Here is a 144179-nt window from a genome sequence, read left to right as displayed (position 1 = left end):
ACTGAAGTTTCTGTTTATTATTATTATTATTTGGAGTATTATCTCCTATTGATTCATCTGAATCCCTCACTAGTCTCTTAGGTAATGAGGCAGGCACAGTTTTGACACTGGTTTATCTTGTACATAAGCTATCTAGTTCAGTACATAACATATAGTAGACAGCAATAAATGTTTGTTGAATTAATGAATAAAATAATTAGACAGGGGTTATGTCATTTAACAGTGATAATAATGAAGATAATTTGAGAAACTAAAGCAAAATGGTCTTATTTTCTTAGGAAAACCTTTTAAGTCTGAGACTAATACAATATTGTAAAGTTTAAAAATAAAATAAAATTTAAAAAAAAGAAGAAGCTTACAAATATAGGAGAATGAGGACACGTTATTAATTTTTGATTCCCAGGGCAAAGCTCAAATATTTTCTAACCTCTTCATGTAATTTGTATGGTAGCTGTCTGCCAATAACCCCAAATCCAGCCTTACATTTCCTTATACCACAAGATACACTTATTTTCATTTTTTGGTTTAGGTATTCTGTGAAAAAACTGAAGTATGAATTTTTATCACAGCAGAACTAGGTGGTGAGCTACCAGTAATATTATCAATTAATGAAACCTACAAATAAGCAAACACTGAAAAACTTAATAATAAAATTGTTAATCTGCAATTGCCTTGAAAAGTGCCTGTAAATTTTTTTTCTTCAAATTTTGCTGCCAACAACATTGTGGTAGAAATAACATGGTGTTACAATAAGAAAGGCTATAAAATGTTATAGCCCAATATTTTAGAGTGTCCTGGGTTGTAAAAAGGTATAAGGAATTCTCAAAACTTTTTACTGCTATGTATTAGGAGTTCTGTATGAAACTGATAAAGTACTATTGATGGAAAAGAAGATAGCTTCATTTTTTGTGTGCTGTTTGTATGATTCTGTCTGGCATGTGTAATTCAGATTTACAAGTATAACAAAATGAATTGGAAAAAGATTCATACTCATTCTCTAGTTAGATTTGCTCACCAGGACTTTGCAGTAGAATATCACCTGTCCTTCAGGATTAGAGACTATCATGTTCACATTTTAGTTCTCAAAGTTTCATGTATATTTCTCTCTACATTGTGCACATCACTAAGTGTTTGTTGAATGGAATTGAAATCAAGACATTTGGAGTATATATCATAAGAATTGTATTCTAAAGTGATTTGCTGTCTATAAAGTATTTTTTACCAACATATTTAGAAAATCTGATCTTTATGGTTTATATGACCCAGAAATAAAAATATAGCAAAATGTCATCTGAAACAATGTATAAATCCAGAAGATATATGCTCTTAATTTAGCTGCTTCTGCAAACAAAAAAGGCAAGTGTATTGAAGTAGAATAGAACATGGGCTTCGGGGTTTGATGAACTCTGGGAGATGGTGATGGACAGGGAGGCCTGGCATGCTGCGATTTGTGGGGCCGCAGAGTCGGACACGACTGAGCGACTGAACTGAACTGAACTGACCTGGATTCAGACAACAGATCTACCACTTAATAGGCAATTTTACTTTTGCATGCATCAGTTGCTTCATCTAAAATAAGAGTATACAAACACCTACCCCGTATATTTCTTTTGAATATAAATACAACAATAAATGCAACATATTTAGCATAGGCCCTATCACTCATTAAGCTTTTAGATACTCTCTTTGTTTCTCAAGCTGTTGATAAAGAGGAAAAGTAATATAAAATTACTCTGCAGCATGCAATATAGTTTTGAGTTAGTTAGTGTCCTTATTAACATAGGCCTCAGTATCAGAAAATTTGAAGCCCAAATGAACTAGGAGACCTAACATAAGTCACTTAAAATTTTTAGATTTCTATCTGTTAATTGGTAAAAACAATAACTACTTTGCCTAACTGAAGTAATTGCTATTAAAGGGAATTTTAAATACACCAGTGGGCTTCCCTGGTGGCTCAGAAGGTAAAGAATCTGCCTGAAATTCAGGAGACCTGGCTTTGATCCATGGGTTGAGAAGATTTCCAGGAGAAGGGAATGGTTACACACTCCAGTATTCTTGCCTAGAGAATTCCATGGACAGACGAGCCTGGTGGGCTATACTCCATGGGGTCTCAAAGAGTTGGACATGACTGAATGACTAACACTTCAGCTTCTTTAAAATACAAAGTATTAAAAAAAATGAAAAGAACACAGAACATACTCTAGACTGTGCCAGTTTGTACTTAGTGACTTGTAGTTTTAAATTGCTATGAGACATCACAGGATATTGGAAATTTGGAAGGCAAGAGGCAGATAAATGGAAAATTTGTTCTGGAAATAATGTTTGTTCAGGTTATTTTTTTTTTCTTCTTTTTTTTTTGATCTTGAGGTGTGTTTATTTATTTATTTTTTAATTTAATTTTATTTTTAAACTTTACAATATTGTATGAGTTTTGCCAAATATCGAAATGAATCCACCACAGGTATACCTGTGTTCCCCATCCTGAACCCTCCTCCCTCCCTATACCCTCCCTCTGGGTCATCCCAGTGCACCAGCCCCAGGCATCCAGTATCGTGCATCGAACCTGGACTGGCGACTCGTTTCATACATGATATTATACATGTTTCAATGCTATTCTCCCAAATCTCCCCACCCTCTCCCTCTCCCACAGAGTCCATAAGACTGATCTATACATCAGTGTCTCTTTTGCTGTCTCGTACACAGGGTTATTGTTACCATCTTTCTAAATTCCATATATATGTGTTAGTATACTGTATTGGTGTTTTTCTTTCTGGCTTACTTCACTCTGTAAAATAGGTTCCAGTTTCACCCATCTCAGTAGAACTGAGTCAAATGTATTCTTTTTAATGGCTGAGTAATACTCCATTGTGTATATGTACCACCGCTTTCTTATCCATTCATCTGCTGATGGGCATCTAGGTTGCTTCCATGTCCTGGCTATTATAAACAGTGCTGCGATGAACATTGGGGTACACGTGTCTCTTTCCCTTCTGGTTTCCTCAGTGTGTATGCCCAGCAGTGGGATTGCTGGATCATAAGACAGTTCTATTTCCAGTTTTTTAAGGAATCTCCACACTGTTCTCCATAGTGGTTGTACTAGTTTGCATTCCCACCAACAGTGTAAGAGGGTTCCCTTTTCTCCACACCCTCTCCAGCATTTATTGCTTGTAGACTTATGGATTGCAGCCATTCTGACTGGCGTGAAATGGTACCTCATAGTGGTTTTGATTTGCATTTCTCTGATAATGAGTGATGTTGAGCATCTTTTCATGTGTTTGTTAGCCATCTGTATGTCTTCTTTGGAGAAATGTCTATTTAGTTCTTTGGCCTATTTTTTGATTGGGTCATTTATTTTTCTGGAGTTGAGCTGTAGGAGTTGCTTGTATATTTTTGAGATTAGTTGTTTGTCGTTGCTTCATTTGCTATTATTTTCTCCCATTCTGAAGGCTGCCTTTTCACCTTGCTAATAGTTTCCTTTGTTGTGCAGAAGCTTTTAAGTTTAATTAGGTCCCATTTGTTTATTTTTGCTTTTATTTCCAATATTCTGGGAGGTGAGTCATAGAGGATCCTGCTGTGATGTGTGTCGGAGAGTGTTTTGCCTATGTTCTCCTCTAGGAGTTTTATAGTTTCTGGTCTTACGTTGAGATCTTTAATCCATTTTGAGTTTATTTTTGTGTATGGTGTTAGAAAGTGTTCTAGTTTCATTCTTTTACAAGTGGTTGACCAGTTTTCCCAGCACCACTTGTTAAAGAGATTGTCTTTAATCCATTGTATATTCTTGCCTCCTTTGTCAAAGATAAGGTGTCCATATGTGCGTGGATTTATCTCTGGGCTTTCTATTTTGTTCCATTGATCAATATTTCTGTCTTTGTGCCAGTACCATGCTGTCTTGATGACTGTGGCTTTGTAGTAGAGCCTGAAGTCAGGCAGGTTGATTCCTCCAGTTCCATTCTTCTTTCTCAAGATCGCTTTGGCTATTCGAGGTTTTTTGTATTTCCATACAAATTGTGAAATTATTTGTTCTAGCTCTGTGAAAAATACCATTGGTAGCTTGATAGGGATTGCACTGAATCTATAAATTGCTTTGGGTAGTATACTCATTTTCACTACATTGATTCTTCCAATCCATGAACACGGTATATTTCTCCATGTATTAGTGTCCTCTTTGATTTCTTTCACCAGTGTTTTATAGTTTTCTATATAGGTCTTTAGTTTCTTTAGGTAGATATATTCCTAACTATTTTATTCTTTCCGTTGCAATGGTGAATGGAATTGTTTCCTCAATTTCTCTTTCAGTTTTCTCATTATTAGTGTATAGGAATGCAAGGGATTTCTGTGTATTGATTTTATATCCTGCAACTTTACTATAATCATTGATTAGTTCTAGTAATTTTCTGGTGGAGCCTTTAGGGTTTTCTATGTAGAGGATCATGTCATCTGCAAACAGTGAGAGTTTTACTTCTTCTTTTCCAATTTGGATTCCTTTTATTTCTTTTTCTGCTTTGATTGCTGTGGCCAAAACTTCCAAAACTATGTTGAATAGTAATGGTGAAAGTGGGCACCCTTGTCTTGTTCCTGACTTTAGAGGAAATGCTTTCAATTTTTCACCATTGAGGATAATGTTTGCTGTGGGTTTGTCATATATAGCTTTTATTATGTTGAGGTATGTTCCTTCTATTCCTGCTTTCTGGAGAGTTCTTATTATAAATGGATGTTGAATTTTGTCAAAGGCCTTCTCTGCATCTATTGAGGTAATCATATGGTTTTTAATTTTCAATTTGTTAATGTGGTGTATTACATTGATTGATTTGCAGATATTGAAGCATCCTTGCATCCTTGGGATAAGAACCACTTGGTCATGATGTATGATCTTTTTAATGTGTTGCTGGCGTCTGATTGCTAGAATTTTGTTAAGGATTTTTGCATCGATGTTCATCAGTGATATTGGCCTGTAGTTTTCTTTTATTATGGCATCTTTTTCAGGTTTTGGTATTAGGGTGATGGTGGCCTTATAGAATGAGTTTGGAAGTTTACCTTCCTCTGCAATTTTCTGGAAGAGTTTGAGTAGGATAGGTGTCAGCTCTTCTCTAAATTTTTGGTAGAATTCAGCTGTGAAGCCATCTGGACCTGGGCTTTTGTTTGCTGGAAGATTTCTGATTACAGTTTCAATTTCCATGCTTGTGATGGGTCTGTTAAGATTTTCTATTTCTTTCTGGTCCAGTTTTGGCAAGTTGTACTTTTCTAAGAATTTGTCCATTTCTTCCACGTTGCCATTTTATTGGCATATAATTGCTGATAGTAGTCTCTTATGATCCTTTTTATTTATGTGTTGTCTGTTGTGATCTCTCCATTTTCATTTCTAATTTTATTGATTTGATTTTTCTCCCTTTGTTTCTTGATGAGTCTGGCTAATGGTTTGTCAATTTTATTTATCCTTTCAAAGAACCAGCTTTTGGCTTTGTTGATTTTTGCTATGGTCTCTTTTGTTTCTTTTGCATGTATTTCTGCCCTAATTTTTAAGGTTTCTTTCCTTCTACTAACCCTGGGGTTCTTCATTTCTTCCTTTTCTAGTTGCTTTAGGTGTAGGGTTAGGTTATTTATTTGACTTTTTTCTTGTTTCTTGAGGTATGCCCGTATTGCTATGAACTTTCCCCTTAGGACTGCTTTTAAAGTGTCCCACAGGTTTTGAGTTGTTGTGTTTTCATTTTCATTAGTTTCTATGCAAATTTTGATTTCTTTTTTCATTTCTTCTGTGATTTGTTGGTTATTTAGCAGTGAGTTGTTCAGCCTCCATATGTTGGGATTTTTAATAGTTATTCTCCTGTAATTGAGATCTAATCTTACTGCATTGTGTTCAGAAAAGATGCTTGGAATGGTTTCTATTTTTTTGAATTTACCAAGGCTAGATTTATGGCCCAGGATGTGATCTATCCTGGAGAAGGTTCCATGTGCGCTTGAGAAAAAGGTGAAATTCATTGTTTTGGGATGAAATGTCCTATAGATATCAATTAGGTCTAACTGGTCTATTGTATCATTTAACGTTTGTGTTTCCTTGTTAATTTTCTGTTTAGTTGATCTATCCATAGGTGTGAGTGGGGTATTAAAGTCTCCCACTATTATTGTGTTATTGTTAATTTCTCCTTTCATACTTGTTAGCATTTGTCTTACATATTCGGCGCTCCCGTGTTGGGTGCATATATATTTATAATTGTTATATCTTCTTCTTGGATTGATCCTTTGATCATTATGTAGTGACCATCTTTGTCTCTTTTCACAGCCTTTGTTTTAAAGTCTATTTTATCTGATATGAGTATGGCTACTCCTGCTTTCTTTTGGTCCCTATTTGCATGGAAAATCTTTTTCCAGCCCTTCACTTTCAGTCTGTATGTGTCCCCTGTTTTGAGGTGGGTCTCTTGTAGACAACATATGTAGGGGTCTTGTTTTTGTATCCATTCGGCCAGTCTTCATCTTTTGGTTGGGGCATTCAACCCATTTACATTTAAGATAATTACTGATAAGTATGATCCCGTTGCCATTTACTTTATTGTTTTGGGTTCGAGTTTATATACCATTTTTGTGTTTCCTGTCTAGAGAATATCCTTTAGTATTTGTTGGAGACCTGGTTTGGTGGTGCTGAATTCTCTCAGCTTTTGCTTGTCTGAGAAGCTTTTGATTTCTCCTTCATATTTGAATGAGATCCTTGCTGGGTACAATAATCTGGGCTGTAGGTTATTTTCTTTCATCACTTTAATTATGTCTTGCCATTCCCTCCTGGCTTGAAGAGTTTCTATTGAAAGATCAGCTGTTATCCTTATGGGAATTCCCTTGTGTGTTATTTGTTGTTTTTCCCTTGCTGCTTTTAATATTTGTTCTTTGTTAATTTGATTAATATGTGTCTTGGGGTGTTTCACCTTGGGTTTATCCTGTTTGGGACTCTCTGGGTTTCTTGGACTTGGGTGATTATTTCCTTCCCCATTTTAGGGAAGTTTTCAACTATTATCTCCTCAAGTATTTTCTCATAGTCTTTCTTTTTGTCTTCTTCTTCTGGGACCCCTATGATTCAAATGTTGTAGCATTTAATATTGTCCTGGAGGTCTCTGAGATTGTCCTCATTTCTTTTAATTCGTTTTTCTTTTATCCTCTCTGATTCATTTATTTCTACCATTCTATCTTCTGCTTCACTAATCCTATCTTCTGCCTCTGTTATTCTACTATTTGTTGCCTCCAGAGTGTTTTTAATTTCATTTATTGCATTATTCATTTTATATTGACTCTCTTTTATTTCTTCTAGGTCCTTGTTAAACCTTTCTTGCATCTTCTCAATCTTTGTCTCCAAGCTATTTATCTGTGATTCCATTTTGATTTCAAGATTTTGGATCAATTTCACTATCATTATTTGGAATTCTTTATCAGGTAGATTCCCTATCTCTTCCTCTTTTGTTTGGTTTGGTGGGCATTTATCCTGTTCCTTTATCTGCTGGGTATTCCTCTGTCTCTTTATCTTGTTTAAATTGCTGAGTTTGGGGTATCCTTTCTGTATTCTGGCAGTTTGTGGAGTTCTCTTTATTGTGGCATTTCCTCACTCTGTGTGGGTTTGTACAGGTGGCTTGTCAAAGTTTCTTGGTTAGGGAAGCTTGTGTCGGTGTTCTGGTGGGTGGAGCTGTATTTCTTCTCTCTGGAGTGCAATGAAATGTCCAGTAATGAGTTATGGGATGTCTATGGTTTTGGGGTGACTTTGGGCTGCCTGTATCTTGGAGCTCAGGGCTGTGTTCCTTGTTGCTGGAGAATTTGCTTGGTATGTCTTGCCCTGAAACTTGTTTCACCCAGAGAGGTTTATAGTGTTATATGGAGAAGAGAAGAGAAGTGTGAGGAGGGAGTTAGAGGTGACCCGAATGAGATGAGGTGGAATCAATAGAGGAGAGAGTGGGCTATTCAGTAATCTCTTCCTTATGTGCACTCCACAAGTGGACTGCTCAGAGTTGTTCACAGAATTATATAGAGAAGAGAAGAAGGAGGAAGGTGGGTGGAATGAAAAGGAGGGAGACAGATCCAGCCAGTAATCAGTTCCCTAAGTGTTCTCCATCGTCTGGAACACACAGAAATTCACAGAGTTGGGTAGAGTAGAGAGGGGTTAGGGAGGCGACACAGGCGACCTGGTGGAGAAAAAGGAGAGTCCAAAGGGAGACAGAGCAGTTAAGCCAGTAATCTCGCTCCCTAGTGAAAAATGGGTACTGAAGATTGGGTTCTTAAAGGTACAAAATTGGTAACAAATACATAAGAGTAAAAATTAAAAATCTAGAGTAGAGTTTGGAATTTCAAAAATACGATGTTAAAGAAAAGAAGAAGGAAAAGAAAGACAGAAAAAACGAACAAACAAAAACAAACAAAGTGCAAAAATTATAAAGAAAATATAGGTACAAAATTGATAACTAATACCAAAAAGCAAAAGTTAAAAACCTAGAGTAGAGTTTGGAATTTCAAAAATACAATGTTAAAAAAAGAAGAAAAAGAAAGAGAGAGAGAAAAACAAACAAACAAACAAGAACAAACAAAGTCGCATAAATTGTATACAAAAAAAAAATACAGGTAAAAAATTGATAACAAATACCAAAAAGCATAAATTAAAAATCTAGAGTAGAGTTTGGAATTTCAGATATACAATGTTATTTAAAACAAGAAGAGAAAGAAACAGAGAAAAAGAAAAAGAAAAAAAAGGGGTCACAGAAATTATATAAAAACAAAAACAAAACTATAGGTACAAAATTGATAACAAATACTAAAAAGCTAAAATTAAAAGTCTAGAGTAGAGTTTGGAATTTCAAAAATACAGTGTTAAAGAAAAGAAGGGGAAAAAAAAGGTCAAAAAATTATTAAAAAAAATATATATGAAGTTTGCTTTAAAAAAATAGGGTCTTCTTTATTTATTTATTTATTTTTTGCAAAGTAATCAGTTATAAAAGTGGAAATTAAAGAAATAATAGAGGACTTAAATTTTTTTTAATTAAAAAAATAATTAAAAAGAAAGAAAGAAAGAAAGAAAGAAAGAAAGAAAGTTCGTACAAATAGTAAAAATATATCTAGGACTTTCTCCAGTTTTGTTGGGAGTATTGTGGGTTCAGTTCATTTTTGGCTAGTTCCTTGGTCCGACTTATATTTCTCAAGATCTATAGGCCCCTTCCTATGTAGATGGTAGTAACCACAGGGTTTTAATCTATTGCCTGTAGCTTCCAAGGCGGTTCCCTCTGTTATAGCTTCTTCTGTTTGCTGGTCTCTTCAGTGTCTGGTTTCCGCCCTGACACAAAGGGGATGATGGAAGACACTTTTTTTTTTTTTTTTTTTAGGCTCACTTGTTCAGTCGCGCTGAGGGGAGGTAGGGAGGGATGCTGCAAACAAATAACACTGGCGTGTGCTCGCAGTGCCTCAGCCACACTGGGTCTGCCCCCCATTCACGGCGTGTGTAGCCTCTCTGCCCACGCTGCTCAGATTCTAGGTTGCTCCGCCAGGAATCATCCACGGCCGGCCCTGGGCTGTCTGTACTTCCTAGGTTCAAGCCGCTCAGGTTCAGGCACTCGGGTAGTCCTCAGAGGCGCAGACTCTCAGTTGGGCCTGCGTTTTGTGCCCTTCCCAGATCCGAGATGCTCAGGTGATGGGGTGATTTTTGCCTGCGATTTTTGTGACTTATCGCCTCCCCACCGCTCGGTTATTTAGTTGTGCACCGGCACACCTTCTCAGGCAGATGTTGACCGTCCAGACCCCAAAGAAGTTTTAGTTAGCAAAGAAGCCTGCTTACAGTTTTTTTTTTTTTTTTTTTTTAATTTTATTTTATTTTTAAACTTTACATAATTGTATTAGTTTTGCCAAATATCAAAATGAATCCGCCACAGGTATACATGTGTTCCCCATCCTGAACCCTCCTCCCTCCTCCCTCCCCATACCATCCCTCTGGGTCGTCCCAGTGCACTAGCCCCAAGCATCCAGTATCGTGTATCGAACCTGGACTGGCAACTCGTTTCTTACATGATATTTTACATGTTTCAATGTCATTCTCCCAAATCTTCCCACTCTCTCCCTCTCCCACAGAGTCCATAAGACTGTTCTATACATCAGTGTCTCTTTTGCTGTCTTGTACACTGGGTTATTGTTACCATCTTTCTAAATTCCATATATATGTGTTAGTATACTGTATTTATGTTTTTCCTTCTGGCTTACTTCACTCTGTATAATAGGCTCCAGTTTCATCCACCTCATTAGAACTGATTCAAATGTATTCTTTTTAATGGCTGAGTAATACTCCATTGTGTATATGTACCATAGCTTTCTTATCCATTTGTTTGCTGATGGACATCTAGGTTGCTTCTATGTCCTGGCTATTATAAACAGTGCTGCAATGAACATTGGGGTACACGTGTCTCTTTCCCTTCTGGTTTCCTCAGTGTGTATGCCCAGCAGTGGGATTGCTGGATCATAAGGCAGTTCTATCTTGAGAAAGAAGAATGGAACTGGAGGAATCAACCTACCTGACTTCAGGCTCTACTATAAAGCCACAGTTATCAAGACAGTATGGTACTGGCACAAAGACAGAAATATAGATCAATGGAATAAAATAGAAAGCCCAGAGATAAATCCACGCACATATGGACACCTTATCTTTGACAAAGGAGGCAAGAATATACAATGAATTAAAGACAATCTCTTAAACAAGTGGTGCTGGGAAATCTGGTCAACCACTTGTAAAAGAATGAAACTAGAACACTTTCTAACACCATACACAAAAATAAACTCAAAATGGATTAAAGATCTCAACGTAAGACCAGAAACTATAAAACTCCTAGAGGAGAACATAGGCAAAACACTCTCCGACACACATCACAGCAGGATCCTCTATGACCCACCTCCCAGAATATTGGAAATAAAATCAAAAATAAACAAATGGGACCTGATTAACCTTAAAAGCTTCTGCACATCAACGGAAACTATTAGCAAGGTGAAAAGACAGCCTAGAATGGGAGAAAATAATAGCAAATGAAGCAACCGACAAACAACTAATCTCAAAAATATACAAACAACTCCTACAGCTCAACTCCAGAAAAATAAATGACCCAATCAAAAAATGGGCCAAAGAACTAAATAGACATTTCTCCAAAGAAGACATACAGATGGCTAACAAACACATGAAAAGATGCTCAACATCACTCATTATCAGAGAAATGCAAATCAAAACCACTATGAGGTACCATTTCACACCAGTCAGAATGGCTGCGATCCAAAAGTCTACAAATAATAAATGCTGGAGAGGGTGTGGAGAAAAGGGAACCCTCTTACACTGTTGGTGGGAATGCAAACTAGTACAGCCACTATGGAGAACAGTGTGGAGATAGAACTGCTTACAGTTTTATAGATAATGTCTCTCTGGGGCTGCGATTGTCCCCTTCCGGCTCTGGCTGCCTATCACCGGAGAGGGATGGTCTGCCGCCGGCTATCTCTGTTCAGTCCTTTGTTCCGTGCACGGGCCTGGCAGTGTCATAGGTTAGGGCTGGCTTTTCGCGTGGTAGATATCCCACAGTCTGGTTTGCTAGCCCAAATTATTTCGCTCAGATAGCGCTTGGGATATTCAAGCCAGATTCTTGCGATGCAGCCCGCGCCGCGCCTCCCTGCCCAGCCCCCGCTTGCTAATGGCGGATGCAGGCGTCTGCGCTGCTTCTCCACTGGGGGAGTTACCGTAGGGCTCGCAATGTGCGGGTTTTAATTATTTATTTTTCCTCCCTGTTGTGTTGCCCTATGTGTTTCCAAGGCTCGGCACAGATTCAGCAGTGAGAAGGTTTCCTGGTGTTTGGAAACTTCTCTTTTTAAGACTCCCTTCCCGGGACGGAACTCCGCCCCTCCATCTTTTGTCCCATTTTTTGTCTTTTATATTTTTTCCTACCTCCTTTCGAAGACTTGGGTTGCTTTTCTGGGTGCCTGATGTCCTCTGCCGTCATTCAGAAGTTGTTTTGTGGAATTTACTCAGTGTTTAAATGTTCTTTTGATGAATTTGTGTGGGAGAAAGTGTTCTCCCCGTCCTACTCCTCCGCCATCTTAGCTCCTCCTCTGTTCAGGTTATTAGAGCAAGTCCAATTTTTTCTCCTCAGGCAGATATTTTGAAGGTTGGACTAGCTTCATTTTCCAGAGAGAAGGGTAAAGAAAGGAAGTTAATCTTATCTCTTCATGTGTCATGTACTTTTGGAGCCAGTCAATAAATATTAATTGATGAGGATGATATTGCAAGGACTATGTTTTTGAAATTGGCTCTTAGAAGTCAACTTTAAGCAGTTAGACCAATGTGATTGGATGTTTCCAACATCTTTTATTTGATTCTCTCTTTGTAAGATCCTGTCAAAATAAATGTGTTTGATTTGGATCCTGAGTGTCTATCTTCCTTTATTCCTCCTCACTTCCTTCCCTCCTTCTCTCTCTCCCTTTCTTCCTCTCTCTCTCTCACTGCCTTCCTCCCTCTCTCTCTCACTTCCTTCCTCCCAGCTCTCTTTCTGTCTTCTTCCATTGCCTGTTTTTATAAAGTACAATTAAACCATAACTTTTTCATAACTAGTCCTTGAAAAGTCTGACCTAACAAATCTAGAAAGTAGAGGAAGAAGGGACCTAAGCTAATTTTTTTTTTCTTCCTGTTACCATTTACCATTCACAGAAACTCATGGTTCAAGTTGTCTTTCTGAAAATTTATTTTGTGGAAAGTTAAATGAGTTTCAGGACTTGTACACACTGGCACTGGACACCTTCAGCTTGGAAACATGGCTGGTCTAACCTTTGTTTTATAAAAGAGCAACTTATATCCTAGAATACCATCTCAGCCCAACCTGTGCTTGGTCTGGTCCCTAGAATAAATTCCTGTCTTATGTGCTGCCTCATTATTCTATACCCCTTAGGCTCACACACAGAGGAATACTTCTAATCACATAAAATCATGATCTGAATAACAAAGTTTTTGGTTCCTCCCAAGAGTTTGATTTTTCATGAAATGCAATTAATTACAGAGGCAAGCCATGGAATTCCATATTATAAAGTCAAAATGTTTATCATGGGGTTGCAACCTTGTGTGGTGGACTAAAAGCCCCTGCTTAGAAACATATTTCATTTTTTATACAATTTTAATATTGATTTTTCTTGTTTTCCATGAAAGCCCAATTTTTGGCAGGTTTCTTTTTATCAGCAGTTTTTTGGGAAGATTCCTACAATCACATGGTAAATCAGCTCAACAGACTGATTTGAGTCCAACTTGTGTGCAAGGAAAGGGGCAGGAAGGAACAGGACAGCTTGTGTGGTGGAGAAAGTCAAGCTACCATGGGATTTTTTGTTTGCATGTTCAGGAGAGCCTATTTTTATGATCTCTTCCTAGGTATGCAAGAACTTGTCTTTCTTTGTTTCTGTCTCTGTCTCTTTTATCTTTAAAATCTTAACAGTTTACCAGGAAATATCTTGAAATTTATGATTTCATATCTGTTATTGTAGAGATATGTGTACTCCCTCCTCTACACTTGGATTCAAGTTTACTTTTCATTTATGAACAATTTCTCAATTACAAATTAAAAAAAAAAAAAATATATATATATATATATTTAAATTTTTTTCAGCTTTTGTCTTTGTGATGGCCGTTTCTCTCATTTTATGTATTTTTAACTTCTTAATCATTTGCAGTTATTTAATTAGTTTTTTCTTAGGCTTACCCTCCAGCACTTACCTCTTTTTATATGTGTGACCCTCATTTTTGGTGCCATTTTATTTTTTCACCTATTTTCCTGAGCAGCAATGAAGTTAAGTTTTCATGTCTTTCCTCTTCCTGCCATGCCATGTTCCCTTTATTTACTTTGTATTTCTGGTTGTGTGTGTTTATGTATTTCTGTGTGTGTGTCTGTGTGTGTGTGTGAGAGAGAGAGAATGCAAGTGCTTTTGTTTAGTTTTCTTTATTCCCAGGTTTTTCTTATTTCTAAAGTTATAGCCTTGCTCATAACTCAGACTCTTCTCCAATGTGCGTCCCCTTTGGATAAGCCCTTTGGTGATGGGACATCTGAAAATTCTTGTATTTATTCCACAACCTATAAACTGTAGTATCTAACAGAGTACAAAGATCTTCACTCAGCAAACCATGCCCCTAGGTATCCTTCCCCCTAACAATGGTGTTTGTTCTGTTGCTCAGGGTGAGGCACCTGGCCTGGAAATCTCTGGGTTCTTCCAGCATTGCCTGCACCTGCAGCAGCAGGCATGTCTCCTCTAACATTTACTTGTTCTGACAACTCTTCTCTTACATTGGGCCTGGGGTTATAGTGTACCCTAGATTAATTGAAGAGTTGATGTTTCTATTTCTCATCCTCCCTCTAAGCTCAAACAGAAAAAGGGGATTCATGTCCTGATCCAGTCATCTTAAATGTAAAGTCCCCAGAATCCTTCTTTAAAGTTCTATTCATAATTTTATGACATTTGTTTGGATAAAATGATAAGAAGAGTTGTTAGTTTTTGCAGTCAAGAATATTCCCTGAGGATTATTTATTTATCTTGTGTGCCCTTGGGTTTTCCCTGGTGGCTTAGATGGTAAAGAATCTGCCTGCAATGCAGGAGACCTAGGTTCAACCCCTGGGCTCGGAAGACCCCCTGGAGAAGGGAATGACTACCCACTCCAGTATTCTTCCCTGGAGAATTCCACTCTTGACAGCATGAATACAATACAATACAATACAAAGAATAGTAGCTAGGGTTTGAGTGTGCTTACAATACATCCTAAGCTTTACATATATCAACTCATTTAATTTTCACAATCACCCTATGAAGATTTGATAGATACTATTTTAGGCCAACCTATCATTGAAGATGATGAAAATACACAGATTGAGACTTGCAACATGCAGTGCAACAGAGAGTATGTTGTAAGAAGTACCATAATGTGGCCAGATTTATAATTTAATTTTTGCTACCTGAAATTGTGTTTCTCTGATACAGTAATAGAATCAGAAAAAGATATACATGACTTTCCTTATCAATCAGTTTTTTTTAACTAATCAGATTTTTAAAAAGTAATATGCTAATAAATAATGACCAAACTTGAGAGTGGAGGGCCGAGAGAAGACCTAGGCCTTTTGTAGTTGACAGGAACTGGTGATGTTGGATGGATTAGCAAGAGTAGCTAAATGTATGCTTTGCTTTAACAGAAAAAAACTTTGATATCCAACTCAGTTACTCATGATCTCCTTGATAAGAAAAGGTTAAATAATTAAATCAAAAGCCTGGATCAACAAATTTCTAGTCTCATATGTGTGAATAACACCTGATTATTACCAGCTAAATCCCACTGTTGTCAGTATGATAATCTTCTACCTTGGGATGAGGAACAAATAGTGAAGCAATGAGGGGACTTGGTTTATTGCCATGTATTCTTTTAAAATATTTTTCATTTATTCACTGCACCTGGTATGGAGGCCTATCCTTTATTTTCTAATTAGACACCTGGTGATTACAGGTGCTTAATTTAGTTGAAACATTCAGGTGGTCCAGGAAAAAAATAAAATTGGCTCTCTTTTCATGAAGTTATCACAGAAGTCATCCTGTAATATTTCTTTTCTGCATTATATTTAGTATCAAGTTCACACTGATTTATGTGTGCTCAACACAATAACACTTACACAGAAGAAAATCTATAAGTGCATTTTGATTGAATGTAAATTCTAGCATGGTTAAAGTATTACACTTTTTGTGGACTTTTTCCTGATCAGAATTCTTGAGCAAGGTAAGTACATGACTTACCATCACTCTATGACTAAAGGAAAAAAAAAAAAAAACTATTGAGAAAAGGCCTATGAATAGCTTCTTAGACTTCTTGCTGTATAAAATCTTGTAGTGCTTAAGATCACAGGCTTTAGAATCAGCTGAATTGTGTTTGAATTCCAGATCCACTATTATTCCTTATTGTGAGAATTTAAATATGTTACTCTAATTCTTTGAGACTTATTATCTTCATCTCTGAAGTGAGGTTAGTAAGATGTATTTCTAAGAACTTTATGGGAATTATCAGAGAAAAAATGAATTAAAGCACCCATCTTTGAGGTTTTACATTTACTAAAGAAATAAAAGAGAGAATGTTATCTCAAAAACTTAAAGTTCAAAAATCTGAATCATTCAAGTTGAAAGCAGGCTTCCTGAACATCTACTAATGCTATCTTGATTTTTATAGGGCCAGAAGTGTAACCGAGTCCAAGTGTATACCACTCACCAAAGGATAGCCAATAAATTGAGAGATGAGGTTTGGGGCCAGGAATGGTGACTTTATTCAGAAAGCCAGCAGACTGAGAAAATGGTGGACTAGTGTCCCAAAGAACCATCTTACTGAGTTAGAATTTAGGCTTCCTTTATACTAACAGGGGAGGGGATGTGGCTGGTTGCTGCAAACTTCTTGGTTCCAGAATCCTTTGTTCTTAGCACTATTCACATAGGTCTGGTCACAGTGTTCCTATAAACCTCCAATCCCTTCATGGATCATTGCCTTGTCATGGTGACGGAACTTGCATAACTCAATGAAGCTATGAACCATGCCATACCGGGCCACTCAAGATGAACAGGTCATGGTGGAGAGGGACAAAATGCAATCAACTGGAGGAGGGAATGGCAAACCACCCCAGTATACTTGCCATGAGAACCTACTGAACTGTACAAAAAGACAGAAAGATATGACACCGACAGATGAGTCCCCCAGGTTGGAACGTATCCAATATGCTACTCAGGAAGAGTGAAGGACAACTACTAATAGCTGCAGAAAGAATGAAGTCACTGGGCCAAAGCGGTAAAGACACTAAGTTGTAGATGTGTCTGGTGATGAAAGTAAAATCTGATGCTGCAAAGAACAGTATTGCATAGGAGCCTGGAATGTTAGGTCCATGCATCAAGGTAAATTGAAAGTGGTCAAGGAGGAGATGGTAAGATTAAACATCGACATCTTAGGAATCGGTGAAATAAAATGGACAGGAATGGGCAAGTTTCATTCAGATGTCTGTTACACCTACTACTGTGGGCAAGAATCACTTAGAAGGAATGGAGTAGCCCTCATAGTCAAAAAAAGAGTCCAAAATGCAGTACTCAAAAACAACAGAATGATCTTGGTTCATTTCCAAGGCAAGCCATTCAACATCACTGCAATTTAAGTCTACGTCGCTATCACTGATGCCAAAGAGGCTGAAGTTGATTAGTTCTATGAAGACCTAGAAGACATCCTAGAACTAACACCAAAAAAAAAAAAAAAAGGTGTTCTATTAATCACTGGGGATTGGAATGCAAACGTAGGAAGTCGAGAGATACCTGGAGTAACAGGCAAGCTTGGTCTTGGAGTTCCAAATGAAGCAGAGCAAACAAAGGCTAAATGAAATGTGTCAAGAGAATGCACTGGTCATAGGAAGCACCTTTTTCCAACAGCACAAGAGACAACTTTACACATGGAAATCACCAAATGGTCAATATGGAAATCAAATTGACTACAGTCTTTGTACCCAAAGATGAGAAGCTGTGTAACAGTCAGCAAAAACAAGATCTGGAGCTGACTGTGGCTCATACCATCAGCTTCTCATAGCAAAATTCAGGCTTAAACTAAAGAAAGCAGGGAACCACTAGGCCAACCAGGTACAACTTAAATTAAATCCCCTATGAAAATAAAGTGGAAGTGACGAATAGATTCAAGGGATTAACTCTAGTAAACAATGTGCCTGAAGAACTATGGATGGTGGTACATACAGGAGGCAGAGAACAAAACCATCCCAAAGAAAAATAAAAGTAAAAAGGCAAAGTGATTATCTGAGGAGGCTTTACAAATAGCTGAAGAAAAGAAGAGAAGTGAAAAGCAAGGGAAAACCTCCAATGTAGGCACTTCTATTATGAATTATTTGTTAATTTGTTGTATAAGAGTAATTTGAGAGAACACAGTAGAGGAAACAGAAAAATTATTAAAAATAAATATTTTGAATTGTCCTAATTTTTGTTTCTATCCAATTTCCTGCACTTTAAAAGACTGCCAATACTAAATGTTACTTGGAAAAATCTAATCAACAAAGCTAGTGGATGAATTTCCAGAAATGCAATTGTCTTAGTTGGCAAGCCACAAGTATTTCTCTTTAAGTGTTCACCAAACAGTACTATTTGGGCTGAAGAAGTAGTTGACACTGCTTTTAAAATATAATCTTAAATATATTTTAAACACAAAGGCAATTTTAGTAAACTAAATTGTTTTTCTCTCCCTTTTGCAGAAACTGAAGTTTAAAAATTGTCAGTTATTTTTAAATTTAATGAAAGAGAATGCCTTGAACTTTTTTTATAATAGAAAAGGCAGATGTTACCCAAACTCAAGGCAAACTAAACTGACTTTGCTGCAATATTTTTAGGCTATAGCAACATACCTGAAATAATCAGTTATTTATGTTCTACTTCTTTCCTTTAACCAAATTTTTGCCAGTGATTTTGAACAAATTTAATAGTGTTTTACTGCACAGTATCTAGTGTTCCTTCGGCTTTTGCTATTTTGCTTGAAAATAACAAAAAGTCTACCCCAGAGAATGAAACAATAAATTTTATAAGCCAGAAGATAAAAAGTAGTATATTCACAGTTTTATTTCTTGAACAATGTGTAATTTAGGGGAAAGAGTGCACTGAACCATGAAACCCAATCTACAAGTTTAGGGAAATGAGACTTAGTGAGAACCATAAGGGTGCAGAGACTATGTTACGGCTCATATGCAATGTGTATCCCTATCAAATCCTGTGAAATTGTGTAGCATCTGGGTCAGTTTGAACCTGTAATTGGAGTTTCAACTTCGTCCCTGGAAGTTTGTTTTCCTGTTAACTAGCATATTTGTTAAGGGTATACAAATTATTTAGAAAAGGCAGAGGAACCAGAGATCAAATTGCCAACATCCATTTGATCATTGAAAAAGCAAGAGAGTTCCAAAAAAAAAAAAATCTATTTCTGCTTTATTGACTATGTCAAAGCCTTTGACTGTGTGGATCACAACAAACTGTAAAAGTACTTAAAGAGATGGGAATACCAGACCAACTGACCTGCCTCCTGAGTAATCTGTATGCAGGTCAAGAAGCAATAGTTAGAACTGGACATGGAACAACAGACTGGTTCCAAATAGGAAAAGGAGTACATCAAGGCTGTATACTGTCACCCTGCTTATTTAACTTACATGCAGAGTACATCATGAGAAATGCTGGGCTGGAGGAAGCATAAACTGGAATCAAGATTGCCGGGAGAAATATCAATAACTTCAGATATGCAGATGACACCACCCTTATGGCAGAAAGTGAAGAAGAACTAAAGAGCCTCTTGATGAAAGTGAAAGAGGAGAGTGAAAAATTTGGCTTAAAGCTCAATATTCAGAAAACTAAGATCATGACATCCAGTCCCATCACTTCATGGCAAATAGATGGGGAAACAGTGGAAACAGTGGCTGGCTTTATTTTTCTGGGCTCCAAAATCACTGGAGATGGTGACTGTATCTATGAAATTAAAAGACACTTGCCCCTTGGAAGAAAGGTTATGACCAAGGTAGACAGCATATTAAAAAGCAGAGATGTTACTTTGCCAACAAAGGTACATATAGTCAAAGCTATGGTTTTTCCAGTAGTCATATATGGATAAGAGAGTTAGACTATAAAGAAAACTGAGTGTCTAAGAATTGATGCTTTTGAACTGTGGTGTTGGAGAAGTCTCTTGAGAGTTCCTTGGACTGCAAGGAGATCAAACCAGTCATTCCTAAAGGAAATCAGTCCTGAATATTCATTGAAAGGACTGAAGCTGAAAACTGAAGCTCCAATATTTTGGCCACCTGATGCAAATAACTTACTCATTGGAAAAGACCCCAATGATGGGAAAGATTGGAGGCAAGAGGAGAAGGGGATGACAGAGGATGAGATTGTTGGATGATATCCCTGAATCGATGGACATGGGTTTGAACAAGCTCCAGGAGTCAATGATGGACAAGGATGCCTGGCATGCTGCAGTCCATGCAGTCACAAGGAACTCAATATGATTTGAGCAATTGAACTGAACTGAACTGAATATGTGAGGAGCTTTCACTTATAATGTCTATTTTAATCTTAATGACATAACAACATGATAACTGTTAACCTCTTTTGACTATGCCAAAGCCTTTGACTGTGTGGATCACAATAAACTGGAAAATTCTGAAAGAGATGGGAATACCAGACCACCTGATCTGCCTCTTGAGAAACCTATATGCAGGTCAGGAAGCAATAGTTAGAACTGGACATGGAACAACTGACTGGTTCCAAATAGGAAAAGGATTATGTCAAGGCTGTATATTGTCACCCTGCTTATTTAACTAATATGCAGAGTACATCATGAGCAACGCTGGGCTGAAAGAAGCACAAGCTGGAATCAAGATTGCCGGGAGAAATATCAATAACCTCAGATATACAGATGACACCAACCTTATGGCAGAAAGTGAAGAGGATCTAAAAAGCCTCTTGATGAAAGTGAAAGAGGAGAGTGAAAAAGTTGGCTTAAAGCTCCACATTGAGAAAACTAAGATCATGGCATCCAGTCCCATCGCTTCATGGGAAATAGATGGTGTAACAGTTGAAACAGTAGCTGACTTTATTTTTGGGGGCTCCAAAATTACTGCAGATGGTGATTGCAGCCATGAAATTAAAAGACACTTACTCCTTGGAAGAAAAGTTATGACCAACCTAGATAGCATATTAAAAAGCAGAGATATTTGCCAACAAAGGTTCGTATTGTCAAGGCTATAGTTTTTCCAGTGGTCATATATGGATGTAAGAGTTGGACTGTGAAGAAAGCTGGGTGCCAAAGAATTGATGCTTTTGAATTGTGGTGTTGGAGAATACTCTTAAGAGTCCCTTGGACTTCAAGGAGTTCCAACCAGTCCATCCTAAAGGAGATCAGTCCTGGGTATTCATTGGAAGGACTGATGCTGAGGCTGAAACTCCAATACTTTGGCTACCTCATGTGAAGAGTTGACTCATTGGAAAAGACTCTGATGCTGGGAGAGATTTGAGGTAGGAGGAGAAGGGGACAACAGAGGATGAGATGGCCTGATGGCATCACCGACTCGATGCACATGAGTTTGGGTGAACTCCAGGAGTTTGTGATGGACAGGGAGGCCTGGCGTGCTGTGATTCATGGGGTTGCAAAGAGTTGGACACGACTGAGCAACTGAACTGAACCTCTTTTGAAAATGAAAAAATCAAGTCACAGGTAAGTTATTCACTGAGCATGAGATTACACAAATAGTAAATGGCAATTTTTCATTCAATTCCATGTTCTTCTGACTCCAAAGAACATGTTATTCTCTTTTACAAAGTTACTTGTTTCTTTTTTGATTGAAGTTGCCAGCCCATGCTACTCTCCTAAGTCACTTCAGTCGTGTCCGACTCTATGCGACCCCATAGACGGCGGCCCACCAGGCTCCCCCGTCCCTGGGATTCTCCAGGCAAGAACACTGGAGTGGGTTGCCATTTCCTTCTCCAATGCATGAAAGTGAAAAGTGAAAGTGAAGTTGCTCTGTCGTGTCCGACTCTTCGCGACCCCATGGACTGCAGCCTACCTGGCTCCTCTATCCATGAGATTTTCCAGGTAAGAGTACTGGAGTGGGGTGCCATTGCCTTCTCCGTGCCAGCCCATAACCATGTTAATAAATGAAACAGATGAAGGATTAACAATTTCATGTGGCTGTTTCTTTATTCTTTCTGGGTATCCCAGTGTCTGAGTTCTCAGCTTTTTAAGAATTTCTTAGTGGTTGTTACCCAATATTACAATCTCATATTGCAGTTGGAAACAAAATTCCATGTTAGGGAATTCCTTGGTGGTCTAGTGGTTAGAACTTCATGCTTTCACTAGCACAGTGCAGGGAAGCTAAGGTCCCACAAGCTGTTCAGGGCATGATAAAAATTAATAATAATAATGCAGATTTTTAAAAAATCCCCTGTTAAATTCTGCTTCTATCATTCATTGATCAGGTTGATGATCTTAAAAAAGTTAGCAGATTTCTTAGCCTCATTACTTTCAAATTGTGATATTTCCCAAAGAGTCTAGGGTTCATTCATCAGTTTGTCTCATATCCATTGGGAGTTTTGTTTCTCACATGCCTTGCCAAGCTACTCTTTATATATAGTCCATCTAATCCCTCCCCCCCCCCACACACACTCTTATTATTTATTAATCTCACTCTTGGTATATTTCTCTCTATAATGAATTACATTTTGAAATTATTTCATTTATTTTAATTTTCTTTGTCTCCATTGAATTAGAAACCTTGTCTGTATGATCATTATTTTATGTCCAGCACTTAGTACTTTTCCTCACACAGATATCAGTACTCAATAACTATTGACTGAATGGAGAAATGATTGAAATGACTACTGTTCAGTTTGAGTCAAATTAGAAAAGCAGTAACATTAACAAATTGTTTCCTTAATTTTATTCTGATTGGCATGTGAGACGTATTGTAACTCATTACTCTCTAAGTGAGGTAGAACATTTGCATTGATTTAAAGTGTTGATCTGCTATTTTCTTGATGTAAACTGTTTCTTAATGGTGTGGCCACACAAAATATTTCTAAACATTCCAAGAAAAACTAAAATGTCAAAAGTGATATGTAATATGTAACATCTCCTAGAAGCATAAAATAAAAAAAAAATTCAGAATTTGTGAATTCTGAATAAAAGTGTTATGGTGGATTGACACTGTCCTTTGAGAGTTTATTTCTAAAAAAAAAAAAAAAAAGAATGTATATACTCTTCAAGATACAACAGCAATTAGAATGTTAAAGATTTTAATGTTTTAAGACTAGTATGCAGACTAGTATACTTTGTTTTATATGCTTTACTGTCCAATGTCCTGGGAATTATGAAGACAATTCCTTTAAAGTGTTATTATTTTCTTTAGATTCTATAATAAAGACTATTAAATAACATTTTCCTATAAATAAAGTATTTCTTCTTTATAAAATAGTATAAAACATTTTTGAAAATAAATACAGGCTATTATTCTAATTAATATTTAAGTATATTTACATTTAATCACTAGACATTGCTGGTGTTTAGTGTTGCTGCTGCTGCTGCTGCTAAGTTGCTTCAGTCGTGTCCAACTCTGTGCCCCCACAGACGGCAGCCCACCAGGCTCCCCCGTCCCTGGGATTCTCCAGGCAAGATCACTGGAGTGGGTTGCCATTTCCTTCTCCAATGCATGAAAGTGAAAAGTGAAAGTGAAGTTGCTCTGTCGTGTCCGACTCTTCATGACGCCATGGACTGCAGCCCACCAGACTCGTCCATCCATGGGATTTTCCAGGCAAAAGTACTGGGGTGGGGTGCCACTACCATCCAAAAGCTGTATCAAGTTGGGAAGAACTGACATGTTAACATTATTGAGTCCTCCTGAATTTTTATGAACATGGAATATTTCTCTGTTCATTTACTTCTTTGAATTCTTTCATCAAAGTTTTATTATTTTCTTCATATAAATCTTATGCATATTTTGTTAGATTTAAACCAAAATATTTCATTTTAGGTGTGCAATTGTAATAGCGTTATGTACTGCTATTATATAGAAAGGTAATTGACTTTAGTATATTAACCTTGCATCATGCAATTTTTCTATACTAACTTATTAGTTCCAGGATAGGGATGCTCTGCCAATTTTTAAAGATTTTATTTAAAAAAATGATCATATCATCTGCAGCAAAGAGTTTTATTTCCTCTTTCTCAATCTGATTCCTTTAATTTCTTTTTCTTATCTTATTACATTAACTAGGATTCCAATATTATGTTGAAAAGCAGTGGTTAGAAGGAAATTTTTGAGTTGTTCCTGATTTTCAGGGATGAGTTCTTAGTTTCTATTAAGAGTTTTTGTTTTTGATAACCAGGAAAGCACAGTACAAATGTTTTTGAGAAGGCATCTTGAGATTATTGAAGGTACTGTTGACCTCTGAATTCTATTCAACAAAACTTGTAAGACACTCACAAGTTCAGAAAACTAGTGAGTTTATAATCTATCTTTTTTTTTTTTAAGTTTTGCATAATTTTAAGTAGTCAATAATTTATCCTTAGGTAATAATAGCTAACATCATACTCAACACTGAAAAGTTAACACCTTTACCTACAAGATCATGAAAAAGGAAAGGATGCCCTCTCACCATTTTATTCAGCATAGTACTGGAAATAGCACACAGAGCAATTGGGCAAGACAAAGAAATAAAAGGCATCCAAATTGGAGAGGAAAAAAAATAATTGTCAATATGCCAGCAAATTTGGAAAACTCAGCAGTGGCCACAGGACTGGAAAAGGTCAGTTTTCATTCCAATCCCAAAGAAAGGCAATGAAAAGAATGCTCAAACTACCGCACAGTTGCACTCATCTCACACGCTAGTAAAGTAATGCTCAAAATTCTCCAATACATGAACTTCAGCAATAGGTTTCAGCAATATGTGAACCATGAACTTCCAGATGTTCAAGCTGGTTTTAGAAAAGGCAGAGGAACCAGAGACCAAATTGCCAACATCTGCTGGATCATGGAAAAAGCAAGAGAGTTCCAGAAAAACATCTACTTCTGCTTTATTGACTATGCCAAAGCCTTTGACTCTGTGGATCACAATAAACCGTGGAAAATTCTGAAAGAGATGGGAATACCAGACCACCAGATCTGCCTCTTGAGAAATTTGTATGCAGGTCAGGAAGCAACAGTTAGAACTGGACATGGAACAACAGACTGGTTCCAAATAGGAAAAGGAGTATGTCAAGGCTGTATATTGTCACTCTGCTTATTTAACTTGTATGCAGAGTACATCATGAAAAACGCTGGACTGGAAGAAACACAAGCTGGAATCAAGATTGCCAGGAGAAATATCTGTAACCTGAGATATGCAGATGGCACCACCCTTATGGCAGAAAGTGAAGAGGAACTAAAAAGCTTCTTGATGAAGGTGAAAGAGGAGAGTGAAAAAGTTGGCTTAAAGCTCAACATTCAGAAAACGAAGATCATGGCATCCGGTCCCACCACTTCATGGCAAATAGATGGGGTAACAGTTGAAACAGTGTCAGACTTTATTTTTTTGGGCTCCAAAATCACTGCAGATGGTGACTGCAGCCATGAAACTAAAAGACGCTTACTCCTTGGGAGAAAACTTATGACCAACCTAGATAGCATATTGAAAAGCAGAGACATTACTTTGCCAACAAAGGTCTGTCTAGTCAAGGCTATGGTTTTTCCAGTGGTCATGTATGGATGTGAGAGTTGGACTATGAAGAGGGCTGAGCGCCAAAGAATTGATGCTTTTGAACTGTGGTGTTGGAGAAGACTCTTGAGAGTCCCTTGGACTGCAAGGAGATACAACCAGTCCATTCTGAAGGAGATCAGCCTTGGGATTTCTTTGGGAGGAATGATGCTAAAGCTGAAACTCCAGTATTTTGGCCACCTCATGTGAAGAGTTGGCCAAAGAGTCATCATTTTTTTTTTTCCAATGAGTCATCTTTGGAGAAGACTCTGATGCTGGGAGGGATTGTGGGCAGGAGGAGAAGGGGACGACAGAGGATGAGATGGCTGGACAGCGTCACTGACTCAATGGACGTGAGTCTGAGTGAACTCCAGGAGTTGGTGATGGACAGGGAGGCCTGTTGTGCTGCAATTCATGGGGTCACAAAGAGTCGGACACGGCTGAGCGACTGAACTGACCTGAACTGATAGATAATATGATCTTATATACCAAAAATTATTAACTAAAAGACTCAACCCCAAAACTATTGAAACTAATCAACAAATTTAGTAAAGTTGTAAGATATAAAACCAATATGCAGAAACCAGATACATGTCTATAAACACTAACAATAAAATATCCCTAGAAAGGAAATTCTAGGGATTTCAACTCCATCCATAATGTAATGAAAAACAATGAAATGCTGAGGAATAAATAATTAGTTTGAAGGAGAATTAGAAAGTTTATATTCTCAAAAGCTGTAGGAAATAAGATGATCCCTCAGTAAAGCTTTAAGACATTGTCTTAGTGCATAAGCTTTCCCAAGTGAAGACAAATAATTATTGATTATACAATAGGATGCCAAGAATGTCAAATACATCTATCACAATGGAACATGTAAACAAAGAGGCTAAATTAAGCTTTGTGTTTGGGTTAGGCACTTCAGAAAAGTTCATGTGTGTGCTTGCTTAGTCGCTCAGTCCTGTCCAACTCTTTGTGACTCCACGAACTGTAGCCTGTCTGGATCCTCTGTCCATGGGATTCTCCAGCCAAGAATACTGTAGTGGATTAACATTTCCTTCTCCATAGCCAGAAATTTGAAGGATACATATTTTACTTATTGCTTAAAAATCTCAAAAAAAAAAAAAAAAACACCCTATAATCTTGATCTTTTGGTTATAAGTAAAACTCATCTGAAAAGAACAATGCAAGGGATGATTATTTTAATTTTCCATAAAAATAGTCATGATAGGTTTATGTATTCCTCAAGTTTAAATATTAATATATTACTGAGAAATAGTAGGCAATGGTTTATAAATTTTAATCTGGATTCTGACTGGCTCAGCATCTATTATTTTACAATATTAGTAGATTCATTTGCTCATAAATATATTAGAATTTTACCAAACTCTAAATTACATATCAATTAGTATTTGAATATTTGCTACAGGAGAACAAATACCAAAATATCAGCTAGAAAATGATCAAAGGTAAGTTTTGTTCTGAGAACACTGTATATAATATTTCAGCTAAATATTTTATTTAACAGTTGTAGTTACAGAGTAAAACTCTATAAAATTTAATAATAAATCTGATAGGCTATTTTCATAGAAAGTAAAGAAATGTTCTGCTATTAGTGGTCACAGAGGCACAGTTAGAGGTTGAGACATGGAGAAGAATTTGGAATTACTAGAATTTCATACCACTCAAGTAGAAGTCCAAGGAATCTGCTCTTCTATAGTAGCGGGATATATGGTAGAATTGCTATTGTTGTTCAGCCTCTAAGTCGTGTTCAACTCTTTGTGACCCTATGGGTTACAGTCATGCTAGTCTTCCCTGTCCTTCGTCATCTCCTGGAGCTTGCTCAAACACATGTCCATTGATTCAGTGATGCCATCCAACCATCTCATCCTCTGTCATCCTCTTCTCCTTTTGCCTTCCATCTTTCCCAGCATCAGGATCTCTTCCAATGAGTTGACTCTTTGCATAACCTGGAGAATCCCAGGAACGGGGAAGCCTGGTGGGCTGCCGTCCATGGGGTCGCAGAGTTGGACACGACTGAAGTGACTTAGCATAGCATAGCATAGAATAATTAGTGGCACCCATATCTATAAGAAAATGACTTTTCACTATCTTTATCCAGTTTCCCCTCCTCTGGTAACCACAAATAGTATTTCTTTCTCTGTGTTTGTTTACTTGTTTTTCAAGTATAATTGGCGAAAAACATTATGTTAGTTCCTGGTATGCTGCTGTTGCTAAGTCGCTTCAGTCGTGTCCGACTCTGTGTGACCCCATAGACGGCAGCCCACCAGGCTCCACCGTCCCTGGGATTCTCCAGGCAAGAATACTGGAGTGGGTTGCCATTTCCTTCTCCAATGCATGAAAGTGAAAAGTGAAAGTGAAGTCGCGCAGTCGTGTCTGACTCTTCGCGACCCTATGGACTGCAGCCTACTAGGCTCCTCCGCCCATGGAATTTTCCAGGCAAGAGTACTGGAGTGGAGTGCCATTGCTTTCTCCAAGTTCCTGGTATACAACCTAGTAATTGGATATTATATACTTTTCAAACCAATCACTATAATAAATTTAGTTACCAAATATTATCATATAAAGATACTGCATGGTTATTGACTATCTTCCTCATATTGTTTATTTCACAACTGTGCATCATTTATTTTGCAACTGGAAGTTTGTATCTCACCCATTTTTCCTACCTCTATCCTTCTCCCCAACAACAAGTACTTGTTTGTCCTCTGTGAGTTGGTTTCTGTTTTTTTAATGTTTTTTCATTTCTTTTGTTTGTTTAGATACCACATACAAGTGAAATCATATATATATATATATATACATATATACATACATACATACAGTATTTGTTTTTCTCTCTCTGACTTATTTCACTTAATACCCTCTCAGTGTATCCGTGCTCTTGCAAATGGCATGATTTCATTCTTTTTTATGGTTGGGTAATATTCTGCCATTTATATATTGTTGTTGTTTTTCCCAGGTGCCTCAGTGGTAAACAATCCTTCTGCCAATGCAGGAGACATAAGTTTGATCCCTGGATTGGGAAGACCCCTGGAGAAGGAAATGACAACCCACTCCAGTATTCTTAACTGGAATATTCAATGGATAGAGAAGTCTCGTGGGCTATAGCCTAATGGGGTCCCAAAAGAGATTGCCATGACTATAGGCAGGATATATATGAGTTTTTTCTTTGTTTAATTCATTACCCAATTTATGCATTTTGATTGGTGTGTTTAATTCATTTAGACTTAAAGTAATTATTGATAGGCATTGCCATTTTGGGAGTGGTTTGTAGTTCTTTTTTTGTTGTTGTTCTTTGTTTCTTTTGTTCTCTTCCTTTATATTCTGATGAGTTCTTTGAATATATTTACAATCATTACTTTGAGCTCTTTATTAGGTAGATTGCCTCTGTCCACTTTAAATAGTTCTTCTTTGGGGGATTTATCTTGTCACTTCATTTGGAACATGTTTCTCTGTTGCCTCATTTTGCCTAATTTGCTGCTTTTATTTTTATCTATCTAGTAGGTTTGACCTTGAAGTACAGAATGAAGCAGAGCAAAGGCTAATAGAATTTTGCCAAGAGAACACATTTGTCATAGCAAACACCCTCTTCCAACAACACAAGAGAAGAGTCTACACATGAACATCACTGAAATCAAATTGATTATATTCTTTGAAGCCAAAGGTAGAGAAGCTCTATACAGTCACAAAAACAAGACCAGGAGCTGATTGTGGCTTAGATCATGAGCTCCATATTACCAAATTCAGACTTAAATTGAAAAAAGTAGGGAAATCCACTAGACCATTCAGGCATAACCTAAATCAAATCCCTTATGATTATACAGTGGAAGTGAGAAATAAATTTAAGGGGCTAGATCTGATAGACAGAGTGCCTGATGAACTATGGATGGAGGTTCATGAAATTGTACAGGAGACAGAGAGCAAGGCCATCCCCAAGAAAAATAAATGCAAAAAAGCAAAATGGTTGTCTGAGAAGGCCTTACAAATAGCTGGGAAAAGAAGAGATGTGAAAAGCAAAGGAGAAAAGGAAAGATACACTCATTTGAATGAAGAATTCCAAAGAATAGCAAGGTGAGATAAAGCCTTCTTCAGTGATCAGTGCAAAGAAATAAAGGAAAATGATAGAATGGGAAAGACTAGAGATCTCTTGAAGAAAACTAGAGATACCAAGGGAACATATCATGCAAAGATGGGCTCAATAAAGGACAGAAATGGTATGGACTTAACAGAAGCAGAAGATATTAAGAAGAGGTGGCAAGAATACACAGAACTATAGAAAAACAATCTTCATGACCAAGATAATCATGGTGGTATGATAACTCACCTAGAGCCAGACATCCTGGAATGTGAAGTCAATGGACCTTAGCAAGCAGCACTACAAACAAAGCTAGTGAAGGTGATGGAATTCCAGTGGAGCTAATTCAAATCCTAAAGGATGATGCTGTGAAGGTGCTACACTCAATATACCAGCAAATTTAGAAAATGCAGCAGTGGCCACAAGACTGGAAAAGGTCAGTTTTCATTCTGATCCCAAAGAAAGGCAATGCCAAAGAATGTTCAAACTAAAGCACAATTCCACTCATCTTACACTCTAGTAAAATAATACTCAAGATTCTCCAAGCCTGGCATCAGCAATATGTGAACCATGAACTTCCAGATGTTCAAGCTGGACTTAGAAAAGGCCGAAGAACCAGAGGTCAAATTGCCAACATCCATTGGATCATCGAAAAAGTAAGAGAGTTCCAGAAAAACATATATTTCTGCTTTATTGACTATGCCAAAGCCTTTGACTGTGTGGATCACCACAAACTGTGGAAAATTTTCCAAGAGATAGGAATACCAGACCACCTGACCTGCCTTTTGAGAAATCTGTATCCAGGTTAGGAAGCAACAGTTAGAACTGGGCATGGAACAACATACTGGTTCCAAATAGGAAAAGGAATACTTCAAGGATGTATATTGTCACCCTGCTTATTTAACATATATGCAGAGTACATCATGAGAAATGCTTGGGTGGATGAAGCACAAGCTGGAATGAAGATTGCCAAGAGAAATATCAGTAACCTCCGATATGCAGATGACAACACCCTTATGGCAGGAAGTGAAGAAGAACTGAAGAGCCTCTTGATGAAAGTAAAAGAGCAAAGTGAAAAAGTTGGTTTGAAACTCAACATTCAGAAAACTAAGATCATGGTATCAGGTCCCATCATTTCATGCAAATAGATGAGGAAACAGTGGAAAGAGTGGCTGACTTTATTTTTTGGGGCTTAAAAATCACTGCAGATGGTGATTACAACCATGAAATTAAAAGACACTTACACCTTGGAAGGGAAGTTATGACCAACCTAGACAGCATATTAAAAAGCAGAGATATTACTTTGTTAACAAAGGTCCATCTAGTCAAGACTATGGTTTTACCAGTAGTCATGTATGGATGTGAGAGTTGGACTATAAAGAAAGCTGAGCAACAAAGAATTGATGGTTCTGAACTGTGGTGTTGGAGAAGACTCTTGAGAGTCCCATGGACCTAAGGTATCCAACCAGTCCATCCTAAGGGAAATCAGTCCTGAATATTCATTGGAAGGACTGCTGTTGAAGCTGGAACTCCAGTACTTTGGCCACCTGATTCGAAGAACTGACTCATTTGAAAAGAACCTGATGCTGGGAAAGATTGAAGGCAGGAGAAGGGGGCAACAGAGGGTGAGATGTTGGATGGCATCACCGACTCAATGGACATGAGTTTGAGTAACTCTGGGCATTGGTGATGGACGGGGAGGCCTGGCGAGCTGCAGTCCACGGTGTCTCAAAGAGTTAGACACAGCTGAGTAACTGAACTGAACTGATCTGTAATGGCAAAATAATGACTGACAAAATAAGAACAGTGGATTTTTCAGGGGGTAGTGCATTTGGGATTGACTGGAAAGGAGGATAGGTAAACATTCAGTTCAGTTCAGTTCAGTCACTCAGTCGTGTCCGACTCTTTGCAACCCCATGAATCACAGCACGCCAGGCCTCCCTGTCCATCACCAACTCCTGGAGTTCACTCAAACTCATGTCCATCGACTCAGTGATGCCATCTAGCCATCTCATCCTCTGTTGTCCCCTTCTCCTCCTGCCGCCAATCCCTCCCAGCATCAGAGTCTTTTCCAATGAATCAACTCTTCGCATGAGGCGGCCAAAGTACTGGAGTTTCAGCTTTAGCATCATTTCTTCTAAAGAACACCCAGGACTGATCTCCTTCAAATGGACTGGTTGGGTCTCCTTGCAGTCCGAGGGACTCTCAAGAGTCTTCTCCAACACCACAGTTCAAAAGCATCAATTCTTCAGCGTTCAGTTTTCTTCACAGTCCAACTCTCACATCCATACATGACCACTGGAAAAACCATAGCCTTGACTAGATGAACCTTTGTTGGCAAAGTAATGTCTCTGCTTTTGAATATGCTATCTAGGTTGGTCATAAGTTTCCTTCCGAGGAGTAACCATCTTTTAATTTCATGGCTGCAATCACCGTCTGCAGTGATTTTGGAGCCCAAGGAAATAATGTTGTCACTGTTTCCCCATTTATTTCCCATGAAGTGATGGGACCAGATGCCATAATCTTAGTTTTCTGAATGTTGAGCTTTAAGCCAACTTTTTCATTCTCCTCTTTCACTTTTATCAAGAGGCTTTTGAGTTCCTCTTCACTTTCTGCCATAAGGGTGGTGTCATTCGCATATCTGAGGTTATTAATATTTCTCCCAGCAGTCTTGATTCCAGCTTCTGCTTCTTCCAGCCCAGTGTTTCTCATGATGTACTCTGCATATAAGTTTGAACTTAAGCTTCCCTGGTGGCTTAGAGAGTAAAGAATGTGCTTATAATGCAGGAAACCCGTGTTCAATTCCTGTTTTGGAAAATCCCCTGGAGAAAGGAATGGATTACCAATGAAGGACTGGAAAAGGTCAGTTTTCATTCCATTCCCAAAGAAGGGCAATGGCAAAGAATGTTTAAAGTGAAAAGTGAGATTGAAAGATGCTCATGCTCAAAATCCTCCCAGATAGGCTTCAACAGTATGTGAATCGAGAACTTTCAGATGTACCAGTTGGATTTAGAAAAGGCAGAAGAACCAGAGATTAAATTGCCAACATCTGGGGGATCATACAAAAAGCAATAGAATTCCAGGAAAAAACAAACAAACAAACATTTAATTCTGCTTCATTGATTATTCTAAAGCTTTTGACTGTGTGGATCATAACAAACTGTGAGAAATTCTTAAAGAGACGAGAATACCAGACCACTTAACCTGTCACCTGAGAAACCGGTGTGCAGATCAAGAAGAAACAGTTAGAACCCGACATGAAACAACAGACTGGTTTCAAACTGTTGTCACCCTGCTTATTTAACTTCTATGCAGAGTACATCATGTGAAATGCTGGGCTGGATGAAACACAAGCTGGAATCAAGATTGCCAGGAGAAATATCAACAACCTCAGATATGCAAATGATGCCACCCTTATGATAGAAAGCAAAGAGGAACTTAAGAGCCTCTTGATGAAGATGAAAGAGGAGAGTGATAAGCTGGGTTCAAACTCAACATTCAAAAACTAAGATCATGGCATCTGGTCTCATCACTTCATGGCAAATCCATGGGGAAACAATGGAAACAGTGACAGACTTTATTTCCTTAGGGTTCCAAATCACTGCAGATGGTGACTGCAGTCATGAAATTAAAAGACACTTGTTCCTTGGAAGAAGAGCTATGATAAACCTAGACAGCATATTAAAAAGCAGAGATGTTACTTTGCTAACAAAGGTCTTAAAATCAAAGCTAGGTTTTTCCAGTAGTCGTGTATGGATGGTAGAGCTGGACCATAAAGAAAGCTGAGTGCTGAAGAACTGATGCTTTTGAACTGTGGTGCTGGAATAGATTCTCGAGAGTCCCTTGGACTGCAAGGAGATCAAGCTAGTCAATTCTAAAGGTAGTCAACCCTGAATGTTCATTGGAAGAACTAATGCTGAAGCTCCAATACTTTAGCCACCTGTTGTGAAAAGCTGACTCACTGGATAAGACCCTGATGCTGGGAAAGATTGAAGGCTCTGAAAGAAGGTGATGACAGAAGACAAGATGGTTGGATGGCATCACTGACTCAATGGACACAAGTTTGAACAAACTCCAGGAGTTAGTTAAGTTCAGTTCAGTCGCTCTGTCATGTCCGACTCTTTGTGACCCCATGAACTGCAGCATGCCAGGCCTCCCTGTCCATCACCAACTCCCAGAGTCCACCCAAACTCATGTCCATTGAGTCAGTGATGCCACCCAACCATCTCATCCTCTGTCATCCCCTTCTCCTCCTGCCCTCAATCCCTCCCAGCATCAGGGTCTTCTCCAATGAGTCAGCTCTTCGCATCAGGTGGCCAAAATATTGGAGTTTCAGCTTCAACATTGGTTCTTGAAATGAATACCCAGGACTGATCTCCTTTAGGATGGACTGGTTGGATCTCCTTGCAGTCCAAGGGACTCTCAAAAGTCTTCTCCAACACCGCAGTTCAAAAGTATCAATTCTTCTGTGCTCAACTTTCTTTATAGTCCAACTCTCACATCCATACATGACTACTGCAAAAACCATAGCCTTGACTACACAGACCTTTGTTGGCAAAGTAATGTCTCTGCTTTTTAGTGAAGGACAGCAAAGCCTGGTGTGCTGCAGTCCATGGGGTCACAGAGAATTTGATACGAATGAGTGACTGAACAACAAATACAACCCATTCCAGTATCCTTGCCTGGAGAATTCCATGGACAGAGGAGCCTGGCTGGCTATACAGTCCATGGGGTTGCAAAGAGTCAGACATGATTGAAGCAACTAATACACACAGGGTGAATTTAATGTTCTGTAAGATGATAGGAATTTGGTTTGCATAGGTATATATATGTATTATTTAAAACTCCATAAATTTTCATGCTTAAGATCTATTTTTTCATTGTATATAAATTTTATATTAAAAAATAAAAACAGGAAAAATTTGAATTCTTGTTGATAAAATTTTTGCTGAAGTATTCAGATAGAATACTTTTTTTTTTTTTTCTGAATACCACTTAACAATGATTTTATTGGTACTTCTTACTCAAGGTAGGGCACTCAAGCTGTGTTCCCAGTTGTGTATTCATAGGTCTGAGTGCATATGATAATTTGCTGTCATAAATACAGTAAATTTGTTCATATAATCCATTTGCACTCAATACTGAATAATTTAAAGCTTCCTATTTATTTTTAGAAAAGAGATACTTTATAGTATAGAATTCCAATTTCACAAGAAGGTTTGAGACAAAAATGTGAGAATGTGTGACTTGGAAGACAGTTATTTTTGTTGAGCTGCTTCAGGCTCTGTCTTTGCATGCCCGAAGGCACACATTCAATCTCCTGTGCTTTGGGGGACATTGTGATGGAAAAGTTAAAGAAAACCTGCAGCTGAAACAAAAGATCAAGAATGGGATTACGTGAGAATTATGTGAAAATCTTTTAGTACAGATTTCATCTTAGCAAGTAAAGCTTGGTAGGAAAAGACAATTCTCCTCAGTCTCACACTGTGTTTCTGCAGGGGGCACTTTGATGTTAGACTTATTCATTGTAGTTAAAACATCCAGAGAGGTCTTTAACATCTGGTTCCAAATAATAGCCACAGCATTCTGTTGTTTCAGATCATAAAATGTCACTGTTGCTCTGTCAAGGAATACATATAACTCAGCAAGAAAATCTGAACTAATTTCAGTGAATATAGTTACAGTAATTGCTTTTGAAGTGGGGAGCTATGGTGGAAATATTTCAATGGGGTGTATAGTTTTTACTCACTGAACTCAGAAAGTATATTTCCTTAGCTCAGTAATATAGTAGAAAACTTAAACTTGGCATAGTTCTCAGGAACCAAGCTAGTTCACCAATTCCACCCATTTTTAAAGTGTGTCCAGTTAAGATTAAGGGTGGACTAGCAAGATAAGGAGAGGATGATTAAATGCACTATGGGTCCAAGTCAAGTTTGTATCTATATTCAGAAAGAAGCCAAAATAGAATTTTATTTGGGTACACACACACATACACACACACATATGTATATATGAAATTTTGCACATACATCTACTATGTATGTGTTATATATTTTATACAGTAGTTTATATTTTAAAATATTCATGCATTTTTATATTACGTACATATTTATGTATATACAACAAATTGTGGAACATCCTTAAAGAGATGGGGATACCAAATCACCTTATCTGTCTCCTCAGAAACCTGTATGCAGCTGAAGAAGCAACAATTAGAACCAGACATGGTACAATACACTGGTCCAAAATTGGGAAAGGAGTATGGCAAGGCTGCATATTGTCACCCTTCTTATGTAATTTATATGCCTAGTACATCATCTCTGATGCTGGGAGGGATTGGGGGCAAGAGGAGAAGGGGACGACAGAGGATGAGATGGCTGGATGACATCACTGGCTCAATGGACATGAGTCTGAGTGAACTCCGGGAGTTGGTGTTGGACAGGGAGGCCTGGCGTGCTGCGATTCATGGGGTCGCAAAGAGTCAGACACGACTGAATGACTGATCTGATCTGATCTGACATCATGCGAAATGCCAAGCTGGATGAAGCACAAGCTGGAATCAAGATTGCCAGGAGAAATATCAATAACCTCAGATATGTGGGTGACACCTCCCTTATGGCAGAAAGTGAAGAAGAACTAAAGAGTCTCTTGATGAAAGTGAAAGACGAGAGTGAAAAAGCTGTCTTAAAACTGAACATTCAAAAACTAAGATCATGGCATCTGGTCCCATTACTTCATGGCAAATAGATGGGGGGAAAAAAAATGGAAACAGTGATAGACTTTATTTTCTTGGGCTCCAAAATCACTGCAGATTGTGACTGCAGCCATGAAATTTAAAAAATCGCTTGCTCCTCAGAAGGAAAGCTATGACAAACCTAGACAGCATTTTAAAAAAGAGAAACATCAGTTTGTGACAAAGGTCTGTATATCGAAGCTATTTTTTTTTCCAGTAGTCGTGTATGGATGTGAGAATTGGACCATAAAGAAAGCTAAGTGCCAAAGAATTGATGCTTTTGAACTGTGGTGCTAGAGAAGACTCTTGAGAGTCTCTTGGACAGCAAAAAGATCAAACCAGTCAATACTAAAGAAAATCAACCCTGAATATTCGTTGGAAGGACTGATGCTGAAGCTGAAGCTCCAATATTTTGGCCACCTCATGGGAAGAACTGACTCACTGGAAAAGACAATGATGCTGCAAAACATTGAGGGCAGGAGAAAGAGGGTGTGATAGAGGATGAGATGGGTGGATGGCATCGTTGACTCAATGGACATGAGTTTGAGCAAACTCTGGGAGATAGTGAAGGACAGGGAAGTTGGCCTGGTGCAGTCTATGAGGTCTCAAAGAATCAGACACGATTTAGCAACTGAACAACAAAAAAATATAAATACACTATCTATCTATATTATATCTATACCATATATACATGCTGCTAAGTCGTTTCAATCATGTCCAACTCTGTGAGACCCCATAGACGGCTGCCCACCAGGCTCGCCTGTCCCTGGGATTCTCCAGGCAAGAACACTGGAATGGGTTGCCATTTCCTTCTCCAATGCATGAAAGTGAAAAGTGAAAGTGAAGTCGCTCAGTCATGTCTGACTCTTAGCGACCCCATGGACTCCAGCCTACCAGGCTCCTCCGTCCATGGGATTTTCCAGGCAAGAGTACTGGAGTGGGGTGCCATTGCATACATAGATATGCATATTTAAAATAGCTAAATTTATTTCAGTGAACTGCCTCTCAAAGGCAGTTTGCCTGTAACAAAACAGATTCTTATAATTTTATATGATTTAAGCATCTTGCAATGTAAATAGAATGAGAAAGAATCATAGAATAAGCTACACATAATTCTATAAGAGAACAGATAGAATGAAATATGGCAAATATGCATGTTCCATGAATCAGGAGGAGGAGAAACATCCTAAGACCCATAGAAATGTGCAGGAGAAAACGGACTGAGAAAGAAACATTGAATTTGGAAAACTATTCACTTATTGACTTGGGCAACAGGAGGATTGCTTCAACAATGATAAATCATCAGTTTTCCATTCATCTTATTTTATAACTTTGCTGGTTTTGAAATTGTGCATCAAGCTATCATTCCTAAATCATTAGAGTATGAGAATGCTATTTTTATCGAAGAACGCATGCTCAGTTCTGCCCTTAGAATGAAATTAAGAGAAGAGCTATTTGTTCTTTGTGTAGTATGCCTTCTCTCCATGACTATACTCAAGCATACATCCCTGAAAAAAAGTTTATTTGGCCAATGACATTTCTTAGATTTTTATCAACCAGCTATTCTATCCTGACTTCCTTCTGTACTATTAATTTAATGAATTTGAGCTTAAAGCAAGGGGAAAAGAAACAGAACAAAATCACACTGACAAATATTCACCTAGTAGTAGTTTATCCAAACAACCCCATGGAACCAACAAAAAACACAAACTTTAAAGATGACTGCTCTAACATCTATCATTTTCCTATTATAATAAAATAGACCACTTGCTTATGGAATCCAGCAATTGTTTATCAAACAATGTACTTCATTTTAGTTGTCAAAGCTAAAGTTGTCAAAGATTTCCTCCAAAGTGTTCCAGATGAATCCCCATATCAAGAATTCCCAAGTCTCCCCTCAGTACACCTTCAAATAGCACAGTCTGCATTTGACAAATATACTGATTCATAGAAAACACTATACTAACAACTATAAAATTAAATGGTTGTATTGAAAATTGTTGCTGTTCTTTAAAAAAAAGACTTGCAGAGGTTAGATTTCTTTGCAAGTCTTCCATACAATGTGAGCTATGTATCAGTTCAGTTCAGTCGTTCAATCATGTCCAACTCTTTGCGACCCCATGGACTGTTGCACGCCAGGCCTCCCTGTCCATCACCAACTCCCGGAGTTTACTCAAACTCATGAGTTGGTGATGCCATCCAGCCATCTTACCCTCTGTCGTCCCCTTCTCCTTCCACCTACAATCTTTCCCAGCATCATGGTTTTTCAAATGAGTCATTCTTCTCATCAGGTGGCCAAAGTATTGGCTTTTCAGCTACAACATCAGTCCTTCCACTGAACATTTAGGACTGATTTCCTTTAAAATGGACAGGTTGGATCTCCTTGCAGTCCAAGGGACTCTCAAGAGTCTTCTCCAATACCACAGTTCAAAACCATCAATTCTTCGGCACTCAGCTTTCTTTATAGTCCAACTCTCACATCCATACATGACTACTGGAAAAACCATAGCTTTGACTATTTGGACCTTTGTTGGCAAAGTAATGTCCCTGCTTTTTAATATGCTGTCTAGGTAAGTTATAACTTTTCTTCCAAGGAGTAAGCATCTTAATTTCATGGCTGCAGTCACCATCTGCAGTGATTTTGGAGCCCCCAAAAGTAAAGTTTTATAGCTGTTTCCACTGTTTCCCCACCTCTTTGCCATGAAGTGATGGGACCAGATGCCATGATTTTAGTTTTCTGATGATTGAGTTTTAAGCCAACTTTTTCACTTTTTTCTTTCATTTTCATCAAGAGGATCTTTAGTTCTTCTTCACTTTCTGCCATAAGGGTGGTGTCATCTGCATGAACGTGAAAGTGAAGTCATTCAGTCCTGTCGGACTCTTTATGATCCTATGGACTATAGCCTACCAAGCTCCTCCCTCCATGGGATTCTCCCGGCAAGAATACTGGAGTAGGTTGCCATTTCCTTCTCCAGGGGATCTTCCCGATCCAGGGATCGAACCCGGGTCTCCCGCCTTGCATGCAGATGCTTATCTGCATATCTGAGGTTATTGATATTTCTCCTTGCAATGTTGATTCCAGCTTGTGCTTAATCCAGCCCAGCGTTTCTCATGATGTACTCTGCATATAATTGCAAGAATATATGGTATACAGTGAGGGCTAGAAGATTATCTATTATCATCATCTTCAACTTCTTTGTAAAGAAAAACAATTTATCATTTTCCTAAGCCTTTGTGATAAAAAGTAGACCCTGACAAAGATGTCATTGGTTAGAAAGTAGGCCAGACTGTTTTATTACACTATGCATGCATTCCTCATTTGAGCCATAGACTCAATTGGTTGATAATATGATCATCCAGGTCTCTTCAGTAGTTATTTCTTTTTCCTTCTCTCCTTTTCTTCTTTTATTTAAATAAAAATCCTAAGCATTTAATAAATGCTTAAAGAGTGCTATCTGTATTGTCACGGGCCCACAGAGAAACCAAGAATAATATTAATGATTTAAAAAACACACCTAAAGCACCTAGAAAAGGAAGAAATGAAGAACCCTAGGATTAGTAGAAGGAAAGAAATCTTAAAAATTAGGGCAGAAATAAATGCAAAAGAAACAAAGGAGACCATAGCAAAAATCAACAAAGCCAAAAGCTGGTTCTTTGAAAGGATAAATAAAATTGACAAACCATTAGCCAGACTCATTAAGAAACAAAGGGAGAAAAATCAAATCAATAAAATTAGAAATGAGAATGGAGAGATCAAAACAGACAACACACAAATACAAAGGATCATAAGAGACTACTATCAGCAATTATATACCAATAAAATGGACAATGTGGAAGAAATGGACAAATTCTTAGAAAAGCACAACTTTCCAAAAGTGAAACAGGAAGAAATTGAAAATCTTAACAGGCACATCACAAGCACGGAAATTGAAACTGTAACCAGAAATCTTCCAGCAAATAAAAGCCCAGGTCCAGACGGCTTCACAGCTGAATTCTACCAAAAATTTAGAGAAGAGCTGACACTTATCCTACTCAAACTCTTCCAGAAAATTGCAAAGGAAGGCAAACTTCCACACTCATTCTATGAGGCCACCATCACCCTAATACCAAAACCTGACAAAGATGCCACAATAAAAGAAAACTACAGGCCAATATCACTGATGAACATACATGAAAAAATCCTTAACAAAATTCTAGCAATCAGAATCCAACAACACATTAAAAAGATCATACACCATGACCAAGTGGGCTTTATCCCATGGATGCAAGGATTCTTCAATATCTGCAAATCAATCAATGTAATACACCACATTAACAAATTGAAAAATAAGAGCCATATGATTATCTCAATAGATGCAGAGAAAGCCTCTGATAAAATTCAACATCCATTTATGATAAAAACTCTCTAGAAAGCAGGAATAGAAGGAACATACCTCAACATAATAAAAACTATATATGACAAACCCACAGCAAACATTACCCTCAATGGTGAAAAATTGAAAGCATTTCCCCTAAAGTCAGGAACAAGACAAGGGTGCCCACTCTCACCACTACTATTCAACATAGTTTTGGAAGTTTTTGCCACAGCAATCAGAACAGAAAAATAAATAAAAGGAATCCAAATTTGAAAAGAAGAAGTAAAACTCTCACTGTTTGCAGATGACATGATCCTCTACATAGAAAACCCTAAAGACTCCACCAGAAAATTACTAGAACTAATCAATGAATATAGTAAAGTTGCGGGATATAAAATCAACACACAGAAATCCCTTGCATTCCTATACACTAATGATGAGAAAATAGAAAGAGAAATTAAGGAAACAATTCCATTCACCATTGCAACGAAAAGAATAAAATACTTAGGAATATATCTACCTTAGGAAACTAAAGACCTATATATAGAAAACTATAAAACACTGATGAAAGAAATCAAAGAGGACACTAAAAGATGGAGAAATATACCATGTCCATGGGTCAGAAGAATCAATATAATGAAAATGAGTATACTACGCAAAGCAATCTATAGATTCAATGCAATCCCTATCAAGCTACCAATGGTATTTTTCACAGAGCTAGAACAAATAATTTCACAATTTGTATGGAAATACAAAAAACCTCGAATAGCCAAAGCAATCTTGAGAAAGAAGAATGGAACTGGAGAAATCAACCTGCCTGACTTCAGGCTCTACTGCAAAGCCACAGTCATCAAGACAGTATGGTACTGGCACAAAGACAGAAATACAGATCAATGGAACAAAATAGAAAGCCCAGAGATAAACCCATGCACCTATGGACACCTTATCTTTGACAAAGGAGGCAAGAATATACAATAAATTAAAGACAATCTCTTTAACAAGTGGTGCTGGGAGAACTGGTCAACCACTTGTAAAAGAAGGAAACTAAAACACTTTCTAACAGGTTCAGGATGGGAAACACATGTACACCCGTGGTGGATGCATGTTGATGTATGGCAAAACCAACACAATATTGTAAAGTAAAAAAATAATAATAATTAATTAATTAATTAATTAAAAAATGAACAGGTAAAAAAAAACCCCACAAATTATCAGTATTTAGTCAGAATTAAATGCTTACAAATTATGTAGAATTTTAAAATTCACAAGTAAAATGTCCCTAGTTTCCTCATTCTATAGTCTTTTAATTGAGTTTCATGTGTGCTGGACTTCAATGTCCTAAGGATATGCGACATTCAGTTTCCTGTGTATCTCCTTATATATCTCACTGTGTATCTCCTTATATATTATATATGTATTAATTTTGTGTTAATACCTGTTGACTTGCCCTCAATAATTTAATATGAGAAAGACAAATTCTACTTTCAAAAAAAAAAAAACAAAAAACATAGTTCCTGCTAGAGTATTTTTCCGCCCATGCAGGCCTTTAGAAAAATCAGAATGATCCATCTTTCTGAATATTAAAGCTATAGAAGAATTTGAAGGACCCCTACTTTGGACAGAATTTGAATTTGATATTCTGTCAGAACTTTTCCTCACCTTTGCTTGTTTGATTTTATTTCTACATCTTTATCCTTCTTCACTCCCCTACAGAACATGTTCTGTGCCTTGCCACTTTTAATCATTGCCCATAATTGTTACACTCACCAGAAAAACCTTTTCCCTCTACTCTTCACTGTCTAAACCCTTGCTCTCTTTGAAAGGATATGGGGAAGGGCCAGCTGGCTGTTACATCTCATCCAGTTTATCATCAGATTTGCTGATGTTGATATCTAAAGAGTTGCCTTCCTGTACATCTCACTTCACTGGCCTGTGTTCAATGAAAGCTATGACTGACTTCAAACTCTACCTCCTTCATGAAGCTTTAATTGATAGGTTCACCTTCTAAAATTTTGGCAGAAAATTCCAACTTTGAGTCTTTTTAGCAAGGTCATAAGTGAATAATTAAATAGGTGAGAGAAAGCAATATGGGGGTGATATAGCTCATGTGATTCTTTTTAATTGATGCCTCTTACTTAGTGTACTAATAATCCTGATTTCTGACTTAGCAGTAATGCCCCTAAGTTCACACTTTGCTTATTTTTTTCTTCAAGTGTAAAGATCTCACTCAAATAACCCTTAGAGATGGTGAGTTAAACACATGCATTAGCTTCCACTTTGTTGTGAATTATAATCACATCAAAATTATAACTATTTGGAAGATGGCAGAATGGGAAACTGAGTTACATGATGAGTGAGCCTATTTCTGTGTATGTGTAGAGGGATGAAATTCACAAAAGAAAGCAAAAGATCTTAAGTTCCATAGATATTGACTAAAACTGAAAAGTGAAGAAGAAGCAATATAGGCATGTTATTTAGAGAAACAAACAAATAAAACATAATCAGTTACAAGATTAAAAGGAAGAGGGGATCTTTTGGAGCAGCAAATGTATGTGGGATAAAGAAAAAAAAAATGACTCTTGAACTATATTTATGCATTGCTTCCTGCATTGCGGCCAGATTCTTTACCAGCTGAGCCGCCAGGGAAGCCCTATATTTATGTACTGCTGCTGCTGCTAAGTCAGTTCAGTCATGTCCGACTCTGTGCATACCCATAGACGGCAGCCCACCAGGCTCTCCCGTCCCTGGGACTCTCCAGGCAAGAACACTGGAGTGGGTTGCCATTTCCTTATCCGATGCGTGAAAGTGAAAAGTGAAAGTGAAGTCACTCAGTTGTGTCTGACCCTCGGTGACCCCATGGACTGCAGCCTTCCAGGCTCCTCTGTCCATGGGATTTTCCCGGCAAGAGTACTAGAGTGGGGTGCCATTGCCTTCTCCACTAGTTTTATTAAAAATATTAAGTATGAAGTTATAGAATAAACTATATAATTTTAGAAAATTATAACAAAGTATAACAATAGGATACATACATAAACACATATGAAACAGAAGATGTGATTTCTATTGATTGGGCAACACTGGGAAGCTGGCTGTCTTCTAAAAGGCTGATCTTATGGCATAGTTATAGTCAGTGTATCATAGTTTAAGATTTGACCCTTAGTAGTATAAACTCAGATATGATTCCTTAGCATGCCAAGAGTAGATGCTGCTCTTATTGGCAGATTCAGGCCAAAAAACTTTATGAAACTGATGTTCAAAATCAAAATGTTCCCTTTAAAATATTTAATAAGTGTAGATTGTAAAGGAACCAAGCATCTAAAATCCACATAACCAGTTTCTCTTGCCTGATAGCCAGATCTACCCATGAAATTATCTATAATAAGAATGCTTCTTAACAAGCATACAACATAAAATATAGACAGAGTAGGGAATAGCTATTATTGTTCTCTGTTGGTATGGACCAGTGATGTCCAATATAAATATAATGCAATCCACAAGTGGGAGCCCCATATGTAATTTAGATGTTTCTGGAGACCATGTTAGAAAAAAAAGAAGAAACAGATGAAACAAACTTTAGTACTATAATTTATTTCACACAATATGTATAAAATATAGTTTTAACATGCAATCAATAAAACCATACTAAGATATTTATGTAGTGTTTGTACTATGTCTTTGAAATTCAAAGTGTATTTTACACTTACTGCACACCACAACTTGGATCAGCCACATTTCATGTGGTCATTAGCAACATATAGCTGCTGCTGCTGCTGCTGCTAAGTCGCTTCAGTCGTGTCCGACTCTGTGCGACCCCATAGACGGCAGCCCACCAGGCTCCCCCGTCCCTGGGATTCTCCAGGCAAGAATACTGGAGTGGGTTGCCATTTCCTTCTCCAATGCATGAAAGTGAAAAGTGAAAGTGAAGTCGCTCAGTCGTGTCCGACTGTTAGCGACCCCATGGACTGCAGCCTAACAGGCTCCTCCGTCCATGGGATTTTCCAGGCAAGAATACTGGAGTGGGGTGCCATTGCCATCTCCAAACATATAAGTAATGACTACCAAATAGGATACTGCCAGACAAGACTCCTATAAGCATTCAACAAGAAAATTAAATAGCAAAAGGCTGCTTTTCAACTTGGATTTAGAACCTCAATTGTTAGTTATATAATTTAGATATTTAACTGTCTCAGGCTAAGATAATAAGGTGTGTATTTTTCTGGGGACAATGCAAGCTAAGATCTTTGACTTAGAGATGTTTCTTTCTTCTAAATAATGCCTGGTAGGATTCAGCTCATGTTTACTTCTATGAATTTTTCTTTTTGTTTCTGAATAAGCAACTAGTTTGGTGGATGACCTATTCTTTGTTTAAATATGCTAATCCCTAATTTCTACTTACCTAGAGTGTATTCCTTTTAGTAACCTTGCATATCTTTCCTATATTCCACTATGATACAGCATTAGAGGAGAAATTTCCTTTCCTATTATTTTCATATTTTTGGAAAATATTTTATTGCAGCCCTCAGGTGCAGGAAATTGAAGTCTGTATTTCATAATTATGATGAGTGCATTCCCATACACCTTCCTGTAGATATGAATCAATAATTTAGCAAGTTAGCAAGCTGAACGATATATAAAAACTATATATCATTATAGTTTTTATGTTTGAAAATATAAATTATATTTTAAATATGCAAAAAACACTCAACATAAAAATCATGCCATAAGCAACTGTTTTCATATTTATTAAAATTGTTATATATTCTTTAGATGCTTCAAATATATTTTGTTTATAATCTATAGAAACTAATAATTGTCTTTTGCAAATGTTCTAGGAATTCACTGGCTATTATGGGAAATATATATGTTATAAAATATTTTAAATGGATTTATTATCTATACACTTTTCTTATTTTTACAAAATATGCATGAAATTATAACATAAAGAACAAATGACATTGGCATTTGTTAGCAGAATGTTTATAGATTAGGAATAAATATACTGTAAATAACAGTCATAAATGCACAAGAACCTCCTTTAAAAGATGGCAAACATATACCGGAATGAATATGTGAAATTGTAAACACAAGTAACATTTTTCCATTAGACTCCATTTCTCAATGTCTTGTCAGTTATTTTATTGGCAAGTTATTTCAGCAGGACCTATATTCTGCATTGTATTTGACAAATAATATAGAGATTGTATAGTGATAAGATTACTAGTTAGAGGACTTGGCATTAGGAGCTCTCCTATTGCAAATTGGGAAAGACAGTTTTCATCTTATGCAAAATAAGAGATTCTTCTGAACTCTAACATACAGGAATATGTATATGACTGGACTAAGGTGTGACTACTCCTAACCAGAGGTTCTTGGCATTCACTCTGGCTCTCTCTTTAAAACTTAACAAACATTTTCTAGACCCACTGAAAAAATGCCCACATTTCTTGGAGGAATGCAGCCTCATAAGCCTACCCATGAATCTAAGGTTTCTAAGACTTCAGAACATCAGAAATCTTGGATTTGATTTCTGCTTGTATTATTCAATATTAGACCCTGGACAAATTGCTTAGCATCCTTGAACCTTCAACATCCTCTTGTGTAGAACAGTGATAATACCTTCTGTTCTGCATCTCTTATGTGTATATGTGTGTATATTCATGTGGTGATTCCTTGGTGGCTCAGATGGTAAAGAATCTGCCTGCAATGCAGGAGACCTGGGTTTGAGCCCTAGGTTGGGAAGATCAGCTGGAGAAGGGAATGGCTACTCACTGCAGTGTTCTAGCCTGAAGAATTCCATGGACAGAGGAGCCTGATGGGCTACAGTACATGGGTCACAAAGAGTTGGACATGACTAAGTGACTAACATATATGCATGTACAGGTGTATGTATGTATGTATGTTTGTGTTTCTATGTGTGTCATATTAAAGCTGCTAAACATAATCAAGGGCTTTCCAGGTGGCTCAGTCGTAAAGAATCCATGTGCCAATGCAGAAGACGCAAGAGATTCGGGTTCAGTCCCTGGGTTGGGAAGACTCTCTAGTGAAGGAAATTGCAACCCACTCCAGTATTCTTGCCTGGAAAATCCCATGGACAGAGGAGGCTGGCAGGCTATAGTCCATAGGGTCACAAAGAGTCTGACATGACTTAGTGACTAAACAACAACAAACTTAATCAAAGAAACAGTACTAGTATATTTTATCCAAGTGTAAAAACATTTCATTTTTATCATCAGCTCTGAGCCAGATGAGATACTAAAACTTTACTCCATTGACTTTTTATTCTTATGAGGTAGAATAGCTGTTTGCATTTCCCAGATGAAAAAAAAAAAATTGAGATTTAGAGTTGTTAAATAATTGTCTAAAATTACACTGACAGAAAATGGCAGAGTAGGGAATTGAAAATGGGAACCTAGTCTAACTTCAAAGTCTAATCTTTTAAAGACATTTCTTACTTCCTTAAGTACCCTTGAACTCATTTCAAAAAGCAACTAATCAGTTCAACAGGAGCTAGTTTTGCTTAAAATAATTCTGAAACTGTCATAACAATTTAGGGCTTGGGCTGGTAGTAGGTAATGCTAAAAAAAATATACCATTACTCAGGATTCTGTGACCCCTTTTATCCTGGGTACCCTCCAACATCCTTGCCTGTTTCATTTATAAATGCTGTGTTTCTGTTAGGTTATCTGCTAAATTACATAATGGGATTAGCATCCCTCCTTTGGTCCTTTGCTGATGCAAACATCTGTTTTTCTTTTCCTTTGGTTGGTTTATGTTCTTTTATTATTCCTTCTAGCAGTAAGTATTCTCTAGGTTCTGGCAATATTTTCATATTTCTTGTTTCTCTAATCCTGTCTTTTCTTTCTCCCTCCAACTCATCCCCAGTCCGGTATTTTCATATCTCATCTCCATAGTAACAAACACTATCTAAGTCTTTGAGTTACACCATCCTAAATGACATTCTAAGGTCTCTGTCTTTAAAAAAATCTCTTAATTGTTGTTCTGTAAGCATTTCTACTGCTGATGCCTCCACACCTCCATGACATTACACTCAGCTTTTATTCTGCTTTCCCTCTCTTCCACTACACTTGAAATTGCTCTTTCATGTTCAACAATGGCTTATGAAATGCAAAATCAAATAAGCTTTCTCATCTTTCAGTTTACTTAAACTTTTGGTGGAAATTAGTACTATTAGTCTCCCTTTCCTTTTTAGAAATCTCTACCCTTTTGACTCTTGCAATTTCCTAAATCTCCTCTTAAATGTCTCACTATCTTCATTGAGCCCTTTAATAATCTACACTGAGCTACCAGTTCCTACTTGCTCCTTCAAATAAAGGAGAAAGGAAGGCAAAGGGACACCTACGACTATATATTGTCCCTTGCAGGAAGCAAAGACCACCTAAATGAGAAGCATAAGCTATTTACTCAGAGCTTGTTATAGCAAGAAAATCAGCCAACATCACTTGCATTTGGCAGGGACTCAAAGGCAGGCAACAGAATGGGAAAGCTTTACAGTGGGGGGAAAAAAGGAACTCTTCAAGTATGTCTTGATTACAGGATATTGCCATGGATAACCTGGAGGTGGGCTAACTAGAAATCCAGCACCCTATGCAATGGTTTTAGGGAGTGTATATGGATTTCTCTGGTAGATCTTGAGTTGGAAACAAGGATAGGGGATAAAATTTTGGGAAGCTGGGGGTCATTACCTAAGTACTGACTAGTTTAGGCCAATTACTGCAGAAGCTATAGTTTGGGTTCCCACAATGGTGACTACAAGATTATGGTCAAAGTTCTATTCTTATAGAATATGGTCTGACCTCATTGTTCCATTATCTCTCACCCTAAACTCCTAAAAGATGCTACTTTTAGAAACTAGCTCCTGCTTTTTGTCCTGGTTTTCTACCATAATGTGTCTACCAGGATGGAGGTCGGATAGACATTCTCTCTTCTTAAACTCCTTTAATCATTGACATGTTAATAGAACAACATATTCACTGTCATGCATGTAATGCCTGTGTGGGCACACAAAGAGAGAGCTTCTCAAATGTTAGGCAAGGCCATTTTTGTTTTTTGACCGTGGTTTTGAAAAATGACAGTATTTCAAATACTTAACTTTCCTCCTGATTAACACATAAATTAGAAAAAAAAAATTAAATGTACTACTTTCCTTTTCCATTTACACTTCTTTTTTCCAGAATCACTTTATTTTTCTTCTGTTCTTTTATATCTGCTTCACAGAGAGTGATACATTTCCATTCTGAAATCTATATTGTGTCACCTGGACCAGGTATACTATAGTTATTTGAATCAAGAAGCAGATAAATCATGTGTGGTTGATAAAAGAGTTATATGATAGCAATGGAAAATGAATTATAATAAAAAAAATAATTGTCTCTATTGAACTAGAAGGCAGGTATTGTGGGGCTTATTGTTGATTAAAGTCCTAAGATTTTACAGTTTTATGCAGCACTGCCATAAATCATGATACAAAACATTTCTGTATTTCACAAATCATGCATGTGCAATACTTTTCATCATTTAACAGGAATATTTCAAGATCCATTAGGTGGTTTCTGCTGTGATTCTGTGAACAAAATCTGTTCTGTTCTTATGTACATCCAAGGAGAGAACAAAAATGTTGCACCAAGTCACATACCAGAGCCCTAAGCAACTGAATCATCCTCAAAACTGAGGACAGAGCAAGGGAAGCATTTTCTTTCAGTGCTAACAACCTTTGCATTGAGCCTTCCACAAAATTCATTTTTAGAATTTAAAATGCTCAGATATAATGTGAAGAGTTCATTGAGTTTTATCACATAATATTATCACTAAAATTAAGATATAGAACATTTATATTACATGGAAAATTCCTTCACACAACTCATCAGCCAGTCTACCCTACCCTCAACTCCTTGCCAAATATCTACTACTGTTCTGATTTCAAATACCATATATTAGTCTTGTCTGTTCTTGAATTTCATATAAATCCAGTTATATAGTGTGTACTCATTCATATCTGACTCCTTTCATTCAGTTTTTTGACAATATTTTTTTGTGTATAGCAATATTTCTTACCTTGTTATTGCTAAATTTGCTAAATATAATTCAGTTATATTAATACAGCATGCTTTGTGAATGCAATGGTATGGAAATGGTATGGCCTTAACAAAAGCAGAAGATATTAAGAAGAGGTAGCAAGAATACACAGAAGAACTATACAAAAAAGATTTTCATGAACAAGATAATCACAATGGTGTGATCACTCATCTAGAGCCAGACATCCTGGAATGCGAAGTCAAGTGGACCTTAGGAAGCATCATTATGAACAAAGCTAGTGGAGGTGAAGGAATTCCAGTTGAGCTATTTCAAATCCTAAAAGATGATGGTATGAAAGTTCTGCACTTAATATGCCAACAAATTTGGAAAAGGCAACAGTGGCCACAGGACTGAAAAAGGTCAGTTTTCATTCCAATCCCAAAGAAAAGCAATGCCAAAGAATGCTCAAACTACCACACAATTGCAATCATCTCTCAAGCTAGTAAAGTAATGCTCAAAATTCTCCAAGCCAGATTTCAACAATAGATGAACCATGAACTTCCAGATGTTTAAGCTAGTTTTAGAAAAGGCAGAGGAGCCAGAGATCAAATTGCCAACATCCATTGGATCACCAAAAAAGCAAGAGTTCCAGAAAAACATCCATTTCAGCTTTATTGGTTATGCCAAAGCCTTTGTGCAGATCACCACAAACTGGAAAATTCTTCAAGAGATGGGAATACCAGACCACCTTGAGAAATCTGTATTCAGGTCAGGAAGCAACAGTTAGAACTGGACATGGAACCACAGATTGGTTCCAAATAGAAAAAGGAGTACATCAAGGCTGTATATTGTCACCCTGCTTATTTAACTTATATGCAGAGTATATCATGAGAAACACTGGGCTGGATGAAGCACAAACTTGAATGAAGATTGCTGGAAAAAAATATCAATAACCTCAGATATGCAGATGACACCACCCTAAGTGGTGGCAGAAAGTGGCAGAAAGTGAAGAAGAACTAAAGAGCCTCTTGATGAAAGTGAAAGAGGAGAGTGAAAAAGTTGGCTTAAAGCTCAACATTCAGAAAATTAAGATCATGGCATCCAGTCCCATCACTTCATGGGAAATAGATGGGGAAACAGTGGAAAGAGTGGCAGACTTTATTTTTGGGGGCTCCAAAATCACTGCAGATGACGACTGCAGCCATGAAATTAAAAGATGCTTACTCTTTGGAAGAAAAGGTATGACCAACCTAGACAGCATATTCAAAAACAGACATTTCTTTGCCAACAAATGTCTGCCTAGTCAAGTCTATAGTTTTTCCAGTAGTATGTATGGATGTGAGAGTTGGAAGAAAGCTGAGCACTGAAGAATTGATGCTTTTGAACTGTGGTGTTAGAGAAGACTCTTGAGAGTCCCTTGGACTGCAAGGAGATCCAGCCAATCCATCCTAAAGGAAATCAGTCCTGAATATTCATTGGAAGGACTGATGCTGAAATTCCAATACTTTAGCCACATGATGCGCAGCACTGACTTATTGGAAGAGACCCTGACACTGGGAAAGATTGAAGGTAGGAGGAGAAGGGGATGACAGAGGATGAGATGATTGGATAGTCTCATGACTCAATGGACATGAGTTTGAGTAAACTGTGGGAATTGGTGATGGACAGGGAGACTGGCGTGCTGCAGTCAATGGGGTCTCAAAGAGTTTGACATGACTAAGTGACTAAACTGAACTGAACTTTTGAATTATTTTACTGATGAAAATTTGGATCGTTTCCATTTTTTCTCACTGGGTGAAACTGCTGTGGATATTCCTTTAAGACTTTGTGTATATATGCACCCTCATTTCTCTTAGACATATACTTAGAAATAGAATTACTGGTTCCTGCAATAGGTGTATGATTAAGAAGAAAAGAAACTGTCAAAGACTTTTTTCAAAATGGCTATATCATGTCACATTCCAATAAGCAATATGTGAGAATTTTCCTCTACATTGTCATTAACTCTTGGTATTGTCTACCTATAACCATTTTACTGTGGAAAATTCTGAAATATATGCGAATACCAGACCACCTGAACTGCCTCTTAAGAAACATGTATGCAGGTCAGGAAGCAACAGTTAGAACTGGACATGGAACAACAGACTGGTTCCAAATAGGAAAAGGAGTATGTCAAGGCTGTATATTGTCACCCTGCTTATTTAACTTATATGCAGAGTACATCATGAGAAACGCTGGACTGGAAGAAGCACAAGCTGGAATCAAGATTGCTGGTAGAAATATCAATAACCTCAGATATGCAGATGACACCGCCCTTATGGCAGAAAGTGATAAGGAACTAAAAAGCCTCTTGATGAAAGTGAAAGAGGAGAGTGAAAAAGTTGGCTTAAAGCTCAACATTCAGAAAATGAAGATCATGGGATCTGGTCCCATCACTTCATGGAAAATAGATGGGGAAACAGTGGAAACAGTGTCAGACTTTATCTTTTTGGGCTCCAAAATCACTGCAGATGGTGATTGCAGCCATGAAATTAAAAGACACTTACTCCTTGGAAGAAAAGTTATGACCAACCTAGATAGCATATTCAAAAGCAGAGACATTACTTTGCTAACCAAGGTCTGTTTAGTCAAGGCTATGGTTTTTCCTGTGGTCGTGTATGGATGTGAGTGTTGGACTGGGAAGAAAGCTGAGTGCCAAAGAATTGATGCTTTTGAACTGCGGTGTTGGAGAAGACTCTTGAGAGTCCCTTGGACTGCAAGGAGATCCAACCAATCCATTCTAAAGGAGATCAGGCCTGGGTGTTTGGAAGGAATGATGCTAAAGCTGAAGCTCCAGTACTTTGGCCACCTCATGCGAAGAGTTGACTCACTGGAAAAGACTCTGATGCTGGGAGGGATTAGGGGCAGGAGGAAAAGGGATGACAGAGGATGAGATGGCTGGATGGCATCACTGACTCGATGGACGTGAGTCTGAGTGAACTCCGCGAGTTGGTGATGGACAGGGAGGCCTGGTGTGCTGCGATTCATGGGGTCGCAAAGAGTCAGACACAACTGAGCGACTGAACTTAACTGAACCGAACCATTTTGATTAGCATGGTATCTAGTTGTGACTTTAGTTTACATTTATCTGTTGACTAGTAATGTTGGATACCTTCTACATGTACTTCAGTAGTCTCCTAACTGATCTCCATGTGTCTGTTCCATAATTATTTTCTATAAATTGCAGCAGAAAAATCTCTTTTAAATAAATCATATTTCTCTTTGACTTCAGGTATTCTACAGTAAATATCAAGGATATAAGGTACTGAAAATGTTAATTATTGCTAAATTCTATATTATTATCTTGTGCTCCTTATCTCATTGATCCAATGTCTAACTAAGCTTGTATTCTTTTTTTTTCTTAGCCACCTTAAGTTTGTTACTCTTCCAGGATCTTTGTTCTTGCCTCTCTAAGTATAGAAATCTCTATTCCCAGATTTTCTCTCTCTCTCTCTCTTTTTTTTCCTGATGTTCAGTCCTAAGTCATATCTGACTCTTCACAACCCTATGGACTGCAGTATGCCAGGCTTCCCTACTTCCCTTACTATCTCCCAGACTTTACTCAAACTCATGTCCATTGAGTTGAGGATGTAATCCAACTATCTCATCCTCTGTCACCCCCTTCTCCTTCTGCCATCAGTCTTTGCCAGCAACAGGTTTTTTTTTTTTTCCCCAATGAGTCAGCTCTTCACAACAAATAGCCAAAGTTTTGGAGCTTCAGCTTCAGCATCAGCCCTTTCAGTGTATAGTCAGGGTTGGTTTCCTTTATGATTGACTGATTTGATCTCCTTGCAGTCCAAGGGACTCTCAAGCATCCTCTCCAGTGCCACAGTTCAAAAACACTCTTTGTGGTCCAACTCTCACATCCATACATGACTACTGGAAAAACCATTGCTTTGACTCTATGGACCTTTGTCGGCAAAATGATGTCTCTTCTTTTTAATATGCTGTCTAGGTTTATAATAGCTTTCCTTTCATGGAGCAAGTGTCTTTTAAGTTCATGGCTGCAGTCAACATCCACAGTGATTTTGGAGCCCAAGAAAGGAAAATCTATCACAATTTTGACTTTTGACCATCTATTTGCCATGAAGATCTTCTCATAGATGCCTTCTTTTTACCAACAATATTCAGGCTCATTTGTCACCTCCTCATAAAATATATTCTTTAATGCTCTTTTAAAACAACATATTCTCAACCCAATTTGCTATTACAGTAATGTCTCTTTTATTGTCTTCATGGATTTCCAATATCTGAAACTGAGCTGATTATTTGTTAGTTATCCTCATTTTGCCTATTATGTTTCCACTGGAATCTAGAATCTATTAGAGCATTAATTTTATTTTCAACCTCTCTCTTGTGTCTAGAAGTATACCTGTTATAGAGAAATGCTGAATAACTCCTCAGGTGTTAATTAAACAACATTTAGATGGGATTTTGGTTGTTTTGAGTGTGCATTTTTGGTTGTTTCTTAGATAAAAAACCCTAAACCAGGCAGTTTTTCTTGACTTAAGTAGAAAGAAAGAACTTAGATTGAGTTATACTTGAATTTGTTTTCAGAATCTCAATATAAACAAAACAACAATTCTTTCTACTTGCCTCTGTCAGGACTCCACATCCATGTTCTCAGTACAAATGGGCTGCAGGGATGATTGAGGGTTATACTTTCAATATTTACTTAAGTTTTTTGAGATAACCAATTAAGTATTCAATTTAAGTTATGTTGTAGAAAAAAACATTATCAACAAAGCCATACATTCATGAGGACTTAAGATTAGTAAGGCATGCACTGTAACCATACAAAATAAATAACAAATCAATACTGAGAAACACAATAGCAGAAGACAAGAGTCCTATTACTTCTGGAAAACTGAATTAAGTCTGATAAATCTTCAAAATTTCTTTTAGGTTTAGTGCAGTCTTATAAAACTATCAAAAGACATTTAAAATAATTTGATGAAAAGATTAAAAAATTTTATTTAGAAGAATTCATAGCATGGATCCAATATTATAACAGAAGTCAAAAGGAAAAGCTCTATAAATTGGAAAACATGAATCACTCATACAAGTAAAAAACAAAGCACTGAGGTATCAAAGAAAAACTGTTAAAAATTACAGAAGAGGAAATAGTAATCACTAACAAATATATTAAAATATTAAGCCAAATGAAATCAAATAAGCACTACTGAAAATTAAGGTTATCAAATTATCACATTAGTTAGGATTTGAGTATTAATATGAATTATTGCTTTTCCATAGTGATTCTTCTATGTCTACACCTAAAGATTTTTTAAAATAGCCATTTTATAATTTTGTGTTAATTCCTGCTATAAGTGAATCAGCTATATGTATTTATCCTCTCCCTCTTGAATTCTGCCCCCATCCCCAATCGCATCTATCTAGGTTACCACAAAATGGAGAAGACAGTGGCACCCCATTCCAGTACTCTTGCCTGGAAAATCTCATGGACAGAGGAGCCTGGTAGGCTACAGTCCATGGGGTTGCTAAGAGTCAGACACGACTGAGCAACTTCACTTCCACCTTTCACTTTCATGCATTGGAGAAGGAAATGGCAACCCACTCCAGTGTTCTTGCCTGGAGAATCCCAGGGACGGGGGAGCCTGGTGGGCAGCCATCTATGGGGTCGCACAAAGTCGGACAGGACTGAAGCGACCTAGCAGCAGCAGCAGGTTACCACAAAACACCAAACTGAGCTTCCTGTGCTATATACAAGTTGGCTATCTATTTTACACTTGATATTATACATTTGTCAGTCCCAGTCTCTGTGTTATCCCAACTTCCCTTGCCCACTCTGTCTGCACGCCCATTGTCTACATCTGGATCTATTCCTGCCCTGTGTCCCAGGTAAAGAATCTGCCTACTGATGCAAGAGACATGAGAGACATGGGTTCGATCCCTGGTTCAGGAAGATCCCCTTAGAGAAGGAAATGGCAATCCATTCCAGTATTGTTGCCTGGTAAATCCCATGAACAGAGGAGCCTTGCAGGACTACAGTCCATAGGGTCACAAAGAGTCATACACAACTTAGTATGCATGTACCATTTTTCTAGATTCCACATATGTGTTAATATTACATATTTATTTTTCTCTTTCTGACTCACTTCTCTCTGTATGACAGACTCTAGGCCAATCCACATTCCTACAAATAATTTGAGTGAAACTTTTTGAAATATATATCTAAGAACAAATGTACTGGGTCATAAGTAAGTTGACATATTTTTTTGTTTACTTGGAATGAACTTGGTTTAACTTTATTGTTTCAGAGTAAACATATATAGCATCCTCTTTCAGTCTCCAAATTGTATGTTCACTCTAACTGGGTTGTGTGTATATTTAAATGATTAACTATTTCCAAGGTCTCTTCAGAATGGCTGTGTCAGTCTAAGCTCTTTTCAGCACTTTGTCAGAATTTATATATACCAACATCATTGCCAGCACAAGGCCATGCATAGATTTCTAATTTCTCTGGCCAAGTCAATATAAAAGACAGTTCATTGTGGTTTTAATTTGTATTTCTGTGATTATTAATAAGTTTGAGTACAACTTGTTATATTTCCTATTTTATAAATTGCATGTTTATATTATCCACCATCTTTTTACATGTGTTCTTCAATATTCTTGGCTGATTTTTATAATTGGAAATAAAACATCAGCTTCTAAGAAGCAGCTGAATATGAGGACCATAAAAGCACTTAAGTCAACTTAAAAAATATTGGTTTGATAATAAAATTCCACTCTAGAGTTTTTCTTTGCTTTAGTATATTCAATAAATGATTGTTGGTTTTCAAGTAACACCTATATTCAACTCCTACTTGGTATTAACTTTTATCCTTTTTTTCAGATATGCATATATTTTATTTTAGTGTACTGGTGAAAAGTTTCTTTTTACCTGGTTCCATTATCCTTTTGTCATTTTGTTTGAAGTCAGAAAGCACAGCAAAAAAAGGAAGTGGGAAAGATAGCTACATTTTTATTTTGAGTAGACAGACTGATTCTGGACATGAGATAAGTGACAGAACTATCTGTATATAGCTGGGTTTGATCATCAGTTGGATGTCCCTGTTCAAGTCAGTTCCTCACAAGACAGTTGAGTTAATCTCTAAGAAGTGAGGTGTAATTTCAAGATATCTCATGCAGACTCTAAGATAGTAGTTTTTCAAAATAAATTCCCATAATTTTTTGTACGGTTATCATGAAAAGGATATTTCTTGTACTTATATTTCTTTCAATGTTAATTATAAAAAACACCAGGTAAATGATTTTTTAATCAGCTCAATCAGCATCCCAGTTTTCTAGAGTTTCTTCCAAGAGGTGTACTTTTTTCCAGAACATGCATTCACTCTTTCAGGGGTTAACAAGCTTAGTGCACAGTACATTTAAATACCTTTTGTACTGGAAACAATGCTATACTTCAAATTCAGAAAAGCACTTTTAACTGAGTGATCTTAGCATATTTAGCCATTAAGATTATATTTAAGTGATGTAAATGAGAAATTGGCATAAATAATTATACGTAACCTTTTTCTCTTGACCATCAACTAGAGAAATGTCTATTTATTGTTATTCATTACATCACATCTTGATAGTGATTTTTACCTTCACATTAAAAACAAAAACAAAAAAACCCAGCCTTAATAGTTCCATGGCCAGTTTTATGTTTAGCCATCTTAATGACTTATTAATATTACTTCCCTGTGGGTTAGATTTATTGCTGAGCAATCAGTCTTCAGTATGACCTCAAATTCCAAATCAAGCGTGTTATGCTCAATTTGGTAGGGCAATTTCAACACTGTTGGTATGGATACTAAATTTTTGTCAGTCTCACTTTGTGTCCTTGGTGAGTTCATTAAATTTTTGGATGGATGAGTATCTTTCTCTATGATATTTTACTTGTTGAAAATGGGGGAAGAAACAACTAATTAAAAATATGAAAGGCCTTTCATGCTAACAAATATAAAATAAAAAGTAAATTGAACAGTTAAATTTTAAATGTTTATACTACATGACTATCAAATATGATTAGTTGTAATGTTAATTTTACAACTTATCCAAAAACATTTGTAATTTGATTATACAAGGAAAATAACAGGGACAAAATTTTGATTCAGGACATAAACCAAGTTATTTTTAAATTTAGCCAGGAATAAAAAGGGGAGGAGGATAGTTGATGAAAAAAACCTTGGAGGCACAGTCAATATATAATTTATTAGTCTTATTACAAAAATTATGAGCATATGAAGTATGGGTTTTTTACATCTTTTTTTTTCTTTTTTTTTTTTTAATTTTATTTTATTTTTAAACTTTACATAATTGTATTAGTTTTGCCAAATTAAGTATCCAGGTGTAATTCATATAATTTATTGCTTAATCAATTTGCATTTTCTCTAAAATAATTGTATTTTGGTTCCTATTGCAAACTCATTTTCATTCCAAGTATACCTTCAACTTCCAACTACCCACTCCAAGTTTAGCTCAAACAGGCCTAAAAGTACATGTAAATTCTGGTAAGAGTAATGAGCTCAGAAACTCTAAAAAGTTCCCTGTATTTTCAGTTTTTCAGGATACCATGGTATATGGCTGTGATCTTGAAACAATTATAGACATTTGCCATGATCAGAGATGCTGCTGCTGCTAAGTCACTGTCCGACTCTGTGCGACCCCATAGATAGCAGCCCACCAGGCTCTGCTGTCCCTGGGATTCTCCAGGAGATGCTAGCTAGAAGCTAAAAACTATTCATGGGAAGAAGGACATAGTACAGGCAGAACCAAGAGTTGGAGGCACAAATATTGGAGTTAAACCAAACTTGAACTTCCTCTGCCTCTGGCTTTCCAGTTAGATGAATCAGTGTCATACCATTTAAGATCAAGACTCCATGCATGTATGTGTATAGGTCGTATTCTACAAAACCACAATGGATGCTATTCACATAGACCTCAGTATGTTCCTAGGTGTTTCAACATGATAATCTTAAAGCAGTTACCTCAGGGAAAAACATCCTAAAGTATGAAATATTTAATAATTGTTTACAGCTTTAGATAAGGCTCTTCACAATCTTTAACAAGGCTAAATATTAAATATTGCTAAAAGAGTAAGACTATGAGGATAATAGTGAGATTTGTTGTTATTCAATCACTAAGTTGTGTCCAACTCTTTGTGATGCCATGGGCTACAGCATGCCAAGCTCTGCTGTCTCTACCCTCTCCTGGAGTTGGCTCAGATTCATGTACATTGAGTTGATGATGCCATCTAACCATCTCATCCTCTGTTGCTCCCTTCTCCTTTTACCTTTAACCTTTCCCAGCATCAGGGTCTTGTCCACGTAGTTGGCTCTTTTCAACAAGTAGTCAGTGTATTGGAGCTTCAGCTTTAGCATCAGTTCTTCAAATATGGAGAAGGCAATGGCGACCCACTCCAGTATTCTTGCCTGGGAAATCCCATGGATGGAGGAGCCTAGTGGGCTGCAGTCCATGGGGTTGCAAAGAGTTGGACACGACTGAGCGAATTCACTTTCACTTTTCACTTCCATGCACTGGAGAAGGACATGGCAACCCACTCCAGTATTCTTGCCTGGAGAACCCCAGGGATGGAGGAGCCTGGTGGGCTGCCATCTACGGGATTGCACAGAGTCTGATTGATGACTGACATTACTTAGCAGCAGCAGCAGCTTCCAATGAATATTCAGGGTTTATTTCCTTTATGATTGACTGGTTTGATCTCCTTGCAGTCCAAGGAACTCTCAAGAGACTTCTCCAGTACCACAAATGGTAAACATAAATTATTTAGGCCCTCAGCCTTCATGGTGCAACTCTCACATCCATACATGGCTACTCAAAAAAGCGTAACTTTGACTATATGAACATTAGTTGGCAAAGTTATTTCTCTGCCTTTTAATATGCTGTCTAGGTTTGACATACCATGACGTGCCATACCCTGGAGGAGGGCATGGCAACCCACTTCAGTAGTCTTGCCTGGAGATCCCCACAGGCAGAGGAGCCTGGCAGGATGCAGTCCATGCAATCGCAAACAGTTGGTCAAGACTGAATAACTAAGCACTAGGTTTGATAGCTTTCTTTCCAAGGATCAAACATCCTTTAATTTCATGGCTTCAGTCACCATCCAGTGATTTTAGAGCTCAAGAAAATAAAATCTGTCACCACTTCCACATCTCCCCCTCTATTTGCCATGAACTGATGGAACCACGTGCCATGATCTTAGTTTTTTGAACGTCAAGTTTCAAGCCAGCTTTTCACTCTCCTCTTTCAGCCTCCTCAAAAGGCTCTGTAGTTCCTCTTCACTTTCTGTCCTTAGAGTGGTATCATCTGCCTATTCGAGGTTGTTGATATTTCTCCCAGGAATCTTGATTCCAGCTTATGACTCATCCAGCCTGGTATTTCACATGATATAGTCTGCATATAAGTTAAACAAGAAGGGTAATGAATATACAGCTTTGTCATACTCCTTTCGTAGTTTGAACTAGATAATTGGTAATGTCTGACTCTAACTGTTGCTCTTGACCCTCATACAGGTTTCTCAAGAGATAGTAAGTTGGTCTGGTAATCCCATCTCTTTAAGAAATTTCCACAGCTTGTTGTGATCACACAATTAAAGGCTTTAGTGTAGGCAATGAAGTAGAGGTAGATGTTTTTCTGGAATTCTTTTGCTTTCTCCATGATCAAAAGAATGGTGGCAATTTGATCTCCAGTTCCTCTGTCTTTTTTAAAATCAGATTTTCATATCTGGAAGTACTTGCTTCATATACTACTGAAGACTAATTTGGAGCATTTTGAGCCAAACCATGCTAGCATGTGAAATTAGCAAAATTGTACAGTAGTTTGAGTGTTCTTTGGCATTTCCCTTCTTTGGGACTGGAATGAAAGCTGAAAATTTCCAGTCCTATAGACACTGCTGAGTATTCAAAATTTGCTGCCATAGTGAGTGCAGCACTTTAACAGCATCATCTTTTAAGATTTTAAACAGCTCAGCTGGAATTCCATCACCTTCACTAGGTTTGTATGTAATAATGCTTCTTAAGGCCCACTTGACTTCACACTCCAGGATGACTGGCTCTAAATGAGTGACCATGCCATCATAGTTATCTATGGGTTAAGACCTTTTTTGTATAGTTCTTCTGTGTATGCTTGCCATCTCTTCTTAATCTCTTTGGCTTCTGTTAGGTCCCTTCATTTCTGTCATTTGTTTTGCCCATTCTTGCATGAAATATTCCCTTGATATCTCCAATTCTTGAGGTGACCTCTAGTGTTTCCCATTGTTTTCCTTTATTTCTTTGCACTGTTCATTTAAGAAGGCTTTCTTAGCTCTCCTTGCTATTCTCTGGAACTCTGCATTCAGTTGAGTATGTTTCCCATTTCCCTTGCCTTTTGCTTCTCTTCTTTTCTCAACTATTTGGAAAACCTCTTTAGACAACCGCTTTGACTTCTTGCATTTCTTTCTCTTCGGGGTAGTTTTCGTCATTGCTTTCATACAGTGTTATGAACCTCTGTCCATAATTCTTCAGGCACTTTGTCTATTAGATCTAATCCCTTAAATCTGTTCATCACCTCTACTGTATAATCATAAGGAATTTGACTTAGGTCATACTTGAATGGCCTAGTGGCTTTTCCCTACTTTCTTCAATTTAAGCCTGAGTTTTGCAATAATGAGCTCATGATTTGAGCCACAGTCAGCCCCAGGTTTTGGTTTTGCTGACTGTATAGAGCTTCTCATTTTCAGCTGCAAGAAACATAATCAGTCTGTTTTCAGTATTGACCATCTGGTGTGTAAAGTCCAGTGGGTTGCGTTGGTACAAAAGGGTGTTTAGTACAACCAGTGTGTTCTCTTGACAAAACTCTGTTGCACTTTACCCTGCCTCATTTTGTACTCCAAAGTTGAACTTGCCTGTTATTCCAGTTGTCTCTTGGCTTCCTACTTTTACATTCCAATTCCCTATGATTAAAAGGACATGTTATTTTTGTGTTAGTTCCAGAAGGTCTTGTAGGTCTTCATAGAACTGTTTAACTTCAGATTATTCAGCATTAGTGGTTGGGACATAGACTTGGATTACTGTGATTATGAATGGTTTGCCTTGGGAACAAATTTAGATTATTCTGTTATTTTTGAGGTTCCACCTGAGTACTGCATTTCAGACTCATTTTGACTATGAGGGCTATTCCATTTTTTAAAGGAATTCTTGCCCAAAGTAGTAGATGTAATGGTCATCTAAATAAATTTGCCCATTCTCATTCCCTGATAGCTCAGTTGGTAAAGATTCCACCTGCAAAGCAGGAGACCCCAGTTTGATTCCTGGGTCAGGAAGATCCCCTAGAAAAGGGATAGGCTACCCACTCCAGTATTCTTGGGCTTCCCTTGAGGTTCAGCTGGTAAAGAATCCACCTGCAGTGTGGGAGACCTGGGTTGGGAAGATCCTCTGGAGAAGGGAAAGGCTACCCACTCCATTATTCTTGCCTAGAGAATTCCATGGACTGTATAGTTCATGGATCATGAAAAGTCTGACACGACTGAGCAAGTTTCACTTTCATTTTCATTCTCATTCACTTTAGTTCACTGATTCCTAAGATGTCAATATTTAATCTTGCCATCTCCTGCTTGACCACATTCAATTTACCTTGATTCATAGGACCAGGTTCCTATGAAATATTGTTTGTTACAGCATTGGAGTTTACTTCTATCACCATACATCTCCACAACTGAGCATCATTTCTGCTTTGGCCCAGCCGCTTCATTCTTTCTGGAGCTATTAGTAGTTGCCCTCTGCTCTTCCCCAGGAACATATTGGACAGTTTCTGACCTGGAAGACTCATCTTCTGGTGTCTTATCTTTTTGCCTTTTCATAATATTCATGAAGTTTTTCTGGTAAGAATACTGGAAAGCATTGCTATTTCTTCCTCCAGTTAACCATGTTTTGTCAGAACTCTTCACTATGATCCACCCATCTTGGGTGCCCCTGCATAGCATGGTTCATAGCTTCATTGAGTTATGTGAGCCACTTTGCCAACACCAGGCTATGATTCATGAAGGGAAATAATGAGATTAGCAAAAGTTTAAGTAATATCATAATATGATTATTAATAGAATTATATTCAGCTGGAAACAACCTTTTCACTGAGCAGGTAGTATATGTAAAATAATACACTAGATGAAGCAGAGTGTACAAAATCATACCATCTGGAATTTGACATCATTTATAAAAATAACACACAAAAAATAGCTAAGTGCTTGGAAGCTCAGAAAGTGATAAAGCCTACTAATTGCTAGTAGAAATCTCTTCACTAAAGAGGTGGGACTTGGTTGTCTCTTGAAGAACAGAGCTTGATAGATTTTGAGAGATGTAAATATAGTAATGGTATTTTGCAAAGATATGAAATGCAGGAAACAAAAACAAAACAAACAAACAAACAAACAACAACAAATACACACAATAAAAACCCAGAAATTCTACAGATGAAAAGTACACTAATTGATGTGAAATAATTATTCAGTTCAGTTCAGCCGCTCATTCGTGTCCAACTCTTTGTGACCCCATGAATCGCAGCACGCCAGGCCTCCCTGTCCATCACCAACTCCCGGAGTTCACTGAGACTCAACGTCCATCGAGTCGGTGATGCCATCCAGCCATCTCATCCTCTGTCATCCCCTTCTCCTCCTGCCCCCAATCCCTCCCAGCATCAGGGTCTTTTCAAATGAGTCAACTCTTCGCATGAGGTGGCCAAAGTGTTGGAGTTTCAGCTTTAGCATCATTCCTTCCAAAGAACACCCAGGACTGATCTCCTTTAGGATGGACTGGTTGGATCTCCTTGCAGTCCAAGGGACTCTCAAGAGTCTTCTCCAACACCACAGTTCAAAAGCATCAATTCTTTGGCGCTCAGCTTTCTTCACAGTTCAACTCTCACATCCATACATGACCACAGGAAAAACCATAGCCTTGACTAGATGAAACTTTGTTGGCAAAGTAATGTCTCTGCTTTTGAATATGCTATCTAGGTTGGTCATAAGTTTCCTTCCAAGGAGTAAGCGTCTTTTAATTTCATGGCTGCAATCACCATCTGCAGTGATTTTGGAGCCCCCCAAAATAAAGTCTGACACTGTTTCCACTGTTTCCCCATCTAATAATTATTATGGTGTCTTAAAAAATTTACAGTAACTAGAGAAAAAAATTAGTGAATTGGAATATACATCAATAGAAAATATTCATTATTAAGAGAAAGAGAAGAAATAAGAAAAATAAACAAATACTTAGAGATCCTTGGGACAACATCAGCATTTCTCTATATATGTATGTATCTGCACTAGGAATTCCAATATATATATTGTATATACAATATGTACATTCACAACATTTATATATATATATATATATATGAAAAATAAAAATTCACTAAAAATTCTGATGCTGATGTTGTCCCAAGGATCTCTAAGTATTTGCTTTTCTTATTTCTTTTCTTTCTCTTCTTAATGCATACTTTGTATTGATCTATATTCCAATATATGTGGGGTTTCTCTGATAGCTCAGTTGGTAAAGAATCCATCTGCAATGCAGGCGACCCCAGTTCAATTAATGGGTTGGGAAGGTCCACTGGAGAAGGGATAGTCTACCCACTCCAATATTCTTGGTCTTCCCTTGTGGTTCAGCTGGTAATGTCTCTGCCTGCAATGCAGGAGACCTGGGTTCGATCCCTAGGTTGGGAAGATCCTCTGGAGAAGGGAAAGGCTACCCACTCCAGAATTCTGGTTTAGAGAATTCGATGGACTGTATAGTCCATGGGATGGCAAAGAGTCAGACATAACTGAGTGACTTTCACTACTACACTACTACTATATATATATATGAATCTGAGAAATATATTCTCAGAGGGCTCAAACAAAACCTTGTGTGTACCAGAAGACCCCACAGAGACTGAGCCAGACCTGCCTTTAGGTGTTTGAGTGTCTCCTGCAGAGGTACGGGTCATCAGTGGTCTGCCACAAGGGCAGGGGCTCTGGCCACAGCAGACATGGGTGTGGCATAAGCCCTCTTGGAGGAGGTACCATTAACCCCAACACAGAGCCCTCAGAACTTACACAGGACTTGAGAAACAGACTCTTGGAGGGCACAACAAAATCTTGTGCACAAAAGGACCCAGGAGAAAGGTGCAGTGACCCCACAAGAGACTGACCCAGACTTGACTGTGAGTGTCCAAGAGTCACTGATGGAGGCATGGGTCAGTGGTGGCCTGCTGCAGGGTCAGAGACACTGAGTGTGGCAGTGCATGCATGGGACCTTTTGGAGAAGGTCACCAATATCTTCATTAACTCCACCATAGTTTTGACTCAGGTCAAACAACAGGGAGGGAACACAGCCCCACCCATCAACAGAAACTTGAATTGAAGATTTACTGAACATGGCTCCACCCCTCAGAACAAGACCCAGTTTTCCCCTCAGTCAGGCTCTCCCATCAGGAAGCTTCCATAAACCTCTTATCTGTATCTAACACAGGGCAGACAAAATGAAAACTACAATCACAGAAACTAATCAAACTGTTCACATGGACCACAGCCTTGTCTAACTCAGGGAATCTATGAGCCATGCCATGTGGGGCCACACAAAACGGACAGGTCATGGTGGAGAGTTCTGACAAAATGTGGTCCACTGGAGAAGGGAATGGCAAACTACTTCAGTATTCTTGCCTTGAGAACCCCATGAAAAGTGTGAAAAGGCAAAAAGATAGGACACTGAAAGATGGACTCCCCAGGTCGGTAGGTGCCCAATATGCTACTGGAGGAGTGGAGAAATAACTCCAGAGAGAATGAAGAGATGGAGCCAAAGAGAAAACAACACCCAGCTGTGGATGTGACTGGTGATAGAAATAAAGTCTGATGCTATAAAGATCAATATTGCATAGAAACATGGAATGTTAGGTTCATGAATCAAGGAAATTGGAAGTGGTCAGTAAGGAAATGGCAAGAATGAACATCAACATTTTAGGAATCAGTGAACTAAAATGGACTGGATGGGCGAATTTAACTCAGATGACCATTATATCTACTATTGTGGGTAAGAATCCCTTTAAAGAAGTGGAGTAGCCCTCATAGCCCACAAAAGAGCCAAAATGCAGTTATTGGGTGCAGTCTCAAAAATGACAGGATGATCTCTGCCCTGTTGGCCCTACATGGCAAACCATTCGATATCACAGTAATCCAAGTCTATGCCCCAACCAGTAATACTAATGAAGCTAAACTTGAATGATTCTATGAAGACCTACAAGAACTTCTAGAAGTAACACCCCCACAAAATGTCCTTTTCATTATGGGGACTGTAATGCAAAAGTAGGAAGTCAAACAGACAAATTTGGCCTTGGAGTACAAAAAGAAGCAGGACAAAAGCTAACAGAGTTTTGCCAAGAGAACACACTGGACATAGCAAACACCCACTTCCAACAACACTAGAGATGACTCTATACATGGACATCACCAGATGGTCAATACCAAAATCAGATGGATTATATTCCTTGCAGCCAAAGATGGAGAAGCTCTATACAGGCAGCAAAAACAAGACTAGGAGTTGACTGTGCCTCAGATCATGAACTCCTTATAGCCAAATTCAGACTTAAGTTGAAGAAAGTAGGGAAAAAACACTAAAGCATTCAAACAAGAAGTAAATCATATCCCTACATTTATACAGCCAAAGTGACAAATAGATTCAAGGGATTAGATCTGACAGACAGAGTGCCTGAAGAACTATGGACCCAAGGTTCATGACATTATACAGGAGGCAGTGATAAAGACCATCCCCAGAAAATAAATGCAAAATAGTTGTCTGAGGAGACCTTACAAATAGCTGAGAAAAGAAAAGAAGCTAAAGGCAAAGGAGAAAACAAAAGATATACCCATATGAATGCAGAGTTCCAAAGAATATCAGGGAGAGATAAGAAAAACTTCCTCAGTGATCAAAGAAATGGAGGAAAAAAACTGAATGGGAAAGACTAGAAATTTCTTCAAGAAAATTAGAGATACCAAGGGAAATTTTCATGCAAAGACGGGCTCAATAAAGGACAGAAGTGATATGGATCTAATAGAAGCAGAAGATATTAAGAAGAGGTGGAAAGGTTACTCAGAAGAACTATACAAAAAAGATCTTCATGACCCAGATAACCACGATGATGTCATCACTCACCTAGAGAGAGACATCCTGCAATATGAAGTCAAGTGGGCCCTCAGATCAGATCAGATCAGATCAGTCACTCAGTCGTTACCGACTCTTTGTGACCCCATGAATTGCAGCACGCCAGGCCTCCCTGTCCATCACCAACTCCCAGAGTTCACTCAGACTCACGTCCATCGAGTCAGTGATGCCATCTAGCCATCTCATCCTCTGTCGTCCCCTTCTCCTCCTGCCCCCAATCCCTCCCAGCATCACAGTCTTTTCCAATGAGTCAACTACTTCACATGAGGTGGCCAAAGTACTGGAGTTTCAGCTTTAGCATCATTCCCTCCAAAGAAATCCCAGGGCTGATCTCCTTCAGAATGGACTGGTTGGATCTCCTTGCAGTCCAAGGGACTCTCAAGAGTCTTCTCCAACACCACAGTTCAAAAGCATCAATTCTTCGGCACTCAGCTTTCTTCACAGTCCAAATCTCACATCCATATATGACCACAGGAAAAACCATAGCCTTGACTAGATGAAGCTTTGTTGGCAAAGTAATGTCTCTGCTTTTGAATATGCTATCTAGGTTTGTCATAACTTTTCTTCAAGGAGTAAGTGTCTTGTAATTTCATAGCTGCAGTCACCATTTGAAGTGATTTTGGAGCCCCCCAAAATAAAGTCTGACACTGTTTCCACTGTTTCCCCATCTGTTTCCCATGAAGTGGTGGGACCGGATGCCATGATCTTCATTTTCTGAATGTTGAGCTTTAAGCCAACTTTTTCACTCTCCACTTTCACTTTCATCAAGAAGCTTTTGAGTTCCTCTTCACTTTCTGCCATAAGGGTGGTTTCATCTGCATATCTGAGGTTATTGATATTTCTCCCGGCAATCTTGATTCCAGCTTGTGCTTCTTCCAGTCCAGCGTTTCTCATGATGTACTCTGCATATAAGTTAAATAAACAGGGTGACAATGTACAGCCTTGACCTACTCCTTTCCTGATTTGGAACCAGTCTGTTGTTCCATGTCCAGTTCTAACTGTTGCTTCCTGATCTGCAAACAAATTTCTCAAGAGGCAGATGAGGTGGTCTGGTTTTCCCATCTCTTTCAGAATTTTCCACAGTTTATTGTGATCCACACAGTCAAAGGCTTTGGCATAGTCAATAAAACAGAAATAGGTATTTTCTGGAACTCTCTTGCTTTTTCTATGATCCAGTGGATGTTGGCAATTTGATCTCTGGTTCCTCTGCCTTTTCTAAAACCAGCTTGAACATCAGGAACTTCACGGTACACATATTGCTGAAGCCTGGCTTGGAGAATTTTGAGCATTACTAGTGTGTGAGATAAGTGCAATTGTGCGGTAATTTTAGCATTCTTTGGCATTGCCTTTCTTTGGGATTGGAATGAAAATCGACCTTTTCCAGTCCTGTGGCCACTGCCGAGTTTTCCAAATTTGCTGGCATATTGAGTGCAGCACTTTCACAGCATCATCTTTCAGGATTTGGAATAGCTCCACTGGAATTCCATCACCTCCACTAGCTTTGTTTGTCGTGATGCTTTCTAAGGCCCACTTGACTTCACATTCCAGGATGTCTGGCTCTAGGTCAGTGATCACACCATCATGATTATCTGGATCGTGAAGATCTTTTTTGTACGGTTCTTCTGTGTATTTTTGCCATCTCCTCTTTATATCTTCTGCTTCTGTTAGGTCCATACCATTTCTGTCCTTTATCGAGCTCATCTTTGCATGAAATGTTCCTTTGGTATCTCTGATTTTCTTGAAGAGATCCCTAGTCTTTCCCATTCTGTTGTTTTCCTCTATTTCTTTGCTTTGATTGCTGAAGAAGGCTTTCTTATCTCTTCTTGCTATTCTTTGGAAATCTGCATTCAGATGTTTATATCTTCCCTTTTCTCCTTTGCTTTTCGCTTCTCTTCTTTTCACAGCTATTTAGGAAACATCATTACAAACAAAACTAGTGGAGGTGATGGAATTCCAGTTGAGCTAACTCAAATCCTAAAAGATGATGCTGTGAAAGTGCTGCACTGAAAATGCCAGCAAATTTGGAACTCAGCAGTGGCCAGTTTTCATGAAATGAAATGAAAAAGATCAGTTTTCATTCCAATTCCAGAGCAAGGAAATGCCAAAGAATGCTCAAACTACTGCACAATTGTACTCACTCACACGCTAGCAAAGTAATGCTCAAAATTCTCCAAGCCAGGCTTCAGTAATATGTGAACTGTGAAATTTCAGATGTTCAAGCTGGATTTAGAAAAGGCAGAGGAACCAGAGATCAAATTGCCAACAGCCTTTGGATCATCGAAAAAGCAAGAGAGTTCCAGAAAAATGTCTATTTCTGCTCTATTGACAATGCCAAAGCCTTTGACTCTGTGGATCACAACAAATTGGAAAATTCTTAAAAAGATTGGAGTACCAAACCACCTTACCTGCCTCCTGAGAAATCTGTATGCTGGTCAAGAAGCAACAGCTAGAACTGAACATGGAACAACAGACTGCTTCCAAATCAGGAAAGGAGTACGTCAAGGCTGTATATTGCCATCCTGCTTATTTAACTTATAGGCAGAGAACATCATGTGAAATGCCAGGCTGGATGAAGTGCAAGCTTGAATGAAGATTGTTGGGAGAAATATCAATAACTTCAAATATGCAGATGACACCACCCTTATGGCAGAAAGTGAAGAAGAACTAAAAAGCCTCTTGATGAAAGTGAAACAGAAGAGTGGAAAAGTTGGCTTAAAACACAACATCATGGCATCTGGTCCCATCACTTCATGACAAATAAATGGGATGAAAATGGAAACAGTGACAGCTTTTATTTTATTTTTATTTTTTTGGCTCCAAAATCACTGAAGATGGTGTTTGCAGCCATGAAATTAAAAGATGCCTGCTCTTTGGAAGGAAAGCTATGACCAACCTAGACAGCATATTAAAAAGCAGAGACATTACTTTGCCAACAAAGTCCATCTAATCAAAGCTGTTTCTAGTTTTTCCAGTAGTCATGTATGGATGTGAGATTTGAACTATAAAGAAAGCTGAGTGCTGAAGAATTGATGCTTCTAAACTGTGGTGTTAGAGAAGACTCTTGAGAGTTCCTTGGACTGCAAGGAGATCCAACCAATCAATCCTAAAGGACATCTGTCCTGAATATTCATTGGAAGGACTGATACTCAAGCTTAAACTCCAGTACTTTGGCCACCTGATGCAAAGAACTGACTCATTGGAAAAGACCCTAATGCTAGTAAAGTTTGAAGTTGGGAGAAGAAGGGGACAACAGAGGATGAGATGGTTGGATGGCATCACCAACACAATGGATAAGATTTTGAGCAAGCTTTGGGATATGGTGATGGACAGGGAAGCCTTGCATGCTACAGTCCTTGGGGTCACAAAGAGTCAGAATCTACTGTGTTACTGAATTGAACTGAGAAATAGAAGAGAATATGGGCAACATTTTTTGGAAAATAATGACTAAAATTTCATTAAAGTGATAAAAACATCATAAATCCACAGATCCATATATGATAAACCCAAAGTAGTCCACACCAAGTATATCACAGTCAAACTGGTAAACACCAAATCAAAGGAAAAATATTGTAAAATGAAAGGGGAAAAGAATACTTCTTTTGGTGCACAACAATAATGCAAGTAAAAGCTGATTGTTCATAATAATAGTGGAGACCTGAGGCCAGAGGGATGAAAAATTCCAACTGTGTGTGGTAGAGGAAGAAATGGGAAACACCGTTAATTAGAAATTCTGGATCTATCAAGGGCCTCCCTGGTGGCTCAGATGGTAGAGAATCTGCCTCCAATGCAGGAGACCTGGGTTTGATCCCTGGTTTGGGAAGACCCCCTGAAACAGGGCATGGCAACCCACTCCAGTATTCTTGCCCCACAGAAGTATAAGATAATAATTACATTGTATGCATGAATGTATAAGACAGAGATATTTGACAGTAATAGCACAAAGGAGGCAGAGAAGGCAATGGCACCCCACTCCAGTACTCTTGCCTGCAAGGCTGCAGTCCATGGGGTAGCTGAGGTTCGGACATGACTGAGCGACTTCACTTTCACTTTTCACTTTCATGCATTGGAGAAGGAAATGGCAACCCACTCCAGTGTTCTTGCTTGGAGAATCCCAGGGACTGGGGAGCCTGGTGGGCTGCCATCTATGGGGTCGCACAGAGTCGGACACGACTGAAGCAACTTAGCAGCAGCAGCAGCACGAAGGAGGAAAGAGGATAAAACTTCTATTTAAGTAAAGTTTCTTTATTGTACTAAAATTAAATTAATATTAATTCAATTAAACTGTTATAAATTAACTGCTTATAACCTATAGAACAATCTGTAAGAGAATAAATACAAGGCATATAGTGACAAAATCAACAAAGATTTTAAAATGTTTTGATAAATTTTCCAATAAAAACTAGACAATTCCAAATTTCAAAAAGACTAATTTTGATTCCTGCATTTGTTTGCTGTCTTTGCTTTCTAGTCATTGGCTATTTCATTGCATAAAAAGAGTATTAGTAAGTTCAAGAAAGGAGATGAATAATCATGGTGATGGCCATCTTAAAGATGTATCTAGAATCTCTAAATTTGACATAATCCAGAACAATAGAACTGCTCTCACTGCTGTAGTGACATTATAGAAACTTCCATAAGTACCTGTATAAATTACTGAACAAATGATCTGACCATGTCACACTTTTCCTCTTGCCTACTTATTATGTACACTATTACGGACCTCTCTACTTATAGAGTAACTTTGAGGCTCATGTGTGTGAGAGAACGAATTAATGCTTGTGCTTTCTCAGTCCATTTCAAATTAATGTGGTGTGGAGTGGTCAGAAGAGATTTCACTGTCCCTCTGCTGGTCTTCCTTCTGTCCAATGAGTTCTGTTAAACGATCCCTGTAAGAGACATCCTTCATTCCTGGCTCACAAAATTGAGTTCTGAATAGCATTGTTTTTAGGGTATGGAATTCAACAGATGGTACCAAATGGCCAATATTTTAAACTACTTCCTGAGGGTAGATCTCCAGCTGAGCCTTTCTTTCAGCCTCATTCTCATTGAGTTTAATTGTGTGTTCACTCATTTCAACACTATCCCACGAGCAGTACTCAGGTTCCCCTTTTAGAAGATGTCACTGTGTATATTAGCAAATATAAAGCTTAAGTCTCATAGTGTCTGTTTTTCTGCTTGTATTATCTTCAAACAAGATCTTATTTTTAAATGAATGTGTTACATTTTAAATTCCAAATGGTGACTACTTATCTTTCCGTTATTCAGTTCACCAAAGAATAAACTATAGGTACTGATTTTGTCTTAGCTATCAATAGATCTTTGACAAACACCCTCATCTCTGTTTTCAGCATGAAGCACTCTGTTCTGGAACAGAGCAAAAAACTTTCTTCAGACGGTGGTTATGAGTCTCTGAAGTCTTTACTGATACTCAGCACACCTTCACACTTTCATGGGAATAAAAAGTAGATTGATATTAGAAACTGTTGAAAAATGTCCACTTGAAATGCACTCAAAGGACCTTCCATTTGTTTTATTGCAATTCCAGAGTACCTTCATGTCACTGAAATAACTTGGGCTAAGCAAGGTAGACACTTTTCTAAATTTGTGGAAAGCTACTTTGAAAAAGATTATGGGAAAATAAATAGGCTGCATTCAGCTGTTGTTATTCATGTTAGAGTTAGAGCTTTCTAGCAGTAAGTTACTGGTAAGTAGATGTAAATATCAGAGCAGAAATAAAAGATGAGTACCTACCATATATCTGTAACCTGTAATTCCACATTTGTAATTCAAACACAAGGTCAGTAGGACCACATGCATAAATACTCTCATTTTCTCTGTAAAATATGTATAAAAATACTAGCAAACAAACTTTTGGTACCTTCCTAAATGAAATAAGGTCTTATAGCCTATATTTAAATAAAGATAAAGCAGCTAAAAGTTACTTCCAACAAGAAATCCTGATTTGAAAACTTGTAGAAAATATTAACTTTATATTAAAATCTAAGTGAATAGTCAAAAGTAATTATTTTCAAACAGATCACTCATTGCCATATCTGTGTTCTGAGTCTCTTTCTCTTTCTTCTATTGGTTATTTTTTCTGAAAAAAAAAAAAAAGACAGCAGGCTTTACCTATGTATATGTTCATATTTCTTACTAAAATACTTGCATGCATGACAATGAATGCTCTAAAATAAGCACAGATACAGTCTCAAGCATCCATAACCAAACATATACGTATATTTCTAGTCTATATCACATACTCCAGGCACCATACTTTTAAAAAATAAATTCAATTTTATCTTCTTCTCACAACAGATATAGCTATCTGCAACAGACAGGAAGTTACAGCAGAAATGGCTTAAGGGGCTGCTGGCTATAGATCTGAGCAATGAAGTTTGCATGATCTGAATCTTTTGTGTTTGGTAAATGAAAAGGAAGATTTATATTGTGATTTAATACCAGTTGAATCATTACACCTTATTTTTGCCTCAAAATTTCTTTTGTTTAAAGGCAATAAAATGCTCACAATATTTGGCTGGGGATGTCTGATGAACTCTTTTCATTTTGTCCCTTGGAAGAGAGGAAAAAAATAATAGGCCAGGATTGTGTCCAATCATGAAATAAGGAAAGATTATTCCTGGTATCCTGCTCCATCTGTTCCTAGATAAAACTTCTAAACTTTTCTTGGCCTCGTCTCATGCCAGTGTGCTGGATCAAGGGAAAAGTTCAGTACAAAAAAACAGAAATAATGATGGGACAAAGAAAGCAGGGCATAAATGGCCATTTAAGTGTTTAGGAGGTAAGGCTGAGACAGAGAAGTGAGAAAATTATTAGAAACATAATCCAAATTATAGTATCAACAAATGCTTTCCTATGATTTATTGCTTGTCAGGCAGCATTTCAACTGCTTTACCTATGTTCATTCATCTAACACTTGACTATCTTATGATAAGGCTACTATTTTCATCTTCATTATATGAGTGAGGGAAGTAGGAAAGTAGTTAAATAACTCATGCACAAAGTAATGGGCAAATTAGAACTCAAACCCAGACAGGCTGGCATCAGAGCCTTTGGCTTACCTACTGTATCATGGTACTTCCAACACCAAGGGGTTTGCTCAATATCAAGATAAACATTGGTTTAGAGGTAAAAATCAGACAGCTACAAGGATGCTGAAAAAAACAAATTTGTAGGATTGAGGACATAAATAGAAGGAAAACAGAATTGTGCAAGCATGGTGCCTCCCATAAAGTTAACAGTAATTATCTATTGTGTCAATAATGAATGAAAAAATAATCATCCAGTCAGGATCCACCTGTACTTCTGGAGACCAAGGGTGTAGGGTAAGACAGAGAAGCTGCTTCAGCAGTTCTTTTGATTTACACCCATTCATGTTCCTCCTATATTCTAGAACCCCCAACCCTCTAGATATTTGTTTGGAGGCTCTAGGTGTCCAATTCTTTCCTATTATCCCTTGCTCTTCATGAATTCAGTCTATAAGTACCTGCAGCACCACTGCATGTGCCAGACCTTGCTCTGCTCTGTGTTATGGCAACAGATTTTGAACAAGACAGAATCCTAGTCTTGCACTATTTCTTCTTTCAGAGTGATACAAAAGAAAGAAAAAGAAATAAGAAAAAAGGAGAGAAGGGTGAGGGAACAGAAGAAGGAAGAAAGGAAAAAAGGAAAGAAAGAAAAAGAAGGAAGAAAGAAGAAAGGGAGAAGGAGGGAAGAAGGGAGGGAGAAAGGAAGGAAGGAAAAAGAGATTAAATTTTTCACATATTGGTAAAATTCCATGATAGATAATTTCAGGTGACAGAGAGTATTGGCAAGCTGGGAGACTGACTTGCTGCTGCTGCTGTAAGTTGCTTCAGTCGTGTCCGACTCTTCCCTTGAACTTCTCCATTGACTTTCAGAGACAGTCATCTAAAGGTCTTGAAGGAAACTTTTCCGAAAGAAATAAATACCACATTCAATGGCCCATTATCCTGAGTAGTATTTTTAGGCTTCTTAGCGTCTATGGGGTCTCACAGAGTTGGACACGACTGAAGCAACTTAGCTGCAGCAGCAGCATATTTTGAAGTCTCTCGCTCTGATGGGGGATCTTAGATTGATAAGTCCAGCCTTCTTAAAAAGTAACCCAGGAAACTGGCTTTCCCTCTTTCTTTGAATCCAAACATAAGCAGGTGACCAAGACTCCACACATCCAACCATGGGTACCTGTAAAGGAGGCTTTGGTTAGGAAATGCAAAGATGAGGAAACAGGCTCTGCATGGTATCATCATTTTGCAGCAAGGCTTGTGCCCGAGTTGTCCAGTATCAAGGAAAATGTTAGTTGCTAGGTGGAGTTTCTGCTGGAAAAGTGTTATCAGTATTGTCTGCAGCAGCTGCTAGAGGACTGTCCAATTTCTGACAGCAGAGCAAATGGCAGTATCAGCTGTGGTTGCCTCATTCTATCAGTTTTCTGGCACATTTTTGGTATTACTTTTCAAAGCTTAGATTCAATCCTATATCTATAGCTCTTCTAACAATCTGTGAGCCCAATATAATTTTCTGTTTAATTAAACAGATCAGATTCCACTGCTTATTATTCTCAACTGCCCATGGTAAAGGTTGAACTTGATTTTAGGAACAAAATAAATGCCAATGTGGCTTCTGGTTTCTCTTTAGCCAAAGTAGCCTATCTAATTCTGCTTTTTTTTCTTGTAATTATTCATCATATGACTTCATGTTTACATCTTTCCTTTCCCCTAATTCCTTCAAGATTCTTATTTTCTAAATGAAACTCAGATAATGGTAAGGAAACAAAATGTAAAGGGACCTCCTACAGGTTTTTACATTTCCCTGTAACACCTCTGTTGCACATCTAATATAAAAAATCTGTGGTTCTTTCTGTACTAGTCTCTCTCAACCTTGTATGTGTTAAGTTGCTTCAGTTATGTCCTACTCTTTGTGACCCCATGGACTGTAGCCCATGGACAGGTTCGCCTGTCCATGGGATTCTCCAGGCAAGAATGCTGGAGTGGGTTGCCATGCCCACCTCCAGGGGATCTTCCTGACCCAGGGACTGAACCTTTGTCTGTCTCCTGCATTGGCAGGTGGGTTCTTTACCACAATGCCACCTGGGAAGCCCTCTTTTAGTCTCATCTTGCCCTAAATTGTAACTTTTATTCACATTTCCATCTTAGGTGAACAGAAAATAGATTCATACATGTCCCTTTCTCTTCTATACACTCTCAATGACCCGGAGTCTGGAGTGAAGGATAGAGAGCTCCTCATATGCTTGCTTACAACTTTCTTTCCCGAGGTCCAGCATTCTTAGTGAAATGTTCAGCCACACTAGAAAACATTCAGTTCTCAGCAAAGCACCCAGAGAATATTTTTAGTCCCTAACACCTGGAGAAATGCGTAGGTATGACCTATTAGTCAAGATGACTTGTTCCCATAAGTTTCACCCCTTTTGGAGAAATGGGGGATCGAGCAACTGAGCCCCTGAGCTGACAAAGAGTGATCAAAAATGTCTTTTACCCCACAAATATCACCTAAAACCCTAAAATGGTTGGTTTAGTTGTTACTCTCAGTTCAGTTCCGTTCAGTCACTCAGTCGAGTCCAACTCTTTGCGACCCCATTAATCACAGCACGCCAGGCCTCCCTGTCCATCACCAACTCCCGGATTTCACTCAGACTCACGTCCATCGAGTCAGTGATGCCATCCAGCCATCTCATCCTCTGGTGTCCCCTTCTCCTCCTGCCCCCAATCCCTCCCAGGATCAGAATCTTTTCCAATGAGTCAACTCTTTGCATGAGGTGGCCAAAGTGCTGGAGTTTCAGCTTTAGCATCATTCCTTCCAAAGAAATCCCAGGGCTGATCTCCTTCAGAATGGACTGGTTGGATCTCCTTGCAGTGCAAGGGACTCTCAAGAGTCTTCTCCAATACCACAGTTCAAAAGCATCAATTCTTCAGCGTTTAGCTTTCTTCACAGTCCAACTCTAAAAGGTCAGTAAAATGTATTATATTTGCTTGGACTACTTGCCATTGAAGTCTAATTATACCTAGAGCAAAATGACAACTATTTTTAGAAATACAGAATTAACTTTGTTGAAGTTTTATTGCAGTGCAACTCCAGATGCAGTTCATGTTACTTATCTAGTGAAGCCATAGACTCAAATGTTGAAAAATAGTTTGATAGACACAATTTTTTTTTTTTCTTGAGGGATGGGGACCATGCCAAGGACAGAATGTAGACAGAGACAGTTATTGGCTTTTTCAGAAGGCTTAAACCCATGATTTTTAAACTTTTGGCTATAAAACACATTTGATTTCACAGTTCAGTATGGGCAAAACTTTAAGCACATATTCACATACATAACATAAATATGTTTATAAAAATAAAATAAAAGTGTCACAAATTCATTATCCTCAAAAAAAGTAGAATTTTACTTGATATATTCTGTTGTTTTCACTCAGCAAAAAAATGGTTGTTGTCTATTTAATTAATTCAAAATCACGAGTGGAATCTTGCCCTGCAATTTGAAAAAGGTTACTTTAAACATGGGTTTTTTTGCACTGTGCATCACATCTATTTGCAGACAGGCCAAGGAAACAAATCTGATGAGTGTGATTTTAATGGGAAGGAAAATTATTTTCAAGTTTAAACTATCAGTTTGCAAACAACTTTCACATCTCAGTTTATCATCACTTGTGGTCTGGCTATATTTTCTTCAAAATGCCCTTGTTTGTTTGTTAAAATTAAATTTATTTTAATTGGAAGATACTTTATAATATTGTGATAGTTTTTACCATACAGCAACATGATTCAGCCACAGATATACATGGGCCCCTCCCATTCTGAACCACACCCCCGACTTCCTTTCCACCCCATCTCTCTGGTTGTCCCAGAGCACCATCTTTGGGTGCCCAGCTTCATGTGTCAAATTTGCACTGGTTATCTATTTTCCATATGATAATGCACATGTTTCAGTGCTCTTCTCTTGAACCATCTCACCCTTGCCTTCTCCCACTGAGTTCAAAAGTCTGTTCTTTACATCTGAGTCTCTTTTGCTGCCCTGCATGTAGGATGCTCAGTACCATCTCTTTAAATTCCATATGTATGTGTTAATACACAGTATTTATCTTTATCTTTCTGACTTACTTCACTCTGTATAATTGGTTCCAAGTTCATCTACCTCATTAGAACTGACTCAAATGCATTCCTTTTTATAACTGAGTAATAGTCCATTGCATATTGACTGATGTATATCTATAGTTTTCTACCTGCCCACATCACACACACTTGGAGAGTAACTCAAAACAGAAGCTTTAAACATTTCCATTCAGTGTCACACGGAGTTAAACACTTGTGTCTATATCCGTTCACAACATTTCTTTTCGGGGGCTTAGAAAACAGAGAAAGTGAAATCTAACATCTGTGGATACATGGCAGGAAATTAAAAGAAAAAAAAAGTAGGTAGACATTTTTAGAAACACTTCTAAACTGTGATATTATTTTCACATAATAATTTTAATGACATTTAATGATGGTTTTGCACTATTTTACACCTACTCTTAGCAACCAAGGAGTTAAAACATTTATTCTTATCTATACAAGATTCCTTTAGTAAAGCTTGTGAAATGCTCATTATAAGTCTCACACGTTTAGAAACAACAATACATTAATAGAAATGCAATTAAGTACTTATCGCTGTTGTCATTTAAAGTAAGTTAACCAGATGGCATGAAATCCTCTAAAAGAGATTTTAAGCAAACAATTGAGATTTAATTAATATGCACCAGTTAACTCATTGAATATATAACAACTAGCTCATTAAACTTAAAGTAAATACTTATTTGAGATTAATTTTATATTCCTTTTTACATTTATCTTCATTTTGCTTGACTGACCATGTGATAAATGGTGATTTTTGAAAGCTAAAACATTTAAAGTACAAATGTTTCATACTTCTCATATTTTTTCTTCTACTGACAAGATGGAACTTGATCTATTTTCACAGAAAATGCAGATTCCAATGACTATATAATAATATTAGCAATAAATAAAAGCAGTTATTAACATAAGAAGCAAATAATCTTTTCTCTATCTACTGTTAGTACTGTAATGTGGACCACACACTAATACTCCCAGTTACTTTTAAATAATTATTAAACTTCCTGACTCTATGCCTGTGTGCTACTTGTAGCAAAATTGAGTCATGCGTCACTACTGTTGTTTAGTCGCTAAGTCATGTCTGACTCTTTTGTCACCCCATAAACTGTAACCCTCCAGGCTCTTCTGTCCATGGGGTTTCCCAGGCAAGAATACTGAAGTGGGTTATTTCCCACCCAAGGTTCGAACCTGCATCTCCTGCATTGATAGGCAGATTCTTTACCACTGAGCCTCCAGGGAACCCCACTGAGTCATGTACTTTTGATCAAAGAATGATTATCACTTATCTGATGATATCATCATCCTTGTCCTTTGATTAAAATGAAAAAGAGGTAGAAACAGAGCAGGAGAGTACAGCCCTAGCCAGACGTATCATTCAGGGTTGTGTAACCCATTAACATGAAACAGATTTTGTAGCAATAGTACTTGACACCCATAGGAGAGAGCCTGCTTGTTTCCACAATTCTTAAGAATTTCAGAGGGTTTTAATGTTGTTTTTTTTTTTTTGCTTTTTTGCTTTATCATTTTAATGAACTCAAACTATAAAACTAACATATGCCACTGAAATTATCAGCTTAACATAAGTTGTTATAAATATAAAATATTTTATGTCATTGCAACTGTGGAAGAAAAACTTGCAGTAATTACACAAAAGAAAAAGTTTAAAATAAAGAAGTCAAAACATACTACCATAAAAACTATTCAAATCACCAAAGAAGACTGAAAAAATAGAAACAAAACAAAAAAACAAAAATAAGAAACAAAGTATTTATAAAGCAATCAGAAAGCAATTAACAAAATGAGACTAGTTGGCCTTTATCTATCAATAAATCAAAAACGAACTTATTTCATTTAAACATAAATGAAATAAATTGTCTTATCAAATGACACAAAATCGTTGACTTGATAGATGAACATGATCCATCTCTATATTTTCTACAAAGAATACAATTTAGCTTTAAAGACTCCCTTAGTCTGTGAGTAAAGTGATGGAAAAAAAGATATTCATGCAAATGGTAACCAAAAGAAAACAAGATAACTATACTTATAAAAGTAGATTTTAAGCTAAAAATGGTCAAAAGAGACAAATAAAGTCATTACTTAATAATAGGTCAATCTATCAAGAAGATGTCACAATTGTAAATAATTATATTACCAACATACCTAAATATAAAAACCAGACACTAACAGAACTGAAAAACGTAAACAGCAATACAATACGAGTTGGGGAGTTTGGTACCTCACTCTCAACAATGAAGAAAATTAATAAAGAAACAGCAGAGTTAAACAACACTATAAATCAAAAGGAACTGACAGACATATACATGCAATAGAATATTATTCATTCACTAAAAAAAGAAAACATTTCTATTTATGACTATGTATATTAAATTTGAGGTCATTATGCCAGGGTAACTAAGTCAGACAATAAAGACAAATACTGTATGATCTCACTTTTATGAAGAATCTAAAAGTCTAGCTCATAGAAACAGGGAACAGATTGGTAGTTATCAGCTTTCCTAAAAGAGAAACATTATAAGAAGCATGTAGCTCTGGATAACAAGAATGGTTTAGAAAAAACTGACATGAATGCAGCTAGAATAGTCAGTGTTCTTCAGCTTAATATGCCATGACATGGACTTAATTTTGCTGCCATTATTATCTTAGTCAATCTTTATTTTATTAAGCTTATTAATGCCCAACAGCTGAAGTGCAATGCCCCATATCATTTTTCTATTCAGAAGCATCTCCTTAAAACTGAGGTCTCCTACAGTCCTAAAACTGTTTTACTAGTATGATTGAGATAACTTTTTATAATATTAAAACATTCTTATAAAGTTAAATCAGAAATAATTATCTAAGCACAGTATCTAATGTTTAAATAGGTACAAATCATAAATGCTTTTCTTTGATGCATAAATTATAAAATAAGTTATACTGGCATGAAGGAGCACCAGATTTCTGTACTACATAATCAAGGTAGTAAATAATCAAGAATCAGTAGTATTATCATGGCATACAACACTAATCTTTGGAAATCAGAGATATTGAACACATTAAAATACCTATCTGATACTCTTAATTTACAGGAGTCATGCTACCTGCAGAAAAAACATGTCTGTAAAATATAGGTAAAAGCTTCAGTGGTGGCCTGTCTACCTAGAATAAAACTTGGCTGAAATTTGGAATTATCAGGTGCCCATAATGTTTCCATGTATTCATTCTGCATGTTATACACTTAGCCAAAATTATACTTAGCATAGTTATTTTGCAATTTACTACTGAATTTTAAGAAACAAGACAACCAGAGGATAAACAAAAAATTGGAAAAAAAAAAAAAACTATTGCAATGAATGTATGAAGATAAAGTCTGTACTAATAAGCAAATCATGAAAATGTTTCAATTTTGGCACCTTAATCAAATTATCTGTAAAAGTCTCATATTCTCAGAATAAATAAAGTGTTTACTTTATTTCTTAAGCCTTCTACATTAAATTTTGTAACTGCAGAGAATATTTTAAATAGAGGATAATCATTTACTATGCTGGAATCAAGATTGCTGGGAGAAATATCAACAACCTCAGATATGCAGATGACACAACCCATATGGCAGAAAGAAAAGAGGAAGTAAAGAGCCTCTTGATGAAGGAGAGAGAAAAGAATGAAAAAGCTGGCTTAAAACTCAACATTCAAAAAGCTAAGATCATGGTATCCAGTCGCATCACTTCATGACAAATAGATGGGGAAACAATGGAAAGAGTAACAGACTTTATTTTCTTGGGCTCCAAAATCACCATGGACATTGACTGCAGCCTTGAAATTTAAAACAAAACAAAACAAACAAACAAAAACAAAAACAAAAAAGATGCTTGCTCCTTGGAAGAAAAGCTATAGCAAACCTAGACAGGTTATTAAAAAGCAGAGACATTACTTTGCCAACAAAGGTCCATATAGGCAAAGCTATGGTTTTTCCAGTAGTCATGCATGGATGTAAGAGTTGGACCATAAAGAAGGCCGAGACTGAGGAACTGATGCTTTTGAACTGTAGTGTTGGAGAAGACTCTTGAGAGTCCCTTGAACTGCAAGGAGATCAAACCAGTCAATCTTAAAGGAAATCAACCCTGAATATTCAATGGAAGGAGTAATGCTGAAGCTCCAATGCTTTGGTCCCCTGATACACTGGAAAAGACCTTGATGTTGGAAAAGACCTTGATGCTGGGAAAGACTGAAGGCAGGTGGAGAAGGGGATGACAGAGAATGAGATGGTTGGATGGCATCACTGACTCAATGAACATAAGTTTGAGCAAGCTCCAGGAGATGGTGAAGTACAAGAAATCCTGGCATGCTGCAGTTCATGGAGTCACAAAGAGTAGGAGTTGACTGAGTGACTGAACAACAACAACACATCATTTACTATATAAGGAGTTATCAGAAGCTACTTTTAAGTAACCTTTTTTAAGTTGCATTCTTTTCTAAGACTTTAAATTCTTCCAATCAAAAAACAAACAAAAAAAATTTTTTGACAGATGGTATCTTATCTGTGTCCTCAAAGAAAGTAAGTCTCTGTCGGTTTCTATCTCTTTTCTCTTTTTCTGTTTCTACTTCTATATCTATTGCCTCAGAGGAAACCCTGAAGAGCCCAAAAGAGCATATACTTCCCTAAGAAGGATATAATTAACCCGACCATGAGGTTTATAACAACTTTCAGCTTTGCCTTTATGTTATCAAATGCCTTATTGTGTTGAAGAGTGCTCTTACTAGGACATCTTGTCCTATCATGTCCGTAAGAAAAACAATTTTAAGGGTTTGTTATATGCTAAGTTAACCCAGGTTTATTAGGTTACTCAGTCAGTTAGTTCAGTCGCTCAGTCATGTCCGACTCTTTGCAACCCCATGGACTGCAGCACTCCAGGCCTCCCTGTCCATCACCAACTCCCAGAGTTTACTCAAAATCATGTCCATTGAGTCAGTGATGCCATCCAACCATCTCATCCTCTGTCATGCTCTTCTGTTCTTGCCTTCAATCTTTCCCAGCATCAGGGTCTTTTCAAATGAGTCAGCTCTTCGCATCAGGTGGCCAAAATTTTGAAGTTTCAGCTTCAGCATCAGTCCTTCCAATGAATATTCAAGACAGATTTCCTTTAGGATGGACTGGTTGGATCTCCTTGCAGTTCAAGGGACTCTCAAGAGTTTTCTCCAGCACCACGGTTCAAAAGCATCAGTTCTTCGCACTCAGCTTCCTTTATAGTCCAATGCTCAAATCCATACATGACTACTGGAAAAACCATAGCTTTGACTAGAAGGATCTTTGTTGGCAAAGCTTATTAAGAAACCTAACTAAATAAATAGAGTTGCTTTTGTTAAACTTTGGCTAAATTTACTGCCTAGGGTCTTAATTCAACCCTGTTTTTTGTTACCATGGCAACTAAATGAAAGAGTTACATCAATTGAACAATATTATATTTTAACAAAAGAAGACTAAGTAGAGTCTTGGTAATAAAACTTAAAAACAAAGGAAAAGCAATTTAATTTTTAGGGAAGACATTTTTAGCCACTTATTTTAAATATCCTTTAGAGGGAAAGGGTAATTATTTCATAGTACAAATATTAAAAATTCAGTTTAAGCAGAAATGTCATATATTTTCTTAGCTTATTCAACTTGTTTATTTTTTAGTGATTTAATTGTTTATATAATTTGGTTTACTGCATACATTGAATAATTAGGTATTTAATTTTATTTGTTAGTTTATCAATTCAAGAAACAGAAGCAAAAATAGACCTCTGGTGATCATGTTTCCTTACTTGAGGAATGACTAATCAATCTTATCTATGCAGGAAAACTGCCCTTCAAAAGGTCCTCTGCACACAAAGGCTATTTCAGTCACTTGGGAACAAGAGTATTTAGGTTAAGCCAGTTCCTGTAAGTAGGAAGAAATTAATAGGAAACACAAACTACATTCTCAGAGATATTTAGATACAGAGGACAATCAAACATCTAAGATAATGAATTATCTTGTTCAAAATTATATTCTGAAACAGGTGAGAAACCAAAGGCTTTGGTGCAAATGAGCAGGAAGTAAGGTTTCACAGAGCGCACATTCTTCCAGTTAAAGCTGAGAACTGTAAATCCACGTCAATTCAGTCAGTTAGTTCAGTCCCTCAGTCGTGTCCAACTCTTTGCAACCCAATTGACTGCAGCACGCCAGGCTTCCCTGTCCATCACCAACTCCTGTGGACCACTCAAATTCATGCCCATCAAGTTGGTGATGCCATTCAACCATTTCATCCTCTGTCATCCCCTTCTCCACCTTCTTTCAATCTTACCCAGTATCAGGGTCTTTTCCAATGAGTCAGTTGTTTGCATCAGGTGGCCAAAGTGTTGGAGTTTTAGCTTCAATATCAGTCATTCTAATGAATATTCAGGACTGATTTCTTTTAGGAATGATTGGTTGGATCTCCTTGTAGTCCAAGGGACTCTCAAGAGTCTTCTCCAACACCACAGTTCAAAAGCATCAATTCTTTGGTGCTCAGCTTTCTTTATAGTGCAAGTCTCACATCCATATATGACTACGGGAAAAACCATAACTTTGACTAGATGGACCTTTGTTGGCAAAGTAATGTCTCTGCTTTTTAATATGATGTCTAAGTTGGTCATAACTTTCCTTCCAAGGAGCAAGTGTCTTGGAAGATGCAGTCACCATCTCCAGTGATTTGGAGCCCCCCAAAATAAAGTCAGTCACTGTTTCCTTTGTTTCCCCATCTATTTTCCATGAAGTGATGGGATCCAATGCCAGTTTTTTGAATGTTGAGTTTTAAGCCAACTTTTTCACTCTCCTCTTTCACTTTCATCAAGAGCCTCTTTTCCAGTTCTTCTTCGCTTTCTGCCATAAGGGTGATGTCGTCTGCATATCTGAGATTATTGATATTTATCCCAACAATCATCATTCCAGCACGCACTTCATCCAACGTGGCACTTTGCATGATGTACTCTGCATATAAGTTAAACAAGCAGAGTGACAATATACAGCCTAAATATACTCCTTTCCTGATTTGGAACCAGTCTGCTATTGCATGTAGAGTTCTAACTGTTGCTTCTTGACCTGCATACAGATTTCTCAGGAGGCAGGTAACGTGGTTTGGTATTTCCATCTCTTGAAGAATTTTCCAGTTTGTTGTGATCCGCACAGTCAAAGGCTTTGGCATAGTCAATAAAGCAGAAGTAGATGTTTCTCTGGAACTGTCTTGCTTTTTCTATGATCCAGTGGATGTTGGCAATTTGATCTCTTGTCCCTCTGCCTTTTCTAAATCCAGCCTGAACATCTGAAAGTTCACAGTTCACTGTGAACTGTGTACTGTTGAAGCCTGGCTTAGAGAATTTTGAACATTACTTTGCTAGCATGTGAGATGAGTGCAATTGTGCAGTAGTTTGAACATTCTTTGACATTGCCTTGCTTTCGGATTGGAATGAAAAGTTTTCCAGTCCTGTAGCCACAGCTGCATTTTCCAAATTTGTTGTCATTTTGAGTGCAGCACTTTCACAGCACCATCTTTTAGGATGTGAAATAGCTCAGCTGGAGTTCCATCACCTCCACTAGCTTTGTTCGTAGTGATGCTTCCTAAGGCCCATTTGACTTCTCATTCCATGATGTCTGGCTCTAGGTGAGTGATGACATCATCGTGGTTATCTTGGTCATAAAGATCTTTTTTGTATAGTTCTTCTGTGTATTCTTGCACCTCTTCTTAATAGCTTCTGCTTCAATTAGGTCCACACCATTTCCATCCTATATTATGTCCATCTTTGCATGAAATGTTCCTGTGGTGTCTCTAATTTTCTTGAAGAGATCTCTAGTCTTTCTCATTCTAATATTTTTATCTATTTCTTTGCATTGATCAGTGAGGAAGGCTTTCTTATCTCTCCTTGATATTCTTTGGAACTCGGCATTCCAATGAGTATATCTTTCCCTTTCTCCTTTTGCCTTTAGTTTCTTTTCTTTTCTCAGCTATTTGTAAGGCCTCCTCATTTTGCCTTTTTGCATTTCTTTTTCTTGGGGATGTTTTTGATCCCTGCCTCCTGTACAATGTCAGGAACCTCTGTCCATTGTTCTTCAGACACTCTGTTTTTCAGGTCTAATCCCTTGATTCTATTTGTCATTTCCACTGTAAAATCGTAGGGATTTGATTTAGGTCATATCTGAATGGTTTATTGGTTTTTCTTACTTTCTTCCATCTAGGTCTGAATTTGGCAATAAGGAGTTCATTATCTGAGCCACAGTCAGATCCCAGTCTTGTTTTTGCTGACTGTATAGAGCTTTTCCATCTTGGCTGCAAAGAATATTATCAATCTGTTAGGTAGGTAGAATAGGGAAAAGGAGTCCAAAATGGTGGTGGCTAAAAGACAAGGAAGGTCAAAGGAAGGTCCGAGGATCAGAGTGAAGACTTCAGGCAGAACAAACAGCACTCTTGGCTAAGCCCAATTTGCATAGGGCAGGCCCAGGTGGAGGAAAAAACATATAAAAGGAGGAGCCAAAGCACTTTCTCATGGACTCTCTCTCTCCCACGTGTGTGCGCTCTTTCTCTCTCTCTCTCTCACTCTCTCTCCCCCCTGCTATCTTCTAAATAAAATAGAGCTGTAACACTGATTTGCCTAAGAGCTATAACACAGTTTGTCCAAAACCCGAGAGCTGTGACGCGCCGAGGGCTTTAATGTCCGTCACTCCAAATCTTTGTTGTGATGTGACAAAGAACCGAGGAACATACACTCGCATGACAAATCTGATTTTGGTATTCACCATCTGTGATGTCCATGTGTAGAGTCTTCTCTTGTGTTGTTGGAAGAGCTTGTTTGCTCTGACCAGTGCATTCTCTTGGCAAAACTCTATTAGCCTTTGTCCTGTTTCGTTTTGTACTCCAAGATTAAATTTGCCTGTTACTCCAGGTATTTCTTGACTTCTGACTTTCACACTCCAGTCCCCTATAATGAAAAGGACATCTTTTTTTGGTGTTAGTTCCAGAAGGTCTTGAAGGTCTTCATAGAACCGTTAAACTTCAGCTTCTTCAGCATTATTGGTCGGGGCATGCTGCTGCTGCTAAGTCGCTTCATTCGTGTCCAACTCTGTGCGACCCCATAGATGGAAGCCCACCAGGCTCCCCCATCCCTGGGATTCTCCAGGCAAGAACACTGGAGTGGGTTGCCATTTCCTTCTCCAATGCATGAAAGTGAAAAGTGAAAGGGAAGTAGCTTGGTCATGTCCGACTCTTAGCAACCCCATGGACTGCAGCCAACCAGGCTCCTCCATCCATGGGATTTTCCAGGCAAGAGTACTGGAGTGGGGTTCCATTGCCTTCTCCGTGGTTGGGGCATAGACTTGGATTACTGTGATATTGAATGGTTTGCCATGTAGGGCAAACAGGGAAGAGAACATTGTGCCATTTTTGAGACTGCACTCAAAAACTTCATTTTGGACTCTATTGTGGACTATAAGTGCTACCCCATTTCTTCAAAGGGATTCTTGCCCACAGTTGTAGATATAGTAGTTATCTGAGTTAAATTCACCCATTCCAGTCCATCTTTGTTCACTGATTCCCGAAATGTCGATGTTCACTCTTACCATCTCCTGTTTGACCACTGCCAATTTGACTTGAATCATGGACTTAACATTCCAGGTTCCTATGCAATGTTGCTCTTTATAGCATCAGACTTTACCTCGATCACCAGTCACATCCACAACTGGGTGTTTATTTTGCTTTGGCTCTGTCTCTTCATTCTTTCTGGAGTTATAACTCCATTGATCTGCAGTAGCAAATTGTGCACCTACCGACCTAGGGAGTTCATCTTTCAGTATCCTATCTTTTTGCTTTTTCATACTGTTCAGGGGGTTCTCAAGTAAAGAATATTGAGGTGGTTTGCCATTCCTTCTCCAGTGGACCACGTTTTGTCAGAACCCTCCACCATGACCTGTTCATCTTGGGTGGCCCTACATGGCATGGCTCATAGTTTCATTGAGTTAGACAAGGCTGTGGTCCATGTGATCGGTTTGGTTAGTTTTCTGTAATTGTGGTTTTCATTGTGTCTGCCCTCTGAAGGGTAAGGATAAGAGGCTTATGGAAACTTCTTGATGGGAGAGACTGACTGAGGGGGAAACTGGGTCTTGTTCTGATGGGTGCTGTTATGCTCAGTAAATCTTTAATCTAATTTTCTGTTGATGGGTGGGGCTGTGTTCCCTCCCTGTTGTTTCACCTGAGGCCAAACTATGATGGAGGTAATGAAGATAATGGTGACCTCCTTCAAAAGGTCCCATGCAGCACTGCTGCACTCAGTGCCCCCAACCCTGCAGTAAGCCATCATTGACCCATCATTAACTCACATATGGCACCTAAAAATACCCCACACTGTGCAAATCACCAGAGCCACAGAGAGGAAGTATCAGGTCACAATCCTTAAAGAGTGTTACATAATGGAGAGGAAGAAGAGTAAGAAGTTAGAAGAGGAAACAACCCTTCCCTTTACTCCTGGGACCATCCTTAGGTCAAATACATTAAACTGTTCCTGATTTTAAGATGTTTCTTGGTTTAACTGCCCATATTACAATAAACTGATATATTTTGCCACTACTTCGCTTGTAGTAATGGCTTAATAAGTGATTGTTTAATCAATCAAACAAGAGAAAAAGCCTATGTCATGTGTGGATGTGAGAGTTGGACTGTGAAGAAAGCTGAACGCCAAAGAATTGATGCTTTTAAACTGTGGTGTTGGAGAAGACTCTTCAGAGTCCATTGGACTGCAAGGAGATCCAACCAGTCCATTCTGAAGGAGATCAGCCCTGGGATTTCTTTGGAGGGAATGATACTGAAGCTGAAACTCCAGTACTTTGGCCACTTCATGTGAAAAGTTGACTTATTGGAAAAGACTCTGATGCTGGAAGGGATTGGGGGCAGGAGGAAAAGGGAACGACAGAGGATGAGATGGCTGGATGGCATCACTGACTCAATGGACATGAGTCTGAGTGAACTCCGGGAGTTGGTGATGGACAGGGAGGCCTGGAGTGCTGCGATTCATGGGGTCGCAAAAAGTCAGACACGACTGAGTGACTGAACTGAACAGATGTGTAAGTAAAGAGAGGTTCTAAATTTGATTATTGACTTCTCTACTTGGAGAAAGAGAAGTGAACAAGAGGGAACTTTTCAGATACCAATTTAACGATCTGGGACTCAAAACCTTGAGGTTGCAGGAGGTCACCATTTCAAAAATATTTCCTCTACATTGGCAGAAAACCTCAACTATAGAAATTTTGAGAGATTTAATGAGATTTAAGGAATTTTGGGAGATTAAGAGTTTGAGGATGTGGGGGAATTTTTAAGTACTCTAATTCTGCATATACATATACTCATATATATATTATTTACATACACATACATAATCACACATTCTCTTATGACTATAATTAATTCTTTAATAACTTTATTTTTGGATAACTGAAGTAAAATATAAATATTTAATGCATAAAACTTGATCAGAAACAATTTTTACAATCATGAGAATTAACTTATCTATTATAACCTAATTTTTTCTTGTTCTCTTTTATATAATCCTTGTCTCTTGCTCTTCTCATCCTTATATCTCAGACAACTAATTTATTTTCCTTCATGTATATCAATTTGTATTTTCTAAATATTGTATAAATTGAGTCATACAATATGTAATCTGTCTTCCTTAAGGTGAAGGTAGGGTAAGGTGAAGTCGCTGAGTCGTGTCCAACTCTTTGCGACCCCACGGACTGTAGCCTACCAGGGTCTTCTGTCCATGGGATTTTTTAGGCAAGGGTACTGGATTGGGTTGCCATTTCCTTCTCCAAAGGATCTTCCCGACCCAGGGATCGAACCCAGGTGTCCCACACTGTAGGCAGACGCTTTACCGTCTGAGCCACCAGGGAAGTCTTCCCTACATCAGCATAATTAGTTTTAGACATCTTCATACTGTTGTGGCATCAATAGTAGTCTATCTCTTCATATTTCTTAGTTATATGTACTTAAGTTGTATGTACACAAGACAATCTGTTTACCAACTTTTTTGTTGATGGACTTTTGAGTTGTTTCCAGTTTTGGGCTATTAGACACAAAAGCTACTATGATTATTTATGCACAAATCTTCATAAAGTCATTTGCTCTTAGTTCTCCTGGGCAAATATCTAAGAATGCAATGGTTGTGTCATGTAGTAGGTATATGAAGAACTTTATAAGAAACTGCCAAATTCTTTTTACATTTCATATTTCAATCAACAGTGTATAAAAGTTCTAGTGAATACTTATCAACACTGAGTATGGTTAGCATTTTTAATTCTAAATATTCTATTGCTGTGTAGTTTTATCTTTATGACTATGCCAAATTAATGACGTGAATCTGTATTGCCCTAATGATTAATGATGCCAGACATTCTCTCATTTGTTTATATGAAACAAATATGAAAAACATTGTGCTTACCTCTGACACTTCAAAGTTTTGTTCATACCAGGTAAGATTTTAAGATGATTTGTTAGCTTCATTTATCTTGTCCTTGATGGTAGTTTAAATTCTGATCTCACACTTATGTGTGGTGTGAGATTTTTATTATGTATGTGTCAATCTTTGCTTGAGCAATTTTGCAACTGTGAAATTTAAACTTTAAAAAGAAGACAATTTTAGAGAATTTGTTGTTGTTCAATTGATAATGTGTCCGATTCTTTGCAACCCCATGGACTGCAGCTTGCCAAGCTTCCCTGTCCTTCACTATCTCCCAAAGTTTCCTCAGAGTCATGTCCTTTGAGTTGGTGATGATATCTAAACATTTCATCTTCTGCTGCCCCTTCTCCTTTAGCTTTCATTTTTTTTTTTTTTTTCAGTATCAGCGTGTTTTCCAATGAGTCAGCTCTTGGTATCAGGTGGCTAAAGTATTGGAGCTTCAGTATTAATCCTTCCAGTGAATATTCAGGGTGACTTACTTTAGGATTGACTGCTTTGATCTAGCTGTATTAAAGTTTTATATCTTCTCTGAAACTCAAAAGTTCACCTTAATTTCACAGTCTGATTCTACTCTGTCCTCTAAAGCAGAGTAGTAAAAACATTCTTCATGACATTTTGAAACCTCTGAAGACACCATTTTCTCCAAGCCAGATTTCAACAATATGTGAACTGTGAACTTCCAGATGTTCAAGCTGGTTTTAAAAAAGGCAGAAGAATCAGAGAACAAATTGCCAACATCCACTGGATCATCAAAAAAGCAAGAGAGTTCCAGAAAAACATCTATTTCTGCTTTATTGACTAAGCCAAAGCCTTTGACTGTGTGGATCACAATAAACTGTGGAAAATTCTGAAAGAAATGGGAGTACCAGACCACCTGACCTGCCTCCTGAGAAATCTGTATCCAGGTCAGGAAGCAACAGTTAGAACTGGACATGGAACAACAGACTGGTTCTGAATAGGGAACGGAGTATGTCAAGGCTGTATATTGTCACCCTGCTTATTTAACTTATTTGCAGAGTACATGAGAAATGCTGGGCTGGATGAAGCACAAGCTGGAATCAAGATTGCTGGGAGAAATATCAATAACCTCAGATATGCACCACCCTTATGGCAGAAAGCAAAGAAGAACTAAAGAGCCTCTTGATGAAAGTGAAAGAGGAGAGTGAAAAAGTTGGCTTAAAGCTCAACATTCAGAAAATTAAGATCACGGCATCCAGTCCCATTACTTCATGGCAAATACATGGAGAAACAGTGGAAACAGTGTCAAACTTTATTTTTGGGAGCTCCAAAATCACTGCATATGGTGACTGCAGCCATGAAATTAAAAGACGCTTGCTTCTTGGAAGAAAAGTTATGACCAACCTAGACAGCATATTAAAAACAGAGATTTTCAATGGTCTGTCTATTCAAGGATATGGTTTTTCCATTAGTCATGTTTGGATGTGAGAGTTGGACAATAAAGAAAGCTGAGTGACAAAGAATTGATGCTTTTGAACTGTGGTGTTGGAGAAGACTCTTGAGAGTCCCTTGGAATGCAAGGAGATCCAACCAATGAATCCTAAAGAAAATCGGTCCTAAATGTTCATTGGAAGGAAAGACGTTGAAGCTGAAACTCCAATACTTTGGCCACCTGATGCGAAGAGGTGACTCATTTGAAAAGACCCTGATCCTGGGAAAGACTGAAGGCTGGAGGAGAAGGGGACAACAAATGATGAGATGGTTGGATGGCATCACTGACTCAATGGACATGAGTTTGAGTAAACTCCAGGAGTTAGTGATGGAGAGGGAGGCCTGGCATGCTGCAGTCCATGGGTCGCAAAGAGTCATACACAACTGAGCGACTGAACTGATCTGACGACACCATTTATTTTTCCAATTAATGTATTTATTTTTACATGTAAAAGTTCTATTTAGTTTTCTTTATTTCTTTAGCCTCTGATCTTGAATGATTGACAATGCATTGATCCTCTCATACTGTGATATCAAGAACTGTACTCAGAAATTTTGCATTAATGTACTTCTAGATCCTGGCTCTACATTTGCATTAACTTAGTCTAAGGTTTAGTTATGTAAAGATAAAAATATGTGTCAATGATTTTATTAGTTTTTAAAGCAGCTCCATCCAATTTATGGCTTAGCATATATTTGATCAACTAAAATATATTAAATTTTTTTGTAATGTAATTTTGGTTTGAAACTATACTTCTATAGTTAATTATTTTAAATCAAATTCTTCATTATTTTACATTCACATCTCTAAAAATTATCTTATATTTGAGGATTGTAACTCTGTATTGACTATCAAAATGGAAGACACTTTGAATCTTTTCTTTTTCAGCCAATATTTGAGCCAACTCCTGCCTTTAGTTTTGGATCATCTGTATTTTTCAAGTCTTTATTCACAATATGAACATAGCAGTTATAAAATATGTATTACTTTTTCAGTAATTATTGTTTTGACAAGTGATCTATTAATTAATATTTTAGGTATAGCTATAAAACCAATTATAAAATCTACATGTAACATTGCTTGCCTAAAATTTTTACATAAGTAGACTATAAATATCTTTTCAAATATATTTATAAATGTGTACAATGTACAATTTCCCTGAAATATTTTTTTAAATTTTATTTTATTTTTAAACTTTACATAATTGTATTAGTTTTGCCAAATATAAAAATGAATCCACCACAGGTATACATGTGTTCCCCATCCTGAATCCTCCTCCCTCCTCCCTCCCCATACCATCCCTCTGGGTCATCCCAGTGCACTAGCCCCAAGCATCCAGTATCGTGCATCGAACCTGGACTGGCGACTCATTTCATACATGATATTATACATGTTTCAATGTCATTCTCCCAAATCTTCCCACCCTCTCCCTCTCCCACAGAGTCCATAAGACTGTTCTATACATAAGTGTCTCTTTTGCTGTCTCATATACAGGGTTATTGTTACCATCTTTCTAAATTCCATATATATGCGTTAGTATACTGTATTGATGTTTTTCCTTCTGGCTTACTTCACTCTGTATAATAGGCTCCAGTTTCATCCACCTCATTAGAAGTGATTCAAATGTATTCTTTTTAATGGCTGAGTAATACTCCATTGTGTATATGTACCACCGCTTTCTTATCCATTCATCTGCTGATGGACATCTAGGTTGCTTCCTTGTCCTGGCTATTATAAACAGTGCTGCGATGAACATTGGGGTACACGTGTCTCTTTCCCTTCTGGTTTTCTCAGTGTGTATGCCCAGCAGTGGGATTGCTGGATCATAAGGCAGTTCTATTTCCAGTTTTTTAAGGAATCTCCACACTGTTCTCCATAGTGGCTGTACTAGTTTGCATTCCCACCAACAGTGTAAGAAGGTTCCCTTTTCTCCACACCCTCTCCAGCATTTATTATTTGTAGACTTTTGGATCGCAGCCATTCTGACTGGTGTGAAATGGTACCTCATAGTGGTTTTGATTTGCATTTCTCTGATAATGAGTGATGTTGAATTATCTTTTAAAAAAGAAGCATAATTGATGTTAAAAACTCCTTTGTTTTTTGTATTTATATCTTATATATATATATATATATATTTAAAATGGTCATATGAGCAATCAATTTACAATTTATGCCAACTGATTTTCCAAGACCAAATTAGCTATATTTTTGTCATCCCTGATTCCTATAAACAAACGTTCTGATTAAACTGTCAGATAATTTATAATATTTGAGACAGATATTCATTACATACATTTAATATAGCATGTTTGATTTACTTGATCATTAGTGTTTCATCTCTCCTAATTATGCTCTTCCAAAATGGAAGGATATGGTTCTTGCTTCATCATTTTGTTCATTCTCTTAACATGATAACAGATAATAAGATACAGGTTTAAATTTTTTTAATTTATTTTTTTATTGAAGGATAATTGTTTTACAGAATTTTGTTGTTTTCTGTCAAACCTCAGCATGAATCAGCCATAGGTATACATATATCCTCTCCCTTTTGAAACTTCTTCCCATCTCCCTCCCCATCCCACCATTCTAGGTTGATACAGAGCCCCTGTTTGAGTTTCTTTAGCCATACAGCAAATTCCAGTTGGCTATCTATTTTACATATGGTAACGTAAGTTACCATGTTACTTTTTCCATACATCTCGCCCTCTCCTCCCCTCTCCCCATGTCCATAAGTCTATTCTCTATGTCTGTTTCCCCGTTTCTGCCCTATAAGTAAATTCTGCAGTACCATTTTTCTAGATTCTGTATATGTGCATTAGAATATGATATTTATCTTTCTCCTTTTGACTCAATTCACTCTATATAATCGGTTCTAGGTTCATCCACCTCATCAGATCTGACTCAAATGTGTTCCTTTTTATGGCTGAGTAATATTCCATTGTGTATATGTACCACTACTTCTTTATCCATTCATCTGTCAATGGACATCTAGGTTGCTTCTATGTTCTAGCTATTGTAAATAATGCTGCAATGAAGAATGGGATACATGTGTCTTTTTCAATTTTGGTTTCCTCAGGGTATAGCCTAGGAATGGGATTGCTGGGTCATATGGTGGTTTTATTTTTAGTTTTTAAAGGAATGTCCATACCATCTTCCATAGTGGCTGTATCAATTTACATTCCCACCAAAAGTGCCAGAGTGTCCCCTTTTCTCCACACCCTCTCTAGAATTTATTGTTTGTAGACTTTTTGATGTTGGCCATTCTGACTGGTGTGAGGTGATATCTCATTGTAGTTTTGATTTGCATTTCACTAATAATGAGCAATGTTGAGCATCTTTTCATCTGTTTGTTAGCCATCTGTATGTCTTCTTTGGAGAAATGTCTGTTTAGGTCTTTTCCCCACTTTTTGATTGGGTTGTTTGTTTTTCTGGCTTTGAGTTGTATGAGGTGCTTGTATATTTTGGAAATTAATCCTTTGTCAGTTATTTCATTTCCTATTATTTTCTCCCATTCTGAGGGTTGTCTTTTCACCTTGCTTATAGTTTCCTTTGCTGTGCAAAACTTTTAAGTTTAATCAGGTCCCATTTGTTTACTTTTGTTTTTCTTTCTGTTACTCTAGGAGGTAGGTCATAGAGAATCTTGCTTTGATTTATGTCATAGGGTGTTTGGCCTATGTTTTGTTCTAAGAGTTTTATAGTTTCTGGTCTTTATCTTTGTGGATGGTGTTAGGAAGTGTTTCAATTTCATTCTTTTACAGGTAGCTGTCCAGTTTTCCCAGCACCACTTATTGAAGAGGCTGTCTTTACCCCACTGTGTATTTTTGCCTCCTTTATCAAAAATAAGGTACCCATAGGTACATGGGTTTATTTCTGGGCTTTCTATCTTGTTCCATTTGTCTATGTTTCTGTTTTTGTGCCAGTACCATACTGTCTTGATGACTGTAGCCTTGTAATATTATCTGAAGTCAGAAAGATTGATTCCTTAAGTTCCATTCTTCTTTCTCAAGACTGCTTTGACTATTCAGGGTCTTTTTGTTTCCATTTGAATTGTGCAATTTTTTGTTCTAGTTCTGTGAAAAATGCCATTGGTAATTTGATAGGGGTTGCATTGAATCTGTAGATTGCATTATGTAGTATAGTCATTTTCACAATATTGATTATTTTTACCCAGGAACATGGAATATCTCTCCATCTGTTTATATCATCTTTGATGTCTTTCATCAGTGTCTTACAATTTTCTATGTAGAGTTTTTTTTTCTCGATAGGTAAGTATTCCTAGATTTTTAATTCCTTTTGTTGTCATGGTGAATGGGACTGATTCCTTAATTCCTTTTTTTCTGATTTTTTCATTGTTAGTATATAGAAATGCAAGAGATTTCTGTGTATTGATTTAGTATCCTGCAACTTTGCTAAATGCACTGATTAACTCTAGGAACTTTCTGATAATATCTTTAGGGTTTTCTATGGACTGTATCATGTCATCTGCAAACAGTGAGAATTTTACTTCCTCTTCTCCTATCTGGATTCCTTTTATTTCTTTTTCTTTTCTTTTTGTTGTTGCTAGGACGTCCAGAACTAGGTTGAATATAGTGGTGAAAGTGGGCACCCTCGTCTTGTTCCTGAGCTTAGGGGGAATGCTTTCAGTTTTTCACCATTGAGAATAATGTTTGCTGTAGGCTTCTCATATATGGCCTTTACAGGGTGCTACTGATGGTTGGGTGATGCAGGGTCTAGTATTCAAGTGTTTTTTTTTTGTGTGTGTGTGAATTCTCACTATTTGATACTCCCTAAGGTTAGTTCTCTGGTAGTCTAGGATCTTGGAGTCAGTGCTCCCACTCCAAAAGCTCAGGGCTTGATCTCTGGACAAGAACAGAGACTCCACAGTGGTTTGTTATGGCATTAAGTGAGATTAAAACAGATATCCAAGACCAAGAAACCAAAGATGGATCCCAGACAAATGGCAGTTACAAAATCAGGCAATACACCCATGAGCAACGTCAAAACAGTCCAACAAAAATAAAGTACAGTAGGTTGACCCAGAGAACAAAGGAAATCAAAAATTATATTTACCAGTTAAGAACAAAACTAACTAAAGCACAAACTGGAAAACAAAACTAAAGAAAGCTGCCAAGTGGGGAATAAAGCAGTGAAAACAAAATTAACAAATATGTTAAGAGGAAAGGAAAGAAAAAAAGAATAAATACACAAATTTACATAGAGGTAGAGGAAGAAGATTTACATTCATTAAAGATTAACTTCAATGTGAAAAGAACAGTAGGAAAGGCAAACAAAGAATAAATGTAGAAAAATATAATAGGTTTAAAAATTAAGATATAAAAATTAGAAAAGAAAAAAAAATGGAAGAAGAAAGAAAAAAGGGAAAAAAAAAAGGAAAACTCCACAGAACTGCAAAAGCCCAACATAGAGGCAGATGTTTATAATAACAATAAAAAGTGTGACTGAATATACACATATACATATACACCCATAAGCAAAATCGAAACAGTCCAATGAAAATAAAGTACAATAGATTGACCTGGTGAACAAAGTATATCAAAAATTTTGTCTACCAGAACAAAAGTAACTAAAGTATAAACTGGAAAGCAAAACCAAAGCAAGATGGCAATTGGGGAAGAGAGCAATGAAAATAAAACTCACAAATATGTTGAGGGAAAAGGAAAGAAAGAATAGATATGTGAAGTTAAATAGTAGTATATAAAGATTTATATACATTAAAGATTTAACTGCAAGGGGGAAAGAACAGTAGGAAAAGCAAACAAAGGAATAAATGTAGAAAAAATAATAAGTTTAAAAAATTAAAATTGAAAAAAAGAGAAAAGAAAAAATGTAAATAAAACCCCCCAGAATTGCAAAAGCCCAACTTAGAGGCAGAGGTTTATAACAGCAATAAAATATGTGACTGAGAAGAAAAATGAAAAAACCTCAAAAGATTGATTAGATTTCCTAGTGCCAATAAAATCAATTCCAACAGAGGGGGGTGGGGAAGGGGAAAAAATCCAAAATAATCTACAGAACAAGTCAAAACATAAGAATAATAAGTGTTTTTCTTGAGTCACTGCTGTCAGAATCCTTTCCCTCGCTGGGAGTCACAGTCCACCTCACCTCCCTAAGATGCCCTCCAACACCATGCTCATCTTTGGCCCTGCTGTGGAGGCAGCTCAGATTCTAATCTGGTCCTACTCCTCTGTGTTCTTGCCTCCAATGTCCACAGCTATCAGAACTAGTGCGTTTTCTTTTCTGGGAGCTCTCAATGACCTTTTATATATTCCATAGACACAGAGTCTGCTTAGTTGATCATGTGGATTTAATCTCCAGTTTGTACAGCTGGTGGGAAGGTTTGGGGTCTTCTTCCTTAGTCACATTGCCCCTGGGTTTCAATTGTGGTTTTATTCCCACATCTGCATGTGGGTCGTCCACTGGGGTTTGCTCCTGAGGTAGCCCTGGAGGACTTGGATTTGCCCTGTGAGGGCCAGGAACGGAGGTGGTGCAGCTGCTTGGGTCACAGGGGTTCTGGCGGCACCAAATACTTAGGGGAGTTGTCGGCTAGGACAGCAGAAAATATAGTGCTCTAGAAGGGTATAGCAACCAGTATCGGCCAGTACTCTCCAGTGTTCTTGCCTGGAGAACCCCACTCCCTGACAGAGAAACCTGGCAGGCCACAGTTTACAGGGTCACAAAGATTCGGACACCACCAAAGTGACCCTGTGCCCATAGGTGCAAGACTTTTTTTGTTTTTTGCCTGTGGCAGCTTTGCCCCAGTGAGAGTTGAGCATGAAGGGGGCACAGCTGCTTGGCTTGCAGGGACCCTGGTAGCGTCAAGTGTGCAGTGACATGGACTGCCTCCACTGCAAGAGTTATTCCTATCAGAGTCTTTTTCCATCCTCTTGTAGCTGGTGATCAGAAAGCCTCTTTGGCCAGTCTTTATCTGTAGCTCTGCCCCTGTATAAACATAGAGGGCTCCCTTGCCCGGGGTCCTTCTCTGTTGTTCAGCACATCAGGCACTTAAAGGGGCACCCTAGATGAAGTCCTACTCTATAGTTCAGTGCATCAGGCATCTGATGGGCCAGCCTCTCTATTGTTCAGCACCCAATGATGGCACGTGGGGAGAGAGAGCCTAAGGTGATAGCTCCACCCACTATTCATGACTCAGCAGTACCATCTTGCTTCCATGGCTGCCTGGCTTTCCTCCACAGGCATTTCCCACTACAGTCTCCTCTCTTACATCCTCTCAGCCATCTCTCTACTGTCAACAGCAGCCCTCGCCCTGGGACTGCTTCACAATCCCTAAACTTGGGTCCTAGATGCTGCACCTTACAGGGTATCTGCATCCCTGTTTGGGATATGTATGACTGTGGCAAAGACTGACTGATTCTCATTACATTTCAGTTCAGTTGAGTGCAGTCGCTCAGTCATGTCTGACTCTTTGCCACCCCATGAATTGCAGCATGCCAGGCCTCCCTGTCTATCACCAACTCCTGGAGTTCACTCACACTCATGTGCATCGAGTCAATGATGCCATCCAGCCATAACATACTCTGTCATCCCCTTCTCCTCCTGCCCCCAATCCCTCCCAGATTCAGGGTCTTTTCCAATGAGTCAACTCTTTGCATGAGGTGGCCAAAGTAATGGAGTTTCAGCCTCAGCATCAGTCTTTCCAATGAACACCCAGGACTTGTCTCCTTTAGGATGGACTGGTTGGATCTCCATGCAGTCCAAGGGACTCACAAGAGTCTTCTCCAACACCACAGCTCAAAAGCATCAATTCTTCGGTGCTCAGCCTTCTTCACAATCCAACTCTCACATACATACATGACCACTGGAAAAACCGTAGCCTTGATTAGACAGACCTATGTTGACAAAGTAATCTCTGGTTTTTAATATGCTATCTAGGTTGGTCATAACTTTGCTTCCAGGGAGTAAGCGTCTTTTAATTTCATGGCTGCAGTCACCATCTGCAGTGATTTTGGAGCCCCCAAAATAAAGTCTGACACTGTTTCCACTGTTTCCACATCTATTTCTCATGAAGTATTGGTACCAGATGCCATGATCTTCGTTTTCTGAATGTTGAGCTTTAAGCCAACTTTTTCACTCTCCACTTTCACTTTCATCAAGAGGCTTTTTAGGTCCTCTTCACTTTCTGCCGTAATGGTGGTGTCATCTGTGTATCTGAGGTTATTGATATTTCTCCCAGCAATCTTGATTCCAACCTATGCTTCCTCCAGCCCAGCGTTTCTCATGATGTATTCTGTATATAAGTTAAATAAGCAGGGTGACAATACACAACCTTGACATACTCCTTAACCTATTTGGAACTAGTCTGTTGTTCCATGTCCATTTCTAACTGTTGCTTCCTGACCTGGATACAGATTTCTCAAGAGGCAGGTAAGATGATCTGGTATTCCCACCTCTTTCAGAATCTTCCACAGTTTATTCTAATCCACACAGTCAAAGGCTTTAGCATAGTCAATAAAGCAGAAATAAATGTTTTTCTGGAACTCTCTTGCTTTTTCCATGATCCAGTGGATGTTGTCAATTTGGTCTCTGGTTCCTCTGCCTTTTCTAAAACCAGCTTGAACATCAGGAAGTTCACGGCCCATGTATTGCTGAAGCCTGGCTTGGAGAATTTTGAGCATTACTTTACTAGCGTGTGAGATGAGTGCAATTGTGTGATAGTTTGCCTTTGACTGTGTGGATCACAATAAACTGTGGAAAATTCTGAAAGACATGGGAATACCAGACCACCTGACCTGCCTCTTGAGAAATTAGTATGCAGGTCAGGAAGCAACAGTTAGAACTGGACATGGAACAACAGGCTGGTTCCAAATAGGAAAAGGAGTATGTCAAGGCTGTATATTGTCATCCTGTTTATTTAACTTATATGCAGAGTACATCATGAGAAACGCAAGACTGGAAGAAACACAAGCTGGAATGAAGATTGCCGGGAGAAATATCAATAACCTCAGATATGCAGATGACACCACCATTATGGCAGAAAGTGAAGAGGACCTAAAAAGCCTCTTGATGAAGGTGAAAGAGGAGAGTGAAAAAGTTGGCTTAAAGCTCAACATTCAGAAAACGAAAATCATGGCATCTGGTCCCACCACTGCATGGCAAATAGATGGGGAAACAGTGGAAACAGTGTCAGAATTTATTTTGGGGGGCTCCAAAATCACTGCAGATGGTGACTGCAGCCATGAAATTAAAAGACGCTTACTCCTTGGAAGGAAACTTATGACCAACCTAGATAGCATATTCAAAAGCAGAGACATTACTTTGCCAACAAAGGTCCATCTAGTCAAGGCTATGGTTTTTCCTGTGGTCACGTATGGCTGTGAGAGTTGGACTGTGAAGAAGGCTGAGGGCCAAAGAATTGATGCTTTTGAACTGTGGTGTTGGAGAAGACTCTTGAGAGTCCCTTGGACTGCAAGGAGATCCAGCCAGTCCATTCTGAAGGAGATCAGCCCTGGGTGTTCTTTGGAAGAATAATGCTAGAGCTGAAACTCCAGTACTTTGGCCACCTCATGCGAAGAGTTGACTCATTGGGAAAGACCCTGATGCTGGGAGGGATTGAGGGCAAGAGGAGAAGGGGACAACAGAGAATGAGATGGCTGGATGGCATCACTGACTCGATGGACGTGAGTCTGAGTGAACTTCGGGATTGGTGATGGACAGGGAGGCCTGGCGTGCTGTGATTCATGGGGTCACAAAGAGTTGGACACGACTGAGCGACTGATCAGATCTTGAGCGTTCTTTGGCATTGCTTTTCTTTGTGATGGGAATGAAAACTGTCCTTTTCCAGTCCTGTGGCCACTGCTGAGTTTTCCAAATTTGCTGGCATATTGAGTGCAGCACTTTCACAGCATCATCTTTCAGGATTTGAAATAGCTCCACTGGAATTCCATCACCTCCACTAGCTTTGTTCATAGTGATGCTTTCTAAGGCCCACTTGACTTCACATTCCAGGATGTCTGGCTCTAGGTCAGTGATCACACCATCTTGATTATCTTGGTCGTGAAGGTCTTTTTTGTACAGTTCTTCTGTATATTCTTGCCACCTCTTCTTAATATCTTCTGCTTCTATTAGGTCCATATCATTTCTGTCCTTTATCAAGCCCATCTTTGCATAAAATATTCCCTTGGTATCTCTAAGTTTCTTGAAGAGATCTCTAGTATTTCCCATCCTGTTTTTTCCTCTATTTCTTTGCATTGATCGCTGAGGAAGTCTTTCTTAGCTCTCCTTGCTATTCTTTGGAACTCTGCATTCAGATGCTTATATCTTTCCTTTTCTCCTTTGCTTTTCACTTCTCTTCTTTTCACAGCTATTTGTAAGGCCTCCTCAGACAGCCATTTTGCTTTTTTGCATTCCTTTTCGATGGGGATGGTCTTGATCCCTGTCTCCTGTGCAATGTCACGAACCTCATTCCATAGTTCATCAGGCACTCTATCTATCAGATCTAGGCCCTTAAATCTATTTCTCACTTCCACTGTATAATCATAAGGGATTTGATTTAGGTCTTACTTATTGGTCTAGTGGTTTTCCCTACTTTCTTCAATTTAAGTCTGAATTTGGCAATAAGGAGTTCATGATCTGAGCCACAGTCAGCTCCTGGGCTTGTTTTTGTTGACTGTATAGGGCTTCGCCATCTTTGGCTGCAAAGAATATAATCAATCTGATCTCAGTGTTGACCATCTGGTGATGTCCATGTGTAGAGTCTTCTCTTGGGTTGTTGGAAGAGAGTGTTTGCTATGACCAGTGCATTTTCTTGGCAAAACTCTATTAGCCTTTGCCCTGCTTCATTTTGTACTCCAAGGCCAAATTTGCCTGTTACTGCAGGTGTTTCTTGACTTTCTAGTTTTGCATTCCAGTCCCCTATAATGAAAAGTGCATCTTTTCTGGGTGTTAGTTCTAAAAGTTCTTGTGGGTCTTCATAGAACCATGCAACTTCAGCTTCTTCAGCGTTACTGGTTGGGGCATAGTTTAGACTGCCACAAATCAGCTGTTTCACTCTCAGTGTTAAATGTTTCCTTAAATGTTTCACCTTTGACTCAGTGCTTGCCCTGATATGGGGATTGAACCGCTGCTTCAGTTCCCCCACCCGCTATGGGCAGGTCCAGTCCTACTAACACTTCTGTTTTTCCGCCTAATTCCTTTGTCCTACTGAGTTTTGCACGGGTTGATATATTCTTTTCTGCTGGTCAGATACTCCTGTTCGCTCTCAGCTGGTGTTCTGCATGCACTTCTGTTTCTGAAGGTGTATTCCTGATGTATCCATGGAAAGAGATATACTCCACATCCACCTACTCTTACGCCATCTTGTTCTCCCCAGATATTTGGATTTTGTCAGATATTTTGTTCTAGGATATTTTTGTGATCACAAAACCTGGTTTGTATTTTGGAACTCACATTCTGTCACTTCTAGAAAATTCAGAAATCATTACCCAGCCTATAGTTTTCTGACATGTCACTTTTAAAATAATTTTTAATGTTTGCTACCTAGATTTCAAAATAATCTTTGCTAGTTGTTGAAAATAATGGCATTTAATACAAGTGAAATCAATGAACTGAAAATATTTTATTGGGTCCCTTGTTGCAAAGAAGCCATTATTTAATATAAATCCCCAAGATTTTTCAGGTTAAAAAAAAAACTTGCATTGATTATAATCCTTGGTTAATGATTTCTATCTCTACCCATCCATTAAGGTATTACATAGTATTATTGTATGTGTTATTCTCTCTATCTCTAATAAAAATTCAGTTTCTTCACCACTTCCTTTTTGGATATTAGATGCTAATTTCTTTTTCCTTTCTTTTTTTCTGAACACCTGCCTTTGATCCTGATTCTCATTTTTAGTATTTATTCTGTATTTTTTGAGTCAGCAGGTCACTTTCTTCTTGTTATAGAAGAAAATCCCTTAGAATGTACTCTTTCTTTGTAATATCTCTTTATATTAGTTTAATTATAAATATGTCCCAATAGAGCACTACCATTTCCTTGTTTTTCTTGTCTTTATCAAAGCAGAGAAAACTTATTTATATTAACAGAATTTTACAGTGACCCCTGTGAATTCTTGCTCTTAATAATTTGTCACACCACTTCTAATCCTTTACTTTGAGACAGTAAAGGAGTGGACAGACCCATGCATGTAGGAAGCACAATTGAGCACTCTCACCTTGCGTAGTGAGCTGGTGTTCCTTTCTAACCTGTCACCTTAAACTTCCAAAAATCTGTCAACATACTCTGTTTTCCCCAAATTAATTTCTTGTAAGTATAAGTAATTTATTTTTATTTTTCTGTCTGTTCTATATGATTATTCCAGCATTATGCTACCTGTCATTATATCTTGTAAGCAATATGCTCTGCATATTTTTTATGTGAAGATATTTTGAGAACTATTTCCATCTCTCTAATCCCTTAATGAATGTTTCCTTGGGTAATAGAAGTGTTCAGTGCTAAAGGGGCAACATAACCATATAATTAATTTAAGATAATATTTGTTTGTGACTATAGTATGTTTTAGACTCAAGCACATTTTACTTCAAAAAGCATGTTAATCAAACTAGAAAATAACAGCTATTATTTTTACAAGAGTTTCAAATTAATGAATTGTGGGTAAATAATAATCACTTTTTTTTTTTTTTTAACAAAATACCGAAAAATCCTAAAAGATAAAATGTTTGGTATTGCTTTACATATAACATGTCCCAGGCTATTTTAAAGGGTTCATCAGTTGCAGTGCTTCATCCCCACGGTGTAGGTAAATGTTTTCTTTGTGTTAATTAAGAAGTCATTTAAACATCTGCCTTTATTTTATGGACTGCCTTTAAAGTGCAAAATGTGTTTTTCTCATGAGAGCACTTTATGCTCCCAAGTGGCAATTTTAAAATAAAGTGTCTCCTTTTCAGATATAAAGTCTAATGTGTAAAGGTTTTGCCATCTGTTCTATGTAGTTGTACTTGTGAGCTAGTTGTTTGATTAGAAGCAACAAATGCATAGAAAATGTATTCACTCAAACAACAACAACAACAACACAAAGAATGTACTGTCTGCTTTTATGATCCCCTTTATAAATTGTCATTTGAATTTCATTCAGGATCAGATGGATCTCTTAATCAGAAAGATAATAATTAAATTTAATTTTATGTAATTTAGAAAAACAGAAAAAAAAACTCAATTTTACAAAGCACAAGGAGGCCATTATTTCAATACCAGGGGAAAAAATAAATCAGTGCTGCTCAACTTGTGTATTAAATAAAGTGTTATAAATTCAAAAGTAGTGAATTAGCTTATGATGTTCTAAAAGTAAGTCATATCTATCAATAAAATAGGGTAGAGTATTATATCTGTAAGCAACATTATGGATAATTCAAAGTGCTTATTTGTCAGTAAATTTGTAAAAAAAGAATCCTTAGAAGAATTTCCACCAATAGTTTAATTATGAGATTCTAGAATATATACTTTTGGGCTTGTGCACGCTAAGTCACCTCAGTTGTGTCTGACTCTTCACAACCCTATGAACTGTAGCCCACCAAGCTCCTCTGTCCATGGGATTCTCTTGACAGGAATACTGGAGTGGGTTTGCCATGTCCTCTGCCAGGGGATCTTCCCATCACTGGAAAGGAACCCACGTCTCTTATGTCTCTTGCCTTGGCAAGTGGGCTCTTTATCACTAGAGACATCCTGGAAGCCCCAGTCACAACCAAATTTCAATCAGTTTGGTCCCTGGTAGGATATATTAAAATAACAACCCTATGTTCAAATACCCTTCCATGGTATTGAAGAGATGTCAGGCTTTGTCGTGGTGAAGGGGCTTGCATAGCTCAATGAAGCTATGAGCCATGCTATACAGGGCCACCCAAGACAAACAGGTCATAGTGAAGAGTGCTGACAAAAGAGTCCAAGGAGGAGGGAGTGGCAAACCAGTCCAGTATTCTTGCCACAGGAACCCCATGAAGAGCGTGAAAAGGCAAAAAGATACGACATGGAAGATGAGCCCCTCCCAGGTCAGAAAGTGTCCGATATGCTATTGGGAAAGATCAGAGAGCAATTACCAATCACTTCAGAAAGAATGAAGCAGCTGAGCCAAAGCAGAAATGATGCTCAGTTGTGGATGTGTTTAGTGGTGAAAGTAAAGACCCATGCTATAAAGAACAATACTGCATAGAAACTTGGAATGTTGTGTCCATGAATCAAGGCAAATTTGATGTGGTCCTGCAAGAGACGGCAGGTTGAACATGGACATCTTAGGAATCAATGAAATAAAATGGACAGGAATTGGTGAATTTAATTTGGAAGACCCTGTTATCTACTACTGTGGGCAAGAAACCCTTAGAAGAATGGAGTAGCCCTCTTAGTCAACAAAAGAATCTAAAATGCAGTACTTGGGTGCTATCTCAAAAATGTCAGAATGATCCTGGTTCATTTCCAAGGCAGATGTGATTTATCATCACAGTAATCCATGTCTATGTCCAAACACTGATGTCAACAAGCTAAAGTTGACTGGCTCTAGGAAGACCTACAACAGCGTCTAGAACTAACAAACAAACAAAAAAGTTCATTTCATCATAGGGGATTGGGATGCAAAGGTAGAAATTTGAGAAATACCTGCAGTAAAAGGCAAGTTTGGCATTGGAGTATAGAATGAAGCAGGGAAAAGACTAACAGAGTTTTGTCAAGAGAACACACTGGTAATAGCAAACACCCTTTTCCAACAACCCAAAAGACAATTCAACACATTGATATCACCAGATAGTCAATACCAAAACCAGACTGATTAATTTCTTGCAGCCAAAATGGAGAAGCTCTAAACAGTCCACAAAAACAAGATCTGGACCTGACTGTGGCTATATCACTTCAGTTAACTTAAGTCTCTCACTTGTGTTCAACACTTTGCAACCCCACGGACTGTGGCAAGCCAGGAATCTTTGTCCATCACCAACTCCTGGAGTTTACTCAAATTCATGTCCATCAAGTCGGTGATGCCATCCAACCATCTCACCCTCTGTTGTCCCCTTCTCTTTCCACCTTCAGTCTTTCCCAGCATCAGGGTCTTTTCAAATGCTTCAGTTCTTTCCATCAGTTGGCCAAAGTATTGGAGTTTCAGCTTCAACATCAGTCCTTCCAATGAATATTCAGGACTGATTTCCTTCTGGATGGACTGGTTGGATCTCCTTGCAGTCTAAGGGACTCTCAAGAGTCTTCTCTGACACCATAGTTCAAAAGTATCAATTCTTCAGTGTTCAGCTTCCTTTATAGTCCAACTCTCATATCCATACATGACTAGTGGAAAAACCATAGCTTTGACTAGATGGACCTTTATGGGCAAAGTATTGTCTCTTCTTTTTAATAAGCCATCTAGGTTGGCCATAAATTTTCTTCCAAAGAGCAAGCATCTTTTAATTCCATGGCTGCAGTCACCATCTGCAGTGACTTTGGAGCTCCCCAAAATAAAGTCTATCACTGTTTTTATTGTTCCTCCATCTATTTGCCATGAAGTGATGGGATGAGATGCCATAAACTTAGTTTTCTGAATGTTGGGTTTTAAGCCAAATTTTTCACTATCCTCTTTCACTTTAATCAAGAGGATCTTTAGTTCTTTGCTTTCTACCATAAGGGTGGTGTTATCTGCATATTTGAGGTTACTGATATTTCTCCCGGAAATCTTGGAGTTCATGATCTGAGCCACAGTCAGCTCCCAGTCTTGTTTTTGCTGACTGTATAGAGCTTCTCCATCTTTGGTTGCAAAGAATATAATCAATCTAATTTTGGTATTGACCATTTGGTGATGTCCATGTGTAGAGTCTTCTGTGTTGTTGGAAGAGGGTGTTTGCTATGATCACTGTATTATCTTTGCAAAATTCTGTTAGCCTTTGCCCTGCTTCATTCTGTACTCTGAGGCCAAATTTGCCTGTTACTCCAAGTATTTCTTGACTTCCTACTTTTACATTCCAGTCCCCTATAGTAAAAAGGACATCTTTTTGGGTTGTTAGTTCCAGAAGGTCTTGTAGGTCTTCATAGAACCATTCAACTTCAGCTTCTTCAGCAGAACCGGCTGGGGCATAGACTTGGATTACTGTGATATTGAATGGCTTGCCTTGGAAATGAACCGAGATCATTCTGTCATTTTTGAGATTGCATCCAAGTACTGCATCTAAGTACAACTCTTTTGTTGACTATGATGGCTACTCCATTTCTGCTAAGGGATTCTTGTCCACAGTAGTAGATGTAATAGTCATCTGAGTTAAATTCACCCATTCCAGCACTTACCGTCTTGCTGGGGCTTCTCTGCCCTTGGATGTGTGGCATCTCCTCACAGCTGCTCCCATGCTGGCTCAGATCATGAGCTTCTTATTGCAAATTTCAGGCTTAAATTGAAGAAAGTAGGGAAAACTACAAGGCTTTTCCAATATGACCTAAATCAAATCCTTTCTGATTATATGATTCAAGTAGATTCAAGTAGATTCAAGGGATTGTGTCTGGTAGACAGAGTGCCTGAAGAACTGTGGATGGAGTTTCATAACATGGTACAGGAGGCAGTAACCAACACCTTCCCAAAGAGGGCGGGGGGGAACACAAGAAGGCAATGTGGTTGTCTGGGGAGGTTTTAGAAATAGCTGAGGAAGGAAAAAAGGGAAAAGCAAGGAAGTAAGGGAAATATATACCCAACTGAATGCAGAGTTCCAGAGAAGAGCAAGGAAAGATAAGAAGGCCTTCTTAAATGAACTATGAAAAGAAATATTGTGGATAACAATAGAATGGGGAAGACTAAAGATCTTCTCGAGAAAATTGGAGTTATCAAGGGAACATTTCATGCAAGAATAGACACAATAAAGGATAAGAACTGTAAAGAGCTGACAGAAGCCAAAGACATTAAGAAGAGGTGGCAATAATGACAGAGACAACCATGATGGTGTGGTCACTCACATAGAGCCAGACATCCTTGAAAGGGAAAACAAGTGGGTCTTAGGAAGTATTAGGGCAAATAAAGCTAGAGGAGGTAATGGAATTCCAGCTGAACTATTTCAAATCCTAAAAGATGATGCTGTTATAGTGCTGCATTCCATATGTCAGCATATTTGGAAAACTCAGGAATGGTCACCAGATTGGAAAAGTTCAGTTTTCATTCCTATCTGAAAGAAAGACAGTGCCAAAGAATGTTCAAACTACTGGACAATGCACTTATTACACGTGCTAGTAAGGTTATGCTCAAGATTTTTTAACTAGGCTTCAGCAATACATGAACCAAGAACTTCCAGATGTACAAGCTTGGTTAGAAAAAGGAGAAGAACCCAGATATTAAATTGCAAACATCTGCTGGATCATAGAAAATGCAAGGGAATTTACAAAAATATCTACTTCTGCTTCATTAACTACGCTAAAGCCTTTGACTCTGTGGATCACAACAAATTGGAAAATTATTAAAGAGATGGGAATACGTGACCACCTGACCTGACTCCTGACAAACTTGTATGCAGGTCAAGAAGCAAACAGTTAGAACTGGACATGGAAAAATGAACTAGTTCAGAATTGGGAAAGGAGTACAAGGCTGTACAATATCACCCTGTTATTTAACTTCTATGCAGAGTTCATCATGCAAAATGGAGGGCTGGATGAATCACAAGTTGGAATCAACTTTGCTGATAGAAATATCAACTTCATAGATGCACATGATACCACTCTAAAGGCAGAAAGTAAAGAGGAACTAAAGAGGCTCTTGATGAAAGTGAAGGAGGAGATGAAAAAGCTGACTTGAAACTTAACATTCAAAAAAACTAAGATCAAGGCATCTGGTCCCAAACTTCATGCAAACAGAAGGGGAAAAAGTGGAAGCAGTGGCAGATTTTATTTTCTTGGGCTCCAAAATCACTGGCTGGTGACTGAAACTTGAAATCAAAAGATGCTTGCTCCTTTTAAGGAAAGATATGACAAACCTATACAATGTATTAAAAAGCAAAGACATCACTTTGCTGACAAAATTTTGTATAGTCAAAACTATGATTTTTTTCAGTAGTCATGAACAGATGTGAGACTTGGACCTTAAAGAAGGCTGAACAACAAAGAATCGATGCTTTTGGATTGTGGTGTTGGAGAAGACTGTTGAGAGTCCCTTGGACTGCAAGGTGATCAAACCAGTCAGTCCTAAAGGAAATCACCCTCAATATTTGTTGGAAGGACTGATACTCAAGCTGAAGCTCCAATACTTTAGCTAGCTGATGATAGGACCAACTAATTGGAAAAGGCCCTGATGCTGGGAAAGAATGAAGGCAAAAGGAAAAAAGAGCAGCAGAGGATAAGATTGTTGGATAGCATCACCAACTCAATGAACATGAATCTGGGGAAACTCCGGGTAGTTAGCGGAGGACAGAAAACCTCCACTGGTGTGCTGCAGTCCAAGGGGCCACAAAAAGTTGGACACAACTTAGTGACCAAATAACAATAAAATGAACAACAAAAAACAATTAAAATTTAGTAGGAAAATTTGTATATTTATTGGAATATAATATGCTAATTTCACTAAAGAGCGTCGAAAGGTACTTTAGGTTATATAGCATGGGTATGACTCAGTTTACTGAAGAGCTGATTCAGGAAGAAACAAAATTGGGGACTTGAAGCAAAATACTTTAAAGAAAGTACTTTTAAGAAACTCAAAGAAGCTGAAGCTTATGTATAGCAGAAGAAAAATTAACTCATATAATAAAAAATAGTATTTATGTTTTAAAGGGGTAAGAATGATGCTCTTCAATCCAGCAAATAAATACTTTTAAGTTGCTAATATGACAAAAGAGTTTTTAGGTAAAAGCAATTAATTAGAGAAAAATTTTTAGAATACTTTATTCTTTAACAACCGTAGAATCAGTTAATTAAACTGAATTTTCTTTATAGGCTATTAATTTTACATGAAATTATATGACCTAAGAGTAATAATTTTATAGAATGTTAATCAGTTTGTTAAAGTTTTAAAAGAATAAGTATAAATTCAGTTAGAAAAAAGCAAGGATATAAAGCTTTATTAAAATTACTAGTTTATAATATTATTGAGAATAAAATCCTATTAGTTTACATCTCTGAAAGTTTTTGAAAACCAGTTCAATCTTTAAAGCACTAACTTGGAAACTTCTAATCGTAAGTGTGATGAAGAAAGATATTTCCTTCATTTTTTAGAAGATAGGCATTAACTAATGGGTTCATTCTTTAGAGAAATCTAATATGTAGATCAAATTCTCATTTCTCCCTCCACTTGTTAATAAAAAATTAGTTTACTTTTTAAATCAAAAGGGAATACTCTCACATTTCTTCTTCTTTTATTTATTCTATTGCCAATTTCTTCTCTAAATCAATTATAATGAAATTATGTAATAGTAGTTTTCCCTGAAAATAGAAACTCAATACGAAATGTGTGACTGCCAAGTATTTTATATTATCCTTCAATTTCATTTCATATTCACCTTTGGGTTTATGGTTGCACATAATACATTATAATCAAGAGAGTGGTTGACAGAGAATAAAGCCCCTAATTCACAGAAAGCATGTTTCTAGATGACTCTGCAGAACACAAGATGTGTGGTTGATCCAATAAGTGCAGAGAAATTTGCCACCCTTGAGTGCTATGTGAATTACCATACAATTTATCATCCAAATAAAGATACTTTTGAGAATGAAAACAGTGGTAATAATTATTCCAGACAACTCTTGCAAAATGGATTGTGCTGATCAAACTGGTCATCTGGTCTCCTTGATTATACAAAAAATAAAAAGAAGGAGGAAAGAGAGAAACAGAACAAAAATCCAAAAACAACATGACATGTGTAAGATGTCATGTGTAATCTTACACATGACATGAGTAAGATTATTTCATGTCAATAATGACCAGCCTCTGTATATGGAGTCCCCTCCACTCAACCTCACAGACCTCTGATTTTAGGAACTATGCCAGTTATGTAGGAGCCATCATTAGGTTAAACTGAATATGAATGAAATGCATAGATTGATCTAGTAAATAATATGTGATTCATCAATTAGTAGTTGTTTATAAAATAAATTGAAACATAAAATAAATTTTTGCAATGTTTATGGCAAGAATAAGATGTAGGCAGATGCATAAGATGGAGAAGGCAATGGCACCCCACTCCAGTACTCTTGCCTGGAAAATCCCATGGATGGAGGAGCCTGGTGGGTTGCAGTCCATGGGGTTGCTAAGAGCGACTTCACTTTCATGCATTGGAGAAGGAAATGGCAACCCACTCCAGTGTTCTTGCCTGGAGAATCCCAGGGATGAGGGAGCCTGGTGGGCTGCCGTCTATGGGATCTCACAGAGTCGGACACGACTGAGGTGACTTAGCAGCAGCAGCAGCAGCAGCAGCAGATGCATAAGAACTTAGAAATACAAAACAAAATTTAATGTAAAAATGAGACAATTCTTTGGAAACAAAATTTTATTTTTTTAAACATTTACTTTATTTTTATTTTTTTAATTTAAATTTATTTTAATTGGAGGCTAATTACTTTACAATATTGTATTGGTTTTGCCATACATCAACATGAATCCCCCATGGGTGTACATGTGTTCCCCATTCTGAACCCCCTTCCCACCTCCCTCCCCATACCATCCCTCTGGGTCATCCCAGTGCACCAGCCCAGAGCATCCTGTATCCTGCATCGAACCTGGACTGGCAATTTGTTTCTTATATGATATTTTACATGTTTCAATGCCATTCTCCCAAATCATCCCACCCTCTCCCTCTCCCACAGAGTCCAAAAGACTATTCTATACATCTGTGTCTCTTTTGCTGTCTCGCATACAGGGATATCATTACCATCTTTCTAAATTCTGTTAGTATACTGTATTGGTGTTTTTCTTTCTGGCTTACTTCATTCCTCCCAGAATACTATAAATAAAAGCAAAAATAAACAAATGGGACCTAATTAAAATTAAAAGCTTCTGCACAACAAAGGAAACTATAAGCGAGGTGAAAAGACAGCCTTCAGAATGGGAGAAAATAATAGCAAATGAAGCAACAGACAAAGGACTAATCTCAAAAATATACAAGCAACTCCTACAGCTCAATTCCAGAAAAATAAACGACCCAATCAAAAAATGGGCCAAAGAAATAAACAGACATTTCTCCAAGGAAGACAAACAGATGGCTAACAAACACATGAAAAGGTGCTCAACATCACTCATTAACAGAGAAATGCAAATCAAAACCACAATGAGGTACTATTTCATGCCAGTCAGAATGGCTGCAATCCAAAAGTCTACAACGAATAAATGCTGGAGAGGGTGTGGAGAAAAGGGAACTCTCTTACACTGTTGGTGGGAATGCAAACTAGTACAGCCACGTGGAGAACAGTGTGGAGATTCCTTAAAAAACTGGAAATAGAACTGCCTTATGATCCAGCAATCCCACTGCTGGTCATACACACTGAGGAAACCAGAGATGAAAGACACGTGTACCCCAATGTTCATCGCAGCACTGTTTATAATAGCCAGGACATGGAAGCGACCTAGATGTCCATCAGCAGATGAATGGATAAGAAAGCGGTGGTACACATACACAATGGAGTATTACTCAGCCATTAAAAAGAATACGTTTGAATCAGTTCTAATGAGGTGGATGAAACTGGAGCCTATTATGCAGAGTGAAGTAAGCCAGAAACAAAATTTTAAAAATTGCTTCAGATCTAAAATCTTATTGAATGATATAGTTTAGATCCTTCAATTGAAAAACAGTGTAAGGATAATCAGAATTAAATGTTACTCAATTTCAAAACAAGATAATGCTATGAAATTAATCTCTGAAGAAGGATTCAGAGTCTTAGGGCAGGATCAGATATATATTGATCATCTTTGAAAAAGATACATTCTAAACAAACAAGAAACATGTTCAGGGAGACATAAAAGCATACTGAAATCATCAAATGAAAATCAGAAGCATAGGAAAATGGAGTCTGCAAAGACCAAAAGCCCTAAAAAATAACTGTGGCATAATACATATAGCTCCTACGTAGTTTCACCTATGTAGAGCCAAAAGACATAAATAACTGATGGCATCTGGTCAGGTTCTCCAGATATCATTTAAAGTGCTTTTAAAGAAATTGTCCCCTTTTAATCTTAGATTGAGTTTTCTTTCTGTGGTATCTATCTCACACACTAGCAAAGTGATGCTCAAAATTCTCCAAGCCAGGCTTCAACAATATGTGAACTGTGAATTTTCAGATGTTCAGGCTGGACTTAGAAAAGAGATCAAATTGCCAACATCCACTGGATCATAGAAAAAACAAAGGAGTTCAAGAAAAACATCTACTTCTGCTTAATTGACTATGCCAAAGCCTTTGTGTGGATCACAACAAACTGTGGAAAATTCTTAAAGAGATGGGATTACCAGACCACCTGACCTGCCTCCTGAGAAATATGTGTGCAGGTCAGGAAGCAACAGTTAGAACTGGAAATGGAACAGAACTGAACAGACTGGTTCCAAATCAGGAAAGGAGTATGTCAAGACTGTATATTGTCACCCTGCTTATTTAACTTATATGCAGAGTACATCACGCAAAATGCTGGGCTGGATGAAACACAAACTGGAATGAAGTTTGCTGGGAGAAATATCAATAACCTTAGATATGCAAATAACACCACCCTTATGGCAGAAAGTGAGGAAGAATTGGAAAAGAACCTCTTGATGAAAGTGAAAGAGAAGAGTGAAAAAGTTGGCTTAAAGCTCAACATTCAGAAAACTAAGATCATGACATCTGGTCCCATCATTTCATGGCAAATAGATGGGGAAACAATGGAAACAGTGACATACTCTATTTTTTTAGGCTTCAAAATCACTACAGATGGTGACTGAAACCGTGAAATTAAAAGACGCTTGTTCCTTGGAAGAAAAGCTATGACCAGCCCAGACAGCATATTAAAAAACAAAGATATTACTTTGCCAATAAAGGTCCATCTAGTCAAAGTTATCGTTTTTCCAGTAGTCATGTATGGATGTGAGAGTGGGACTATAAAGAAAGCTTAGCACTGAAGAATTGATGCTTTTGAACTATGATGTTGGAGAATTTTCTTGAGAGTCCCCTGGACTGCAAGGAGATACAACCAGTTCATCCTTAAGGAAATCAGTCCTGAATATTCATTGGAAGGACTGATGCTGAAGCTGAAACTCCAATACTTTGGCCACCTGAGGTGAAGAACTGACTCACTGGAAAATACCCTGATGCTGGGAAAGATTGAAGGCAGGAGAAGGGGACGACAGAGGATGAGATGGTTGGATGGCCTCACCTACACGATGGACATGAGTTTGAATACGGCAGAAAGTGAAGAGGAACTAAAGAGCCTCTTGATGAAAGTGAAAGAGGAGAGTGAAAAAGTTGGCTTAAAGCTCAACATTCAGAAAACTAAGATCATGGCATCCGGTCCCATCACTTCATGGAAAATCGATGGGGAAAGAGTGGAAACAGTGTCAGACTTTATTTTTTGGGGCTCCAAAATCACTGCAGATGGTGACTGCAACCATGATATTGAAAGACCCAACCTAGACAGCATATTGAAAAGCAGAGACATTACTTTGCCAACAAAGGTCCATCTAGTCAAGGCTATGGTTTTTCCAGTGGTCATGTATGGATGTGAGAGTTGGAATGTGAAGAAAGCTGAGCGCCAAAGAATTGATGCTTTTGAACTGTGGTGTTGGAGAAGACTCTTGAGAGTCCCTTGGACTGCAAGCAGATCCAAGCAGTCCATCCTAAAGGAGATCAGCCCTGGGATTTCTTTGGAAGGAATGATGCTAAAGCTGAAACTCCAGTACTTTGGCCACCTCATGCGAAGAGTTGACTCATTGGAAAAGACTCTGATGCTGGGAGGGATTGGGGGCAGGAGGAGAAGGGGACGACAGAGGATGAGATGGCTGGATGGCATCACTGACTCGATGGACATGAGTCTGAGTGAACTCCGGGAGTTGGTGATGGACAGGGAGGCCTGGTGTGCTGCGATTCATGGGGTCACAGAGTCGACACGACTGAGCGACTGAACTGAACTGAACTGAACTGAAGCACTGGTGATAGACATGGAAGTCTGGTGTGCTGCAGTCCACGGGGTCACAAAGAGTCTGACACAACTGCACGACTGAATTGAATTGATACCTGTTTTATAGCTTTAGTTTCCCAAAGAAGTCTGATCCTATTTCATTGAAGATGCTGGATTTCTTTAGAGCCTTGCAAAAGGCAAAAGCTAACCTCTGAACACCAGTAAACAATACCTACCCCACTTTCAATAAACAAACTACTGATTCAATTCAATCAGGTATCTTTGATGTTAAACTGAGCTATGCTGCTCCAAATGACTTGCTTTCAGAATATAGATAACAAGTCACCACTTCAATACCATCCAGAGACTCACAATACTTTAAAGCTGAAAGGGAACTTGAGTCCAGTTTTTGACATGTTTATTGAATACTAGCTATGTTCCTAGGCTTGTGATGTCACACCTGTGTGATATAAAAAAATATGATCTTTAAGATAATATATCACAATATTTGAAAAATCAAGAGTAGGTTAGTTTTTAATTGTTTGGAGAGAAAAATAATAATGACAATGATAATACAATTTACCTACTGAATACTTTCTATGTTTTGGTCATAGTACTAACTTCACCTGTATTTTCTCCTTTGCTGCTCTGTGTAATCCCTGCCCAAGCTAAGAAATATCAGATTAATTCCACTAGAATGCATGGGATATTCTGAGAAAATTAGGCATTTAAAATGTATTTATTTTATTGGAACTGGTGATATAAATTTATTATTTTTAAATCTGTACAATTCTGGGGGCAATGTCTCTGAGGGGATTGAGCATAAGTCACGAACTACCAGAAACTGGAGATTCCAGTGCACCAAGCATAATTACAGTGCTAAATAAACCATGATTACAAATAATTGCCATGCTGCTCTTACTTTAATAATATTCTTTTCATTATTATATTTTTAACTGCTAAAATTCCTTTCAGTCCAGTTCTAAAGCATTTATCCATTGCTTTTTATAAAACAGGACACTACATTTGTCACTGGAAAAATATAACTAATATTTTTAAATGAATGAAAATAGAATCATGATAAAGTGAATTAAATGGATAAGTCAGTTACGTGATACCTTTTTAAATACAGATTTTATTTTTCTATGAACAAGTTTATGGAATGCAACTGATGTCCTTTTTCAAACAGACCAAGGGAAAAATGTAGCCTCAGCACTTATGGGTACTAATTTGATGGTTCCCATAAAGTCACAGACCATGTCCCAGAACAGTAAAGTTTATGATATAGAAATGAACCTGATATCAGTAGCTTGTATGAGAACTTGATATAAAATAGTAACAACTTTTTGGTGGGTAAAAAATTTGTTGGTGGTGAAAAAAGTCCTCTACTTTGTCAAGCAAAAGTATCTTTGAATGCTAATTTTTTTGGTAAGCTATCAATATTAAAATTTTATATTCAGTAGCATTGTATCTTCACTGTTTGGGCTTCCTGCTTAACAAAAACACAAAGTAGAATTTGTCTTTATTTGTATTGGAAAACAAGCCCTCTAACATAGAGCAATATACTTTTTTTTTTTGCTTTGCTTTTGCTTTTTGCTCATCTTGATTCACTCCTAGGGTTACTTCAATAAAATTTATATAGATGAATTGCAATATATATAATAATCCACATCAGTGGCTTACATTGAAAGAATTATTTTCTCCTGTTCATCCTTAAACTCCATAATCCTATAGGCTTTCTACAGCTTGTGTGTGCTTTATAAAAATGACTCTATCATGTAATAGAGTAAATCCTTAGCCTTTTAAAATGTTAACATGAATAAATTATTCACAATAATTAACTGCAGAGAATTACAACATATGTTAAAATAAAATGACTAGAATGATATCAAATGGTCATCCAGTCCATCTATACAGAAGTCAGAAGTATTGGTTGCATGGGAACCAAAGTACCAATATTTATAAAACTGTTTTAGTTAGGGGGGACAAGTATGCCTTTCATAGCCTGTATTTGTAATGTTTATTTACATAAAAAATACAAAAATGCAACTGATTAATTATGGTGGTGATGTAGTTTTAGTGACAAACTAAAACTACAGTGAGTATTAGCTTTTACACTACTTAAAAAGATACCCAACAGAACAAAATTTTTCTTAAATGTTGGAAGAGAAGCTTCATGAGAAAAAAGTACTTAGGACAATGAGAAGTGCATTAAAGAAAGCAACAACTAGATCATTACTGTAGAACTACTTGTTCTTGCCTGGAGAATCCCAGGGACAGAGGAGCCTGGTAGGAGGCCATCTATGGGGTCACACAGAGTTGGACACAACTGAAGCGACTTAGCAGCAGCAACAGCAGCACTTTCATAACCAAAATAAGAATATCTATAACACTGTATCCAATTAAGAAATTTGTGTTACTTGATTATACTGACAATAGTAATATCTCACGGACAAGGCAATGGCACCCCACTCCAGTACTCCTGCCTGGAAAATCCCATGGACGGAGGAGCCTGGTAGGCTGCAGTCTATGGGGTCGCGAAGAGTCAGACACGACTGAGCGACTTCAATTTCACTTTTCACTTTCATGCATTGGAGAAGGAAATGGCAACCCACTCCAGTGTTCTTGCCTGGAGAATCCCAGGGACAGGGGAGCCTGGTGGGCTGCCGTCTATGGGGTCACACAGAGTTGGACATGACTGAAGTGACTTAGCAGCAGCAGTAGCCGCAGTAATATTTCAGTTTGAAAATAAATTCTTGATCAGTAACTTAAATATATTGCATCTGAACATTTTCTTTGATAAAGATGTTTTGAAACAAAGATGAATGAAAGTTGTAAGGAGAATAATTTTATCTATTAAAAATGACAATGTCCATGCCATATACTGTTGTTAAAATCACAAACCATAACAAATTTCACAAGTATGAATTTTTAATTATTTATTTAATGTAGTACAAATTTATCATGTTTTGTGAAATGATTATAATTATTCCATGAAGGATTTTGTTGTTGAAGTTATGACTATATGTATAATTTAGAATTGCTACACTAAAACAGACAACTGTTTTCTCATGTAATCAAACCATTAGATAAGTGAATGAAAGCATTTTATACAAATCTGAACTGACTCTTCTAAACCTTTATTGAATGGGAATTCCCATAATATTACATATATTGGGTTACCAAAAAGTTCATTCTGGTTTTTCCATAAGATCTCAAACAAACTTCTTGGCCAACCCAACATTAAGGTTAATAATCCTGTATTATATATTTAAAATTTTTGTTCAGAGGTAGATCTCATGTGTTCTTAACACAGACACACACACACGGCACTTTTACATGATTCATTTTTACATCTTCATACCAAATTTATACATTCACCATTATAAAATGTATTCTTTTTTTGGATAGAAAGATAGCAACTTTACTTTCTTATGATTAGTTTTTCACAGTGGGACGTTTTCCGTCTCTCTACTGTCAGATGATTCCTAGCCCTGGGGAAGGTTTGGAAACTGTTCGGTTTCACTGTCGCCAGGTTGCACTTTGCTCTAGTCATAGTGTTTCATTCTACATATACTGCTATGCCTTTAGCAAAGATTCGAGAGATCACCCTTTTCAGATTTTAAACCCTTTTCCTGTAACTTGGAACTCTGCAACTTCCATCTCCCACAGTCTCATTGACTCTGTTCCCTGATTCCCTAATTGGCAATATCATCATATCCTGCTGGTGACCGTACTCCCTGCTCTGCAGCTAGAATATACCTTTAGTGAGAAACCCAGGCCTTTTTATTTTTATTTTATTTATTTATTTATTTATTTTTTAATTTTTAAACTTTACATAATTGTATTAGTTTTGCCAAATATCAAAATGAATCCGCCACAGGTATACATGTGTTCCCCATCCCGAACCCTCCTCCCTCCTCCCTCCCCATACCATCCCTCTGGGCCGTCCTAGTGCACCAGCCCCAAGCATCCAGCATCGTGCATCGAACCTGGACTGGCAACTTGTTTCCTACATGATATTTTACATGTTTCATTGCCATTCTCCCAAATCTTCCCACCCTCTCCCTCTCCCACAGAGTCCATAAGACTGTTCTATACATCAGTGTCTCTTTTGCTGTCTCGTACACCGGGTTATTGTTACCCTCTTTCTAAATTCCATATATATGCATTAGTATACTGTATTTATGTTTTTCCTTCTGGCTTACTTCACTCTGTATAATAGGCTCCAGTTTCATCCACCTCATTAGAACTGATTCAAATGTATTCTTTTTAATGGCTGAGTAATACTCCATTGTATATATGTACCAGGCCTTTTTAAAGTTGCTTTTGTTTGTCAACCATCTCTAATGGACATAGGACCAGAATTATGTGCTGTCCAGAATTCTAAGACAGTTTCATATATTTTGTATATTTTTTTCTGGTGGCTTAAAGCAGGAAGCCCGGTCCTGGTTGTTCCATCATGGACTCTAACATTGGAAGATTAAGATGCATTTCTTCTTCTATCAAAGCAATGTTGTTGTTGTTTTTTTTGACATAAATGCTCAATTCTTATTTCTTTTCTGATCTATCATCCATGTCTAGTGCATTCTATTTCTGAGCTCTACTCACTACTAACATGTAGGCATGGTAATCGATAATTTAGGTGTTAGTCATAGATGTAGTGTGAATGTCTGTTTTGTACATTCCTTAAATTTAAAAAATGAAATTCAATAGAAATGACTTCTTATGTCTTATCAAAGTGTTTCCACATCAAGATGTTTGCATGAAAGTAGTCATGCCATTGTATAATTATCAGAATTCTATATTCAAAGACATATTTTGTGAGTGTGCTTAGCAATGCAGAATACTTGTCTCAAGATAAAACATGATTTGCTTCCAAATTAATGCTAATGACTGTTATTAGCCTCAACGATTTAGTTGTATTAACCTTACTCTACTCATTTCAGCAATTAAATCTAGAATCCGTTGTTTGAATACTATTTTTTAACTGCACTCTATTTTTAAATTAATTACAGCATTAATGAAACATAGAAACATTTTAAAATGAAAACAAGTACTTCCTACAAAAGGTAAAACTACTAACATTTCAGTGAATATTTTGTTTTTCTTTTTCTTTCAGCAAAAATGCCAATGTATTGTTTGATGACCTATACTTGTCATAAATATGTCCCATGACATTAAATATTTTTTAGTAAGATGATGTTATTTGGGAGCTTCCCAAGTGGCTCAGTGGTAAAGAATCCATCTGTCAATTCAGGAGATTGTGGGTTTGATCCCTGGGTCAGTAAGAGCCCCTGGAGGAAAAAAAGGCAACTCCAATATTCTTGCCTGGAAAGTCTCATGGACACAGGAGCCTGGCAGGTAGCAAAATCAAGCGCAACTGAGCACACACACATACCCACAAGATTATTTTTTATAGTCAACAAATTCATTTAATGAAATTATTTTATTTAACCAAATTTTTGGATGCTTAGACGTTTTTCTAATGACCAAGCCCACATTTCACTAATGAAGCAGTAGTCTTTTTCAGTAGAGGAAAGATGACTGTTACTGTTTTATGTGCTACCTTTGCTAGGTACCGTGAGTCATAAAATATGTACTCAATAAATCATTGTTTCTTTAAAAACAGAAATAGATGATGAAAAGTATCTGCTACCTCCATTTCAAAACCAAATATTGTCATATGTATAGGCTTCTCTGGTGGATCAGTGGTAAAGAATCTACCCGTCAATACAAGAGACATGGGTTCAGTCCCTGGGTTGGGAAGATCCCCTGGAGAAGGAAATGGTAATTCATGGCAGTACTTGTGCCTGGGAAATTTCGTGGACAGAGGAGCCAGCAGGCTACAGCCCATAGGGTCACAAAGAATCAGAGATGACTTAGTGACTAAAACAACAAAACAGTATAGTTTTAAAGTTTTATCTTAGAACTATATTTATATATAAATGTAACATCTTAGTGTTATTGCTTTATGTAGGACACATTTTCCAAAAATTCACTTGACTGACAGTTGACCATGAATAATAGTAAAAGTGTTATGCTAGTACCCATAAAATGAGTGCCCATTGTGTGCCTAAACTCTTTCATCATTATGGATACAAATTACAACAAAACACATTCTCATCTATTAAAGACTTATACTCCAAAATCTACTTATTACTAAACACAATAATTACTCTTATTGCTTTGGCATGACTACTATAGACTCAGAATTAAAGTAACTTCTTGCCTTGCAGAGAGTGACAAGATTATACCTTTGCACTTTAATTAACCTCAGTAAACAGAAAATCAACCTTTTTTTTTCCAAGGGGAAACTGACTTGCCTAATTTTTAAAATGATAAACAACTGTCCTTGAATACTGTATAATTTATTCAAGTATAACACTAAATTATGACTGTCTTTCAAAATTCAGTTTGTAGTTATTAATTTTTAAATATCAAGTGGTATGATATGCACACTTTCCCTTTAAACTGATTAACTCATGAAAAATTTAACGAGAAGAACTACATAAATTTTATTTGTGTATTAATGTATATTCCTTTCAAACTTGGAGGGATTGGAAATGACAAATGTTATTTTGGCAAGTTCCAGGAAATTGTATTGAGATTAAAAACAGGACATTCTTGCATTTAGTTAATGTTTCAGTAGCAAATGATTGAAACAAAATCTGTGATAATTAATATCTACATTTTTAAGTGAAGTAAATAAGCAAATGATCTACTAGGAAATCTGAATGAATATATTTATTTGATAAATTTTCAAATGACTTACCAATTCTTTAAATATCTGGATAAGACCTATTTTCAATAATAGTTAATATTTATTGAATCCTTCCATATAGACAATCTTAAACCATATAGACAAATTTCCTTACACATATAGCATTTAATCGTGCAAATGATAATATTAAGTGTAATTTGAACTTGTATTTCATAAAGAACACTAAGACTTAGAATGTTGATTTATCATAAACAGGATAAGCTTTTTTACCTCTTTATATGAGATTTCATATAAATAATAGTTTATATATTTTTAAGTATAATCCTTCATCGACAAGAAAATGAGAGAGATTTGTAAACCTCAAGTTTTGAAAGTTTTCTGGAGAAGAAAATGTAGGTAGAAAAATACAGATGGATGACCATGAAGAAGGAAGCTATGTTGTGGCAATTCTTATGAATGCTATGTTATGTATTTGAGTGGAGTGCACTGACAAGAGTACTCACCTCTATGGTAGAATACAAGAGTAGCTTCAGTCTCAAAAATGGCAAGTGCAACTGAGGGCAAAATGGAGAGGAGAGGCTGAAAAGAACAAAATAAACTGAAGTATTCATAAGAACTGCCAACTACTCCACTCTTCATGCTTAAATCATGATAACAAGACTATTTCTCACCAAAACCCAGACAAAAAGTGAACTTTTCTCCTGTTCTAAAAGGAGTCTTTTACTTTTAACAAATAGTCTTCATTTAAGATTCTTGAGGGGATTACTGTACATTGTTGGTAGTAGGTTGAATGGTGGCATCCCAAGATATATTTACTCAGACTCTGAATTTGTCCTTGTTTGGAAAAAGACCCTTGCAGATTTAATGAAGCATCTCTAGATAAGATCATCCCAAATTTTCTAAGTGGGCACCAAATCCAATTAAGAGTGTCCTTATAAGAAGAGAAGATACAGACACAGAGGAGAAAGTCATGTGAAGGTAGAAGACGAGTTTGGAGTTATGCAATTCCAAGTCAAGAACTGCATGGGCATATCAGAATATGGAAGAGGCAAAGAGTAATTCTCCTCAAGAGCCTTCAGAGGTAATGCGGTTCTACCAACATCTTGATTTTAGGTTTCTAGCCAAAACTGTGAGAGAACAAATTTCTGTTGTTTTAAGTCAACAATTTTGGTGATAACTTATTATGGCATCCCTAGAAATAATTCACTGCTATATCAGAGAAAATCTATCTAATTTTTGGCAATGTGAATTCTACTATAACCACCAGTTTATTGCTAGAAACAAACTACATCTACACACTGAAATCTCTGAAACACATGCCTCTGTTTCATTCTAAAATATGATTGGATGTTTAGTAATTAATGAGCTGCTTGAGAACGGTCTTGGGTTGGGAAGATACCCTGGAGAAAGAAATGGCAACCTATTCCAGTATTCTTGCATGGAAATCCCATGGACACAGGAACCTGGCAGGCTATAGTTCACAGGGTTGCAAAGAGTCAGACACGGCTAAATGACTAACAATTTGAGGAAAGTGTGTCATGACAGAGAAAGTCTAAGATATACCATGGTGAACATTTCTCCTGCAAAAAAGTTTTTCAGGAAAAAAGAGATAACAACAATAACAATCTAAACAATATCTTCAAAGTTATTTAAGTTGATATTAGTTATTGAATTTACAAAACAAAAATAAGATGGTTTAAAAATGAAAATTTAAAATAATATAGTGCTTTAAAAATTTAAAATATGATAAGAAAATTAAAATAATAATTAGATAAATTGTTAATAGTAAAGTGAGAGACTGCTCTAAACACTCAAAGGCATGAATTGTATGTGATAGTCAACATGCAGTTAATACTGATTGAAAAATGGAACAGAAAACACAAACTAGAGGATATTATTAAATAAATAGTAAATAGATGGTCTACTGGATGCTGAAAGATGTAAATTAATAAAGACCAAAGCTTACATCATGTGAAATTTTTTAAAAAGTCCTAAAAAATCAGGAAAAAAAGAGGCATTATACAAAAGGAATAACAATGAGTTAAAATTTAGATGTCTCAATGGCAATTCTAAGTATTAGAAAAAGAGAATAGACTCAAAATTTTAGAGAATAAATATAATTCATCTCAGTTTAATTGCTCAGTCATGTCCAACTCTTTGAGACCCCATGGACTGCAGCATGCCAGACCTCCCTGTCCATCACCAACTCCTGGAGCTTACTCAAACCGATGTGCATTGAGTTGGTGATGCCATCCAACCATCTCATCCTCTGTCGTCCCCTTCTCCTCCTGCCTTCAATCTTTCCCAGCATCAGGGTCTTTTCCAATGAGTCAGTTCTTTGCATCAGGTGGTCAAAGTATTGGCATTTCAGCTTCAGCATCATTCCTTCTGATGAATATTCAGGACTGATTTCCTTTAGGATTGACTGGTTGGATCTCCTTGCTGTCCAAGGCACTCTCAAGAGTCTTCTCCACCACCACAGTTCAAAGGCATCAGTTCTTTGGTGCTCAGTCTTCTTTATGGCCTAACTCTCACATCCATACATGATTACTGGAAAAACCATAGCTCTGACTACACGGACCTTTGTTGGCAGTAATGTCTCCGCTTTTTAATATGCTGTCTATGTTTACTACAGCTTTTCTTCCAAGAGGCAAGCGTCTTTTAATTCCATGGCTTCAGTCACCATCTGCAGTGATTTTGGAGCCCAAGAAAATTAAGTCTGTCAATGTTTTCATCATTTCCCCTTCTATTTGCCATGAAGTGATAAGAGCAAATGTCATGACATTAGTTTTTCAAGTGTTGGTATTTAAGTTAACTTTTTTTCACTCTCCTCTTTCACTTTCATCAGGAGGCTCTTCAGTTCCTCTTTTCTTTCTGCCATAAGGGTGGTGTCATCTGCACATCAGAAGTTATTGATATTTCTCCTGGCAGTCTTGATTAAATATACTGTGGTCATATTCCTTCAAAATATTGAGTCAGTCATTGGAGAGAACAGCAAAATGTCTTCACATAATATACCTCTTTAACTTTTTCTGAGGCTATCTCCTTTTTAAAGGTGATTTAAAAATAGATTTCATTAAATGAGAAAGTAAACTACTAAGAGGAATAAATAAAAGACATGCAAAAACATTTGATGTGATAAAAAATAATAATAATAATAAGAAGAATCCTCAGGATTAACAATGCTACAAGCCAAAACAAAAATCTAATAAAAATTGGGGAACAAAGGGTTCCAAGAGGGTATTATTTAGGCAAAGTGAGTATTTGATATGATAGGTAATATAATGACCATTTCAAATTTATGCTTTTGTAAATAAGTTTAAGAATAAGTTACCGCTGATACCATAGAAATACAAAGAATCATAAAAGACTACTATAAACAATTATATTCCAGCAAATTGGACAACCTGGAAGAAATAAAAAAACTTTACAAACAGTTTTTCAGTCATGAATCATGAAGGACTAGGAAATTTAAATAGACTAATTACCAATAATGAGATGAAAAGAGTAATCAAATAGCTCCCAACACAAAAGTTCAGGGCCAAATAGCCTCACTGGTGAATTCTACAAAACATTCAAAGCATATTTAATTCCTCTATCCTTTTAAAAGTTTTCTAAAAAATTGAAGAGGAGGGAAACCTTCCAAACACATTTTAGGAAGTGCCAATTCTACAAGCAGAAAAGATCGCCACCAAAAAAAAAAAAAAAGAAAAAAGAAGAAGAAGAACATTCAGGCCTGGATCCTTGATGACCATAGATGTAAACTCCTCAACAAATGTTAGTAAACTGAATTCAATAAACATTAAAAGTTCTTACACCATGATCAAGTGGGATTTATTACAGAGGTGCAAGAGTAGTTCAAACTTAGTACAACATCTGCAGATGAGTCAAGGTGATACATCACAGTAAAAAAATGAAGGATGAAAATCATATGATCATCTCAATAGATTCAGAAGAAGCATTTTAAAAGAATTTAACATCATCTATGGCGAAAAATCTCAAAATAGTAGGTATAAAGGGAGCATATTTCAATATAAAAAGGCTATATATGACAAACCCACAAATAATATCATATTTAACAGCAAAAAACTGAAAGTTTCTCCTCTAAGATTAGGAACAAGAGAAGGATACTCTGTTGTATCTTTCTCGGATACAACACTGTTGTATCATCATGGCCACTGTCGTTCATCATGGTATTAAAAATCCTAGCCATAGAAATTAGGAAAGGGAAAAAATCATCCCAGTTGGAAAGGGAAAAGTAAAATTGTCTTTATTTGCAGAATATACAAAACTAGACTTCCCTGGTGGCTCAGAGGTTAAAGCGTCTTCCTGGAATACGGGAGACCTGGGTTCGATCCCTGGGTTGGGAAGATCCCCTGGAGAAGGAAATAGCAACCCACTCCAGTACTCTTGCCTGGAGAATCCAATGGAAGGGAGGAGCCTGGTAGGTTACAGTCCATGGGGTTGCAAAGAGTCGGACACACTGAGCGACTTCACTCACTCATATGTTGAAAACCCTAAAGATTGCACTGAAAACTCTGACCTAATACATGAATTCAATAAAGTTGCAGGATACAAAATCAATAAACATAAATCTGTGGCATTTTATACACTAATAAACTATCAGAAAAAGAAATTAAGAAAACAATCCCATTTATAATTGACTCAAAAAGAATGAAATACCTAGGAATAAATTTGACCAAGGAGGTAAAGCTTTCCCGATGGCTCAGTGGGTAAAAAATCTGCCTGCAATGCAGGAGACATAGGCTATGCAGGTTTGATCTCTGGGTCAGGAAGATTCCCTGGAGGAGGAAACGGCAATCCACTCCAGTATTCTTGCCTGGAAAATCCCATGGACAGAGGAGCCCGGTGCCCTACAGTTCAAAGGGTTGCAAAGAGTCCGACAGGAGTGAGTGACTAAGCACGCATGCGCACACACACACACACCCACACACGCACACAGAGGTAAAAGGTCTGTACAATGAAAACAATAAAACACTGTGGAATGAAACTGAAGAAGATACACAAAAATGGGAAGACGTCTTGTGCTCATGGATTGGAAGAATTAGTACTGTTATAATGTTCATACATCCCAAAGCAATATCCACATTCAGTGCAATCCCTATCAAAGTCCAAATGATATATTTCCTAGAATTAGACCAAATAATTCTAAAATCTGTATGAAACCCAGAAAGACCTCATACAGACAAAATAATTTTGAGAAAGAACAAAGCTGGAGATATTTTGCTCCTGGTTTCGACCTCTGATACAAAGCTATAGTAACTGAAACAGTACAGAGCTGGCACAGAATCAGACACAGATCAACGGGATAGAATAGAAAGCCTGGAAATAAATCCACACATATATGACCATTCAGCCTATAGCAATGGAATTAAAAACATGAGAAAAGGACAGTATTTTCACGTAAGGGTGGAAGAATAGGTTCTCCACTTGTTTTTGCTGAGAAAGGTCGTTTGTACTATAGCTTGCTTTCCTCAACCTCATGGAATTTGGCTGCAGTAGCATACTTAATTGCTGCTGCTGCTAAGTCGCTTCAGTCGTGTCCGACTCTGTGCGACCCCATAGACGGCAGCCCACCAGGCTCCCCCGTCCCTGGGATTCTCCAGGCAAGAACACCGGAGTGGGTTGCCATTTCCTTCTCCAATGCATGAAAGTGAAAAGTGAAAGTGAAGTCACTTAGTCGTGTCCGACTCTTAACGAACCCATGGACTCCAGCCTACCAGGCTCCTCCGTCCATGGGATTTTCCAGGCAAGAGTACTGGAGTGGGGTGCCATTGCCTTCTCCGACTTAATTGCTAGTGTAATTCTTTAAGGTCATCTGGCTAGAGAAATCAGATTTTTTGGAGGGCTGAGGATTTGTTTGTTTGTTTTTGGCTGTTTGCATTTCTGAGTTTTTGGCTTTCCCAGCACCCAGTCTGGATTATATAAGGTAAAAAGATAACCAAAGGAATTCACTGTCATGTTGTTGTTTGAATCTCAAGGTCCCTAACTAATTTACCTCTTCTCTGCCTTCAAGTTTATTCTTATGTTTGTTTTATATACAATTTAAGAGTTTTTAGCAATGTTTAGGAAGAGAAATCTGGAAAAGTGGCCACCTCATCTTGGATGTGAAGGTCTCTCTCTTATTATGAAAACATTTCTGATCAATAGCCATCACTTTAAGCCTTTCCAGAAATGTCAATGTATACTTATTCTCAGCAGATTTATTTACCTAAAAAGTAAGACATATTGTTTCCAAACTCAGTGTTTGAAAAGATTTCCCTATTTCTGTCAGTTTAACCCCCACAGCCTAATATTTATCCTATAATAAGAAATAGTCATTGTGCGGTAAGACATCAATTATCATACTCAAATATGAACAATAGGAGGCTGAATTAACATTTGCTTAATTTTGCATATCTTTATTCCAACTCATGTTTAGATGACACTTCAAAATATTGCTTTTATCTCATTTAAGTGTATTTTCATATACCTGAAGATGAGGATCTGCATTTTCTATTCACCACTGTAGAATTTCAGAAACTTTGGTTGAGTCTATCAAATCATTAGAAAAGCACATAAAATAGTCTCTATAGAAATTTCCAATGTAGTAACAATTGTAATGCAGTCCATGGGGTTACAAAGAGCCACAACTGAGCTACTGAACTGAACCAAACCAAACAATTGTAACTAAAATGCGCATTTATTATCTACTTACCACATAGAGTAAATTGGAGTTTTTTCCTAAAATAAGCATATTTATATTTGCCTTGTATGTTCTTGTAAAAAAAATATCCATGATAGTGGTCTCAAAAATGCTTCAGTTGCATACCACATGAGGGAAAGGAGACTACATTAATGAAGTTGGGTTATTATTAGGTGGGTAAACAAAAAGAAATCGGAAAAAGTTTGGCATTAACTTTCAAATAAAAAATAAATCTTCCAAACCAGAAGCCCAACTTTCCAAACTAATATTTTCAGGAAAGTAAAAACTGTTAAAACCATCATTGTTATACCTCATTACAAGAAAACATATGACATTATTAATGTATCACCTCTAATATTAAAAATAGCTAATAGTAAAATACCAGAGCCTCTCTAATCCCAGGAAGATGAAATGAAGGTGAATGAAAGTCAGTTCCACTGGCTTGTCTCTAGGAGATAATGAATGATAGGATAAGAGCTAAATGACTTTTACAATGAACTAAAGGAGGATTCCCTGGGCTCCCCTGATAACTCAGTTGATAAAGAATCCACCTGCAATGCAGGAGATCCTGCTTCGATTCCTGGGTCTGGAAGATCCCCTGGAGAAGGGAAAGGCTACCCACTCCAGTATTCTGGCCTGGAGAATTCCATGGACTGTATAGTCCATGGGGGGCAAAGAGTTGGATAGGACTGGGCAACTTTCACTTTCAAAGGAGAATAATCACAAGCTGGTGGAAAGAGGACCATTTTATATAAAGGCAGAGGCACATGTTGAAGTTAAGGAAAATTATATCTGACAGAATGTTATCACATGGCCATCTGTGAGGGAGTAGCTTAGATCTCACTAAATGAAAGGTATCTCTGGGTGACTGGAAGTAATAATTGTTTGTGGCCCTCACCTGTGCAGTTATAACATAAATATAAATTTTAAATGCCTCTAATGATTGATCTTACATTACGAATTAACAACTGCTGGTTTAGGTTGATATCTTCATTTCTTAAAATAGCCATTTCTTAAAGCAAATGAATCCAAAGCAAAAACAATAATAGTCTTAGACTCTGAAGTGTGCATTTTGGACTGCATCTAATCTTAACTGCTTTGCTTATATGTATGTATGCACGATAAAGCTCTCTATGTGCTTTATTGTGCTCATCTGTAAAATGATGAATGTCTGAAAACTTTTTGGCCTAATAGTCCAAAATGCTAATGTTCACTAATTAATGAGTCACATATAATGCTTTCGGTAAGTGTGCAGAAAATAATTTAAAAATTAATCACTAATCATAAAACTGGGAAAAACTAGCTGCTATTATTTATATTAACCGTATTCTACTCAGTGACCTTTGCCTGCGTTATGCAAATTATGCAGGCATAATTTGTCTACACCTAAAATTTCAGAAAGCAAAATCAAAGTCAGTGTTACATACACAAAAAGTCAGAATTTATACTCTATCAACTCTGGTGTCATTGAAAAACAGAACCTCAACTCAGGAGGATAAAGATCCATGGTTCCAACAATGGGTGATTAGTAGATACACAATAGGTAGTCATAACAAAATAATATATAAGTGGGAAAGTAGAAAGGGGAAATTTGGTGTTTAAATGGTTTTGTGATCAGTATCTAGATCCACATTAAACAGTGTCTAGAACTTAGTCAAGGCAAAGATGGAAGCATGTTTGAAGACTCATCCACAAAAGGACCAAGACAACAAGGTAAACACAGTAGCAATATTTTGGTTGAAATCAAAGTCAGATATATTAGATGTAGAAGTTAGTTGTAATGTTAAATTTCAATGGCATGGACTCAGGGCTCATGGTAAGATTGCAAACAAAGCAGAAATAAATATCATTGAACTTCAAAGGTCTCTCTATATTGGACATTGATCTAACATTTGTCTGAGAGAATGATATCTTAGTTGCAGTTTCAGGTTATACTGAGTTGTGAATTCTTGCTACTGCTCAACCAAATGAAGTAAGGGAATCCAAGAAAGCATCACAGGTGTCAGATTTCAAATTTATCATTATGCTCTAGGGACAGAAATTATGTTAGGAAAATAATACTTCAATTAGTTTCCCATGAACCAAGGTAAAATCATGCACACACACACACACACACACACGTATATAAAACTGATCATGAAATATTTTTCTAAGTAAGGGCACAGGTAGTTATTGGTACAATATTGTGTCTCATGTCTATGGCATATTAAAGAATCAATAAGTGAAAGATGTGTGCTATAGTTCAATTTTGATTCCTAGGATCATTCTGTAACAGATGACTTGAAAATGGCTGAAGAATTAGATTTTTGATAATTGGACACAAAAAACAAAATTAATTTTCATAGTAAGGATAAAATGACCAGGTTTAAAAAATTAATTTAAGCAAGAAGTCAAAAGTGAAAGTGAAAGCCGCTCAGTCCTGTCAGCCTCTTGTATAGTCCATGGAATTCTCCAGGCCAGAATACTGGAGTGGGTAGCGTTTCCCTTCTCCAGGGGATCTTCCCAACCCAGGGATCGAACCCAGGTCTCCCAAACTGCAGGCAGATTCTTTACCATCTTAACCACTTGGGAAGCAACAAAATACTGGAGTGGATTGCCTATCCTTCTCCAGGGGATCTTCCTGACCCAGGAATCAAACCGGAGTCTCCTGCATTGCAGGCAGATTCTTTACCAGCTGAGCTACTAGGGAAGCCAGAGCAGAATGGAAGGGGTGGAAAAAGAAACAATGGACCGGATGATTGAAAAGTAGAAATTACTCAATCTGAATAAAATAGAAAATTCAGATACAATTCAGTCATTCAGTCGTGTCTGACTTTTTGCGACCCCATGGACTGCTGCATGCCAGGCTCCTCTGTCCATCACCAATTCCTGGAGCCTACTCAAACTAATGTCCATTGTGTTGGTGATGCCATCCAAGCATCTCATCCTCTGTCATCCCCTTCTCCTCCTGCCTTCAATCTTTCCCAGCATGAGAGTCTTTTCCTGTGAATCAGTTCTTTTCATCAGGTGGCCAAAGTATTGGTGTTTCAGCTTCAGTATCAGTCCTTCCAAAGAATATTCAGGACTGATTTCCTTTAGGATTAAATGGTGGATCTCCTTGCTGTCCAAGGGGTTCTCAAGAGTCTTCTCCAACACAACACTTCAAAAGCATCAATTCTTCAGTGCTCAGCTTTCTTTATAGTCCAACTCTCACAGCCGTACATGACTACTGGAAAAACCATAGCCTTGACTAGACAGAAAATAGACTAAAATAAATAAATAGAATTTCAGGGTACGTAAAGCTATGACAAAATATTTAATTTTTATATCATTTGAATTTCATAAAGAAAGGAGAAAGTATGTGGGATTGAAAAAGAACTTGCAATAATGGATGAAAACCTAACAAAATTGGTTAAAAAAAAAAAAAAACATACAATAGTACAGACTTAAAACCTGAGTAAAACCTTAAATATACCTCCAAATGCATCCATACAGGGACACCTCATACTCAACTTGTGAAGAGTTAAAAACCTTGAAAGTAGTGAGAAACAAACAACAGCTGACCAATAACTGGAACTTTTTTTTGAATTACTGGATTTTCATTCAGAAGCCTTGAGGGTCAAAAGGAAGTAGTACACTTTATTTATTTTTTAATTTTATTTTATTTTTAAACTTTACATAATGGTATTAGTAGTACACTTTAAACATATAAAAGTTACCCAGAAATCTAAGGTCTGAAAAAACATTCTCCAGCAAGGAAGGGAAATCAAAGTATTCTTAATAGAAGAAAAACTAAGCAAATTTGTCAGGGGCAGATCTAGCCTCACAAAAGTTTTAAAATAGTTCTCTATAGACCAAAGAAATTATTTTTTAAAGAGAGCCTTGAAACATTAGGAGGAGAAAGACTATAGTAAGCAAAAGGATGGGGATACAGTACTTTTCTTCTCTTGAATTTTCTAACAGATATGACATTCATAGACTGGAAAGGTCAGTGTTATTAAGATGCCAATTCTGCTCCCAGTTGACTTTTAGAGTCAGCATGATCTCAGACATAAATTGATTTTTTAATTTACTTCTTTAGACATTAATAGGATAATTCTAAATTTATATGACAATCCCCAATTGATAATTAATAGCCAAAAGTTTTGATAGAAAACAACAAAATTCTGTAAAGCAATTATCCTTCAATTAAAAAAATAAGTTAAAAAAAGACAATCTTGAAAATAACAAAATTGGAAGGCTTACACCACCTACTTTTGAGATTTACTAGAAAGAGTAAAGACAGCTTTGTATTGTGAACATATGTTCAATTTATCAGTTTTCTTTCATGGTTCATGCTTTTTGTGTACTAAGAAAATATTTGTTTTTTGAAAGAAATACTTAAAGAGATAAAGACATATATATATCAGTGTAAAATATTTTAAAATACATATAAGATAATTAAATATAAGCCAGAACATCTCAAACAACTCAATAAGAATAGGAAAAAACTCATTTTTGGGGAGGGAAAAAAAACAAGAAGATATTTGTACAAATATTTTCCTAAAGAAGGGAGACTGAGCAAATAACAGTATGAAAGGATGCTCAACATCATTAGTCATTAGGGAAATTCAAATTAAAGTTGCAAAGAGATAGAATTACACAGCAATTAGAACGGTTTAGGAAAATAAATTCAGTTTCAAGTGTTGGTGAAGATGACTGGCAACTGGATCTCTCATATAAGTCTGGTAAAAATGAAACTATTAGAACACTTTGGGAAAATTTCTTTAGAGCTAGCATAATATTCACACACTATGCAGCAATATCACTCTTGGAGAAATGAAGACATTTGTTTATTGATGTTGTTGTTCCATCACTCAGTTATGTCTGATTCTGCAACCCCATGGACTGGAGCACACTAGGCTTCCCTGTCCTTCACTATATCCCAGGCTTTGCTCAAATTCATGTCCATTGAGTCGGTGATGCTATCTAACCATCTCATCCTCTGCCACCTTTTTCTCCTTTCATCTTCAATCTTTCCCAGCATCAGGGTCTTTTCCAATGGGTTGACTCTCTGCATCAGGTGACCAAAATATACAAAAGCTTTTATCCAATTGCTCATAGAAACTTTGAACAAAATTACCCGAAGCTGGAAACAAATGAAATGTCCATCTACTGATTAAAGAATGAACTAGCTGTGGTCCATCCATATAACAAAATACTACTCAACAATAAAAGGAGTAGGTTACTATTACCTGAAACAACATAGGTGAGTCACCAAAGCATTATGCTAAGTAAAACTACCCAGACTCAAAAGGCTATAAACTATGTAACACTTCAGTTATATGAAATTCTGGAAAGGTCAAGAATTATAGCAACAGAAAAGAGATCAGCATTTGCCAGTGATCAGAAGTTGAGGGCAGCAGGGAGGTTATCTATAAAGGACCATAGGAAAATTTTCTGAAATGAAAGAAATATTCTATATCTTGGTTGTGATTGTGCATGCAACTACATATCTATAATCTGTAACTGTATATATATATGTGTGTGTGTGTGTGTGTACATAGCATAAATATATAGATATACATTTATGGAAAATTGTCAACATCCTCTGGATCATAGAAAAAGCAAGAGAGTTCCAGAAAAACATCTACTTCTGCTTTATTGACTATGTCAAAGCCCTTGACTGTGTGGATCACAATAAACTGTGGAAAATTCTTCAAGAGATGGAAATACCAGACCACCTGATCTGCCTCTTGAGAAATCTGTATGCAGGTCAGGAAGCAACAGTTAGAACTGGACATGGAATAACAGACTGGTTCTAAATAGGAAAAGGAGTACGTCAAGGCTGTATATTGTCACCCTGTTTATTTAACTTATATGCAGAGTACATCATGAGAAACGCTGGACTGGAAGAAACACAAGCTGGAATCAAGATTGCCGGGAGAAATATCAATAACCTCAGATATGCAGATGATACCACCCTTATGGCAGAAAGTGAAGAGGAACTCAAAAGCCTCTTGATGAAAGTGAAAGTGGAGAGTGAAAAAGTTGGCTTAAAGCTCAACATTCAGAAAACGAAGATCATGGCATCTGGTCCCATCACTTCATGGGAAATAGATGGGGAAACAGTGGAAACAGTGTCAGACTTTATTTTTCTGGGCTCCAAAATCACTACAGGTTGTGACTGCAGCCATGAAATTAAAAGACACTCCTTGGAAGGAAAGTTATGACCAACCTAGACAGCATATTCAAAAGCAGAGACATTACTTTGCCAACAAAGGTTCGTCTAGCCAAGGCTATGGTTTTTCCTGTGGTCATGTATGGATGTGAGAGTTGGACTGTGAAGAAGGCTGAGCACCGAAGAATTGATGCTTTTGAACTGTGGTGTTGGACAAGACTCTTGAGAGTCTCTTGGACCGCAAGGAAATCCAACCAGTCCATTCTGAAGGAGATCAACCCTTGGATTTCTTTGGAAGGAATGATGCTAAAGCTGAAACTCCAGCACTTTGGCCACCTCATGCAAAGAGTTGACTCACTGGAAAAGACTCTGATGCTGGGAGGGATTGGGGGCAGGAGGAGAAGGGGACGCCAGAGGATGAGATGGCTGGATGGCATCACTGACTCAATGGATGTGAGTCTGAGTGAACTCTGGGAGTTGGTGATGGACAGGGAGGCCTGGTGTGCTGCGATTCATGGGGTCGCAAAGAGTCAGATACAACTGAGCAACTGATCTGATTTGATCTGATCTGATATATGCCTTATATGTATTAGAAGAAAGTATATATTCAGTCAGTTCAGTTCAGTCGCTCAGTCGTGTCCAACTCTGCGACCCCATGAATTGCAGCACACCATGAGGTCGCAAAGAGTTGGACATGACTGAGAGACTGAACTGAACTGAACTGAACTGTTTCATTGGTATATATTTTAAGTTTTATGTCAGTCTTTAGATCAGTTTTTCACTAAGTTATTTTTTTCTGGGAAGAATTTTCAAATTTAATTAATAATAGAACAAGTCATGTTTCTAGCTAATTAGTTAGATAATTACATTAATTTCAATAAATGAATAAGAATATAGCACTCTCAGTTAAATTACAATTCTCCTACCTAACCAATCTCTATACTCCACAAAGAGGCAATAATTTGCGTTTGAACTTTCTGGATAAAAGATTGCTACATAATTATATTCTAATATATTCTGATTAATTTTGAGAAGGTTCAATATTGAAACTCAAGTAGTAGATTTGTAAATTCTCAGAGGTGTAGAATTTCATTTTGACCCAGTTCCATCTGTGATTGCAGATAACTCTATTCACATCATGTATATATATGAGTCTCATATATAATGAGACTGAGTATTTTTAAAACCCAAATGATATTAATATTTATTCCAATAATTCAACTAATAAATTATTCCTTTATGTCAACTGTGCCATTTCAATTCTTATAAAGTGAGTCACTTACACAGATCACCATGAGAGATATAGATACGCACCTTAAAGTGGCTTTAGCCCACCTTGTAGTGAATATTGCATTTTTAGATATAGTGTTAACTATCAGACATAATTCCAACAAGCTATTACTGATAAACTGGATATAAAACCAGAGTTTTATATTCAGGCCACAGTCATCTAGAATAAACTGTAGCATGTGAGAACTCAGGATAATTGAGGAAGTTTAGATCAAGCTACATAAGATTATGCCCCCCAAGCTAACAGTGCTGCTGTCCGTATCTCTCATTAAAAAGACCATTAGCCAACTGGAATAATTGGTTTGACTGTTTTTTCCCTTTCATTGCTTGGCTACACATAAATGCTTGATTTCCTCTCACAACTGGTCCTCTTCATGGTGTTTCCCAGTACAATACTTATTTTCACATTACTAACAGTGTAAGCCAAGAAAATTGTATATAGAACCCTGGAAAAACTTCTTCTAAGCCGGAATTTATCAGCCTTTTAAAATATTTAGGAATAATCCATAAACACGAAGATTAAAACTTGGCTAATAGTTCTATCTTCAGCCTAAAGTTTTGCATTATTTAACTGATGGCTGCTGCTCTAAGTACTAGCTGTCCTATCAAAGGAAAAGAAGAACAGACCTAGAAGGAAGCAAGTACTGGATCATCTTGACTAGTAAATACCTCTTACTGTAAAAAGGACACATGCAAACAGTGAGTAGATGATCCAGGCGTCTAAGTGACACTGTCAGATTTTGAATCTGGCAGCCTAGAATCTTTTCAGTGTACTTGTTTTGCTTTGTAGAAAAAATATAATGGATTCTGGAAACATTAGAGCTAATTGATAAAAGGCAGAGCCATAAACAGCTACTAAAGGAAAATGAAGTATCCTAACTACTAAGGCCTCCATCTTGTCTTTTAGAAACCTTGTTAACAAGGGGACATGGTACTGGATAAGCCATATGTACAATCTAGTATAAGCTGAAGCTCCATTACTTTGGCTACCTGATGTGAAGAGATGACTCATTAGAAAAGACCCCAGTGCTGGGAAAGACTGAAAGCAGGAGGAGAAGGGACAACACAGGATGAGATGGTTGGATGGCATCCCCAATTCAATGGGCATGAGTTTGAGCAAGCTCCGGGAGATTGTGAAGGACAGGGAAAACACGTGCTGCAGTCCGTAGGGTCACAAAGAGTTGGGTAACACTGAACCACTGAACGACAGCTGGGAATAATGTGTGTGGCATAAACCTGTGTTCATGATAGTTCTAATCAAATTGGGACAATAAAACACAAGATCATTTAAAAACTAAGAAAGTGATTTTTGTTTGTAAATTGAACCATATAGCATATGCTTTCTGCCGTGGTTTTATAGGTGAAAGTAGTCACTGAGTTTAAGCACAGTAAGTGAAGCCTGGATGCTTGATGCAAGATCTGAGATGGGCTAGAAACAGAGTGTCATAGAGGTGTCTAAAGCCCAGATAGCACTTAGTGTTATGAAAAGTGGTATGGGCAAAAAGTTAAGTTGGACATAAATGGCAAAATAACTTAAATACCATTGTTCTAGTTCTGAGCATCTTTGCCGCAGATTCATTCCTACATTTTCTTTGCTCTGTTGTGTGTAGCAAAGAAGGTGACAAATTCTATGTACATAGCTTATCATTCAAGTCAAGCCAGTAGGAGACACTGGAGCAAGATAGGAGGATGGTAGGAAAAAAGACTCCAGGAAGATTCTCTTTCTATCTTTGCCTCTTGTGACTTCTCCAGCAATGACTGTAGGTCCCCCAGGGCTCCTGATTCCAATAAGCCACACCTTCCACTTGTCAGAAAATTAAAGAAGAGAATTAAAATTGGCTTCCTGCTGATCTCTTGGTTGCCTCATTCTCCCCTCTGACTTACCACCTCTACTTTCACTTGTATAAAAATTTATTGATTTAAATTCCATCCGGTTTTAATATATAGAGTGGTTTCTGGGAATATTATTTAACTAATCCTGACTGGACATCAATGAATGCAGCCAAACTAGGGACTAGGGAGTCGGGACTTCCTAGCCAGGTGCTCTTTATGATTACAGAATGAAGATTGCTTTTATTCCTCAGTTAAGAATTTTCTGAAATAATCTTGTTTGATAGATTTTTTAAAAACTGATTAGTTGAGGTATAATTTATATACTACAAAATTCACTCATTTTAGGTGTATAATTCAATAAATTTTAGTTAATTTTCAGATTATATAACCATTACTGAAATCAAAATTTTAGAACATTTTGATCACTTCCTGTTTCTACCTCAGACACTCACTAATCTACTTTGTATCTCTATAGTTTGGCCTTTTGGAATAATGTCATATCATGGAATCATGCATTATGTGGTCTTTTGTGTCTAGTTTCTTTCATTTACCACAATATATTCCAGGTTAAACTATACTGTACAATGTATATTACTACAATGGTTTTAATTTCTAAGTAATACTCTATTATATGGATATTTTATTCCATTCACAATAATGAGTGTTTGGGTTTGTCTCCCATTTGAACTGTTATGAATAATATTACTATGAACATTAGTCCACACATCTTTGTGTAAACCTGTGGTCCTATTTCTCTTGTACATATATACAGGAGTTGAATTGTAGGATCCTATGGCAAATCTAAGTCTACATTTTAAGGGTGATAGCCACTTGAGATACTTTGGCAAAATTCATGCATATCATAGTGGGTAATTTCCCACACAACTGTAAAATCTTGCCAATTTAACAAAGTCTATAGGTCATAACTTCCTTGGTAAAGGTCTTGCTGCACAGTATTTTAACATAAAGAAGCAGAATGATAACTGGACCTCTCTGTATTGTATTGCGAATATGTTCTTCATTTGAGACATGTGTGTCTGACTCATTTACCAAATGATCTAAAAGTTTCCCAACTGTGAGTAGGCATAAGTGTACAAGGAGGCTCGCTGTAAGGACCAGGCCCATGTGTAAGGTGGATTTACCTACTATCACCTACTGGATTCAATGTTACTAATATATCCTGAAGCAGTTGAGAAAGGTTTATCTTTTTTTTCATTGTTTCCCCATCTATTTGCCATGAAGTGATGGGCCCAGATGCCATGATCTTGGATTTTTGAATGTAGAGTTTTAAGACAACTTTTCCACTCTCCTCTTTCACCCTCATCAAGAGGTTCTTTAGTTCATTTTCTGCTATTAGGGTGGTGTCATCTGCATATCTGAGGTTATTGATATTTCTCCCGGAAATCATGATTCCAGCTTGTGCTTTATCCAGCCCTACATCTCACATGATGTACCCTGCATAGAAGTTAAATAAGCAGGGTGACAATATACAGCCTTGATGTACTCCTTTCCCAATTTGGAACCAGTCCGTTGCTCCATGTCTGCTTCTAGCTGTTGCTTTCTGACCTGTATACAGGTTTTGCAGGAGGCAAGTAGGGTGGTCTGGTCCATTCCTGACAATAGACACTGGGAAAACTTTGTCTCAAGCAGCACATTGTAATTAAAGGCCATAAATTTTGTCACACACTGCAATACTTCATCAATCAACAAAAATGACATTATAATAAAAATAGCTGACATTTGAAATGAACAATTTTACTCTGAATTTTTTTAAGTGGGAGTTTGAGGTTATAGGATTAATACATTGAGGGGAAAAAAAACTAATTTTCTATGAAACTTGAAAAAACATGCACTTTTACAGTACATGATAGCATTCAGTTTGTTGAGCATTAAAATAGAATTTGTATGAATTTCTGACTAGCTGTGTGTATTCTTCATCCCTTCTTTAGTTTTAACAAAGTATTAATATTTAAATATTAAAAATAGATTAATGTTTTAATTCCATAGCTGTGTCGGTCTCACCCATTAAGGTCTGGAGGCAAGAACTTTTCTTTAAATAATTCTTCATCATCTTCACATGCCAGATGCGCTGTTGCTTTAGTGCTTCCAGAGAAATAAGTCAGGAGTTTATAAATTATTTTATAGAGATGAAAACAGTTTCTGTTTACAATAATCTCCCCTCATAGTATTAAATGAAAAAAGTAATATTTGTTAAAGCAGTAGGGGTTAGCCCTTTGATTTAAAAAAAAAGGGTATTTTCTCCTAAAAAAATCTGCCTGAATAATTGCCAGAAAAGTCATTTAAACATTGTGGAAGTAGAGAGGTAACTTCCTGAATGGTGTGAAGCAAAGAACAATTCTACTGCAGAGTGCACAGCTAGAGCAGTTCCAGCTGTGAATGATAAAACTTGCTTGATATGACCCAGCAAGCAGCTGGTAGAAAAAGTGAATATTGATTTTAAATACCATGGCAACTTCTTATTTAAGTACTTTCATAATAATGATGCTTTGAACATAGCTCTCCCAGGCTTACCAAGATATTCAAATTAATTTTTTAAGTCTTATGAATTCCAGAATATAATCCTATGCAGTAAATAAAAAGCACATAAATTTCCTTTCAAAAAAAATGCAAGGTGAATTCATATACTTTAACAAGTGTACCAAGTAAAGCAAGAACCAAATTCATTACAGAAACTGCTTTCAGACATGCATATTTTTCTGCAATTAGGTCAGCCTCTTCCTGGACACACTGTAATAATAACATTTATGTAATCTTACTATACTTCTTAAAATTTATTCAAAATTTATATAAAATATATATACAAGTATATATTCACATTTCCAAACACAATTGTCACAGTAACAAGAATTCCTTAAAAGTTGGCGTTTTAATTTGGATTGTGTCTCATTATATTCATATGCAAAATGGTCTGATGCTTTAAAGCTTTTAAACAGAAACAAATTATTAGCCTGTAAAATATTTTATAATACAAAACTGTACCCATTTATATAAAAAAGTAAGAAAAAGAGAGAATGGTAAGCTTTTTGTAATAATTGGAAAGGCATCTGTAAGGAATAGTTTAAATGGTTCCTAAGTTGCTGGAATACTCATGGCATAAGGGTGTAACTTTCAGACTGCATCTGAAAGTGAGAAAACAATATGGGCAGTTGTAAATACAAATAGACCTAAATATTGGATGTAGTGTCCATATAAGAAAAGGGAGGGAGGGATTGTTATCTCCCATCTAATTTCCAGGGCTGGTACCAAGGCAATATATACTTACAACTCAAGTCCTAATCTTCCAAAGGAATATGAAAGTGAAAGTCGCTCAGTTGTGTTGGACTCTTTGCAACTCCATGGTCTATATAGCTCAAGAAATTCTCCATGCCAGAATACTGGACTGGGTGGCTTTTCCCTTCTCCAAGGGATCTTCCCAACACAGGGATTGAACCCAGGTCTCCCATATTTCAGGCAGATTCTTTACCAGCTGAGCCACAAGCGAAGACGGTTGATGATAAATGTGATCGGTGTGATCTCTTTAGAGTCATAACAAGATTCTTCTTGTTCTTGGTGTTTTTTGTACAGCTACTTTTTTTTTCTGCAGAGGAAGTCATGAGGGTCTAGTTGGGTTTCAAAGTAGCCCTTAAGCAAAAGTGCATGTTAAGTTTCCATCACTTGATCTAGACTCAGTGTATTTATGACACTGCCTATGCCACAGTTCCAACCTACTGGGGCAGGATCTTGGCCTCATTGGTTTCTTTCTCCATGAATCTTATACAAAGTGGGAGATTTGTTTTTTTTTAATGGTCTTTTTACCCATTATACAATGCCTAGTAAGTATCATATACTCATATCTATTAAAAGAATTGGAAATTGAATTATTGACTCAATTGCTTTTCATTGCTTCAGAAGCAAGTTATAATAATAAGATATTGTAGCAATATTAATTCTAGTTCACCTGACTGATAAAAATATGTTTCAGATTTTATTCTAAATATTTTGTCACTAAGAAAAAAGAAACAACTCACAGTGAGTAAACATGTTCAGTACAATGCTTAGTTATTTTATCCAAAGCAAACTGGCTAAAATATATATTGTAGAAAATGTCCCATATACAAGTTTATACTCCCTCTCCTTCCCACACTTCCAAAATGAGGCCACCACAACAAAAATTTAAGGCACCTCATCTGCACTGACTAAATTAACCATGCTTTAGGTCTCTTATGTGACTGGAGGGAGTATCTAAGATCAATGAACTGTTTAGTTTCATTGGTAGCTCTTTGGAATGCTTTAAGGTGTCCAATTTTGAAAACCAAACTAAGGGAATGAAGAGGTGACCTCCTTTGAGCTGGATAATTTATGTCAATAAACAGGAAGCCTCCAGGTCTGGGAAGATTTCTCAACCATTAAAGTCCTCTCACTTCAGAATATCTCTGTTAAAATGCTACCCTGACACAAAAACTACAGGTTATTTGCTATTGGATTAACATATTATATCAGTTTAATTCTACCATGTGAATTAAATTTGGAAACTTTGAAGGACAAATGTGTGTAGACACTTGTCTTGAGGGAATAAAAGTTTTGATTGTGCACAGAAGGGAGGAGTTGTTATTAGAACATGAATCTCTCTTTAGGGATACAACAACACTAATTGAGATTCTCAGCAGAAAAGGTCAAGTTATGTCTTGGTCCTCTCTCACTCCAACAATATATCAAAATCCTTAAACAATAAAATTCTTTTCCTGGTTATTGATCAAGTACAAGTAGGTGAAAGTGCTACTTAAATTTTAAAGGAAAAGAAAATGCTGGGAGAGCAATATATGTATGAATGTATGTATACACACACACACACACACACACACATATATATATATATATGTATGTATATAGCTATATTGCCATGTACCTTGACATGAATTTTGTATTTGAGATTAGTCAGTGGAATCTATGAAACTCTTTCTCTTTTTGAAGATGATATCACCGTACACATGCTATTTGGCACTCCAGAACAATAGTAGCATCATGGTAGACTGACTACATACATGACCCCAGTTTTAATGCAGGCTTGTCCTTCCACTCTCACTGTGTACCCTGCCATATAACCTTTTCTGCCAACATGATGCAGAGGTTTATAAAAGCATTTGCACATTTCTGCTCACTCCAACCCTCTGCCATTACCAATGAGACCATGTCCACCATAGTTCTCCAGATGATGAGGAACAAATGGCAAACAGTGAGTCATCTCAGTGACACCAGCTGAAACCATATTAGATCAGCTGAGATCAGAAAAATCACCCAGTTGATCTAAGAGTAAAATTCAGATCCTATTAATAAATGATTATAAATTATCATTTAAGCAACAGAATTTTGGGGTGGGTTTGTTATGAAGTGCTCTGGTGGCAAAAGAAAACTGATATAAGTGTTAAGTAGAAAAAAGAGAGGGCACAATTCATAAACCAAGATAGAGGCCTTCAAGACATTTTTTTTTTTTTTCAATAAGGGATTATTTTCTTGTTCAGAACTCTTGTCTATTCCTATCACTCAAAAAACAATGTTGGGCTGGTGCACTGGGACGGCCCAGAGGGATGGTATGGGGAGGGAGGAGGGA

This window comes from Bos grunniens, chromosome 11 (genome assembly GCF_055505025.1).
Source record: "Bos grunniens cultivar Pamir isolate PY7600 chromosome 11, Bosgru_T2T1.0, whole genome shotgun sequence".
Lineage (NCBI taxonomy): Eukaryota > Metazoa > Chordata > Mammalia > Artiodactyla > Bovidae > Bos > Bos grunniens.
This window is presented reverse-complemented; position numbering follows the sequence as displayed.